This window comes from Carcharodon carcharias, chromosome 6 (genome assembly GCF_017639515.1).
Source record: "Carcharodon carcharias isolate sCarCar2 chromosome 6, sCarCar2.pri, whole genome shotgun sequence".
Taxonomy (NCBI): domain Eukaryota; kingdom Metazoa; phylum Chordata; class Chondrichthyes; order Lamniformes; family Lamnidae; genus Carcharodon; species Carcharodon carcharias.
In genome coordinates, this window is record NC_054472.1 from 116951677 (window position 1) to 117095855 (window position 144179).

Genomic DNA, 144179 nt, shown 5'->3' on the forward strand with positions numbered 1-144179 from the left:
TTCAGGAAACCTCATCCAATAGCAGGATGAGGTTTCTGAGATTAATTTAAAAAAATATAAAAACGCTTGGACACAAATTTCAGCATGCATACGTTTAGATGACTCATTTTGATGCATGGGCATTTATTTCCAGATTTTAAAATGTGTTTTTATTGAATTTAAATTCTTCAGCGCCCTGAGGCAGCTCTCTGCTTTCAGGGAGCTTTCATTCTGCGCTCCCCAGTGCCTGTACTGACTTCAGCACTCGCCCTCCTCCCGCCCGCACCCCGGCAGTGCTGAGCCTTTCACGGCAAACCAGTGTGAAATCATGGTTGGCGTTCGATTGTGGGCGGTGATCTGTTCCCCAGCCCGCCGATTGTGGCTGTCCGCCGACCCGAAAATCCTGCCCAAGGGCCCATTTTTAAAGTGTTTTGCAAAAGAAACAAATGTGAGGTGAGAAAAAACTTTTTCACACTGCCTGGAAGTGTGGTGGACTCAGGTTCAATTGAGGCATTCAAGAGGGCATTAGATGATTATTTAAATAGAAACAATGTGCATGATTACGGGGAAAAGGCAGGAGATTGGCATTAAGTTAAAGTGCTCAGGGAACCAGTGCTGACACAATGGGCCAAATGGCCGCCTTCTACACCGAAACAACTAGTTCAACAGGAACGACAGCGCAACCAGCCCCGAACTAGGCGCCTGCGCAAATTCGGAGTCTGATAGTGACGTGCGACCGTGGCCCCGCCCTCCCGGCTGAACATTCTATCGTGCGTGGTGATTATGAGGTTACTCCGTTTTATTCCTCGATTGCCCTCCATAGTCTCCGTACGTCGATTGTGACGTGTCACTTTGCGTGACGCACCTTTCGCGTTGTGCGGGGAGGCGGTGGGGGGGGGGGGGGGAGAGCGGGAGCGGTGGTGGGCAGCGGGCGGTCTGGATTATGGAGAGGAAGCGGAGAGCGGCGGCGGCGGCGGAAGGCCAACAGCGAGATAACGGCGACAGCTGACTCACTGGCAGCTACAGGTGTGCACGGTACACAGCCGCCTGGCTGGCCACGCCATTGCTTCACCGAGCAGCTGACTTTGCCTCAGCGGCCGGCAGCGCTGCGGTTGCTGATGTCGTCGCAGTGGGTGTCGATGGGGAGTCATCTCCGGGGGGTCTTGGACGTGGCCCTGCGGGTCCCCTGTATCTTCGTCATCGACGCCATCTTGAATTCTTATTTTGACGGCGTCGAGACCCTGTCCACGATGGCTCGACAGGTATCGCAGCGGTTATTGGGTGAGTGATGCGGGGTCAGGCACGGCGGCCCGGGTCGCTGCAGGGGAGGAGCGGTGTCTGGGATTGGAGAATTGCTGCGGACTCTTTCAGCACAGATGGATCCTCTTACATCAGCCTGGGGGCGGTCTTGTCGGACTAGTTAAACACCTAATCGGGTGAAGCGTGCACAAACCACTCTGGATTAGTTACTGGGAAGGGTTGACGAATTCCTGTTTAGTCGGTTTGCAGCTCTCATCTACGCAGGAGAGAGGATGAAGGCTAGTCCTTATTTCATGATATTAGAACTCTTTAGCTACAGAAAAGTAACCCAAGTTCCAATGGTTGAAGCTGCTGGGAAGGGCTATGCAGGAGAATTCAGGGTTTAATGGAGGAGAGATGTTCCTTCAGATTTGATAGTACTTTGAGAAGAGGTTCGTGTTGGATTATTTGGAACTCATCTTTTTAGGTGATCTAGATTGTAGGTTTGGAAGCTGTTGTCAAGGAAGCTGTGGTGAGTTTCTGCAGTGTATCTTGTAGGATGTCGCCGTTGAGCATTGGTGAAGGGAATGAATGTTTACATTGGTTGAGTAGGTGCTGATCAAGCAGGCTGCTTAGACCTGGATAGTGTCAGACTTCTGGAGTGTTTTGAGTGTTAGAGCCGCACTCATCCAAGCAAGTAGAAAGTATTCCACCACCATATAACTAAGGGGCACCCTTTAAAAATAAGGGAACTCCTATTTAAGATAGTGATGAGAGGAATTTTTTTCTGAGGGCTGTGAATCTTTGAAACTCTTCCCCACAGAGTGGTGGAGGCAGGGTCAATGCATGTTTTTAAGGCAGAGATAGATCATTTTTGACTCCCTTATGCTCAATATTTCAGGGGTAGGTGGAATGTGAAGTTGAGGCCACGATCAGATCAGCCATGATTTTATTGAATGGCGGAGCAGTCTTGAGGGGCCTAATGGCCTACTTCTGCTCCTAATTTGTATGTTTATATGTACTCCTGTGGTGTCTTGTAGATGTTAGACATGTTTTCGGAACTCAGGAAGTGAGTCATTCACTCGTGGATACCCAACTTCTTTCCTGCTCTTGTAGCCACAGTATTAATATGGCTGGTCTGGTACAGCTTCTGGTGTATGGGACCCACCCATATTATAGGGATTTGACAGCAATGTTGTTGAGTGTCAAATACTGGTGGTTAGACTGTCTCTTGGAGATGGCCATTATCCAGCAATTGTAGACGTCAATGTTACTTGCCACTTAGCCCAGGCCTAAATGTTGTCCCAGTCTTGCTGCATGTAGTATGGACTATATCATTGTTTGAGCAGTTGCAAATGAATGCTCTACAACTGTCAGCATCCCCACTTTGGAAAGAGGGAACGTCATTAAAGCAGCTGAAGATGGTTGGATCTAGAATACTGCTCCTGCAGTGATATCCTAACAACCACAATTATCTTCCTATAGTGCAGAAAATTGATGGGTGACATGAGATTACAAAGGTAAAGGGGTGTAAAGAAGTGACACTGTGTATATAAAGAATTGAAACATTTTAGAAAGATGTAAAAAGTAAACTAGTAAAAGGAAGGCTGACTAGAATGACAAAAGCAACCTTCTGAGGTTGAAGGAGTAGTGAGGCTTCTAAATGACTAGCTTGTTTCAGTTTTTCCAAAAGTGATAGAGCACACTTGTGGTAGTGATCATAATCAAGATAGATTTAGCATAGTTATGGAAAAGGACAGCAGTGAAATCGGAGTTAAAGGTTTTAAATGAGGAATGGCAAACTTTACTAAGGTAATAAGCAATATAGAAAAAGTGGACTGGAAACAACTACTTGAAGGTAAATTGGTGCCAGAGCAATGGGAGATATTCAAGAAAGAGTTTCAAGGGGATCCAGGTATGCATATTTCAACAAAGAAAGAGTGGGATGGCCAAATCTAGAGCCCCCAGATGACAAAGTGCATAGGTAGTAAGATAAGCCTAAAAGGGGAAGCTGTCAGAGACCGAGCTTTAATATTGCAGAAAACCTAGAAGAGTACGGAAATGTAGAGGTGAAGTTAAAAGGGAAATTAGGAAAAACAAAGAGAGGACGTAGAAAAGTATTGGCAAGTAAAACCGAGGAAAATCCAAAGATGTTTTATAAGTACATAAAGAGTAAGAGGATAACTAAGGAAAGAGTAGGATCTATTAGAAACCAAAAGGAAGATATGGGTAAGGCCCTGAATGAATACTTTGCGGCTGTCTTCACAAAAGAGGGGGCCGATGATAATGTCGTAGTTAAGAGTGTGAAATATTGATGGGATAAACATTGAGGGGAAGGTTTGATGTCTTTGACTGTAGATAAGTGGCCAGACCCAAATGAAATATATCCTGGATTATTAAAAGAAAAAAGGGAGGAAATTGCAGAGGCCCTGATTATATTTCAATCCTTTCCGGTTACAGGAGTGGTGCCAGAGGATTGGAGGACTGCCAACGTTTTACCATTTAATAAAAAGGAAGGAAGGGATAATTAGGCCTGATAGCTTAACTTCAGTTGCCGGAAGGAAGGGATAATTCAGATAATTAGGCCTGTTGGCTTAACTTCAGTTATCGGCAAATTATTGAAATCAATTCTGAGGGACAGTTTAAATCTTCATTTAGAAAGATTAGATTAATCAAAGGAAGTTAGCATAGTTTGTTAAGAGAAGGTTGTGTCTGACGAACCTGATTTTTTTGAGGAGGTGGCAGGTAGGATGAAAGGCAGTGTGATGGATGTAATCTACATGGATTTTAGCAAGGCTTTTGAAAAGGTCCCACATGGCAAGCTGGTCAAAAAAGTAAATACTTTGGAATCCAAAGGAGACTGACAAATTACATCCACAATTAGCTTAGCGGCAGAAAGTAAACGGCTGATGTGGGTATTTGCAACTGGCACATAGGTGATGAACCACCTCGTGTGTGAATTTTCTTGATTTCATTGAAGATATAGTGAAAGCGATGGTTGAAGCATACAAGAAAAGGAGTTGGAGCAAAATGATATAACTATGTATACAGTAGTAGCACTGGAAAAGATGGTGGGATACAGAGTGGAAAAGACGCCTTTGTGCATCTGGGAATGCTGAGGGAAGTCAGAAAGGAAATAGAAGAGGTTCTGACCACAATCTTTTTCACATGTTCTTGGGTTTGGAAGCTGTGCCAGAGAACTGAATAATCTTTATTCATTGTGAGAAGGGGGGAAATTAAGTAGACCAATTAAAGTAACATAAAGGTAGATAAACCTGATAATATTTAAGGTATATAGTTGAATTAAATTCCAATATGCACGTTTATAATGAAAAATGCCTATATAAAAATGCCATGCTGTACTTACACCCTGTGGCACATGATAGCGCTGCAGTAACTATGTAGGAACAGGTGTGAACCTTTGAGCCTGCACTGGCATTTAACAAGATCATGGCTGATCTGCAACCTGTGCTGATCTAGTGTCAATTGCCATTTGTGGAAGAGCCCCAACTCCTTTCTGTGGAGACATATTTTCTAATTTCACCCATGAAAGGTCAGGCTCAAATAATTAGTCGTAGACTTGCCATCCAGTGGAGGTAGTGTCTCTCTATCTACCCCACCTATACCGCTTAATATCTTGGAAACATTGCACAAATCGCCCCTTAAGCTCCTAAGTTCCAGTGAGTGCAATCGTAGTTTATGTAATCTCTCTTTGCAATTTAACTCTTGAATTTCCAGTATCATTCTGGTAAATCTGTATTGCACTCCTTCCAAGACCAGTGATGAGTACTTAATTGGACTACCCATTGTTCCAGGTGGGATCTAACCAGGGCCTACTGTTGCTACATGTCTTCTACCCCCTTGCATTCTTGTCCTCAGGATATAATAGCCAGCATTCTGTTAGCTTTTTTGATTATTTTTGCATCTGTTCATCACATTTTAATGATCTTATGTGTCTGGAGCCTCGAGTCTCTTTGAACCTCTACTCGTTGACCAACTCTTGAGGAACAAATTAAGGGACATTTTGGCATCTGGGGGAGAGGCAGTGCTGGTGCACTTGTGAAAGCGGGATGGGTTGTGAAGCTGTGAGCGGGCTGCCAGGAGGAGAGTGCAGTGCACACGCACGGGTGGGTATTACACAGGCGAAGTTTGAAGGTTGCAAATATGGGATAGATGGCGTCCTGGGTGCATGCAACCTGGCACAAGTATGGCAAATGTGAGACAGTCCCAGAAAATCCAGGAAAGTAGGCCACCCTGCCTTCACTGTTTCTAGCCTTTCACCATTTTTAAAGTACCCCGTTTTATCCCTTTTAGGTCCAAAGTGGATGGCATCACATTTGATGACATGGGATCCATTTGCCACAATTGTGCTCATTTCAATTAATCTATCAATATCTCTAATGTTACGCTCTCATTTACATTTCTAACAGTGCTGTCTATTTTTGTGTCAAAGTTGGATATGTGACTTTCTATCCCATCATCTTAAGTCACTGTCAATAGGGTGAGTAGTTGAGGCTCCAATGCAGAACCTTGTGGAATACCATAAGTCACTGTCTGCCATTTAGAATACCTGCCCTACTCTGTCTCCTGCTACTCATCCAATTTCCTAACCAGGTCAGTAATTTGCCTTCCATTTCATGAGCTTCAAATTTTGCTAACCATCCCTTTTTAAGGACTGGTCAGTTGCCTTCTGGAAGTTCATATAGATAACATCCATAGACATTCCCTTATCCACTATTTTAGTCACCTCTTCAAAAATTTCAATCAGATTTGTCAGGCATAACTTACCCTTTATGGACTCCTTCAGCTGAGAATTTTCAAGATGTTCAGTTACCTTCTCTATAATTATACACTTAATAGTTTTCCTCTGTCAGCTTTCTTAAATAGCACAGTGATGTGCAGCTTTCCAACCTAAAAGAATGGTTCCTGAATTGAGAGGATCTTAGATTATAGTTAGGATATCTATTTCCTTTAAAAGCTTGGGTGGAGCCTGTGTGGTCCAAGGTATTTGTCACACTTTAATGTCATTATTTTCTTCTTCCCTGTTATTTTGCTTATGTATTGCTGAAAAGAGACATGTTTCCAAAGATTTCATCAGGACAAACACAGAAGTGCCAAATTTCAAACAATCTCAACAATTTATCCTACAGGAGAAAAAGGTTGCTGATTGGTTGGCAAGACTCTGGTCAAGGTGTTGCCATGGAGAAAGCAATGGGGAGCTTTCGGGTAATTCTGAAAAGGCTTTGAAACATAATTCTTTCGTTTGCAGAGACCGGGTCTCTGCATATGAATGATGTGGCTTCAAGCAAGCGTAAATGAGTCATATTGCGAGTTTGACTGATTACCTTATGTTGGTCGTTCACGTAGCTATTAGCACACTAAGAATTGTTCAGCAAGTGCTGTCCAACATCCTAGAGCAGATGCTTTGTTTTGGATTTTGCAAGTGTGGACTGGTTGAGTACAGTCTGTACCCTGCTTATTACAAACAACTTGATGTAGTTTCCTTGGACTTCAGCAAGGCTTTTGATAAGGTCCTGCATGGGAGACTGATAACTAAGGTAAAAGTCCATGGGATCCAAGGCAATTTGGCAAATTGGATCCAGAATTGGCTGAGTGGCAGGAAGCAGAGGGCGATTGTCAAGGGGTGTTTTTGTGACTGGATGCCATTGTCCAGTGGGGTTCTACAGGGATCAGTGTTGGGTCCCTTGATGCTTGTGGTATATAGAAATAATTTAGACTTGAATGTAGGAGGGCTGATCAGTAAGTTTGCGGATGACATGAAAATTGGTGGGGTGATAAATAGTGAGGAGGATAGCCTTAGATTACAGGAGGATATAGACAGGCTGGTCAGATGGGAAGATCAGTGGCAAATGGAATTTAATCCAGATAAGTGTGAGGTGATGCACTTGGACAGGACAAACAAGGCATGGGAATACACGATGAATGGTAGGACCCTGGAAAATACCGAGGATCAGAGCGACCTTGGTGTGCATGTCCACCGGTGTTGTCGATGAAGATAGGCTTGGAGTAGATAGCAGTGGCAAAACCGTTAGTGGGTTTCTCAACCAGAATGTTGAGGAAAGAGTGTATGTTAGACTGCTCCAGCTTAAAAGTGCATTTGAGTGTAGGACATTAAGGTGTGTAAGGAAATCCTTGCTGCTGCAGATTCAAAGAGCATGAATTTTTTTCAGTTCATTCATGGGATGTGGCGGTTGCTAGCTAGGGCAGCATTCATTGCCCATCCCTCTTTGCCCTTCAGAAGATGATGAGCTGTTGCCTTGAATCACTGCAGTTTATGTGGTGTAGGTACACCCACAGTGCTGTTAGGGAGGGTGATCCAGGATTTTGACCCAGTGACAGTGAAAGCATGCTGATATATTTAAGTCAGGATGGTGAGTGGCTTGTAGGGGAACTTTTAGTTGGTGTTGTTCCCATGTGTCTGCTGCCCTTGTCCCTCTAAATGATAGCTGTTGTGGTTTTGGAAGGTGCTGTCTAAGGAGCTGCAGTGCATCTTGTAGATGGTACACACTGTTGCTACTGTGCGCGGTGGTGAAGGGAGTGAATATTTGTTGATGGAATGCCAATCAAGCAGCTGCTTTGCCCTGGATGGTGTCAAGCTTCTTGAGTTTGTTGGAGCTGTACTCATCCAGGCAAGTGGAGAATATTCCATCACACTCCTGACTTATGTCTTGTAGATATTTGAGAGGGGGTTGGGGGCAGGTTTTGGGAGTTAGGTGAGTTACTTGTTGCAGGACTCCTAGCCTCTGATCTGCTCTTGTAGCCTCGGTGTTTATTTGGCTGGTCTAGTTCAGTTTCAGGTCAATGGTAACCCCCAGGATGTTGAAAGTGGGGGATTTGGTGATGATAAGGCCATTGAATGTAAAAGGGTGATGGTTAGGTTCTTTCTTGTTGCAGATGGTCATTGCTGGCACTTGTGCAGTTCAAATGTTACTTACCACTTGTCATCCCAAGCCTGGATATAGTCCAGGTCTTGTTGCTTTTGGACATGGGCTGCTTCAGTTTCTGAGGAGTCGCGAATGGCGCTGAACGTTTTGCAATTATCAGTGAACATCCCCACTTCTGACCTTATGATGGAAGGAAGGTCACTGATGAAGCAGCTGAAGGTGGTTGTGCTTAGGACACTACCCTGAGGATCTTTTGCAGTGATGTCCTGGAACTGAGATGATTGACCTCCAACAACCTCAACCATTTCCCTTTGTGCTAGGTATGACTCCAACCAATGGAGAGTTTTCCCCCTGATTCCCATTGACTCAAATTTTGTTAAGGCTCCTTGATATCAAGGGCAGTCAATCTCACTTAACCTCTGGAGTTCAGCTCTTTTGTCCACGCTTGAACCAAGGCTGTAATGAGGTTAGGAGCTGAATGTTCCTGGCAGAATCCAAACTGAGCATCAGTGAGCAGGTTATTGCTAAGCAAGTGCCACTTGATAGCACCGTCGATGATGCCTTACTTCATTTTACTGATCGAGAGTAGACTGATGGGCTGGTAATTGGCCATGTTGGATTTGTCCTGCTTTTTGTGTACAGGACCTACCGGGGCAATTTTCCACATAGCCGGGTAGATGCCAATGTTGTAGTTGTACTGGAACAGCTTGGCTAGGAAGAGGCAAGTTCTGGAGCACAAGTCTTCAGTACTATTGTTGGAATATTGTCAGTATCCAGTGCATTCAGCCATTTCTTGATATCATGTGGAGTGAATTGAATTGGCTGAAGCTTGGCATTTGTGATGCTGGGGACCTCAGGAAGGGGCCAAGATGGATCATTCACATGGCAAGCCAGGCTAAGAATTGTTGTAAATGCTTCAATCTTATCTTCTGCACTGAGCTCCCCCATCAAACATATATACATACATACAAATTAGGAGCAGGAGAGGCCTTTCGGACTCTCGAGCCTGATGGTCATTAAATAAGATCATGGTTGATCTGCTTCACTCCACATTCTGCTTACACCTGATAACTTTTGTCTCCCTTGTTAGTCAAGAATATATCTACCTCCACCTTAAAAATATTGATTGGCCCTGCCCCCACCGCTCTCTGGAGAAGCAAATTCCAAAGATTCGCATCCCTCTGAGAGAAATTTCTTCTCATCTTCGTCTTAAATACACCTCAAATGTACTCCTGATAATCAATTCAATCAATTTAGGCGGAAAACAGATGAGAATAATGAGTTTGTATTACCTGTGCCATTTTTATCCCTTTTTTTAAATCTGGGCAACACAATGGCCTGTTTGCAATCAACTGGTATTGCCCCTGGCCTTGTTTCCTTCCTCTTTCTCCTCTCCTCCCCACACCTCAATTCAGAAACTCCCACATAACAGTCATCATTTACTCTCAAGTTTCCCTCAGCGCTTTGGAATAAATACCATCTGTTCCTGGTAGCTTGTTTTTCTTAAGTTTTTTGAGCCCATCATTGAGGATGTGGAGCCTCCTCCAGCGAGTTATTTAACTGTCCAACACTGTTCATGACTGGATGTGACAGGACTGCAGAGCTTAGATTTGATCCATTGGTTCTGGAATCCTTAGCTCTGTCTATCATTTGCTGCTTATGCTGTTTGATATGCAAGTAGTCCTGTGTTGTAGCTTCACCAGGTTGACACCACATTTTTTGGAATGCCTGGTGCTGTTCCTGGCATGCCATCCTTCACTCTTCACTGAGCCAGGGTTGATTTCCTGGCAAGGTGGTAATGGTAAGAGTGGGGGGTATGCTGGGCCATGAGGTTGTGGTTGAGTACAATTCTGCTGCTGCTGATGGCCACAGTGCCTTATGGATGCCCAGTCTTGAGTTGCTAAACATGTTTGAAATCCAGCATCCGCAGTTTTTTTGTTTTTATATATATATTTATGTTTGAAATCCATCCCATTTAGCATGGTGGTAATGCCACACAACAAAATGGAGGGTATCCTCAGTGTGAAGATGGGACTTCATCTCCACAAGGGCAGTGCGGTGGTAACTTCTACTGATACTGTCATGGAGAGATGCATCTGCGGGAGGCAGGTTCGTGAGGATGAGGTCAAGTATGTTTTTTTCTTGTTGGTTCCCTCACCACCTGCTGCAGACTTGCCCAGCTCGATCTTTGGTGGTGCTACTAAGCCACTCTTGGTGGTGGACATTGAAATCCCCCACCAAGCATACAATCTGCATCCTCACCATCCTCAGTGCTTCCTCCAAGTGTTGCTGAACATGGAAGAGTGCTGATTCATCAGCTGAGGAGAGTGTAGTATGTGATAATCAGTAGAAGATTTCCTTGCCCATGTTTGACCTGATGCCATGAGACATGATAGGATCTGGAGTTGATGTTGAGGACTCCCTCCTGACTGTATACCACTGTGTTGCCACCTCTGCTGGGTCTGTCCTGCCAGTGGGACAGCACTTGGTGATGGTGATTTTTGGGGCATAATCTTGAAGGTATGATTCCATGAGTATGGCTGTGTCAGGCTGTTGCTTGACAGATGAATGTATCGTCTACATATCAGAAACATGCACAGGGTTGGAAGTTAGGGCAATTTGCATCAAAATTGTGTTCCTTGGCAAACCGAAAATGAATTTGTCGGTGCAATGCCAGGTACATAGGCCATACGTCCTGCTTGGCTTGATAGAATCAAGCAACATGTTCCTTTGGCTGTTTGTGATAGGCAGAGTATAAACCATACTCAACCAACCCGCGCTTGCAAAACCCAAAGCAAATCTGCTGTTAGTGATTCCCTGATTGGACAGCACTTGCAGAACAATCCTGAGTTGCCAGTAGCTATACTAACATCCAATTTAAGACAGTCAGTTGAGCTCTTAATGTGGCACATTTGTGCTTGCTAGATGCACCTTTTATGAATTACTTGGAAGCATGGGGAGCCTGAAGTTTTCCCATGGCTATGCCTTGGCCAATCTGAATTGACTTCCCAATCCTTTTACTCCTGTAGTATAAATTGTTCTGATTGAAATTTGGCTTTCTTGTATTTGTCCTAATGAGCACAAGAAGAAAAGCTTTGGTGACTTGTGTCCCTTCCCAGCAATATTCAAATTCTGTGCTACCAAGTGACTATTTGCTTATGTTAATTTGGGTGGACCTGACCCTTTGTCAATATTAGTTTTTGTGATATCGGGTATGCTGACCTCTTCCTCTACTGTAAATACTGACAAGTAATTATTCAGCAAGTCCACAATTTCCTTATTTTCATTGACAATATCACTGTCATCAGTTTTTAAGGAGCTCATGTGGCTCCTGATGGTCCTCTTTTTTCCTAATCTAATTGTAATTGTTTTTGTGTTGATTTTGATATCTTTGCAAGCTTCTTTTCATACTTGCTTTTTGTATCTCTTACCATCTGTGTCGTCACCCTCTGCTGTTTTTGTATCCTCATCTGCCAGGATCTGTGCTATTTTGTTCTCATTTTTTGTGCTTTTCTAAGTTTTATGTTGTTTCTTTTTTAGTTGTAAATTTCTTTGCAAGTTGATCTCTTGCCTCTTAGAGGGGTGTATATGGGGTCTGTCACAAATGCTCTTTTGAACACCTGATTTTCTGTAGTTTTATCCATTAATAGATTTGCACGGTTATCTGTTGATAGTTTCTCTTGTCCCATTGAAGTCAGCCTTACCTAAGTCTAGAACTTAAGTAAAAACTGAAACTGCTGGAAAAACTTAGGTTTAGCAGCATTTGTGGAGAAAGAAACAAGAGTTAACATTGAGTCCAATTTGACTCTTGTTCGGAACTTTAGCTGTTCTGTCTTTTTCCAAGTTGAATTTGCACCTGTAATTCATTCAACTTGTTCTCTATATTCTGTATTTTTGTACAAAGAAATGCCTAACATCCCAACCGGCATTCTGGTTTAACGTTTTACACTCTCATTTCTTATTTCCCTCTCCAGGTTTTCTCTTTGCCTGTAATGCTTAAAATAGTTTCTGACTGTTGCTCTACTTTGTGTTTGATGTTTGACCCAATACTTAACTGTTTTTTCCATCATTGTCTGCCACTGCCAACCAACCCCCCTTACCCAGTTACTGCTTTAAAGCTCTTGTGAGCATTCTGTCAATCTTTTCTGCTGGGATCCTAGTACCAGCCCTTCAGTTGATTGGAGACTGTCCTTCCAATATAGTTCCTTTATGTTCCATAAAACGAGTCCCGTCTTCCCCCCCCCCAATCTGTTTATCCCTATGCTAATTTTCATATGGCTTGGGTAATAGATTATGACTCCTCAGTTCAGCTCATAATTCCTGGTACTCTCCAAACAGGACTTTTTGCCCTCTCTATGCTGCTGGTCCCATCATGGATCAAAACAATTGGCTTCTCTCCCCTCCCTTTCCAGTTGGTTCATACGAGTTAGGAGCAGGAATAGGCCACTCGGCCTCTCAGGCCTGCTCCGCCTCTCAATAAAATCATGGCTGATATGATTTTAGCCACATATTCCTGCCTACCCCTGATAACCTTTCACCCCCTTGCTTATCAAGAATCTTGTGATGTCCCTCACCCAGGCATCAGGAAGGCAACATACCATGTAGGACCCTTGATTCTGCATAGAAAGGATGCTATCTATTCCTCTTACTATTGGATCCGATTCAGTAAAAAGAGAGTAAATAATAAAATTTAAGAAATTAACTGTGCATCTTCCATTATAAATGTGACCAGGGGAATTTATAATGGAAAAAGTTGACAGGAATGCAAGAAAACATGAGACTTTTAATGTTACATACTAATTGATCATTACAAACAGGCTATGAAGATGTAAATTTAGCTGTCAAGTTTTGGGAGTTTTTGACCATCTTCCACAACTGTCGAGAGATGCATTCCTTTGCCAGTGTTAAAGAATCAGATGAAACTTGTATATCAAACAATTACTTTAAGTACAGACAAAATGATTTAGCTGTTAATGAAAGATGCACTTTATGAACCAAGATTTAAAATTGTCTAGTATTTATAATTTTGAAGAGTTTTCTACTTGTGTGGATACTTAATGTCAAAACGGTTCACTGTATTCCTATAGAACCTTAAATTTGAGCATGTGGGAAAATCACAGTAACGAGGTCCACTAAAGCTCATGGGTCAAAGTTTTGTGAAAATTTACTCCATTCTTGCCAATTACTAAGTACAGTTTTGGGTTCCCTACTTCAAAAGGTCATTGCATTGTAGAGACATAAAGGTGATTCAAGGAACTGAAGCTATTTTAAGTTATGAAGAGAACCTCTCAGATCTGAATTTTTTTTGCCATTAAAATGCTGAGGAATAAATAATGTAGTTGAGTATCCAAGCTTTTTTTGCAATGTTTCTTCAATACTGCACAAATTTAGAGTTAAGTAGATTCTTGATTTTGAAACTAAGGATATAGTGAGGAGGGAAAGTATGTGGGATCATATCTTTGCAGTTTGAGGAACAAGAAATTCAAAAGAACGCTGACAATAGTACTGAAATGGACAAGAAGCTTTGTTATAGAGAGGTTGAACACTGCAGGCCAGTGAGATTGCATAAACAGTGACCAGCTGTGTTTCCTTCCTAGGAAGTGTTAGAATTTCAACCACAATGGTTTGCATTTATACATAACCTTTAATGTAGTAAACTGTTCTAAGGTGCTTTCATTAGACATGGGGCTGGATTTGGGTGTTGGATGGTCTTCATTTGATGAGGGAGAATTTATGACACAACCTGAGCTTCTTGAAAGCAGCTTTAGCAGTCTCTCAAAAAGTGAGAGAGGAGCAAAGCTACAGGGAAATCACAGAGATATGCAAGAACTGTAAAGTGGCGATACCGGTGATCTTATTGAACCACTAGTCTGCTCTCAATGTTCTTAGTCTTTGTAATTATTTTGATTCAACTGAGTGGCTTGAGTGGGAAGATGAGTCAACCACATTGGAATCTCAGAAGAGTCATAAGGACTCGAAACGTTAATTCTGTTTTTGTTCACTCCACAGATCCCGTTAGACCTGCTGAGTTTTTCCAGCATTTTCTGTTTCTGTTTCAGATTTCCAGCATCCACAGTATTTTGCTTTTGCATTGGAATCAGATTGGTAAAACACAGGTTTCTTTCCCTAAAGGATATTGATGAAACTGCTGAATTTTTACAATAAATCACCTTTCTTAACAACATCTTTGTATTTCACGTTTTTAAATTGTGAATTAATAGTCTTAAACTGCCAGGGTGAGATCTCTGGATTATTAGTCTGGACGGTTGATTGCTAGTCCAGTACTATTACTTCTGTACTCCTGTGTCCTGAATATGAGCTGTCAAATAGTTGTCCTATTTCACAAGAGATCCTATATTTTTATTTTTAGTTTGAGGGTTTTCATAGCCTGTTGGCATTGTGCCCACTTTAAATGAATTACCGCATGGCTTGGAGCAGCCATTCTGGAGGGACTGTGCATCTGGGCCAGTACTCCGCATCTGACTCATGTCTCTAAATAGTTTTCCCTGTCCTTCTCCAATTACATTTGAGGAAAATAGCATGGTGATACAAGCTATGAAAGTGGATATTATCTTACTGTGTTGAATGAGTGAGAGGTTAGAGACAATTGGGATTGATCACTGAGCTATACATTAAAAAGTGGCCCATTGCATTTACAGTTGCCCTATCAGGGAATCCGAAAGTCTGGCTTATATCCTGAACAGGTGACCAAGAGTTTGGCTGGCATGTTGTCAGGCTGTCTCTGTCTTTGAAACCTATATGTTAATAGCAAGCATCACGGTTACGTTTTTAATTGCGAAGGACACCTTATTGATTGTACTTTTGCTAAGAGGACTTCAAAGAGAGATGTGTAGCTAAAAGAAAGAAAGGATTACATTTATATGCCTGGCAGTAATAGTTCTTTAGCATGTATTCCTATTTTATCAGGCAGCTGATGGGGCAGGGTTATTGGAGGGCTCTTGCATCAAATGTTCATAGCCTGGTACAAACTAGTTGTATTGATCCCAATATCTCTTTGAATTTTGACACATTTATTGTTTGGAATGAGGAATGTAAGTTTAATAGCCTTTGGCCCAGTGAAAATTGTTTAATACTGTCATCATAAACAATTTGTGCTGGGCATGAAGCACTCTTCCATCTACAAGAAGTGATGCACACGCAGCTAACAATCCATTTAATTGGGGTGTTTTCATGTGGTGGAGTTTTGTCAATGGCTGTGAAGGCCTGTCATGCTTGCAAGAGTCCTTGAGCACTGCATTGGTCGTTGGGCTCCGGCTACCACCTCCTACACGAGGCCCTTGAGTATGTGACCGTCTGCCATCCTGTGGCTGTGCCTGATCCACCAAAGCCGCCTCTGATTAGTCCCAGCACGCTCAGGAACTCTGCCTTTGAGAGGACTGCCACGTTTTTGATTTTGTCCTGCCAGGATATACCCATAATGTGCCACAGGCAGCGAAGATAGAAATGATTGAACTTCTTTTCCTGGCAGCTGTAAAATCACCCATGTTTCACAGTCATATCCATCATTTCTCATAGATGGAAGGATGCCAAGGACGCTGGACATGAGGAAAAATGTCTGGTTTCAATTCAGGCATACTCGAATCATGAGTGGGCAGAGATAAATTTGTGATTTATTATCATTTGTTCATTATCACATTTGTATGGAAGAAAATCTTTTTTATTGAAAGCTATTTGGAATTTTGAGAAGATGATTGCAAAAGATTTATTCATTTTCTCATTGTAAAAATCTACTCTACAAGATGATGCATGTATGATACTTTTCAGAGGAAGTTTCTGTCTTGGTGAGACAAAGTGATTTGGTTACCTGTGCTTTTCTTCATCTCCAGAAGTCCAGAACAGCGTTATAATATAATTTTAGGGTGAAATAACCAGTTGCCCTCTGGATGCTTACACACTCCAGGAGTTGCCCATCGAAGGAAACCCCTTCACTCATTTTCTCCCTTTCTTTCGACCAAATTTACTTTGAGATGAGGAGAAATTACTTCACCCAGAGTTGTGAATGATTGGAATTCAGTAGGTGGTTGTGAATGCTTCATCATGGAATACATTTAAGGCTGGGATAGACAGATTTTTGGTGTCTTGGGGGATTGAGTGGTATGACAAGCAGACAGGAAAGTGGACTTGAAGCCCTAGATCAGCCATGATCGTATTGAATGGCAGAGCAGACTCAGCAGACCATATGACCTACTCCTATTTCTTGTGCTCTTCTCCAGTGAACCCAAATCCCAGGAGCCCTCTGTAGTTCTGCTATGCACTATCTCAAACTGCAAACTGCTACAACTTGCCTACCATTGTACCATGTATCCTACGTTTCAAGAAAGGTAAAATTTGAATACTTAGTTCAAGTGACAAAAAATAATCAAAACCATCAGTTTACAATTTTCAGGAAAAATTGACAATTGCAAACTCAGATCCTCAAATTCTAGAATACAAGAAATTTCAAAAGCAAAATGCTGTGAATGATGCAAATCTGAAATAAAAACAGAAAATTCTGGAAATCTTCAAGCCGAGCAGTATCCATGGAGAGAGAAACCGAGATTGCGTTTCAGGCTGATAAGTTTTTGTTAGAACTGGAGAAAGTTACAGGTTTTAAGTAAGTATGGGGACATGGAAAGAGGTGGGGAGAAAGAAAAGTAAGGCTTATGATTGGTTGGAAAGCAGGAGGGATTAAATGATAGTGTGATGGTGTGTGCAAGGCAAAAGGAGAGGATAATGGAATAAGTTTTTTAAAAAAACTATACAGGTCTAGAGAAGTGTCAATGGGAAAGACTGAATCATTACCATCAGTTGCTGGTTTTTCCATTTTTACCTTTCTTTAAGTGTAAAAAACATGTAACAATGGTTGGCAAAATGTAGCAGTTTGGATGTAGTACATGGCTGGCCAAAAATAATGGTGGGCTGAAGTTATGATCTCAAATTGTTAAACTCGGCATTATGTCCCAAAGCTGTTGAGGGTTTAAACAGAAGATGTAGCGCTGTCCCTTGAGCATTGGCATTGTAGTGGAGAATTGAAATGAATGGAGCTGTTGCACAAAGCGGTGACCTAACCTGCATTTGATCTCCCCAGTTTTGAGGAAACTACATCGTGAACTGCTTCTCTTCCCTCTTTGCTCCCAGCTCTCCACCTCTGCTGAATATTGTTTTCCCTCAAGCTACTCTTGCCCGGCTTAAATTCTGTTTGGTAATCTTCCCTCCCATCACCAGCTGCTACTGGCTGCATTTTTTCTTCTTTGATAGTTGGCTATTCCATTGTTCAATAGCTTTACCACTGTGATCTGAATGCCTCCTCCTCAACACCTTCCTTACCCTCCCTCCTCTGTCAGCCCTGTTTTCATATTGGTTACAGAATTAAAAGTGGTCCTGAATGCCCATGTGTAACATCACAGGAATTGACCATTTATAAAGTAAAAGTGCTGGTTATATCTGTAGTGGTGTTGTCATAGTGTTAACTGCCTGTCTTGATAACATTTGGAGCAAAGCTGTTGACAAGTATTGTGTTTTACTTTAAGTTGGCATGCAGCTCCACTGTAAAAACACTGGGTGGCAGTGCTCCAATGTGTAAGCAATTTCTACTGGATTGCAATATGTGGCTGAGCAACATTGTGACCCCCTCCTGGATTTTAGATCATCCTGTGAAAGTGAAGTAGTTTTAGAATATCTTTAATCTTGTAAAATAATTCAGGGTAATTCATTATTCCAAGTAAAATTTGAACTGTAGGCAGCAATTCTCAAAATTGCACATTCTCCCTGGAATCAATTCCTTGCTTATCACCATTGTCACTTGCTGATTTTTCATTGCTTTGTCCCTTTTAGCTAAAATCCTTATACAAAACTCCTTGCATATTCCATTGAACAAGCAAAAAGCACTTGTTCTGCAGAGTAACACCAGATATTCATGTCTAAGTGCACCAATAGTTTGTCAATGCATATTGATATTATGATATTAAACATGGGTGACATTGAAGTCCTTCCCTCCTCTCTACAAGTCCCCATGTATGGTGAGGTGGACTTCAGGGTCGACTGGGCTAGATCTGACTTTGTCATGTCTAATTCCCTAAGCATCTATGCTTTTCTATTCTTTGACCAAGCTGTCAGTCCTCTCTTCTAACTGGCCTGTCTTGTCTTGGTTTCTGTTCCTGTATTTCCTGGCGCATTCAAAATTGTAATTAAAAGACAAATAAAAGAAATGAATTGAACCTTCCCAGTAACGCAATACTATACAACATAGTATTATCTTCCTTACCTTGAGCTTCAGATGAAAGCTAGCTCAAATAATCAGAAACTAGTTACCGAGGAATTCAACGTGAAGCTACATAACATATTACATTACTTTTCACCGTTAATACACTCCCTAATTGTTCTAAAGAATGCAACAGCATAATCTCTTTTAGTGAAGGTTTTATATCATTAGATATACTAAAATGCTTGTTGACTAAGATTACTAATTGAATCATGTAACTCATATTGTTTGGAATCAAGTTTTTAACACTGTACAAACATCCATTTGTCTGCTTTGGTGGGTGTATCCATTCACATACCATCAACTCCTTCCAAACTTGAGAAACACACATTTTTCCAGTCTTTCATGTCATAGGACTGAGTTATGAGAAAAAAAACAATGAAATGCCTTTTCCCTTCTTGCAGAATAATTAATACAACTCTGAGCCCTCCAGCCTTCATTGAGTTTTTGTTTTAATATCATTGTTAAAGAATGCATGACTTGAGTAGAATAGACTTATTTAAGTTCTCCTCTTGTCCCCCTCCTTCATTCTCCCCACTCCCATTCTTCTAGTGTACTTACAATTTCCTCCATTTTGCTGTATGAATGCTTGCAGCTAAAGTCAGGCATCATCTGATACACAGAACAGGAAGAGTTATTGTCAAGTGTATTTCCAGGATGTAATGCACCTGAGAACTCTGTTGACATAACTGCAAGGTGTTCCCTCTTGTGCTTTGACATCTTTCCATGCCAACCTTTAAAACATGAGCCAGAAGAGAAAATATAAATACATTAAGTATCTGGTTTGTTTAGAGGTTACTGTATGAGATATTTTGAAACCTAGAGTCAGGTGTTAACTTGAAGTCCTTTTTTACAGCTGAAGACATTTATTTAGCACATTTAACATAAATTGTTCCAAGGTAGTTCGCAGTTAAACAAAATTTGACACTGAGCTACATAAGGAGGTATTAGGACAGTTGACCAAAGCCATGGTCAAAGTGGTAGGTTTTAAGAAGCATCTTAGAGAAGCAAAGGGGTTTAAGGAGAGAATTCCAGGGTTTTATTTTTGGTAGCCATGGTTTCAGCTGTCAATGGTGGGGTGATTTTAAAATCAGTGCTCAAAAGGCCAAGATTGGAGGAGCACAGATCTTGGAAGGCTGTAGAGCTGGAGGAGATTACAGACATAGTGAGGGGTGAGTCCATGGAGGGATATGAAAACAAGTGCGAATCTTAATATCAGACTGCCCAGAATTTAGTTGGAGGAAATTCCTGCTCATTTGGTACTGGATGTCAGACAAGGAGTGTAACAAATCTGAGTGTGGAGGTGTCAAAAGAGTTAGTGGTGAGGTACAATTTTTTACTCAGCATTGAGTTTGTCATCTTAATGAAACAGCACGGGAAATAGTGGCATAGTGGTTACGTCCACCAGAGGCCCAGGCTAATGGCCCGAGATACGAGTTAAAATCCCACCACAGCAAGTAATAAACCAGGAATATAAAAGCTAGCCTCAGTAATGGTGACCATGACAACTATCATTGATTGTTGTAAAAACCCATCTGGTTCACTAATCTCCTTTTGGAGAAAGAACTCTATCATCCTTACCTGTCTGGCCTACGTGTGATTCCAGACCCACAGCAGTATGGTTGACTGTTAACTGACCTCTGCAATGGCCTAGCAAGTCACTCAGTTCAAGGGCAATTAAGGATGGGCAATAAATGCTGGCTTTCCCAGCAATGCCCACATCCCATGAAAGAATTTTAAAGCACAACAAACACTGTAGGATGCCATGTAGTATCATGCAAGCTACTTGCAAGTGAAACTAGAGCATAGTGCAATGTCAGTCATTTTGCTTCATTAAGATATCTGGCTTGGTTGTGGCCACTTTCTTGTCAGTTACAAAATGGTTTCCTTGGCAGTGTTGGGACTGATTCCTCTCAATTCATCTACTTGATGAATCCACTTACTTGGTCCTCTTCCTTATTTCTATCTAATTCTTGATGCCTTTCCAGTCAGCAGCAGGAGTTTAGAATATGTGCAGTGGGCATCAATTTCTCGATTTTACTATGGATTAAAGAAAAACATAATTTGCCAGCAACAGTTTATCTCTTCCCAATCTATGATGGGATCACAATCTCAGTGGGATTTTGTCTGAGTGATATCTCCTTAAGCCAGAGCCAGTGGGTTGAGCCTTTGTGCAGGAAGTTCCTACACAACCTGGGTAGTTCACTTGGTAGATAATGGACACATTATCCCATTGTTTCAAGTCCCACATTGACTAATGAAGTTTACTTAAATATTTTATTCAAAATTTAGGCTATATTTAGCCTGTACATATACTACATGCAGGGGAGATGGTGTAGTGGTATTGTCACTGGACTGGTAATCCAGGGTAATGCTCTGGGGACCTAGGTTCAAATCCTACCACAGCAAATGATGGAATTTGAATTCAATAAAAGTCTGGAATTAAAAGTATAATGATGAACATGAAACCACTGTCAACTGTTGTAAAAACCCATCTGGTTCACCTGGTGGTTGACTCTTAACTGCCCTCTGAACAAGGCCAATTAGGGTTACCTAGCCAGCAACACCCACTTTTATTGATTTTTTTTGTTTTAACCAAATAATATCCTTAAACAGGATATTGCAACCAGTTCTCCAAATTAGAAATTGGGAAACTCGTTTACTGAAATGTCCTGATTATATAACTTCACCTTTTGCTGAATCATCATGTTTTATAAAGGGAACAGTTGATAAATGACAAGTTGTACACTTAGTACAAGAACTTGCAATTAGTTAAGGACTGCACAGGACTAAAAATGAGTAACTTGAACTTTATTGTTAGTCTGTGTCAAGCCAACTTGTTCATTCTAATGGATGCAACCAACACTGCATATGGACAGGAAGTGTTGTGGCACAAATAAACAGCCTATTCCCATTTGCAGTAGCATTCTTCTCCACAGAAGCAATAATTTGCCTGTTGGTCAGCAATCTAGAAGTCAGGACTTCAGAGCATAAGTGAGAATGGATTCATACCTCATATTTGTTGGCAGTTGTGATTTAAAAAAAACATTTACTCAGATTCACTGCTTCAAATTTGGTTGTCAGTTCCTTATGTGATCCTTGACTCTGTCAGTTGTTCCATCTGGTGGGATGAATTTAGTGCCAAAAGCAATTGCCAATAGATTCTGGTTTTACACATAAGCTTCAGCTGAGCTCCACGATTGTTTACTTACAAGGGTATGATTCAGTCAAAGTGCAGCCATTCCTCCAAGAAGCACCAGTCCATGCATTTCCTATTGCTCTAGGTAAAGTAACCCACAAAAACATCAAGTTTTTGAAATTTAGCAATGTTGTTCTTTCTCCCCGTCATACTAGTGTAACCCATGATGATAATATGTTGCTTGACCTCTTTTTCTCCTGAGCATTTTTCATTGAAAGCCAGCATCTTACTTGAGTGCTTCTATAAACAGTTTCATCATTAAAAAAGTATCTTCAAGCTTGCAATGAAATCAAATTTCAGCTGTCCATATTCATAGAAATATTGCTAACATAGACCTACAAATGAATTAGGAGGATTAGGCCATTTGGCTCCTCAAGCCTGCTCCAGTATTTGATAAGATCATAGCTGATCTGATTGTAACCTCAACTCTACTTTCCTGTGTACCCCCTTTATCGTTTGACTTCCTTGTCAATCAAAAATCTATCTAAGTCAGACTTAAAAATATTCATGACCCTGTCTCCACTGTCCTCTGGGAAAGAGAATTACACAACAATGACCCTCTCCTTACCTCCATCTTAAATGGGAGACCTCTTTTTAAATTTTGTCCCTTACTTCGTCTCTCCAATAAGGAGATCGATCCTCTCATTGAAGAAGCATGACACCATCCAGGACAAAGCAGCCCGCTTGATTGGCACCCCATCAACAAACATTCACACTGTCCACCACTGATGCACAGTAGCAGCAGTGTGTACCATCTACAAGATGCACTGCAGGAATTCACCAAGGCTCCTTAGACAACACCTTCCAAATCCATGACCACTACCATCTAGAAGAACAAGGGCAGCAGACACATGGGAACGCCACCACCTGGAAGTTCCCCTCCAAGCCACTCACCATCCTGACTTGGAAATATATTGCAGTTCCTTCACTGTCGCTGGGTCAGAATCCTGGAACTACCTCCCTGACAGCACTGTGGGTGTACTCACATCACGTGGACTGCAGTGGCAGCTCACCACCACCTTCTTGAGGGCAGTTAGGGATGGGCAATAAATGCTCGCCTAGCCAGCGATGCCCCCACATCCTATAAATGAATTTTTAAAAAGCATCCACTCAATCAAGCCTCCTATGGATCTTATATGTTGCAATAACTTGACCTCTCATTCTTCTAGACTGCAATGGATGCAGTTCTCTCCAACATTTCCTCATAAGCTAACCCCCTCATCCCAGGAATCAGTTGAGTGAACCTTCTGAATTGCTTCTAATGCAATTATATTGTTTCTCAAGTAAGACCAAAACTGTACACGGTACTTCAGATGTGGTCTCACCAATGCCCTATACAACTGTAATAAAAGATCCCTACTTTTATATTCCATTTCCCTTGCAATTAACAACACCACTCCATTTGTCTTTCTAATCACTTGCTGGACCTGCATACTAACTTTTTGTGGTTCATTTACCAGGCAGCTAGATCCCTCTGTACTGCCAAGCTTTGCGTTCTTCCTGCCAAAGTTGACCAGTTCACGTTTTTCTACATTATACTCGAACTGCCAATTTTTTGCCCGCTCACTTAATCTGTCTAAATCCCCTTCTCATTCACAAATTTAACAACCATACATTTGGTCCCGTCATCCAAGTCATTTATGTAGATTGTAAATATTTGAAGCCCCAACACTGATTCTAGTGGCACTGCACTAGTTACAGCTTGCCAACCTGAAAATGCTTATCCCTACTCTCTGTTTCCTGTTAGCTGACCGATCCCCTATCCATGCTACTGCATTACCCCCCTACACCATGTGCTCTAGTGTAGTAACTGTTGATGTGACATCTTTAGGGCCTGATTGCAAGGCCATTCGTCTGTTTCCAGGCAACATAGTTGACTGCAAATTCTTTGTTGATTTCATTCATCTTTTCTAGCAAACACAATTGTGAGACCCAGGAAGGTTAGGTGCTCTGACCTGTTGAATACAAATTAGTCATCAGGTTTTCTTGGTCAGGATCAATTTGGTTGAGAATTCAAATTATCCAATAATTGAATGTAATAAAAGGCCTAGAGTTACTGTGATTGCAGCTTAATCTGGGTGGAATTAAGTGAGTAACACAAAAGCTGGCATAATTTTAAGCACAAATGAGTTGTGCCTGCCACCAATTCACACCGGAGTATCAGTGAACTTTTATGCTGGCTCAAAAATCCCTTCATCTCAAAATTGGCTGGGCCCCCAACTGGGAATGGTGAATTTCCGCCAATTTTGCCTGTTCTGGGGAGTGATTGGGTCATCAAATTATGCACAGATTCTTGGATGTGCAGGCATCCATGTCCATGCGAATCCACAGTTTATCACTTTCCCAGCAGTCAATTGAAGCCAATTTAAAAAGCAAGATCAAGAACATCAAATCACTAATTGATCTGCCCTGCTCTCCTGCAAATTCATTAGTTTAAAAAGGTTGAGTTAACTTCCTGCCATTCCACTCCCTTTTGCTAGAGGATGCTCTGTTCTAGTCACATTTATTACATTGCTTGATTGTGCTGATTCATGGAAAATTAAAGCCTAAGCACTGAGGGTGGCAAGGGTGGAGCATGCACTCCGGGTGGGGGACTTCAATGTCCATCACCAAGAGTGGCTCAGTAGCACCACTACAGACCAAGCTGGCCAAGTCCTAAAGGATAAAGCTGCTAGACTTGGTTTGCGGCAGGTGGTGAGGGAAAAACATACTTGACCTCATCCTCACCAACCTGCCTGCCACAGATGCATTTGTCCGTGACAGTTTGAGGTGCTGTGGACCATCAGCAGCAGCAGAATTGTACTTGAACACAATCTGTAACCTCATGGCCTGGCAAATCCCCCACTCTACCATTACCATCAAGCCTGGTTCAATGAAGAGTGCAGGGGAGCATGTCAGGAGCAGCACCAGGCATACCTAAAAATGAAGTGTCAACACAGGATTACTTGCATGCCAAACAGCATAAGCTCTGCAGTGTGAATGGTGGTGGACAATTAAACAATTTACTGGAGGAGGACGCTCCACAAATATCTCCATCCTCAATGATGGGGGAGCCCAGCATATCAGTGTAAAAGATAAGGCTGAAGCATTTGCTACAATCTTCAGCCAAAAGTGCCGAGTGGATGATCCAACTCTGCCTCTTCCGGGGGTCCCCAATATCACAGATGCCAGTCTTTAGCCAATTCAATTCACTCCACGTGATAGCAAGAACCAGCTGAAAGCATTGGATAGTGCAAAGGCTATGGGCCCAGACAGTATTCCAAATATTCCGGCAATAGTACTGAAGGCTTGTGCTCCAGAACTTGTCGTGTCCCTAGCCAAACTGTTCCCGTACATCCACAACACTGGCATCTACCTGGCTATGTGGAAAATTGCCCAGGTATATCTGTACACAGAAAGCAGGATAAATCCAAACCGGCCAATTACCGCCCCATCAGCCTGCTCTCCATCAGGAAAGTAATGGAAGGGGTCATCAACAGTATGGGCAAGCGGCACTTGCTTAGCAATGACCTGCTCGCTAACGCCCAGTTTGGGTTCCACCAGGGCCACTCAGCTCCTGACCTCATTACAGCCTTGGTTCAAGCATAGACAAAAGAGCTGAACTCCAGAGGTGAAGTGAGAGTGCCTTGCCCTTGACACCAAGGCCGCATTTGTCCGAGTGTGGCATCAAGGAGCCCTAATAAAACTGGAGTCAATTGGAATCGGGGAAAATGCTCCACTGGTTAGAGTAATACCTATCACAAAGAAAGATGGTTGTGGTTGTTGGAGGTCAGTCATCTCAGCTCCAGGATATCACTGCAGGAGTTCCTCAGGTTAGTGTCCTCGGCCCAACCATCTTCAGCTGCTTCATCAATGACCTTCCTTCCATCATAAGGTCAGAAGTGGGTATGTTCGCTGATGATTGTGCAATGTTCAGCACCATTCACGACTCTTCAGATGCTGAAGCAGTCTATGTCCAGATGCAGCAAGATCTGGACAATATCCATGCTTGGGCTGACAAGTGGCAAGTAACATTTGTGTGACACAAGTGCCAAGCAATGACTATCTCCAACAAGAGAGAACCTAACCATCGCCCCTTGATGTTCAGTGGCATTACCACCACTGGATCTCTCTCTCTCTCTCCCTCCCTCTCTCTCTCCCCCCCCCCCCCCCCCCCCAGGATCAACATCCTGGGAGACCATTGCCCAGAAACTGAACTAGACTAGCCATATAAATACTGTGGCAACAAGAGCAGGTCAGAGACTAGAAATCCTGCTACGAGTAACTCACCTTCCAACTCCCCAAAGCCTGTCCACCATCTACAAGGCACAAGTCAGGAGTGTGATGGAATACTCCCCACTTGCCCACAATACTCAAGAAGCTTGACACCATCCAGGACACAGCAACCTGCTTGATTGGCACTACATCCACAAACATTCACTCCCTGCACCACTGACGCACAGGAGCAGCAGTGTGTACCATCTACAAGATGCACTTCAGGAATTCACCAAGGCTTCTACGACAGCATCTTCCAAACCTATGACCACTACTATCTAGAAGGACAAGGGCAGCAGACAGATGGGAATACCACCACCTGGAAGTTCCCCTCCAAGACACTCACCACTCTGACTTGGAAGTATATTGTCATTCCTTCACTGTTGCTGGGTCAAAATCCTGGAACTCCCTTCCTAACAGCACTGTGGGTGTACTACATGGACTGCAGTGGTTCAAGAAGGCAGCTCACCACCACCTTCTCAAGGGCAACTAGGGATGGGCAATAAATGCTGGCCCAGCCAATGAAGCCCACATCCCGTGAATGAATTAAGAAAATAATAGTTTTCTGAACTTGTTCCTTCTCCCTCTTAATATAGGAATTACGGCAGGCCCCAGCCCTCTGGCACTTTTTTCGAATTAATTTTTATGAAAATATAATAGTGCCCCTGCTATCTCTTTATTTTTTTAATAAGCATTCTCTCTATTTATCAATTTTCTCCCATTTTCTATCTCAAATGTCTTTATCTTTATTGATTTATTTTAATACCATGTCCACCAGGTTAGTCTTGCTGGTAAATATTGAAGTAAAGTAATTAATATTTCTGTGATTTTTGCTGTGGGTTTACCTTGTGTATCCCTTGGCCAAATCCCTATCCTGATTTTTATTTAACTGTGCCTATAGAATACTTTATTTCTTTTTATATTCCTTGATAACTTAATTTTGTAGTTTTGTTGTCTCCCTAGTTTATTTTTTACTTAATCTTTTCTCATTCCCTTTTGCCATCCTTCTCTTTGTCAATGTGTGTGCCGTTTTCATTAGTTTCAGTTTTGCCTTTGTCCATGCTGTGTCATTACTGGCTAGTTTGTTCTTGCTTTCTAGTGAGACATACTTCTTCAAGACTACTTACCACTGTTTTAGTAGGAAGCAGTACATCTGTTACATACCTTATTGGAAAAAGGACTTATCATAAACTTAAGACAGAAGGCGGTCAGTCATCCAGCTGTTGTGCCTGTGCTGGTTCTTTGAAAGAGCAGCTGTGCTCGGTCTCACACCTCCGCATTTTTTCCATAACCACCTAAGTTGTCTTTCATAATTTAGAAATATTTCCGCATGCAAGGCCAGAACTAGGGGTCATAAATATGAGTCACCAATAAATCCAATGAAGAATTCAGAAAAAACTTGTTTACCCAGTGTGTGATTAGAACGTGGAACTCGTTATTACAAGTAGTAGTTAAAATGAATTGTATGGATGCATTAAAGGGCAACTTAAATAAGTATATGAGGGAGTGTGGAATAGAAGGAACAGTTGATAGGGGTAGAAGCGTGAACACCAGCATAAACCTGTTGGGTTGAATGGCCAGCTTCTGTACTGTTAATTCTTGTAAGAATAATTTCAAGTGTAAAGGTTTGTAGAAATGTAAGTAATATATTTTGAAATTAAATTTAATATTTTTTCCAATCTTTTTCAGGTCTGTTATTGTCATGTGTCATCCTTGTCTTATCCCAAAGGGCACTCTTCAGACTGTACGTGTTTGGCTGTGTTATTCTACTTGCTGCAACTTCTGTCCTAGTAAACTACTACACCACACTCCACATAGATTTCTACAATGCCTACTACTCTGCTGTGTTTGGGATGCAGCTTTTACCACGCAATGGCCCAACATTGTGGTTGGCCCTTATTGCAGTTCAGCTCACAATTGGCATTGGATATGCAACATTACTGAGCATTCCATCAGTTTTTTCTGCATTGACCATGGTAAACTTCTTACTGCCTATACTAGGCCTGGCCTTGGAGTTACCAGAAGATATTCAGAATCTGTTAGTTGCCTTTTCAGGCGTGTATATAACAGCACAGACTGTATTTTATGTAACTCTGAATTTAAAATGGTTTTATTATACAATAAGATATGTTTATTTGCTGGTACGGCATATGTATCGTATATATGGATTACAAGTTATTGTGGAGGACACGTGGAAGAGGATTCGTTTTCCTGATGTATTAAGGGTTTTTTGGTTGACTCGGCTAATGGCACAAGCCATTATTTTAGTTTATGTTGTTAAAGTAACACAAAGTGATTCAGAGAACAAAAGCTACTTTATTTCTTGGAGTGACAGCTGGGAAGTCCTCTGCAGTCTCATTATAAGTGGGTGTGACTCAACACTGACTGTCCTGGGCATGAGTGCAGTCATCTCATCATTAGCACACTACTTGGGACTTGGAATCTTAGCCTTCATTGGGTCTACTGAGGAGGAAGATAAACGCTTGGGGTTTGTGGCCCCAGTTTTATTTTTCATTTTGGCGCTGCAGACAGGTTTGAGTGGACTGGAACCTGAAGAAAGACTAGTTCGCCTCAGTCGCAACATGTGCCTTCTGTTGACTGCAATCCTGCATTTCATTCATGGAATGACGGACCCTGTGCTGATGTCACTTAGTGCCTCCCATGTTTCGTCCCTCAGAAGACACTTGCCTGTTCTCATGGTTTCCATTAGCCTTTTCATTCTTCCAATTATACTCAGCTGCACCTTGTGGCAGGTCCACACGCTGAACACTTGGCTGTTTGCTGTGACAGCATTCTGTGTTGAATTGTGCTTAAAAGTAATTGTTTCCCTTACTGTGTACACTCTGTTTATAATTGATGGATACTACAATGTGTTATGGGAAAAACTAGATGATTACATTTACTATGTTCGTTCAACAGGCAATGTTATTGAGTTCATTTTTGGAGTGATAATGTTCGGAAATGGAGCTTATACAATGATGTTTGAATCGGGTAGTAAAATTCGTGCCTGTATGATGTGCTTACATGCTTACTTTAACATTTATTTGCAAGCTAAAAATGGATGGAAAACATTTATAAACCGGAGGACTGCAGTTAAGAAAATTAACTCCCTGCCAGAAGTAAGAGGCAACAGGTTGCATGATATTGGTGATGTATGTGCAATTTGTTACCAGGAGTTCACCACTTCAGCACGCATTACACCTTGCAATCATTATTTCCATGCCCTTTGCCTGCGCAAGTGGCTGTACATTCAGGATACATGTCCTATGTGCCATCAGGGAGTGTACATTGAGGATAACCAGAATGAAAGTTCAGTATTTGTCAATAACAATGGAAATGTTCCACAGCATCAACCAGTAGTGGAAAATTTGGTGGTGGCAGCAGCTGCTGTTGATGCTGACAGTGATCTCAATGAAGACAATGACAGCATTGAGTATGATGAAGAAGAGTGGACAACTCAAAACGGCAATGCAGGAGTGGAGGATGAGTACCTCGATGATGATACAGATGCAAGTGATGAGTGAGGCTCAACAAGTGACTGTAGAGATAAGTTGCAACTTTTAAAACAAAGACTGCCAATCAAACATCAGGGAAGGAATTGATTTTTTTCTTTGCTTAGGTGATTGTTCAGAAGTTATGTCAGACCAGTGATGAGAAGGGGTTAGGAAATAAACTACATTCCACTTATCACTGGAGTGCAGAATAGACAAAGCACAACAGCTGTGAAAAGACACTGGTTATGGACAAGCAATGGTTTTCAGCCAACTTATTTATTATGACCTGCTGTTGTACTGTTTACCTCTTAAAAAATGCTGGCCTCTTGTTCAACCCTAAAATTTGTGTATACTGTACATGAAATAAAAGTTTGACTTATATAAAATTCTTTAATAAAGTTGCTGGGTGTGTTTAACATAATTGAAGTTACATGTGATGTAATTAAAACCAGCCTCTTCAGGAACCTACTTAAAGAAAGGATCTTGCCTTGAGTACTGGTTTTATTTTTTCCTACTTTTTCCAAAGTGAGTGATCCATCATGAGTTACAGCTCCACAAATAGCTGGTACCTCATGCAGATGGACTTCCTTCTGCGTGGACTTAGAGGGCAAGTATTAGTGAGCTATTGAAGAAACTTTATACCAAAAGACATTGGATAAAGCTCAAGAGTAGGAACCCTTGGATTCTGTTTTTAACCTAGTGACGCTGAGATCAATTATAGCACCCATTACTATCCCAATTGGAATCAACCGAACAGTATAGACTAGGATTAAATTTATGATTTTATTGCTCCAAAAGATTTAGTATGAGACTGTCTGTACAGACCTGCAAAACCATTGGAAATTTCCTCCCCCTTTACTATCTATCTAAGCCTTTCAGCATACCTTTTATTTCATTTTCTGGCATGTACTCATTGAATTTTCCTTTGAAAGCATCAAAGCTGTTTGCCTCAACTATTTCCTGTGGCGAGTTCCACAATTTAATCTCTCTCTTCATTATTTGCCTCAAAAACTACAACTCTGCAGCCTCAATTCTTCTCTACATTGCTTCAGTGATCGTCCAGCATTCACTTACGTATATCAAAATTGGTGTTATGTAGCATTTCAGGATTCTCAGCTTTGTTTTAATGGCTAATTTTGAGTTAATCATCTTTTTCAGCTTTTGAAATGCACCTTTTGGCCATTCCAATCCTTCGCCTAATTTTTTAGACTCACTTTCTGTCTGATGTTAACAATACTTCCTAGGTAACAAAATTTGTCTACTTGTGTGACTTATTCATTCTTCACTGTGATCTTATATTCTGATATGACTTTACTTTTGGACAATGCCAGACATTTTGTTTTCTTAGTTTAGGCTCAGCCCTTCTCACTTTCACTCACTATCCAAAATCTTTAGTCTCTCTTCAGAGTCTTATTTCCTTATAGGATTTATTAATGGTCCCTAGTTTTGGATTCTCCCACAAATGGAAATATCCTGTATCTATCTTGTCCAACCCCTTCATAACTTTAAAGACCTTTATCGGGTTTCAGTAACAGTCCCAACCAGTTCAATCTTTCTGAAGTTGTAATCTCTCAGTTCCAGTTCCATCCTTGTGAATCTTTTCCTGTATCTCTATTTATGGTGATGGGATTTCCACTATCGTCCATTATCAGCCCACTGACTCCCATCCAAATTCCTGTAGACTTCACTACTGTGTCGCCATTGAAGCTGCTCTTATGTCTCTACTTACCACACCAGGGTTTCAGAAATGTCCTCCTTTTATCCTCAGCTGAGTCCCTGTCACAGTGGTCACCAGGATCCTTGACCAGCTCCACGCTATTTCCCATGTTCCAGCTCTTTCTCCTCTCCACTGTGACATGATTCCCTGTTGTCCACATCTTCCACTTCAGACAACATCAGAATAATTGTGGAAAATGTAAAAACTCTCACTAGTGTTGAATCACATTGTCAGAACACAGATTTTTACTCTGCACATTATCCTTCGTTTGGCCTGGCTGACTTTAGCCTACATTATTTATTCATGTCTTTGGTGAGTTTTTAATATTATATCCATGTTGTCCTGACTTAAGCTTTTGGACATATCTCACCCAGTATCCATCTATAAGCCTTAATAGTGAATGTCAGCAAGCTATTGAATTGCAGAGGCATCAGAGCTGAACCAATTTTGTCCTGACCCAACATCCACTTGTGAAATTTCTAGCAATTTGCTGCATGGCAAAAAGGAACAAGAACCTTCTTTTTTTCTCTTCCCAATCCAATAAATAATATTGGAATCTATTGTTGCATCTCTAACACCATCATGGTTTTGATCAGTGAACCAGTCAGAGACTGAGTTCTAAAGAAGAGTCATATGGACTCAAAGTTAACCCTTTTCTCTCTCCACAGATGCTGCCAGACCTGCTCAGTTTTTCCAGCACTTTGTTTTTAATCGGAGATTGGGTCACCTTTGGCTTATATTGCTCTGCTAATCACTGGATTAACTTGGAAAAACCATCATGGGAAATTATCCTAATATTTTTATTCCAGGACCACATTTTTGAAGCTGTTTATTGAAAAGTTGAAGTTGCCCCATAGTTATTTAATTACCTAGACTGCCATTTAAAGAAATACATAATATTAATTATGGTACCTGAAAAATGTAGTACAATATTTGCGCAGAAAACACAACCTGCAAATTTGTGAGTATCTGGTTCAATTGGCATCACGCTTGCTTGAGTTGAAAGGCTGTTTTAAAGTCCCATACCAGGACATGGGTTTGTACTTCAATTTGGCACTGAGATGGTGGTGCTGCATTGTCAGATGTAATTCTTCAAATAAGACAAATCAAGACATTCTGTTCCTGTGGTTCAAATGGATGTTGAGGAACCCATAATTCAATAAGAGCAGCAGGGAATTATTCTGGTGTCCTTATCACCAAAACTTGGTCATTCAGCTAATTAGGATTAGGAGTAAACTATTTGTTTAGCCCCTTGAACCTGTTCCACCGTTCCGTGAGACCATGGCTGATCTGTGACCTAACTCAATATTTCTGAGTTTTTTCCATATCCCTTAATACTTTTGGTTAGCAAAAATCTTAGCAATCTCAGATTTAGAAGAAACAATTGTTGACGTTTGCTGAAGAGTTCCAAACTACTTCTAGGTTTGTGTGAAAGATTTTTTAGGCTATGTCTCCTAGTCCTGAACTGCCCAACCAGCATAAATAATTTTTCTCTAACTGCCCCATCAGTTCTTCTTATCTTGTAAACTTGGTTCAAATCACCCTTAACTTCTGAATTCCAGAGAATACAACCCTGGTTTGTGTAATCTTTCCTTGTAATGTAACCCTTTGAGCTAATGGATAACTCTACTAAATCTAAGTTATGCTCCCTTCCAAGCCAATATATGCTTCTCAAGGCCTAGTGCCCAGAATGACTCCCACTAGTCCAGGTGTGATCTAATTAGTATTAATAGTTATCATAACTTCTATCCCGTGTGTCCTGGATATAAAGTCCAGCATTCTATTAAGCCAAAGATTAAAGCAAAATACTGTGGATGCTGGAAATCTGAAATAAAAACAGAAAATGCTGGAAAAACTCAGCAGGTCTGGCAGCATCTATGGAGAAAGAAACAGTTTTGAGTCTGTATGGCTTTTTTTCAGAGCTAAAGAAAAGCCATTAAGCCATCTTGATTATGTTTTGTACCTATCCATGACATTTTAATGATCTTTGTGCATGGACCCAGCAGTCTGTTTGGGCCTCCACTGTTTGTAGCATTTCACCATGAAGTAAGTAGCATGGAGGGCAGCTGGAGGGCGTAGAGTTTCAACAGCTGAACCTAAGTGAGGGAATTCTAACAGTTTTAAGGCTTGATCTCTTAACATCTAGTCAGTTTTTGCATTTAGCATTTAATATTAACTAGTTTCTTTCGACCTGAGTCAGTGATAAGCAAGCTGCCTGATGGTGGCAGCTGTACAATGAGATAATTAGGTGGCTAGTCAGAACTAGTTCCCTAGTCAGTATAGCCTGAATCAGGTCTTTGAAATTCTAGCTAGTCTAAAGGAGGTTTCTCCTAACACACAGAATACAGCTTTGATAGAGTACAGATTTGACTGAACTTGGGAATTTGGTGAGTGAGGGAAGAGATGTTCTGGTCTTCTACAGAACAAGGATTGGTCTGAAAGGGGGGGCAGGACACAGTGTGACCTGAGAGCTGAAGTCCAGAGGCATTAATTAGGTTAGCAGCTAAGTGATTGGTGAGATTTAAGGTTTATTTTTCCCTCGACTAGGGCAGTAGTTCAATACTGCAGAGATATAAATACTGTATTCGATTCATAGATTAACTAGTTAAACTACTTTACATACCTACAAATAATCATTGAATTATATTTCTAAAGTTTAAACCCTAATTTGTTTTAACAAAATACAATAAAAATGGCAGGGTGATGTTTTGCAGCTACAGCATGTGGGAGCTGGTGGACACCATTGTGATCTGCAGAAGTTCAAGGAACTTTGTCTGAGTTGATGAGCTGGAGTCTGAGCTTCGGAAACTGATGCATCAGGGAGGGAGAAAGTTACCTGGATACTTTGTTCCAGGAGGCAGTCGTGCCTCTTAGGTTAAGTACTTCAGATTTGGTCTGTGGCCAGGGACAAGAAGATGTGAATACGAGTGAGGCAGGTATGGAGATCCAGGAAGTAACACTGGAGGAGCTTCATCCCTTGCACTTGTCCATACAGACTGCAAGATTCTTGTACCTGTTGGACAAGAGCAGGGACTGCAGGAGCATGAGCAAACTAACTACAGAACTGTGGTACAGATGGCATTCAAGTTGGAGTAGAAAGGAATGTTGTAGTAGGGGACAGTATAGTTAGGGGATAGATATTGTTTTCTGCAGCTGAGTGCGAGCCCTGAAGGCTGCATTGCCCGCCCCATACCAAAGTTAAGGGCATCTCAGAGCTGGAGAAAAACATTGAGTGGGAAAGGAAGGATCCAGTTGTGGTCTACATGTGTACCAATGGCATAGGTAAGACTAAGGAAGAGGTTTTGCTAAGGGAGTATGAGCAGCTAAGGACTCAATTTAAAGCAGAACTATAAAGATAATCTCTGGATATTACCTGAGTCATGAGCAAATTGTCATAGGGTAAATAAGATCAGAGAGTTGAATGTGTCGCTCAAAGGTTAGTGTGGAAGAATTGGGTATGAATTCATGGGGCACTAGCAGCAGTACTGGGAAAAGAGGGAGCTGTACTGTTGGGACAGGCTTCATTTGAACCACGCTCAAATCAGTATCCTAGAAAATTGTCTAACTAGGGTTGTAGAGGAGCTTTAAATGAAATGGGGGGAGGGGAGGGTTCTCATGAGGGGAGATTTAGAAAGTTAATGAGAAAAGACAAAGTAACAGTGTGGAGTAATGATAACCAGTGTGACAGGAAGGGGCAGAATGTTCAAACATTAGAATTCACCAGAAAATAGAGTCAGAGTAGGAGAAAAATGGTGAAAAGGCAGAAAAAAAGGGTTCTTTATCTGAATGCATGCAACATTCATAACAAGATTGATGAATTGATGGATTTGATATGATAGCCACTACTGAGACATGGTTGCAAAGAGACCAAGGCTGGGGACTGAATATTTAAGGATATTTGACATTTCAGAAGGAAAGGAAAAGGAGGTGAGGTTGCTCTGTTAATAAAGGATGAGATCAGTACAGTATGTGAAATTATCTTGGCTCAACATGCAGAATCAGGTTGGATGGAGTATTAGCAAGGGAAAGAAATCACTGGTGGGAGTAGTTTATAAGCCCTATAATAGTATCCACATTGTAGGACAGAGTATAGATCAAAGAGTATGGGGGATTATGAGACATATACTTCAAAATACTCACTCTTATGTCCCTCCCTTATGATTTTAATCTTCATACAGATTGGACAGATCAAATATCAAAAGTAGCCTTGAGGATGAGTTCATAGTGGGTATGTGAGGCAGTTTCTTAGAAAAATACATTCTAAAACCAACCAGAAAGTTATTTTAGACCTGGCAATGCACAGTGGGACAGAATTAATGATCTCACAGTAAGGAATCCTCTTGGGAAGAAAGATTATAACATGATTGAATTTCACATACAGTTTGAGGGTGATAAACATGGTGCTAAAACAGGGAACAGAACAGGGATCTTAAACTTAAATAAAGGCAATTACAAAGGTATGAAGTCAAGAGTTAACCAAGGTGGACTGGGAAAATAAGTAAAAATATAAGATGGTAAATAAGCATTGCAGGCATGTAAGGAGATATTTCATAACTCAACAAAGATATATTCCATTGAGAAAGAAAGATGAGAAGGATGCATAAGGAATTTAAGGATGGAATTGAAGGAAAAGGCATACAATTCTACCAATGATGGCTAAAAATAATAGAGTGAGAAATTAGAATGAGAGTAAACTTGTGTTTGGAACTGCAGATAAGTAAGTTGTATTTGTATTGGTGGATGTTAGGAATGAGTTTTAGCTATAAGTTTAAGTTTAATATGTGTTTCTGTATTGGTATGGTAAGAAAGAAGGAACCTGATTTTCATTTTAAAAGCTGCCTGTAAGTCTGAGGGCTTTGTCGTATTCCTGCATTGTTAATGAGGTTTTATGACTCTTGAAGTAGAAAACTGGGTTGTTGCATAGCAATTGGGGCCCACAGAGACAGGGAGAAACAGAATAGAAGTTTTTTTTTAACTCAATTGAAACCAGGAACCAGGAGAAGCGCAGGAACTGCAGAGAGCTGATTTCCCAAAAGAGCTGAAAGGTCCCAAAGCCAAGGAGTAGGAGAGAAAGGAGGGCCTCAAGAAGACCTTCTGATGAAAGGAACAGAACAGGGATCTGGAAAAAGTCTTGCTAAGTAAAGTTAAGAGTGAGGAGCAGAGGAAGGCTCCAAGTTTAAAGGGAGAAAGCTATGGGATGCAGACTTAAAGCAAAATAGGCTTGCGAGGAGCCAGAAGATCCAAGGAGACAGCCAAAGGTTGGTGAGTCCTTACTATGAGCATGTGAAGCAGTGGTGTTCTATTGGCATGGCTGAGTATCTGAGAGAGAGCGCATGGAAGGCAAAGCTTGAATGCACATGGTGATCCAAGGGAGAGAAACATCAGGTGGAGAGTTTGAAACCCTGGAGGTGGGCCCTTGTGGAAGGCATCTGAGAGAAAGTGTCATTTGGGAGAAGATTCCAAAGCGGGTTCTTCGAGAATGGAGATTGGAAACCCTCATGTGAAAGACAGATTTCAGTGAGACTGGTAGGCTCGTGGTGTAACAAGTGCCTGGGAGCGGGGTGGGGGGAGGGGTGGGAGTTGATGAAGGATCCATAGCATCTGTTTGGGTGGTATCTGTCACTTGGTTTCAAAGTGTGATGTGCCTGACTGCAGGTTGTCTATTGGTTTAAATGGACTGTGTATCTACTGTGAACATGAGAATGTGAGATAGCTTTTGTAACTTGTGTCATCCTTGTGAATCTGTGTATATCTGTAAAGGGATAGTTGTTTGTGAAGAAGTATGTAATATAGTTCTCTTGTTAAATAAATGTTTTATTCTTTTGTTAAAAGTTCATCAGCTGACTCCTGTGACTCTGTTCTGTGGCCGCCAAATAAAAGCTAGGATCTATAAAGCCAGGTTCTACTCTGGGATCTGGCTTGTCCAGTGGTAGCATCAGCTGGCATCACAACAATAGCAAGAAATATTTTAAAAAGTAAGCGCTTCTACTAGTATATACAAGGAAGAGAGTAGCTAATGTAAACATTGGGCTCTCAGGGGATGAGATTGGGGAATTAATAATGAGAAATAAGGAAATGACAGAGGCTTTAAACAAGTGTTTTGTATCTGTCTTCATGATAGAAGACACAAAAAGCATCCCAAGAATAGAAAATCAAGGAGCAAAAGGGAGGGAGGAACTTAAATCACTATCACTAGAGAAAAAATACAAGGAAAACTAATGGAACTAAAGGCTGACAATCCTCCTCGACCTGATGGCCTGCACTCTAGGGTCTTAAAAGATGTGGCTGAATCTTCCAAAACCTGGTAGAAAGAACAAGGAAAGACAATGCAAAATAAATTCTAAAGGGAGATCAGAGCAGAGGCAAATGGGTGTATATGTGCATAAGTCATTGAAGGTGAATAGGTTGAAAGAGCAGTTAATAAAGCATACAATATCCTAGGCTTTATTAGTGGCATAGAGTACAAGAGCAAGGAGGTTATGTTGAACTTGTATAAGACACTTGTTCAGCCTCAGCTGGAGTATTACATCCAGCTCTGGGCACTGTAATGCATTGGAGAGAGACAGAAAAGATTCACAGGAATGGTTCCAAGGATGAGGAACTAATTATGAAGTAGATTGGAGAAGTTAGGACTGTTTTCCTTGGAGAAAAGAAGACAGAGGAGATTTGATAGAGGCATTCAAAATCGTGAGGGGTCTGGACAGAGTAGATAGGGAGAAATTATTTCCACTCATGAAAGGATTGAGAATGAGAGGGCATAGATTTAAAGTAATTAATTAAAGAAGCAAAAGTAACATGAGAAGAAACTTTTTCCCGCATTGAGTGGTCAAGGTCTAGAATGCACTGCCTGGGAGTATGGTGGAGGCAGTTTCAATTAAGCATTCCAATGAGAATTAGACTGTTATCTGAAAAGTAAGAATGTGCAGGGTTATGAGCAGAAGGCGGGGAAATGGCACAAAGTGAATTGCTCATTTAGAGAGCCAGTGCAGACATGATGGGCTGAATGGCCTTCTGCACTGCAACAATTCTGTGAAAATTCCCTAGGTTCTGGAAAGGTACCAGCAGATTGGAAAACCACAAATGAAATACCTTATTTAATAAAGGAGGGAGACAGAAAGCAGGAAATTATAGACCACTTAGCCTAACATCTGTCATTGGGAAAATGCTGGAATCCATTATTAAGTAGTAATAGGGCATTTAGTAAATCATTTCTTCAATCAAGCAGAGTCAACGTGGTTTTATGAAAGGAAAACCGTGTTTGAAGAAATTAGCTATTTGAAGGTGTAACAAGCAGAGTGGATAAAGGAGAAACAATAAGTGTGTATTTGGATTTCCAAAAGGCCACAAAAAAGTAACAGCATAAGAAGAGCTCATGGCTTTGGGGGATTAGCATAGATAGAGTATTGGCTAACCAACAGGAAAGAGTAGGGATATATGGGTCATTTTCGGGTTGGCAAAGTATAACTAGTGGAATGCCACAAGGATCAGTCCTTAACTATTTACCATCTATATTAATGACTTGAATGAAGGGACTAAGTGTATTAAAGTCAAATTTGCTGAGGACAAAGATAGGTAGGAAAGCATGTCCTGAGGAGGACAGAGTCTGCAAAGGGATATGCATAGATTAAGTGAGTGGGACAACATTTGGCACCCGGAGTATGGTGTGGGAAAATGTGAAGTTGTCCACCTTGGCAGGAAGAATAGAAAAGCAGAATCTGATTTAAATGGAGATACTACAGAATGCTGCAGTACAGAGGGATCTGAATCTCCTTGTACATGAATCACAATAAGTTAGCATGCAGGCTCTTTTAAATTCATTCACGGAATGTGGGCTTCGCTGGCTGGGCCAGCATTTATTGCCCATAACTAGTTGTCCTTGAGAAGGTAGTGGTGAGCTGCCTTCTTGAACCGCTGCAGTCAATGTGGTATAGGTACACCCACGGTGCTGTTAGGCAGCGAGTTCCAGGATTTTGACCCAGCGACAGGGAAGGAACGATGATATATTTCCAAGTCAGGATGGTGAGGGACATGGAGGGGATCTTCCAGGTGGTGGTGTTCTCATCTATCTACTGCCCTTCTAGGTGGTAGTGGTCATGGGTTTGGAAGGTGCTATCGAAGGAGCCTTGGTGAATTCCTGCAATGCATTTTGCAGATGGTACACACTGCTGCTACTGTGCATCAGTGGTGGAGGAAGTGAATGTTTGTGGATGTGGTGCCAATCAAACGGACTGCTTTGTCCTGGACAGTGTCCAGCTTCTTGAGTGTTGTGGGAGCTGCACTCATCCAGGCAAGTGGGGAGTATTCCATCAGACTCCTGACTTGTGCCTTGTAGATGGTGGGCAGGGTTTGGGGAGTCAGGAGGTGAGTCACACGACCCCTAGCCTCAGACCTGTTCTTGTAGCCAAAGAATTTTTCTATGGCTAGTCCAGTTCGGCTTCTGGTCAATGTTGATAGTGAGGGATTCAGTGATGGTAATGCCATTGAACATCAAGGGGCAATGGTTGGATTCTCTCTTGTCGGAGATGGTCATTGCCTGACACTTGTGTGGTGTGAATGTTACTTGCCATTTGTTAGCCCAAGCCTGGATATTGTTCAGCAAGTAATTAGGAAGGTAACTGGAAAGTTGGGCTTTATTGCAAAGTGGGGTGGAGTATAAAAGTATGGAAGTCTTGCATCAACTGTACAGTTTGGTGCAACCAAACCAAGAGGACTGCATACAGTTTTCAACTCCTTATTTAAGGAAGGAATTACTTGCATTGGAGAAAGTTCAGAGAAGTTTCACTAGTTTGATTCCAGGGATGAACAGGTTGTCTTATGATGAAAGATTAATCAGTTTGGGACTATACTTATTGGAATATAGAAGAATGAGAAGCAAGCTTATTGAAAATTAGATCTGAGGGGGGCTTGACAGGGTAGATGCTGAAGGGATCTTTCCCTACTGGAGGAATCTAGAACGAGGGGGCGCAGTTTCAAAATAAGAGGTCTCCCATTTAAGTCAAGTGATGAGGAGGAATTTCTTCTCTCAGGGGGTGGTTAATCTTTGGAATTTTCTACCCCAGAGATCAGTAGAGGCTGGATCATTGAATATATTCAAGGCTGCGTTAGATGGATTTTTGATCTACAAGGGAGTCAAAGGTTTTTGGGGTCAGGCAGGAAAGTGGAGTTGAAGCCATAGTCTGATTACACATTAGCTTATTGCATGACAAGCAAGCTTGAGGGGCCAAATCGCCTACTCCTGTTCCTATTTCTTGTGCTGTTATGTAGAAAGTCCTCTGATCTATCATTTTTTGGTCCAAGGTGAATGACCTCAAACTTGCCTTCAACATTTTGCTTTTCATGTAGTGAAATGTCCCAAGGAGCTTCACAGGAGTTATAAAAGAAAATTAGGAAGCTTAGTCAAAGAGGTTGGCTTTAAGGAACACAAGAAATCACAGCAGGAGTAGACCATACAACCCAACGGTCCTGCTCCACCATTCAATACGACCATGCCTGATCTTGGGCTTCAACTCCACTTTCCTGTCCACTCCACATATTGCTTGATTCCCTGAGACCAAAAATCTGTCTATCCCAGCCTTAAATGTATTCAACAAATTAGCATTCCCAACCTTCTGGAGCAGAGAATTCCAAAGATTCACAACCCTTTGAAGTAATTTCTCCTCATTTCAGTCCTAACTGATCAGCCCCTTATCTTGTGACTGTGCCATGTTTTAGATTCCATGGCCATCACAAACAATCTCTCGATGTCTACACACTCAAGCCCTTTCAGAATCTTGTATATTTCAATGAGATCACCTCTTATTCTTCTAAACTCCAGAGAATATAGACCCAATTTACTCAGCTTCTCATCATAGGACAATCCCCTCATCCCAGAAACCAATTTAGTGAATCTTTGCTGTACCACCTCCAATACATTATATCTTGCCCTAAATATGGAGACCGAAACTGCATACACATTTATATGCAATACAGTATTCCAGATGTGGTCTCACCAAAGTCCTGTACAACTCTAGCAAGACCTCTTTATTCCTGTACTCTAATCCCCTTGCAATAAAGGCCAACATGCCATTTGCTTTCTTAATTGCTTGCTGTACCTGCATGCCAACTTTCTGTATTCCTTGTATGAGTACACCCAAGTCTCTTTGAACATCAACATTTACAAGTTTCACACCGTTTAAAAAATGCTCTGCTTTTCTATTCTTACACCAAGATCAATAACATCACTTCCCCACATTATACTCCTTTTGCCTTCTTGTTGCCTGCTCACTTGTCTATATCTCTTTGCAGCCTCTCTGTGTCCTCCCCACAGCTTACCATTCCACCTAGCTTTGTACCATCAGCAATCTACATACATTACTCTTTGTCTTATCTAAGTCAATAATTGGATCGTAAATAGCTGAGGCCCCAGCACTGATCACTGTGGCCAGTTTAAAAATTACGTTTAAACCCACCCTCTACTTCCTGTCCATTAACCAATCCTCTATCCATGTCAATATATTACCCCAACTCCATGAGCCCTTATCTTGCCATTTAACGTTTTGTGTGGCACCTTACCGAATGCCTTTTGGAAATCCACGTATACTACATGTACCTGTTTTCCTTTATCTATCTTTCTAGTTACGTCCTCAAAAAACACAAATTTTGTCAAACCAGATTTCCCTTCTGTGAAACCATGGTGGCTTGTTCTATTCATTGTATACTTTTCTAACTGCATTGTTATGGTTTCCTTAATAGATTCCAGCATTTTCCCAATGACTGATAGTGCTAACTGGCCTGTAGTTCCCCGTTTCCTCTCCCTCTCCTTTCTGGAAAAGCGGTGTTACATTTGCCAACTTCCAATTTGATGGGACTGTTCCTGAATCTAAGAAATTTTGGAAAATCATAGTGCAGCCACTATCTCTGTAGCTTTCTCCTTTGGAACCCATGTGTACAGCATCAGCTCTGGGGATTTGTCGGATTTTGGTCCTTTAAGTTTCTCCAATACTTTTTCTCCGCTGATATTAATTACCTTATTTTTTGCACTTTTTAGTTTCTAGGTTACCCTCTATTTCTGGTATGTAACTTGTGCTTCTATTGTGAAAATAAACGTGAAATATTTGTTCATACAAGGAGCATCCTAAAGGAGAAAAAAAGAGGCAGAGAGCCTTAGGGAGAGAATTCCAAATCTTAGTGTCTTGACAGTAAAGGCACAACCAACAATGACGCAGCAATTAAAATTAAAAATGCTCAAGAGGATTGCAGACATTTTGGAAGGTAGTGGGGTAGAGATTAGAGAGATATGGAGGGGCAAGTTACAGGAGGGATTTGAAAATAAGGACGTATATTTTAAAATCAAAGCATGACCTAACTAGGATCCAGTTTAGGTCTGTGATCACAGAGGTGATGGGTGAATGGAACTTGGTTCAAGTCAGGAGGCAGGCAGCAGAGTTTTGGATAACCAAGTCTAGAGAGGGGAGAATGTAGGAGGCCAGCATTGGAATAGTCAAGTCTAGAGGTAACAAAGGCATGAATGAGGGTTTCAGCAGCAGATGAGCTGAGGCAGGGATGAAGTCATGCATTATTCCAGAGCTGGAATCACAGAATCACAGAATTGTTACAGTGTAGAAGGAGGCTATTCGGCCCAGTGTGTCTGCACCGGCTCTCCAAATGAGCATTGTGACTTAGTGCCATTTTCCTGCCTTTTCTGTGAACCCCTGCACATTGTTTCTATTCAAATAATCATCCAGTGCCCTCTTGAATGCCTCGATTGAACCTGCCTCCACCACACTTGCAGGCAGTGCATCCCAAACTCAAACCACCCGCTGAGTCAAAACATGTTCTCATAGGTGATCTGAGTGATGAGATGGATATGTGTTTGGAAGCTCATTTTGGAATCAAATATGACATCATGGTTGTAAATAAACTAGTTTAGCCTCAGACAGTTGCCAGGGAGGGGGTAGTATCAGTTGCTAAGCAGCGAAGTTTGTGGCAGGGACCAAAGTCAATGGCTTTGGTCTTCCTGATATTTAGTTGAAAGAAATTTTTGTTCCTCCAGTACGGGATGTTGGACAAGCAGTCTTGACAATTTAGAGACAGCAAGGGTCAAGAGAGGGAGTGGTGAGTTAGAGCTGGGTGTTGTCAACGTACATGAGGAAACTGACAGTATTCTTGGATGATGTCATCCAGAGTAACATGTAGATGAGAAATAGGAGGGGGCCAAGGATAGATCCTTGGGGGACACCAGAGGTAATGGCGCAGGACTGGGAAGAGCATTGCAGGTGATTCTTTGGCTATTTTTAGACAGAGAAAAATGCAACCTCCAATGCCTTTACTGAATCAAATAGCCACAGTTTTGCCCATTCACTTCATTTATTAATAACTAATTTTATGATTCTGTCTACACTGCTTATAATACCACCTTTCTTTGTGTCAACAGCAAATAGACTTATTGCTCTTTATTCCATCATCTAAGTCATAATAAATATGACAAATAGTTGAAGCCCCAACTCATCCTTGTGGGATACCACTAGACACATGCTGTCAATTGAAGTAACTGCCCATTATATTTACCTCTATCTCCTGTCACTCAGCCTTTCACTCAGCCAATCTCCTAATCTGCTCAATAATTTGTCTACAATTCCATGAGCTTCAAGTTTTGCTGACAAAATCTCATAATAAACTATCAAATCCCTTCTGAAAGTCCATATGAATAACATCCATTCATATACTCTATCCACTACTACAGTAACTTCATGTACACTTTACAAATCCATGCTGCCTTTCTTCGATCAGCTGAAAAATTTCAAAGTCACCCTGTCCCTAATTATAGACTTTAGTAATTTCTTGACTATGTGGGCTAACTGGTCTATAATTCCACAGTTTCGCTCTCACCTTTCTTAAATACCAGAGTGACATGCATAATTTTCCAATCTGATGCAACAGCTCCTGAGTCAGAGAACTTTCAAAGTTTATAGTTAGGGTATCTACAATGTTTTCATCTCTCTTGTTGGCGATGGCTCATTAACTGACAATTGTGTGGTGTGAATGTTACTTGCCACGTGTCAGCCCAACCCTGGATATTGTCCAGGTCTTGCTGCATTTGGACATGGACTGTTTTACCATCTGAGGAGTTGTAAATGGTGCTGAACATTGTCCAACCATCAGCAAAGATCCCCACCTCTGACCTTATGATGGAAGGTCATTGATGAAGCAGCTGAAGCTGGTTGAATCAAGGACACTACCCTGAGCAACTCCTGCGGTGTTGTCCTGGGACTGAGATGATTGACCTCCAACATCCGCAACAAGCTTCCTTTGTGCTAGGTATGACTCCAACCAGCGAAGAATTTCCCCCTGTTTCCCATAGACTCCAGTTTTGCTAGGGCTCCTTGATGCCACACTCTGTCAAATGCTGCCTTGAAGTCAAGGGCAGTCACTCTCACCTCAGCTCTGCAGTTCAGCTCTTTTGTCCATGCTTGAACCAAGGTTGTAATGAGGTCAGGAGCTGAGTGCCCTGGCGGAACCCAGACTGGGCGTCAGTGAACAGGTTATTGCTAAGCAAGTGCCGCTTAATAACACTGTTGATGACCCCTTCCATCACTTTACTGATGATGGAGAGTGGACTGATGGGGTGGTAATTGGCTGGGTTGGATTAGTCCTGCTTTTTGTGTACAGGACTTACCTGGGCAATTTTCCACATAGCCGGGTAGATGCATGTGTTGTGGCTGTACTGGAACAGCTTGGCTCGGGGCACAGCAAGTTCTGGAGCACAATTCTTCAGTACCATTGCCGGAATACTGACAAGGCCTACAGCCTTTGCAGTATCCAGTGCCTTCAGCTGTTTCTTGATATAACGTGGAGTGAATCGAATTGGCTGAAGACATCTGTGATGCTGGGGACCTCTGGAGGAAGCCGAGATGGGTCATTTACTCAGCACACCTGGCTGAACATTGTTGCAAATGCTTCAGCCTTATCTTTTACACTGATCTGCTGGGCTCACCTTTCATTGAGGATGGGGATATTTGTGAGTTGTTAAATTGTCCACTGCCATTCACGACTGGATGTGGCAGGACTGCAGAGTTTAGATCTGATTGTTGGTTGTGGAATCGCTTAGCTCTATCACTTGCTGCTTATACTGTTAGGCAGACAAGTATTTGTGTTGTATTTCAATAGGTTGACACCTCATTTTTAGGTATGCCTGATGCTGCTCCTGGCGTGCCCTGCATTCTTGGCGGTAATGGTAGAGTGGAGAATATGCTGGGCCATGTGGTTACAGATTGTGATTGAGTACACTTCTACTGATGGTCCACAGCGCCTCGTGGTTGCCCAGCCTAGAGTTGCTAGATCTGTTCGAAATCTACCCCGCTTAGCAGGTGATAGTACTACACAACACGATGGAGGGTATCCTCAATGTGAAGGTGGGACTTCGTCTCCACAACAACTGTGCGGTGGTCTCTCCTACCAATACTGTCATGGACAGATGTATCTCTTTTTTTATTTGTTTATTGGGATGTGGACATTATTGGCTAGGTCAACATTTATTGCCCTTGTTCAGAGGTCAGTTAAGAGTCAACCACATTACTGTGGATCTGGAGTCACATGTAGGCCAGGTAAGGACAGCAGATTTCCTTCCCTAAAGAACATTAGTGAACCAGATGGGTTTTTACAACAATCGACAATGGTTTCATGGTCATCATCAGACTTTTAATTCCAGATTTTTATTGAATTCAAATTTCACCATCTGCCGTGGTGGGATTTGAACCCAGGTCCCCAGAGCATTACTGTGGGTCTCTGGAATATCAGTCCAGTGACTATGCCACTGCCTTCCCCCATCTGTAGCAGGCACGTTGGTGAGGATGAGGTCAAATATGTTTTTCCCTCTTGTTAGTTTACTCATCACCTTCTGCAGGCTTGTCTAGCAGTTATATCCTTTAGGACCCAGCCAGCTTGGTCTATGGTGGTGCTACTGAGCCACTCTTCATGATGGACCCCAGCCAGTGTACATTCTGCACCTTTGCCATCCTCAGAGCTTCCTGCAAGTGTTGTTCAACATGGAGGAGCATTGATTCATCAGCTGAGTTGGATGGGGGGGGTGGTGGGGAGGAGAGGCAGTGAGTGGTAATCAGCGAGAGGTTTCCTTGCCCATGTTTGGATGGAGTCAATGTTGAGGACTCTCAGGGCAACTCCCTCCTGACTGTATACCATTGTACTGCCTCTACTAGGTCTGTCCTGCCTGTGGGAGAGGACATAAGGATGGTGATGTTGGTGTCTGGGACATTATCTGTAAGGTATGATTTTGTGAGTATGACCTATGTCAGGTTGTTGCTTGACTAGCCTGTGGGACAGCTCTCCCAATTTTGGCACAAGCCCCCAGATGTTAGTAAAGAGGACTTTGCAGAGTTTGGCATTGTCATTTCAGGTGCCTAGGTCAATGCTGGGTAGTCCATCCAGTTTCATTCTTTTGTAGCCATTTGATACAACTGAGTGGCTTGCTAGGGCATTTAAGAGTCAACCACATGTCGAGTCACATGTAGGCCAGACCAGGTGAGGATGGCATATTTCCTCCATTAGACTTTTAATTCCAGATTTTTTTTTTATTATTGAATTCAAATTCCACCATCAACTGTGGTCTCCAGGGCATTACCAGTCCAGTGATAATACCACTACACCACTGCCTATTTCTTTTAAAATCTTGGATTAAAAACCATGTGGACCTGATAATTTGTCACTGGTGCCATTATTTTCTAAATTACTGTTGTTTTGCTTATGGTAATTTTGGTTCCAGATTCACTATTAGTTTCCTTGGGTTGTTCGTCATGCTATCCTTTTCATCCACTATAAATATGACACAAAACATGTCCACTATTGCCTTACTTTCATTGACAATATCATGATTAGTTTTCAAGAGACCCACATAGATTCTTTCCCCTAATATAATTGTAAAAATTTGAGTTCATAGGATAAATTAGTTGCTGTTGTTTGTCTAATAAATGATTTCATTGGACATATTAACGGCTGGATTTTGTGGCAGCTAGCATTGCTCACCATGATTAAAGTTAAAAATCACTCAGCAATTGCTGGTGACTGCATGTAGGCACAGAAATCCAGAAGTTGCTGTCCAAATTGCCCTGTTCCTCCAGAAACAGGTATCACACCAGTGAAATACATGGAGTGATATGAAATTGCTGTATGTGTGTGATATATACCTACTAAACTCATTAAAAGTTAGGTCTTGTTTATTTGATTGTAAGTACCCTTTTAATAGTGTGATAAATCTTAAGTACTGTTAAACTTTCTAGCACTGAAAATTAACTTTAACAAATGTGGCATCTTATTCCTTCAGATTTTTATTTAATTTTTTTTAAATCTCCAAAAATTATTTTTCACTTTTGTCTATTTTATCTTTCACTCCTAAAACAATCTTTCCTTCCCTCTTGATTTTGCTTTCTGTACCTGATTGACATTGAATTAGATATTCCAATTGTCACTTCCTGGATTAGACTGCATTGCTCATTAATATTTTCAATCTGATTAGATAAGGAAATTCTTACTCTGTTCACATAGATCCCAGATCACCGATAGAGGGTGCTGCATCTTTTCACACACTGATTTTATAGTAAGTTCCAGTGCAAAATCTTTTGGCAATTGTAATAAATGGCTGACACTGTTTGTTCACTGCTGAAAATAAAATCCAGTTCACTGTATATTTAGCCCATTGGGACATTTGTGAGAAATGTAACAGAACTTTAAACTACATAGTGTTTTTTTATAATGTCAAAAAATAATTTTTTCAAAATATGACTAGTTTTCATTGAACATGTGGTACATGCAGTTTGAGATTTTGAACTCAAAATACTTTTGTTAGGCACGTAAGTGTATATTTTATTTTCAAACAAATATTCTGAACACAAATGAATGCATCAGTGTGAAGCACAAGAGTTTTATTTTCAAATATATGATTATCATATCAATCTAGTAGTAATTTCCCGTACATCAAGATTCCAGAAGTAATTTTGTCCCAATTTTGGGTCATTAACATGGATTTTGTACATGATAACTACATTGCTCCACATCTTGTTCAACCATTTATATTTTTGTCTCAGTGGGCACTAGAACAAAACTGTAAAATAGTATCTTCATCTATATATTCACAATCTTAAATCACAATGGTCTACTTATCATGAGGTTTCACAATACATCTTAAGATCATAATACATATATGTATGTGCTAAAAGTGATCAGATAAAATTGCATAATGCTGTGCAATTTCTCGTTTGTTCTGGTCTCTGCCACCCATCCTACTCCGAACCAAACAAGCCGACCATAATTTGTCTTTGACCGTTTTATTAATTGCATAAAAAGAGCTAAATATCTAATTAATACTGATCTCTGCAGCAGAGATGTATTATAACAAAGTTGTAAGCAATCAGCAAACATAACAATAATATGCCGATTTGTATCCCAAGGTACTATATAGTTTTAAAAATCCCACTTTAAGGTATTTTAGTGAATATTATGTCAGTTTAATTATACTTTTGGACATGTTCAGGGAAGCTGCCATCCATGCATCAAAAGGGACAGTCAATTTTTCCCTCATCTAAATTTCTACTTTGGAAAAGGATCCCCCCATGTTACCAAAGTGAGAAAATTTCACTCACTTTGAAGAGAAAATGTATGGCAATGGTGGGGGTAAATTCATATTGACTCTATAGTAGCTCATGCATTGAGTTCAACATCCAGTATGAACAACAGAATAAACTAAGTAGTACCACCACTGGAAATGGGTGTCACTGCCAGCTGCCTGTTAAGTTGTTTAGATTTAAAACAAATTATCAGAATGATATCCTTGTTGATCAACTATTAGGAAAGAACATCTTCACAGTATTATTGTACATGGTGTTGCTCAGTTCACGTGTGTCCTCTTCTCGCACTGCTGCCATTATCTCCAATACTTGACTATTAAAGAAAAATTAATTAGTAGGGGCTAATGTGATTGGTAATCAGAGACTGTTAACATTGGAAAATTAGATATTTCTAACCCTACTCAGATTTTATGTTCTTATATTAGTTTTCCTAACATAATAAAGGCATTCTATATGAATCATTGCCAAGTTCTTGCAGCAGTAAGTTTCAGAAAAGCCAATTGTGGTGACAGCTGATAGCTATTATAAATCTGAATATTCATGTAAATTGAAATTAAGAAATTCAATTCCTGGCTTTAACTAACACAAGCTTCCTCTGCATTATTTTTGTCTCTGTTACTGCAGGCATCTGTTTCTAGTTTTGTTCCCCCATAGGGGGAGCCAGCATGGATTTCCTATGGGAATATCATGTTTAACTAACTTGCTGGAGTTTTTAGAAGAGGTAGCAGAGAGGGTTGTTGAGGGTAAGGCTTTTGATGTGATGCACATGGAGTTCCAAAAGGTATTCAATACAGTGCCACACAAAAGACTTGTGAGAAAACTTATAGCTCATGGAATAAAAGGGGACAGCAGCAATGTGGATACAACATTGGCTGAGTAATAGGAAACAGCGAGTAATGGTTAATAGGTATTTTTCGGGCTGGAGATAGTTTGCAGTGGCATTCTCTAGGGATCGGTATTGGGACTCTTGCTTTTCCTGCTGTATTTTAATGGTCTTGTTGCGCAGGGGATCATTTCAAAGTTTGCAGATGATACAAAACCTGGAAACATTGTAAACTGTGAAGAGGACACTACAGAACTTCAAAAGAACATAGACAAGTTGGTGGGGTATGCAAACAGGTGGCAGATGAAGTTCAATGTGGAGAAACATGAGGTCATTCACTTTGGTGGGAAGAACATGGAGACATAATATAAAATAAGCAGGACAACTCTGAAGGATGTGCAGGTGCGGAGGGACCTGGGTATATATGTGCATAAGTCATTAAAGGTGGCAGGACAGATGGAGAGAGCAGTTTATAAAGTATACAGTGCCCTAGGCATTCTTACAGATAATGTCCCAGACACCACCACCACCATTCCTGGGTATGTTCTGTCCCACCAGCAGGACAGACCCAACAGAGGTGGCGGCACAGTGGTATACAGTCGGGAGGGAGTTGCACTGGGAGTCATCAACATCGACTCCAGACCCCATGAAGTCTCATAGCATCAAGTCAAACATGAGCAAGGAAACCTCCTGCTGATTACCACGTACTGCTCTCCCTCAGCTGATAAATCAGTATTCCTCCATGTTGAGCACCACTTGGAGGAAGCACTAAGGGTGGCAAGGGTGCAGAATGTACTCTGGGTGGAGGACTTCAATGTCCACCACCAAGAGTGGCTCGGTAGCACCACTGCTGACTGAGCTGGCCGAGTCCTAAAGGACATAGCTGCTAGACTGGGTCTGTGGCAAGTGGTGAGGGAACCAACAATAGGGAAAAACATACTTGACCTCATCCTCACCAACCTGCCGCAGATGCATCTGTTCATGACAGGATCAGTAGGAATGACCACCGCGCAGTCATTATGGAGGCGAAGTCCCGGCTTCACATTGAGGATACCCTCCATCGTGTTGTGTGGCACTGCCACCATGCTAAATGGGATAGATTTTGAACAGATCTAGCAACTCAAGACTGGGCATCCATGAGGTGCTGTGGGCCACCAGCAGAAAGAGAACTGCACTCAAACATAATCTGTAACCCCATGGTCCGGCATATCCCCCATTCTACCATTACCATCAAGCCAGGGGATCAACCCTGGTTCAATGAAGATTGCAGAAGGGCATGTCAGAAGCAGCACCAGGAATACCTAAAAATGAGGTGTCAACCTGCTGAAGCTATAACACAGGACTACTTGCATGACAAACAGCTTAAGCAGCAAGTGATAGACAGGGCCATGAGATCCCACAACCAACGGATCAGATCTAAGCTCTGCAGTCCTGCCACATCCTGTCATGAATGGTGGTGGACAATTAAACAACTCACTGGAGGGGGAGGCTCCGCAAATATCCCCATCCTTAATGATGGAGGAGCCCAGCACATCATTGCAAAAGAAAAGGCTGAAGCATTTGTAATAATCTTCAGCCAGAAATGCCGATTGGATGATCCAACTTGGCCTCCTTCTGAGGACCCCAGATTCACAGATGCCAGTCTTCAGCCAATTCGATTCACTCCATGTGATATCAAGAAACAGCCGAAGGCACTTGGTTTTGCAAAGGCTATGGGCCCTGACAATATTCCGTCAATAGTACTGAAGACTTGTGCTCCAGAACTTGCCGCACCCCTCGCAAAGCTGTTCCAGTACAGCTATAACACTGGCATCTATCCGGCTATGTGGAAAATTGCCCAGGTATGTCCTGTACACAAAAAGCAGGACAAATCTAACCCGGCCAATTACCGCTCCATCAGCCTATGCTCGATCATCAGTAAAGTAATGGAAGGGGTCATCAACAGTGCTATTAAGCGGCTTAGCAATAACCTACTCACTGACGCCCAGTCTGGGTTCCGCAAGGGCAACTCAGCTCCTGATCTCATTACAGCCTTGGTTCAAACATGGACAAAAGAGCTGAACTCCCGAGGTGAGGTGAGAGTGACTGCCCTTGACATCAAGGCACCATTTGACCGAGTGTGGCATCAAGGAGCCCTCACAAAACTGGAGTCAATGGGAATCAGGGGAAAAACTCTCCGCTGGTTGGAGTCATACCTAGCACAAAGGAAGATGGTTGTGCTTGTTGGAGGTCAGTCATCTCAGCTCCAGGACATCACTGCAGGAATTCCTCAGGGTAGTGTCCTAGACCCAACCCTCTTCAGCTGTTTCATCAATTACCTTCCTTCCATCATAAGGTCAGAAGTGGGGATGTTCGCTGATGATTGCACAATGTTCAGCACCATTTGCGACTCCTCAGATACTGAGCAGTCTATTTCCAAACGCAGCAAGACCTGGACAATATCCAGGCTTAGGCTGACAAGTGGCAAGTAACATTCGCACCACACCTGTCAGGCAATGACCATCTCCAACAAGAGCGAATCCAACCATCGTCCTTTGATGTTCAATTGCATTGCCATCACTGAGTCCCCCGCAATCAACATCCTAGGGGTTGCCATTGACTAGAAACTAAACTGGACTAGCCATATAAATACTGTGGCTACAAGAACAGGTCAGGAATAGTGCGACGAGTAACCCACCTCCTGACTCCCCAAAGCCCGTCCACCATCTACAAGGCACATGTCAGGAGTGTGATGGAATACTCCCCACTTGCCTGGATGAGTGCAGCTCCCACAACACTCAAGAAGCTTGACATCATCCAGGACAAAGCAGCCCACTTGATTGGCACCACAGTCAAAAACATTCACTTCCTCCACCACCGATGCACAGTAGCAGCAGTGTGTACCATCTACAAGATGCACTTCAGGAATTTACCAAGGCTCCTATGACAGCACCTTCCAAACCCATGACCACTACCATCTAGAAGGACAAGGGCAGCACTGACCATCCTGACTTGGAAATATATTGCCGCCCCTTCATTGTTGCTGGGACAACATCCTGGAACTCCTTTCCTAACTGCACATGAACTGAGCGGTTCAGGAAGGCAGCTCATCACCACCTTCTCAAGGGCAGCTAGGGATGCACAATAGATGCTGGCCCAGCCAGTGAAGCCTATGTCTCATGAATGAGTTAAAAAAAGAGCACAAGAGCAAGGAGGTTATGCTGAACTTGTATAAGACACTAGTTAGACCTCAGCTGGAGTATTGTGTACAGTTCTGGGCACCACACTTTCGGAAGGATGTGAATGCATTGCAGAGAGTGCAGAACAAATCCAAAAATGGTTCCAGGGATGAGAAACTTCAGTTGCGAAAACAGATTGGAGATGTTGCGACTGTTCTCCTTGGAGAGGAGAAGGGTAAGAGGAGATTTGATAGAGGTGTTCAAAATCATGAGGGGACTGGACAGAGTAGATAGGGAGAAGCTGTTCCTGCTCATAAAAGAATCAAGAATGAGAGGGCACTGAATTAAAGCGATTTGCAAAAGAAACAAATGTGACGTGAGAAAGATCTTTTTCACACAGTGAGTGGTTCTGCTCTGGAATGCACTGCCTGGAAGTGCGGTGGAGGCAGATTAAATCAAGGCATTCAAGAGGGCATTAGATGATTATTTAAATAGATACAATGTCCGGGGTTACGGGGAAAAGGCAGGAAAATGGCAATGAGTCATAATGCTTATTCGGAAAGCCGGTGCAGACACGATGGGTCAAATGGCCTCCTTCTGTACTGTAACAATTATGTGATTCTGAGAGTATCTACTCTAGCCTTCAAACTGCACTTGGTTAGATGTCCAAAGACAGAAGAATAATGTTGCGTCTAAGCTGTGCATGGCTGCGCAGCAACCCAGAACACACCATTAATGGAACAGGCATACAATCAATGTCTCCTTTAAGATGTGCACAAGTACTGCCGTGTGGCAAGCTTAAAGGGATCATGCAATGAACAAGCTATGCACAGCAAATTCAAATTAGAGGAAACACTACATAAGATGCAAGTCCTGAAAACACTGGTACTCAAAGTTATATTCATAATAATCAAACTGCTTGAGGTTTCAAAATGATTGAACTTATCTAAATGAATATTGCTCAATATTCCTTTTTCGACCTTAGCATAGAGTTAATTGAGCCTGTATAAAATGTTTTTCTGCATTTTGTAATGTTGTTGTTCAGTTCATTATTGTGGCTGTCATTTTTAAAGATATGTTTAACAAGAGTAAGCAGTAGGACTAAGCCCACAGTGTTAGTATCACAAGGTGTTCAGTGTTGATTGAAGTTTTAAATATAGAAGAGCATCATGGTTATGATCGTGTTGTCAAAATACCTTAAGAGTATAATGATATAATCAATAACAGAAAGACACTCCACTGACATCCATCTAAACTGTTTCAATATGGTGTCTTAATCTCCAAAAAAGCACAACTTTATTTTTTTAATTAATTTTTGGATTGTGGGCATTTCTGGCTGGGCTGGCATTCATTACCCATCTCTAAATACCCTTGAGAAGATGGTGGTGAGTCACCTTCTTGAACAGCTGCAGTTCCGCTGGTAAAGGTGCTCCCACAAAGCTGTTAGGTAGGGAGTTTAAGGATTTTGACCTAACAACAATGAAAGGACAATAATATATGTTCAAGTCAGGATGGTACAGATGATGCGAAAATGTTTCCATGCATCTGTTGCCCTTGTCCTTCTAGATGGTGGAGGTCATGGGTTGCTGTAGTACATTGATAGAGGGATTGGATATTTAAGCTGGTGGGCTGTCTTGGTGCGGGAGACCTTGAATGGCAGAGCATAGAACATTGGATAAGATAGAAAACTGGGTTCAGAGTATTGTGAGGTGGAATCCCTGAGATTGGGAACAGCAAAAAGCTGTTTGAGGGCTGTAGCCGAGAAGCACATTGACAGGGATTTGGGGGCTGATTAGTAACAATAAGTATGGGGAAAGGCTCAGGAGGAGTGGCAAGATATATCAGGATGAAGAGGGGAGAGCTAGTTATAGTCCTCATTTTTTATAGCAGGTGTGCTCACACAAATACAATTTGCTTATTATTTGTGATGGCCAGGGTATTGGCTTAGATCTTTATAATCAACAGTCAAATTTGAATTTCAGAAGTTAATTACCATCAGCTCTGAGATTTGAGTTTAGATCTTCACTTTCTTACTGAGGTGACTCTCTGAAGTAACAGTCAGGAAATGACCACTTGCAGCCAGTCTCTCCACTTCTCTCCTGTTCCCAGTTAGAATTTGCAATTGGTGATCAGAAGAGGATTTGTGAGCTTCTTTACTGTTAACATTTATTAGAATTATGGAACTTATTCCTGGCTATATACAGGCTATGTGAGGTGAAAGCTTGTAGCTTTATTCAACTATGGAGAGTGGTCAGTTTGGCCACTTCAGCAGGTACTATAAATACAGCTTGAGTTTAAGCAGACTATCACTTGTTTAATGCTTGGGGCTGCCTGAAAGGACTTAACGACAGATAATCTCATTCAAACAGCTGCTTAAACTGCCTGAAATAGCTGAACCAGTAAACACAGTTAAAGTGATGCTTTTGTATTTGACATCTGGTCTAAGGGCAAATGGTTAAGCCCCATTTGCCAGATAGAGACACCGATCCAGGATAAATGGGGACAGTGTAGGTGGTGGGTACATGGTAAGAAGCGAGATGAATAAGGAGAGAAAAATAAGGCCCTTGGGACAGGAGAGTGGGAGCAGCAAGAGATGATAGCCAGGGAAACGTGAAAGGTGCCCAGGATAGATGAATAGGGCACTATACAACCAGGAGGAGAAAGACAAGGACCTATCTGGTTAAGTGCTGGGACCACTTGGTGGGGGCTGGAGCTGAGCTAGGTGAGGCAAGAGGCCAAGTACATATCAGGCAATGTCACCTTCACTGGAAGGAGAAGACTCAAAAGGTAGGTTTGGATTGGTGTAGTTTAGATGAAAGGGGCAATTATGGTAAAAAGGACATAAAAGGAAGTAATAAGGGTGTCTAAAGATCTGTGCATGTTCTTAATAGATGGACAGATTCCCTACACAAATCATGAAAAGCGGCATGCACACTGCACAGCCAAAAAAATATTTATTTTGATCATTTGTCCAATGTGAAGCTGTGCACCTGATTCCCTGGATCAGAGAATGATACCTTAAGTATTAGAAACCATCATTTTAAGCTACAGAGGCTATAAAGTAAACTCCAGAAACAGCCTTGTTGTTTGTAGATTTAGTAACTTATGCCAGTGCATTGCATTCTACCTTGGATGAAGCAGAGGGAAGGAAGCTAGATATATCCCCTATCTAAGTAACAAAGTAATGCTACTGAATGCCAAAATACGGTCTGGCTAATGGAGCATGGTGAATAACTTTCTTGTTCGAGTGTATGTGGTGCCTTGGAAATATATCCCTATTGGTACCTCATTTACAATAATCATTTTCAGAGATAGTCTGGTCAAAATACATAGGCACAAAACACACTGAATATTTGAATCAGCTATGTGGGAACTTTTCTTGGTACTCACATAATATGGCACGGCTCATTCCTATCCTTGAGGCAGTATCCTTCTTCCCACTTCTTCTTTGTTGGAAAGGTTGTTGTCACAAATTTAGCACCTGCATGTGTGTTCTTTACTCCACACCATGGTGCATCTTTTCAAATATAAATAAATAATTGCATGAAAGGTTTTGAAGAGCTACAACAAAACAGACATCTGCTCTGAAGAAGATCCTCTCAGTAAATTTCTAAACCAGACACTTAATTAAAAGAAAAGTTTTAGTGGAAAAATCTTTATTTATTGGGTCTGGGTTAAAACCTACTGTAAGCTTTCTCTGCTAGCAATAAAGATGATATATGAAGTGAGTTTGCCTTTAATTCAGCCAGAAGGATGCAGCAGCAGGTGCCTTTTCACGGGTGGAGTTCAGGCATATTGTTGGGGCTGTTCTGAAAGAGCTCTGCACTCCATCCAATCCTTAATATACATGACCTAAGAATGCTCATAAGAAATAAGAGTAAGCCATACAGCCCATTGACCATGCTCTGCAACTCAAAAAGATCATGGCTAATCTTCTACCTCCACCTTCCCACCTCATCCCCATAACTCTTAATTCCCCTTGTGTCCAAAAATTTATTGATCCCGGTCTTGAATATATTCAAGAGCTGAACATCCATAGCTATTTGGGGTAAAGAATTCCAACCCTCTGAGTGAAGAAATTTCCCCTCTCAGTCCTAAATGGCTTCTCCTTTATCCTGAGATTGTAGCTGCACAACATGGACAGCAGCGGTTCAAGAAGACCGCTCACCACCACCCTCAAAAACAGTTAGGGACCGGCAATAAATGCTAGCCTAACCAGTGACGCCCACATCCGGTGAACAGAATAAAAACTATGATCCCCAAATTCTAAACTCCCAGCCAGGGAAGCAATCTCTCAGAACCTACCCTGACAAGCCCTTTTAAGATTTTTACAGATTTCATTGAGATCACCTCTCATTCCTTTAGACTCCAGAGAGTATAGGCTCATTCTACTCAAGCTCTCCTCATAGGCAATTCTCTCATCCCAGGAATCATCCTACTGAACTTTTGTTAAATCCCCTCTTAGGCAAATATATCCTTCCTTAAGTAAGCAGACCAAAACTGTAAAAAATACGCCAGGTGTAGCCTCACTAAAGCCCTATATAATAGCATCAAGACTTGCTTTTAAGTTCCAACCACCTTGCAATAAAGGTCAACATACTGATATCCCGTCTTAATAAGCCCAAAACATTCACCAAACATTTAAAACCCAATCTTTGCCAATAGTTCAGACAATGAGGGAACATAAGCTGTACAATTTAGAAAGCACCCCAAATCTCTCGCTAATCTGCTTAGTTATCCAATTTCACTCAGGAAACAACAACTGGGCACAAGTGGACTCTGTAATTCTCAATGAGAGAAGAAAAATATAGTCATGGTCTTCAACAGTGATCATTTCTAATGATCCTTGTTATAAAGTGCAAGGTAGATAAGAGCAGAGTGTGGTTCAGATGTTGTGACCACCTTATCCCTGTGCCTTCTTTGGAAGGCTCCAGGTTTGGTCCCCAGTCTTTACTGAGTTATTTCAGCGGTGATAATTCTAGGAAGGTGCAAATAGCCTCAATAAGCCGGACAACAAAGAAGTGTGCTGGAGGGGTGGGGATTGTGAGTGGAAGACTGTAGAATTCACTGGGCTTCTATTCACACATGTTATCCAACAGTCCCTGTTGGAAGTACAGGTATCTTGGAAGAGGACAGGATTGTAATGCTCCTGTGATTGAACTGTATGCTGATGCTAATTTTCTCAGCTCACACTTGGGTGAAGTGAAGTTCTAAAGGCTTTATGGCATAGAGCTTCATCCCATTCAAGAATCATAACATGAAAAGACCAAGAGAAAACAGGCAAGAAAAATGCAAGTGTTATGAAATTGTCCAAGTGACCAAACTGTATGAACACAGGAAACATACTTTGCAACTATCACCACAGTAAGGATACAGTAACTTTAGTTTAAAACAAAGTAAGCAGCACGTGTCAGTCTTCTGCAAATCCAGCAATTAAATGCCATAAAGTAAATGAATATTAGCCACTGTGTTGTGTGACAACTTTGCTGTAGCTATTACTGTAAATAAAAACCATTTATGAACATGATCAGCTTGCCATCAAAATTTTACCTATTTCATTATGAAGTATCAAATACTTTTTACTCAGTTTTATAGACAGACAGCTCGCAGTCAAAGCCTGAAGTAAATTACAGGATTATAATAAATAAAATCTAATTTAAAAAGAATGCATGGTCCAGAAGGACCTAGCCTGTTCGCCACTGCAGTCATATAAAATAGCAGACTAGACACTGTCTCACAGAAAAGTGTGTCACCGCAGTGTATCTACATAATCCGTTTCATAGTGCTGCTCTGAGCATCTGGAGCCATTTTTATTCATTCAGTCTAGTGGAAGCAGTCAACTTGGATCACGGCAGGTAAATAAATATGTCAGCTAATTTTTGCACTCAGCTCTCTAAATAGAAATTCAGCATTCTGCTGCTGGTCTATCCTTTATCCAAACTTTACATCTTGGGTAACTCTAGAAATATAACTTACCAGTCTCTATCATCAGCCTTTCACTCGGGATAGATTTCATGGCTTCAAGATTGGATTCCGTTTTTAAGGAGCTGAAAGAATCAAATTTGCACTTAACACATGTAGTATTAAGAATTGCAAGTCCATTATTCATTTAAGAATATGATAGATTTTAATTTTAACTGGGATAATGTTTCAAATTATTTAATGAATGCTATATATCAATACAATTAACAGTGATGGTCCTTAAACTCCTCCCCTAGCCTTCCTCTATTTCTAGAAATGGTGCATGCTCTCTATTAAATCAACTCAGTCAATATTCTGCTTGAATTTTCCCAGTCACTCATTCACAGTCAATTATTCACAATAAATATACCTACCAACTTGAGCTACAAAAGGAATTGTCATTTAAGGAACAGAAGCAGTCGTGACAATGTATATCTTAGTATTTCAATTGTTTCTCCCATTAAATAAGTATTTTTAATTAAAAAGTAAAACTGGAAGAAAATTTGAGCTCCACACAAAGTAAAAGGTTTGTCTTTGTTAATCTGTGATTGACTCAACTTATTCATTAAGTGAAAGATACTGATTATCTTTGTATTTAAAATTTCTGATCTTTTCACAAGAGAATAAGTTCTGATTATAACAGTCTATTCAGCTGTAAATTACTGTTCCCATCTACATTTATTATACTCGCTGCTGCTAGCAAAATTTAGAATCACCAACTCAGATTTTATTTATTAAATTATATATCTTTTAATGCTTTGCATTTACTGTAATGAAAACTGTATCCAAGTATTAAAGCTGCAAATATTGAACATCTTAAATCTTAAAGGTGTTAACTTGGGACTTTCAGAAATACTGACATCATCATTCTGTCTTAAATCTACCAGTCTGGAGGATGATGAGTTGAAAAATTAACTTTAATTTTGAAACATCAGCTAAGATGGATTAGGTAGGGGGTGAGGAAGTTTTTCCTTTAATCTTCAGAACTAGAGGAGAAATGGATATAGGTCTGGGATGGCTGCGATGAGAAAAATTGTTGAAAAGTGATTCCATTAAACCCTTCAGAACTTGTGATGAACCATTTGCAACAATATAATGAGGCTACTGGCATAATAACAGTTTTTGCAAGACAAAGAGATAATTTCTCTCAGCACAATTCTCATCCTGCCACAAGTAAACAACTTGTGTGGAAAAAATAGCCAATCAAATGCCTATTACCATTGAAATTTTGTTTGATTTTTCTGCAGAAATGCTGCTACTCCAATCTTCAAACTTTAATCATGCAACAATATTTCCTGTTAAGGATCTACTTGCTTGAAATATTAGTAATTATAAACTGACAAGAGTATTTAGTCATCCTGTAGTTTCTCAGTATTGGTCTCATGACAATGGCAGTTAGTCCAGTTTCTAATTACTGACCTGTTCCAATATTAATTACCCTCATTCAGAACAATCGGTTAAAAAAAAAACCAAGGGACAAAAGACAGAGCAAACACACAATAAGGGGTACTTCTAGTAGTTTAATAAAAAATTTAAAAATTAGCAGATCACCTTGATATTACTCATGTAACTCAGTGGATATATTGCTTCAGTTCAATTAAACTGAAAAAAACTAAAGCCATTGTCTTTGGTCCTTGCCATAAACTCCATTCCCTACCAACCAACACCATCCCTCTCCCTTGTTACAGTCTGAGGCAGAACCAGATCATTCGCAACATTGTATCCTATTGATCCTAGGGTAAGCTTCCAATCACACATTTGTTCCAACACCATGACCGCCTATTTCTGCCCCCATAACATCGCCTGATTCCAACCCTGCTCATCCGCTGCTAAAATGTTCATCCATGCCTTTGTTAACTCCAGACTTGACTATTTCCAATGCTCCCACCTTGCAGCCTGTCTAAAATTAAGTTAATCCAAAGCTCGGATGCCTGTAGCCTAACTCGCACCAAAGTCTGTTCACCCATCAGCCCTGCACTCGCTGACATATACTGGCTTCTGATCTCATCTTCAATTCCTCCATCATCCCCTAATCATCTCTGTAACTTCCTCCAGCCCTACAAGCTCTGTGCTCCTCCAATTCTGACCTCTTGTACATCTCAGATTTTAATCAGTCCACCATTGGCAGTCACGTCTTCATCTGCCTAGGTCCAAAGCTTTGGAATTCCCTCCCTAAATCTCTCAGCCTCTTTTTCCTCCTTTAAGATGCTCCTTAAAACTTATCTCTTTAACCAAGCTTTTGGTCACCTGTCCTAATATCCCCTTACATGGTTTGGTGTCGAATTTTGTTAGGCAACACTCCTGTGAAAAGCCTTGAGACAGGTAACAATGTTAAAGGTGCTATATAAATGTAAGTTGCTGTTATTGATAGCACTCATTATTATAAAGCAGCCTATGAGGAAAATGTGATAAAGTGCTATAGGATGTAAATGCAACATAGGAAACGTGTAAAACATTAAAAATCTTGCATGTAATGCAATCAGATCTCCTGTGATGTTGCTTATGGCATGTCAAAGGATGCAATGTTATAGGACATGGTGGAGCAATAATTTTGTCTAGTGGACATAGCCTGCAACTACAGTGCCACCAGAATCTATTTATAAGGAAATTTTATTTACCCTATGCCAATTTGCTTGTGTGTCAGGTAATAATTCAGAGATTATCACCTTTGAGGTTCTGCTTTTTAGTTTAGTTCCTAGTTACTCATGCTCCCTATGCAGAACCTCTTTCTTAATCCTACCTATGTCATTGGTAATCATCTGGTCCACAACCGGATCCTCCCCCTCCCACTGCAAATTCCTCTCCAGCCCCAAGCAAATATTCTGAACCCTGGCACTGGGCAGTTATCAGAGCCTTCTGGCCTCTCGCGCTTGGCTGCAGAGAACTGTCTATCGCCCTGACTATACTGTCGCCTACTACCACAACATTCAGTAGTAGGGAAAATACAGGAGTCCATTATAAAGGATGGATAACTGGAAAATAAATTATAGGATTGGGCAGAGTCAACATGGATTCATGAAAAGGAAATCTGTTTGACAAATCTGTTAGAGGTTTCTGAGGAGGCAGCTAGAAGAATAGATAAAGAGAGAATCAGTGGAATCAGGATTCCAATAAGGCTCCACACAAGACATTAGTAAGCAAAATGAGATTGGAGGTAATATACTGAAATGGATTGAAGATTGGTTATCAGACACAAAACAGAGTAGGAGTAAACAGGTCATTCTCAGGATGGCAGGCTGTTACTAGTTGTGTACAACAAGGATCAGTGCTTGGATCCCAGATATTCACAATCTATATCTATGATTAGGATATGGGGACCAAATGTAATATTTCCAAGTTTGTTGGTGACACAAACCTTAGTGGGAGTGTGGGTTGTGAGGAGGATGCAAAGAGGCTTTAAGGGGATTTAGACAGGCTAAGTGAGAGGGCAAATGGAAATACAATGCAGAAAAATGTGAACTTATCCACTTTGGTAGGAAAAACAGAAATGCAGAGTATTTCTTAAATGGTGAGAGATTGGGAAGAGTTGTTGTCCAAAGGGACCTGGATGTCCTTGTTCACAAGTCATTGAAAGCGAACATGCAGGTGCAGCAAGCAATTAGAAAGGCAAATGGTATGTTGGCCTTTACTGTAAGAGGATTTGAGTACAGGAGTAAAGAAGTGTTGCTGCAGTTGTACAGAGCCTTGGTGAGACCGCATCTAGAGAAGTGTAATTTTGGTCTCTTTACCCAAGGAAGGATATACTTGCCTGATAGGGAGTGCACTGACGGTTCACCAGACTGATTTCTGGGATGGCTGGATTGTCCAGGATTATGTGTGAACAAAAGCGAGGTCAGTAAGGTGGATGAGCAGGCTGGCCATGGCACCATGGTACAGGAAGCTGTTCAAGCAGGCGGAGCAAACAAGAATGTACTGGTAGTAGGGGACAGTATAGTGAGGGGGATTGACACTGTTCTCTGCAGCAAAGAGCAAGAGTCCAGAAGGCTGTGTTGCCTGCCCGGTGCCAGGGTTCAGGACATCTGCCCAGGGCTGGATAGGAGCTTGCAGTGGGAGAGGGAGGATCCAGTCATCACAGTTCAGGTAGGAACCAATGACACAGGCAGGATAAGGAAGAAGGTTCTGCATAGTCAGTAGGAGTCAGTGGAGCTTGGTCCAAATTAAGGAGCAGAACCTCAAAGGTAATAATCTCTGGATTATTACCTGAGCCACATGCAAGTTGGCATAAGGCAAATAAGATTAGAGAGATGAATGCGTTGCCCAAAGGCTGGTGTGGGACAAGTGGGTTCCAGTTCATGGGGCACTGGCATCAGTGCTGGGGAAAGTGGGGACTGTACTGTTGGGACAGTCTACACCTGAACTATGTTGGGATGAGTGTTCTTATGAATTGCATAACTAGGGAAGTAGAAAGGGCTTCAAACTAAACAAGGGGTTGGGGGGGGTGAGGGATTAAGCTTGGGTAGATGTGGCAAATCAAAGGGTAGATTTGAGGCAGGAGACCACAACAGTAATATGGGAAATGAGAGTCAGAATAATAGGAAGGGACAGAGAGATAAAACCTAATAATACACCAATAGTCAAGACTACATGTTACAAAGATAACAAAAAGACAAAACTAAAGGCTCTGTATCTGAACGTGTGTAGCATTCATAACAAAGTAAATGAATTGATAGCGCACATTGAATTAAATAAATATGATCTGATAGCTATTATGGAGACATGACTGCAGGATGACAAGGATTGCGTCCTGAATATTGAGGGGTATATTCAAGAAGAATATGAAGCTAGGTAAAGGTGGAGGGGTAGCACTGTTGACCAAGGATGACACTGGTGCAATAGTTACAGATGACCTTGGTTCAGGGGATAGAATCGATCTGGGTGGAGGTGAGGAATAGTAGGGAAAATATGTCACTAGTGGGGGTGGTCTACAGGCCCCCTAACAGTAACCACAATATAGAATAAAGTATACAAGAAGAAATATTGGGTGCTTGTGATAAAGGGATGGCAATAATCATGGGTAATTTTAATCTACATACAAACTGGAAAAATCAGATTGGCAGTAAAAGCCTGGATGAGGAGTTCATGGAATGTTTGAGAGTGTTTTTTTAGAGCAGCATGTTCTGGAACCAACCAGAGCAGGTTATATTAGACTTGGTTCTGTGAATTATGACAGGATTAATTAATGACCTCAGAGTAAAGGCACCCCTCGGTAGTAGCGGCCACAATATGATTGAATTTTACATCCAGTTTAAAAGGGAGTAGAGTATGTCTAGGACTAGTATTTTAAACTTAAATAAAGGCAACTACATGGGCCTGAAAGCTGAGCTAGTTGAAGTGAACTGGGATACCAGGTTAGGTGATAGATGAATAGAGAAGCAGTGAAAGAGATTTAAGTAGATATTTCAGAATACTCAGAATAAATATATTCCTACTATAAAGAAAAATTCTAAGGGGAGGACCCACCATCCGTGGCTAACCAAAGAAGTTAAGGAAAGCATCAAACTTAAGGAAAAAGCATATAACTGCACAAAGATGAGTGGTGGGTCAGATGATTGATCAGAATATAAAGAACGCAGAGAATGATAAAAAGGTTAATCAGGAGAAAAAAATTAACGTATGAGAGGAAGCTTGCTAGAAAGGGAAAACAAATAGCAAGACTTTCCACAGGTACTTAAAAAGGATAAGAGTAAGTAAAGCAAGTGTTGGTCCTCTAGAGTGACAATGGGGAGTAAATAGTAGATAATAAGGAAATGGTGGATGAAATGAACAAATATTTTGCTTGTCTTCACTATTGAGGATACAAAAAACATTCCAGTAATAGCTATAAATCAGGAGGTGGAAGGGAGAGGGGAACTTGGTGAAATTACAATCGCTAGGAAAGTGGTACTGAGCAAACTGATGGAGCTGGGGGCGGAAAAGTCTCCGGTTCCTGACAAACTTCATCCTAGGGTCTTAAAAGAGGTGGCTAATGAGGTAGTAGATGCATTAGTGTTCATTTTCCAAAATTCATTAGATTCTGAAAAGTTCCATCAGACTGGAAAGTAGCAAATACAATCCCTCTATTTAAGAAGGGAGGGAGACAGAAAACAGGAAACTGTAGGCCAGTTAGCTTAATATCTGTCGTGGGCAATGTGTTAGAATAGATCATTAAGCAGATTATAGCTGGGCACTTAGTGAAACTCAACATAATTAGGAAGAATCAGCATGGTTTCGTGAAGGGAAATTATGTTTAACCAATTTATTGGAACTCTTTGAAGGAGTAATATGTGCTGTGGATAAAGGGGAGCCTGTAGACGTGCTGTACTTGGATATCCAGAAGGCATTTGATAAGGTGCCACATCAAAGGCTATTGTGGAAAATAAAATAAAATGTAAGGGGTAATGTATTAGCATGGATAGAAGATTGGCTGGCTGACAGAAAACAGAGTATGCATAAATGGTTCTTTTTCTGATTGGCAGGATGTGATGAGTGGAGTCCTGCAGAAATCTGTTCTGGGACATCAACTTTTTACAATTTATATCAATGATTTAGATGAGGGGTGTGAAGGCCTTGTAGCTAAATCTGCAGATGACACAAAGATAGGTAGGAAAGTATGTTCTGAAGAGGACATGAGGTCACAAACAGATGTAGATGGTTCAGCGGGTGGACAAAAATCTGGCAGAGTATAATGCGGGAAAACGTTAAGTTGTGATGTGACAGGAATGGAGTAAGATATAGCCGAAGACAGCTCCAATGGTTTCTGTAATTTATCCCTCTAAAAATTACTGACATTGAGTTAAATGGTTCAGCTTTTCTGGGGCTTTTCTGATGCTCAACATACATTCGAAATGTCTCAGAAGTAAACACAATCAACGAAATCGGGCCTGGTGCTTTATCAACTGTGGTGTCTGTCACTACAGTTGGTAACAACATGGCAGTTTCCTGTGTTGAATTTAATTCTGCCAGCACACTTGCTGACTTAGAGCACTACTTTTGCTGAATTTTCTGGAGTCTGTTCAGAACGGAGTTCCTCTGTTGCTACTCTAAAAGCCTCCGTCACCTCCTTCAATCAAAGGCTGCAGGATGTTGAACAATCAGCTACTGACTTGAATGACAGAACTGCGGCTCTGGAGGCCTGCTGCACCCAGCTGGAAGCCCAAAATACTAAATTGCAGACAAAGGTGGATGACTTGGAGAATTGTAGCCAAATACAAAATTTAAGGATTCTCTTGGTGCCCCAGGGTGCAGAACAGGGAAACCATGCAACTTTCATTGAGGCGATCCTTTTGGAGGCTATCAGCAAGGAAAGTTTCAATTCACTGCCAGTAGTGGATCGAGCCAATTGCTCTCCAGCGTCGCGGCCGCTGAATGGCGAACCCCCAAGGCTGATAATACTAAGACTGCATCACTATGGAATGAAGGAGCAAATTATGCGTCTGCCTAGAGAAAAGGATCAACTATACTTTTGTGGAAGCAAGATATTCACCTACCCTGACCTCAACGTGGATCTAGCCTGGCATCGTGGAGAATACAAATCTGTTAAAGTCCAACTTTGTGAAGCTGGACTTAAATATGGCGTTCTCCACCCTGCTCACCTGTGTGGGACTTTCAACTGAATGAATAAGATTTTCAACATGCTGCAAGAAGATTCAGCTTTTTTCAAGGACACAATTGTACCTTCTCTTTAGTCATATCGTGACTTCATCCAAGACAAAACAGTTCTCAATGCTTAATTAGGTAACTATGCATGATGGTTCTGTTACATGATAAGTTTTGTTGGTTATACCAATCTCTTTGTATCTAATGTCCAAACTGCATTAATCCCGGGAAATTTTACATAAACCCTATGGGTGTTTATTTTTTACCTTTTACCACATGTGCAACTGAATTCTTTGAGAGTTGAACCTCTCTTTATATTCTCCCTTTTGTTGAGTACTGTATTACAAAACTGTTACTTCTGGACAGATTCTGTACCTCGTTTAGCATATGCTGAGGTTACAATACTTTTGTTAGGGATATTTGATTGTATATTGCTTTAGTGTGGGCTGTCTTTTCAAGACACACTGGTAAGATAGGTATGAATAGTGCGCTAGCTGTGAGGGGTAGCAATCACCTCATTTGGAAGATGATGCAAGCTTTTCTTCATTTGTTCTCCCCTCTCTTTTTTCTCTTTTTCTTGTTCTTTTCCAAATATACATACATGCTTTCCTTGTGATCAGTTCTTCAGGTGGATGAGCTCTGGTTCAAAAATATTTAATCCTTTATTTGTAATGGTTACCGTAAGGGGACCATATACTTTGTTACGCTTTTATTGTCATAATATCCACTAATATTAAGGCCTCACAGGATGGTTGTCCGATCCATTTTATCACCTGGATTGAAAGGTCCAAATCGTCCAAAAGAAAGTAAAGTTCTCTCATTTGAAGGTGGGCATTGCCTTCCTGCAGGAGGCTCAATCACATACATCTGACCATTTCGAATGTGGAAGGGTTGAGTTGGGCAGATGTTTCATCCTAATTTTCATAGTAAAGTGATAGGTGCAGCAATTCTAATCCATAAAGGCATTCCTTTTGTTCAATCTCTGGCTATAGCTGACCCTAATGGCTGCTATGTTATAGTACAAGGCAGGCTTTTTAATTGTCCTCTGATCCTTGCTAATGTGTATGCACCCAACTACATAATCATTTAATTTTAAACTTATTTTCCATACCTAATTTAGACTAATACCACTTATATCACTTATTTCTTCGAGGAGACAAACTGTGTTCTTAACCCAAATTTAGAATGCTTGCCCACAAAATATGTTCCAACATAAAAATCAGCCTAAGCCATCAGGTCTTTTCTGGATACACACGGATTGGTAGATTCATGGCGTTTTCTATACCCATCAGCAAAACAATACTCCTTTTTCTCTCCTCTTCACCACACCTACTCTCGTATTGACTATTTTCCTTGACAAGAGCCTGCTCCTGTTTATTCAATCTTGCGCACACAATCGTTTTGTGATCTCTGATCATGTTCCCTTAGTTTTATCAATACAATTCCATGGCCAACCTGTTCCTTTTCTTGATTCTCTTCTAATGGACCCTGATTTTACTATATTCATTTCCTTGCAAATAGATACCTTTAAAGAACTTAATACTACTCCAGATATTTCCTTTGCTACTGTCTGGGAGAGAATGAAGGCTTACCTACATAGACAAACAATTTCATATACTGTTCAACTTAAACACAGTACCTCAAAATTGTCCCAATTGATTGACCAAATTCTCTTAGTGGACCAGCAGTATGCTATTGAACCTATTCCAGTATTGTAGAAACAGCGTCTGGCTCTACGGACTGAATTTGATTTTCTTTCTACGAAATACTGTCTTGAACCTGTCCTTCCATCTGTTATCTCTCCTGACCAGATAGGTTTTATATAGGCTAGGCAATCCTTCTCTAATTTAAGGTATCTTCTCAATATTATTTATATGCATTCAACTACTCTCCCCGAGATTCTTATAACTATGGATGCAGAAAAGGCTTTTGATAGAGTGGAATGGGACTACCTTTGCTTCACTCTTCAAAAATTTGGATTTGGACCCATTTTTATAAAATGGATAAAACAATTGTATTTCTCACTGGTTACTTCAGTCCATGCAAATAATATCCACTCTAAACTCTTTGACCTCCATCGAGGTACCAGGCAGGGCTGTCCCCTTTCCCCCCTACCTTTTGCTATTCCCATTGAGCCCCTGGCAATTTCACTGCAGACCCATGGAGATGTACAGCATGTTACATGGGGTGGAGTTGAGCAGAAACTCTCCCTACATGCTGATGACCTGCTTCTTTACGTCTCTGATCCGGCCTCATCTCTCCCACATATTTTCTCTACTCTTGAGTGATTTAGTAATACTTCAGGTTTTAAAATTAATTTACAAAAGAGTGAAATTTTTCCTATTAACTCTATTGCAAAGAGTTACCTTCTTTCTTCGCCACCCCCCCCCCCCCCCCCCCCCCCCCCCCTCCGACCCTTCAAGGTCTCAGTAAACAATTTTAAATATTTAGGAATTTTAGTTTCTTGATCTTTTTAAGCTCAACTTTGACCCTTTGTTGGAAAGTTTGAGGACTTAGCACGTTGGTCTAGCTTACCCCCTTCTTTAATTGTTTGTATAAATTCAGTAAAAATTAATATTTTGCCAAAATTTCTATACTTATTTCAGTGCATTCTATTGTTTATCCCCAAGCATTTTTTGTTGCAATAGACCAATTAATTTCTTCCTTTATTTGGAATAAGAAAACTCCTAGCATTCATAAAGCTTTTCTGCAAAGACCCAAGCATTTAGGTGTTTCGACTCTGCCGAATTGTCAGTTTTATTATTGGTCTGCTAATATCCGTAATATCTCTTCTTGGCTTCATTCAGACTCAGCTAGTTTAGTGTGGGTACAATTGGAGGCAGCCTCCTGTCATTCCACATCTCTGCCTGCTGTGTTGTGCTCCTCCATTCCTTTCTCAACCAGTCACTTTTCTTCAAACCCTATCGTTAGACAGTCACTTAAGATTTGGACCCAGTTCAGAACACACTTCAGGCTACAATCTCTCTCTTTATGCAGGTCTTTTGATGCAAATCATTTATTTCAGCCTTCATGAGGAGATTCTGCCTTTCAAGTCTGGCAAATGAGAGGTGTCAAAACCCTTGCTAACTCATACATTGATATTTTCGCCTCTTTTGACTGTCTCTCTCAGAAATATGATCTGCCCGGCCCACACTTTCACTACTTAGAAATCGGAGGTTTTCGTGCAAAAAGAAATTGCTGAGTTTCCTTTATTGCCTTCAAATCACCGATGAATATTATGTTAGAACCAAATCCTTTTGTTAGGGGATTCATTTCCAAATTGTATTCTCTAATTTTTTTCACTACACTGCCCTTCGCTTTCTATCTTAAAAACTCTTTGGGAGTGAGGTTTTGACTCAGATTTATCAGAAGATAACTGGAACTCTATTCTCTCTTGTGTATATTCCTCATCTGTATGTGCAAGACATGGGTTGCTACAATTTAAAATATTCCATCTATCCAAAGTGGAATTATCTAAGATTTATTCAAATTTTGATCCAACATGATAAATGTCATACTGCCCCAGCCCCTCTAATTCATATGTACTGGCCATGTCTTAAATTAGCTTTATTATGGACAATTTTTTTTTTACATCACTCATTTTTAGTAGCAACATTGAACCTTCTCCTATTACAGCCAAATGGCATCCCTCTTACAAAAATTCAGATTGATGCACTTGCCTTTTCATTATTATTGGCTAGAGGTTTATTCTATTAAATTGGAAACAGTCTGCCCCGCCTTCTTTTATTAATTGGATACATGATCTTATGCAGAATCTTAAACTTGAGAAAATAAAGTACACTATAAGAGGCTCCACTAATGGATTTTATGTAGCTTGGTGACCTTTCTTAGATCATTTTGAGGAACTAAGCTCTCTAACTTTCATATAACTGACCCTAATTAGACTGTATGTATTATATCATGTGAAGCTATATCTGGCCTATGATTGTAGCTGACTTTCTTATTATTTATTTTTTTGGAGTCTGGGGAAGGTCTTTTTTTTCCTTTCTCCTGCTTCTCTTTCTCCTTCCCTTTTCTTTCTCTTCCAAATGTGTGTTAAATTATTGCTATACTGTTAGCTTTTTTTTTGTACTATTACTCATTATGATTGTTAAAACTTAACCAGAAATTTTAAAAAATATGAAGTTATTCACTTTGGCAGAAAGGATTAAAAAAAGCAAATTATTACTTGAACAGAGAATGGCTGCAGAATTCCAAGGTGCAGAGGGATCTAGGTGCTCTAGTGCATGAGTCACAAAAAGTTAGTATGCAAGTACAGTAAGTAATTAAGGCGGCAAATGGAATGCTATCCTTTATTACGAGAAGAACTGAACATTAGAGTAAGGATGTTATGCATCTCAGATAGTGTGTGCAGCTTTGGTCTCCTTATTTAAGGAAGGTTGTAAATGCATTGGAGGCGTTTCAGAGGAGGATTATATAGATTGATACCTGGAATGAGCAGGATTTCTTATGAGGAAAGTTTAGACAAACTGGGCTTGTTTCCACTGGAGTTTAGAAGAGAGGGATGACTTCAGTGAAGTATATAAATAAGATCCTGAATGGTATTGACAAGGTGGACGTGGAAAGGATGTTTCCTCTTGTGGGTGTGTCCAGAACAAGGGCTGGGGGGGGGGCATTGTTTTAAAATTAGGGCTTGCCCTTTTAGGACAGAGATGAGGAGAAATCTTTTTCTCTCAGAGGGTTGTGTGACTTTGGAACACTCTGCCTCAGAAGTCAGTGGAGGTGGGGGTCATTGAATATTTTTAAGGTGGAAGTAGATTGATTCCCTTGCCTAACAAGTATCTAAGATTATCGGGAATAGATGGGAATTTCAAAATTTGAAACACAAACAGATGAACCATGATCTTATTGAATGGTGGAGCAGGCTCGAGGGGCAGAACGGTCTACTTCTGCTCCTATTTCATATGCTCACATATCCCATGAGGAGTGATTGAGGAGACTGTGTCTATATTCTCTAGAGTTTAGAAGAATGAGAGACGTACAAAACTCTTACAGGGCTCAACAGGGTAGATGTAGGAAGGATGTTTCCCCTTGCTGGTGGGTCTAGAACCAGGGTACAGTGTCTCAGAATAAGAGGTAGGCCTTTTAGGATCAAGAAGGAATTTCTTCATTCAGACCGTGGTGAATCTTTGGAATTCTCTACCCCAGAGGGATGTAGAGAATTGGTTATTGGGTATGTTCAAGACAGAGATGGATAGATTCCTGGTTATTAAAGATATCAAGGGATATGGGGATAGTGTGGGGAAATGGCATTGAGGTAGAAGATCAGACATAATCTAATTGAATGGCAGAACAGACTTAAGAGGCTAAATGGCCTACTCCTATTTCTTATGTTCCACTGATTACATCGGCAGTATTAATGTTAAATGTGGACATAAACAGTATCAAAAATTATAAGAGGATGTGAAGTTTGTAAACAACAAATGCATGCATAAATTAAATTTTAATGCCAAAGATGTATATGTATTAAAAATATACATTAGCAGATGAATTACATTTAAAATTAAAATAACCAGGATTTATTTCCTATTTCTTGCTATGAGTTTAAATATATATACTTTAATGTGTTACATTATAATTAGATCCTGGATTTGAAAGATACACAGGCAGCCCTCACAGTGAGGAGCTTGGCACAGCAGCAGATTGCAGAAGAGGCTGAGCAAGAACTTGGGAAAGCAAATGAGGAGGCAGCAGCTATTGGAGACACGAGGAGCAAGTATAGGCTGACTAGGAAGTGGGGATAGAGGAGAAGAGATGGCAGTTAGTCAGAGAATGGGGAGAAAATGAATTTTGAACCTGGGTTGGGGGAGCTCTTCTGTTGCATGCCTCGAAATTCTGAACCACAACAAGCAATTGTGTTATATGCCGCAGGATTAATCTGCATTATAATTTTGCTATTGCTGAAATAACGAGTAAAGTGCTTTTCACTCCTCAGTGCAGTCGCAATAGACCAGGCTTGTCTAACCTTTTCACGTGAGGGGGCAATATTTCAAAATTTTTCTCACTCAAGGGGCTGATGAGCAAATTTTGAAAATATAAACTTTGGCAGAGCTATAAACATTAGTTTCAAAATAAAAGTGAGCTGTGAAAAGAAACAACTTGCTGAGCGAAAAAAAGAGAATATTAGGCAGAGAACGTGTGTCCGGCTTACTCTCAGTCTCAGAGATGCTCACTCACTCATCCTCACCCACTGAGAGAGTGGATGACGGTGTGTGGGGGTGAGGGTGGATGAGAACCCTGATACTGGGAGTGAATCAGGCTTATGGACATCCTCGCGCTTTCTCTCTGACCTCCCCTCACATTCTCTCTCCCTCTCACCCTCCCCTCACATTCTGTCTCCCTCTCACCCTCCCCCACCCTTCACATATTCCCTCTCACTCTCACCCTCCCCGACTTGTGCCTTCCCCTCCCCTCCAACCCGCCATTCCCCTCCCCTCCCACATGCACTCGCGCCCTCCCCCTCCCCTCCTGCACGCAAGCGAGCCCTTCCCCCCACGCAAGCGAGCCCTTCCCCCTCCCCTCCCGCATGCACACGCGCCCTCCCCCTCCCCTCCCGCATGCACCCACGCCTTCCCCGAACCCCCTCGCTCTCACCCTCCCCTTCTCTCGGCCCCCTCGCTCTCACCCTCCCCTTCTCTCGGCCCCCTCGCTCTCACCCTCCCCTTCGCTCGGCCCCCTCGCTCTCACCCTCCCCTTCTCTCGGCCCCCTCGCTCTCACCCTCCCCTTCTCTCGGCCCCCTCGCTCTCACCCTCCCCTTCTCTCGGCCCCCTCGCTCTCACCCTCCCCTTCTCTCGGCCCCCTCGCTCTCACCCTCCCCTTCTCTCGGCCCCCTCGCTCTCACCCTCCCCTTCTCTCGGCCCCCTCGCTCTCACCCTCCCCTTCTCTCGGCCCCCTCGCTCTCACCCTCCCCTTCTCTCGGCCCCCTCGCTCTCACCCTCCCCTTCTCTCGGCCCCCTCGCTCTCACCCTCCCCTTCTCTCGGCCCCCTCGCTCTCACCCTCCCCTTCTCTCGGCCCCCTCGCTCTCACCCTCCCCTTCTCTCGGCCCCCTCGCTCTCACCCTCCCCTTCTCTCGGCCCCCTCGCTCTCACCCTCCCCTTCTCTCGGGCCCCCTCGCTCTCACCCTCCCCTTCTCTCGGGCCCCCTCGCTCTCACCCTCCCCTTCTCTCGGGCCCCCTCGCTCTCACCCTCCCCTTCTCTCGGGCCCCCTCGCTCTCACCCTCCCCTTCTCTCGGGCCCCCTCGCTCTCACCCTCCCCTTCTCTCGGGCCCCCTCGCTCTCACCCTCCCCTTCTCTCGGGCCCCCTCGCTCTCACCCTCCCCTTCTCTCGGGCCCCCTCGCTCTCACCCTCCCCTTCTCTCGGGCCCCCTCGCTCTCACCCTCCCCTTCTCTCGGGCCCCCTCGCTCTCACCCTCCCCTTCTCTCGGGCCCCCTCGCTCTCACCCTCCCCTTCTCTCGGGCCCCCTCGCTCTCACCCTCCCCTTCTCTCGGGCCCCCTCGCTCTCACCCTCCCCTTCTCTCGGGCCCCCTCGCTCTCACCCTCCCCTTCTCTCGGGCCCCCTCGCTCTCACCCTCTCCTTCTCTCGGCCCGCTCGCTCTCACCCTCCCCTTCTCAGCCTCTCCCTTCGCAAGCCTCTCACCGCCCCCCACTTGCACACCCGCTCTCTCTCCGTGCCCCCCTCGCACACCCGCTCTCTCTCCGTGCCCCCCTCGCACACCCGCTCTCTCTCCGTGCCCCCCTCGCACACCCGCTCTCTCTCCGTGCCCCCCTCGCACACCCGCTCTCTCTCCGTGCCCCCCTCGCACACCCGCTCTCTCTCCGTGCCCCCCTCGCACACCCGCTCTCTCTCCGTGCCCCCCTCGCACACCCGCTCTCTCTCCGTGCATCCCTCGCACACCCGCTCTCTCTCCGTGCCCCCCTCGCACACCCGCTCTCTCTCCGTGCCCCCCTCGCACACCCGCTCTCTCTCAGTGCCCCCCTCGCACACCCGCTCTCTCTCAGTGCCCCCCTCGCACACCCGCTCTCTCTCCGTGCCCCCCTCGCACACCCGCTCTCTCTCCGTGCCCCCTCGCACACCCGCTCTCTCTCGTGCCCCCCTCGCACACCCGCTCTCTCTCCGTGCCCCCCTCACACGCCCACTCTCTCTCCGTGCCCCCTCACACGCCCACTCTCTCTCCGTGCCCCCCTCACACGCCCACTCTCTCTCCATCCCCCCCACACACTCACTCTCTCACCCTTCCCCCTCCCCTCACTCACTCTCTCTCCGTCCCCCCTCACACGCCCACTCTCTCTCTGTCCCCCCCACACACTCACTCTCTCACCCTCCCCCTTCCCCTCACTCATCCCTCTCACCCTCCCCAAGGCTCCTTAGACAGCACCTTCCAAACTCTCAGCCACTACCATCTAGAAGGACAAGGGCAGCCGATAAATGGGAACACTACCACCTGGAAGTTCCCCTCCAAGTCACTGACCATCCTGACATGGAAATATATCGTCATTCCTTCACTGTCGCTGGGTCAAAATCCTGGAATTCCCTCTCTAACAGCACTTTAGGTTTACCTACACCATTTGGACTGCAGCAGTTCGAGAAGGCAGCTCACCACTACCTTCTGAACAGCAACTAGGAAAGGGCAATAAATGCTTGCCCAGCCAGCGAAGCCCACATCCTGTGAATAAATAAAAAAAAACACACCTACTCTCTTAACAATCCCCCTCCATTCTCTCCCTCTCTCTTCGCCCTCTCTCCCAGCCTCCATACTCTCTTATTCCCCTCTTCTCACTCTCTTTTACCACCCCCCACACTCACACTCTCACACCGTCTGCAGTCACTCAATTTCTCCGATGCCATCGGGCCCCACTCTCGCTGCCTCATGTTGTGTTTTGGCCCACCTGAGCCCCGGTCCAGATGCACGAGCCCCACAGGCCATGCCTTGGACAAGCCTGCAATAGACTGTCTTGGGTGAAATTAGCATATACCAATATGAGTTAACAACTAGGATTCTTGGCTATCAAATCAAAAAAAAAAGAAACCAAGCCCTTTCTACACCTAAATAAAGTCAAAAGTAATCTTGAAAGCACCCATTCCACTATCTCACTGGTTAGCCCACTGTTCAAAATGGTGAGTAGAGCACATTATATCCCTTAAACACAACCATTTGGGAAAAGGATTGCTTAAATACTTTCAGAAATGTATCGCAGTATCTTTACAGTGCAGGAGGTGGCCATTCAGCTTATCGAGTCTGCACTAGCTCTCTGAAAGAACATTCTACCTAGTCCCACTCCCCTGCCTTATTCCTGTAACCTTGCACATACTCTCTTTTCAGGTAGCAATCCAATTCCCTTTTGAATACCTCAATCAAACCTGCCTCCATCACCCTTTCAGGAACTTTGTTCCAGACTCCAATCACCCTTTGGGTGAAAAAAATTTCCCCACATCACACTTACTCCATATGCTAATTATTTTGAATCTGTGCCCTCTAGCTCTTGACGTTCTCTTGAGTGGGAACAGTTTTTCACTATTTACCCTGTCCATACCCCTCAGGATCTTGAATACCTCCATCAAGTCTTCTCTCAGCCTTCTTTTCTCCAAGGAAAATAGTCACAACCGCTCCAATCTATCCTCATATCTACAGTTCTTCATCCTGGGAATCATTCTTGTGAATCTTCTCTGTACTCTTTCCAATGCCTTCACATCCTTCTTCAAGTATGACACGCAGAACTGGATGCAGTACTCCAGATTAGGCCTAACTAGTGTCTTACATAAGTTCAACATGACCTCCTTACTCTTGTACTTAATGCCCTACTATAAAGCCTAAGATACTATATGCTTTATAAACTGCTCTCTCAACATCTTCAACGACCTATGTATGTATACACCAAGGTCCCTCTGTCCCTGCACCTCCTTTAGAGGCTGTCCCTTTATTTTATACTGTCTCGCCAAAGCTTTCCTGCCAACATGAATCACCTCAATTTTTCTGCGTTGAATTTCATCTGCCACTTGTCTCTACATGTCTATGTCCTTTTGAAGTTCAAGACTATCCCCTTCACAGTTGACAACCTTTCCAATCTTCGTTTCATCTGCAAATTTTGAAATCATGCCCTGCACACCACAGTTTAGGTCATTAATATGTATCAGTATCATGGAGAGATATTAATGCCGATATTAAAATTTAAATTGGACTTGTAGTAGAGTGAGTGTGTGTGTGTGGGTGGGTGGGTGGCGGGGGGGGGGGGGGGGGGGGGGGGGGGGTGGGGGGGTGGATTAAAGCCAGCTAGTCTGGGTGCTTTGATGTATAGTAGTTTGAGATGTTAATTAGATAAATGTAAGTTAAAAGATAAAGTGTAATTTGCATTTTTAAATAAATCATTCAGAAGAATAGGTAAACTCTTGCACAGAGCTGGGAGATGCCAAGCCATGTGTTTATATTACTAATAAAATTGGTGGAATGAAAGGATTCTTGTTAGGAGAGGTAACATTTAAAAAACCTTGTAATACAATGGAAAATTTACATTCAAAGGGGAAGCTAGGTATATATAGAAAGGAGTTTGCATGTGTCATTCAGGGGCATGTAAGATCTAGTCAGCCTGTAAGCCAACAACAGTGGCTGCAAATTGAAAGGAGCCTAAGTTTGAATTTGTAAGATCAAATGTGCTTTGCCTGGTGCCTGTTTAAAGTCTATGGGCAGAATTTTACTGCCCCATTTCGGCGGGGGGGCCATAAAATACGGCGAGCCATTATAAACCCCAATGACTTCAGTGGGAACGTAAAATCCCGCTACCATAAAATTCTGCCCTATGGGTTATTGTTGCCTTGGTGAAGATTTACCTGGGAGTGATTAATTTGGGAATTTGTTTAAAAGTTATTATAGCAGTAATTTATAGACGTGTGTATGTGTTTAAATTTGTTGTTAAATTAATAAATGTTTAATTTAGTTTTATATAAAAAACCTCTTGCGGCTTGCTGGTTTTTATGCCTGAATTCAAAGGTGCATCTCAAACATACCAATTGAAAATATAGGCTATGACAGTTGTTCAAGTTTCCCTGGGATTTAAACAACTCAGTCTTTACCAACTGCTGTGTCATAACATCAGGAAGAGCAAGGGTTCCAACAATGACCCCTGAGGAACTCGATTACAAACCTTCCTCCAATCTGAAAAACAACCTTTTATCATTACTGTTTCCTGTCACTCAGCCAATTTCTTATCCAAGTGCTTACTTTCCCTTTATTCCATGACCTAGAATTTTGCTCACAAGTCTGTTGTGAGGCGCTGTATCAAATACCTTTTGCGAATCCATATACACCACATCAACAGAGTTTCCTTTATCAACCTTCTCTGTTACCTCCTCAAAAAACTCCAGCAATTTAGTTAAACATGATTTTCCCTTGATAAGTCCATGCTGGCTTTCCTTAATTATCCTGCACTTGTCTAAGTGACTATTGATTTTATCCCATACTATAGTTTCCAGAAGTTTCCCCACCACCGATGTCAAACTGACTGGCCTGTATCTGCCAGCTTTATCCCTGCACCCCTTTTTGAACAAGGGTGTAACATCAGTCCTATGGCACCTCCCTGTGTCTAAGGAAGACTGGAAGATTATTAATAGTGCCTCTGCAATTTCCACATTCATTCTCCTCAGTGCCCTTGGATGAATCTCATCAAGTCCTGGTACCTTATCTATCTTAAGTAAAGATAGCCTTTCCAACACCTCTCTCCTCTCAATTTTAAGTTCTTCTAGTAGTCCAGTTATCTCCTCTCTCACTTCGACCTGGGTAGCAGGTTCTTCCTTTGTAAAGGCAGATGTAAAATACTCATTCAACACTTCTGCTATTTCTTCAGCCTCCACATGCAAGTCCCCTTTTTGTCTCTAATCAGCCCTACTCTTTCTTTTACCACCCTTTCATTATCTACATGCTTATAGAAGACCTTGGGATTCCCTTTTACATTAGCTGCTAGTCTCTTTTCATGCTCTCTCCTTGCTTGTCTTATGAGTTTCTTCACTTCCTCTCTGGTCCTTCTACATTCAGCCTGATTCACCATTGTATTTTCTATCTGACATCTGTCATACGCGCACTTCCTCCTTTTCATCTTTACCTCTACCTCTCTCGTCATCCAGGCGCACTGGATTTATTTATCCTACCTTTCCCCTTCAATGGAATATACCTTGACATTGCCTGCAATACTTTTTCTTTGAGGGTGACCCATTGTTCAGCCACTGTCTTTTCTGCCAACATTTGATTCCAACTCACACGACTCAGATGCATTCTCATCCAATCGAAGTTGGCTTTCCCCCAATTAATTATCCCTGCTCTGGGTTTATCTCTGTCCTTTTCCATGATTAATCTAAACTTTATGATATAATTGTCAATGTCCTCAAGAGGTTCTCTCACTGATATTTGACCCTCTTGGGCCAAATCATTCCCCAAGACCAGGTCCAAAAGTGCATGTCCTCTCATTGGACCGAAAACATACTGCTGCAGAAAATTATCTTGAACACATTCCAGGAACTCTCGCCCCTCTTGTCCTTTTGTACTATTGCTATCCCAGTCTATATTTGGATAATTGAAGTCTCCCATTATGATTACTCTACAACTCTTGTACCTCTCCAGAATTTATTTGCTAATGTGTTTCTGCACATCCCTTCCACTGGTTGGTGGTCTATATACGACACCAATGTTATTGCACCTTTCCCATTTCTTACCTCAGATTCTGACCTTGACCTCTCTGGAACATCCTCTCTTAGTACTGTAATGCCATCTTTTGCCAATATTATCTCTCCTCCCCCCACCCTTTTCTTCCTTTCCTGTCTCTCCAGAGCACCTTGTACCCAGGAGTATTTTAACACCCAGTCCTGCCCATCTTTGAGCCAGGTCACTGTTATCGCAGGAATATCATAATTCCATTTGTCCACTTGTGCCTGTAGTTCACCAATCTTATTAATCACACTCTGTGCATTCACATTGCACATTAGCCCTGATTTAGGCTTTATGTTCCCGCTTATTCTGACCCCCATCTAATGGCTTACTGTTGCCTACTTTAATTCTATCAAACTCTCCAAGTATTCTATCTACCTTGATGCAACTCTCTCTGATATATCCTCGTTATCAGCTGATAGCTCACTACTTCCCACTGCCAGTTTTCTCCTCTGCACTTGGAATTTCCCCCAGGTTCCCACCCCTTCTGCCAATCTAACTTAAACCCTCCCCAACAGCACTAGCAAACCTCCTCGTGAGGACACGTCCCTGTCCTGTTAAGATGTAACCTGTCCTCCTTGTACAGATCCCACCTGCCCCAAAACTGATCCCAATGCCTCAGAAATCTAAAGCCCTCCCTCCTTCTCGATTTCTCCAGCCATGTATTGAACTGCTCAATCTTCCTACTCTTAGGTTCACTAGCATGTGGCACTGGGAGTAATCCCGAGATTACTGCTCTTGAGATCCTGCTTTTTAATTCCCTTCCTAACTCCTTAAAATCTGTTTTCAGGACCTCATCCCTTTTCCTACCTATGTCATTGGTCCCAACATGGACCACGACCTCTGTTCACCCTTCCTCCAAAAGAATGTCCTACAGCCACGGCCGCATGGAAGAGATACTTAAAGATGTATTTTAGATCTAAAGTGGGCAGCCTTAGACTTTCTGCATTACATATTCTGTCCACTCACCTGGTCTGTCTATGTTCCTCCATAAACCCCTTCTTCGATCCTAGCTTAGGGTCACCTGCAAACCTGGATATACAACTCACTGGGCAGAATTTTGCCCTTAACGGGCGGGTGGGCCCCACCGGCTCGGTTGCAGGTGGGCAGCCGATTGCCACTGCTGAAATGGACACCACCACCATTTTAAGTGGGCGGGCCAATTAAGGCCCGCCCAGCAGGTTGCCTGACAGGAAGCACTATGCACTTCTCATGCTGGGGGGGGGGATTCCCCAACTTCCAGAGTGCGCTCTTTTGCGCGAAAGAGCGCACATCTCCCTGAGACTAAGTGTTGTCTCAGGGAGATCACTGACTGTTTTAAATATCACAAATAGAATAATAAAAAAATTAACATGTCCCCCTCATGTGACAATGTCACACAAGATGGGACATGTTAATAAATATGACTAAAACTTTATGAAACTTTTTAAAAAGTTGGACGGATGGGGCCTTTAATTGTCTTAATGATCCTGTCAATGGCCTCAATTGGCCATTGACAGGTCGGCGGGCGGACAGCTAATTGCGCTGTCTGCCCGCCTTCCTGAATATTTAACGAGGCAGGATGACATCGGAGGTTCCTCCTGACATCATCCCGCATCATGTTCACATCGGCGAGCAGGCCCCGCCCCCAACTCGCCGATGGAAAAATTCAGGCCACTATTTCTTTAAGTCACAAATATATATCATGAAAAGTTGGTGCCCCAGTACAGATCCCGGGGAAACAACACTTGACACATCCACCAATCAAAGAATAAATACTTTTTTCTTCCCCTTCTGCTACCTAACCAATTATCTCAGAAAGAATCCTATTCAGTTGTCTGAAAAGGGCAGTTCTGAAGCATGTCAGTGGTTCTTGGCAGTCTTCTCCAAGACCATTGGTAATATACCCCCTTCACTCCCCAACTCTCGTTTAGAACAGCATTTAAAAATTTGAAAGGAATAGCATTCACTTCCATCATCCTGCTGTTAACTAGGCAGCGCAGTACAGAGCCTACTTGCTCCTATCAAGTGGTTCATTAAATTCTTGTAACATATTCCACTGACTGTTCCAACCTTCATGTAGATAGTCTGTTGGGTCAAATTCCACTTCAATATAATGTTCCTTCCGGGCATCACAGATCTGTTGAAGAGTTCATCATTTGTGCTATCTGACCATGATTGGTGGATCACAGACGTAATTGCACAACCGCATGCATACAACAACCGATCTTGCCTCATCTTTCTAATAATTCTCATGATGTTTTTTCTTTTTTCATTCACGGGATGTGGGCATTGCTGGCTAGGCCAGCATTCATTGCCCATCCCTAATTGCCTTTGAGAGGGTGGTGGTGAGCTGCCTTCTTAAACTGCTGCAGTCCCTGTGGTGTAGGTAAACTCACAGTGCTGTTAGACAGGGAGTTCCAGGATTTTGACCCAGCGACAGTGAAGGAACAGCAATGGTTCCAAGTCAAGATGGTGAGTGGCTTGGAGGGGAACTTGCAGGTGTGGTGTTTCCATGTGATTGCTGCCCTTGTCTTTCTAGGTGGTAGTGGTTGTGGGTTTGGCAGGTGCTGCCTAAGGAGCCTTGGTGAGTTCCTGCAGTGCATCTTATAGATGGTATACACTGTTGCCACTGTGCATCGGTGCTGGTGGGAGTGAATGTTTGTGGATGGGGTGCCAATCTAGCAGCTGCTTTGTCCTGAATGGTGTCAAGCTTCTTGAGTGTTGTTGGAGCTGCACTCATCCAGGCAAGTGGAGATTATTCCATCACACTCCTGACTTGTGGCTTGTAGATCGTGGACAGGCTTTGGAGAGTCAGGAGGTGAGTTACTTGCTGCAGGATTCCTAGCCTCTAACCTGCTGTTGTTACCACAGTATTTATATGGATGATCCAGCTCAGTTTCTGGTCAATGGTAACCCCCTGGATGTGAAAGTGTCAAGGAGCAATGGTTAGATTCTCTCTTGTTGGAAATGGTCATTACCTGGCACTTGTGGGGCGCAAATGTTACGTGCCACTTGTCAGCCCAAGCCTGGTCTTGCTGCATTTGGACATGAACTGCTTCAGTATCTGAAGCAGTGAACATTGTGCAATCATCAGCAAACATTTCCACTTGTGACCTTATGATGGAAGGGAGGTAATTGATGAAGCAGCTGAAGGTGGTTGGGCTGAGGAAACTACCCTGAGGAATTCCTGCAGTGATGTCCTGGAACTGAGATAATTGACCTCCAACAACCACAACCATCTTCCTTTGTGCTAGGTATGACTCTAACTAGCGGAGGGTTTCCCCCCACCCTCACCCCCAATCCCCGTTGACACAGGATGTGTTGCACCTTCTGGAACTATATCGCCGTTTCTTCACTGTCGCTTGATCAAAATCCTGGAGCTCCCTTCTCTGCAGCATTGTGGGTGTACCTGCACCAGATGGATTGTAGTGGTCCAAGAAAGGGGCTCACCACCACCTGCTCAAAGACAATTAGGGATGGGCAGCAAATGCTGGCCTTGCCAGTGACGTCCACATCCCATGAAAAGGAAAAAAATATATAAATCACCCTTTCAACAGCTTTTGGTTGCTCCAAAGAAATGTCAAATACCTCTATGAAGACCTGTTGCTGCCTAATAGTTTCCCTTCCCCTTGTATCTAACAGGACCCTGCTTAGTGGATAAGTGACTAGCAAGCCCTAGCTTCATTCAGTTTCTGACATCAGCTTCAAGGTAATCATTGCTTTATGTACTTTAAAGGCTGCATATTCACAGTAACCATAACTGAAACAAACTGTACATTGAAACTTACCAGCCATTGATACCAATATAGAGGCCCAATTCTACAAGTGCAGCAGCTTCCTCTTTTGTACCATCGAAAGAGTGCACCTAAAGAAAATTGATTAGGAAACTTACAAATCATTCTTTAATAATTCTTGTTTTTAAAATACACTAACTATTAAGTGCTGGCTTTTATGAGGCAATAAATTATAAGTAGGATAGAAATATGATGAAGTAATTTTGTGTTCTTGTTACTCTAAACCTTCCATTTCAGCATCAGCTAACACAGCAAGATAACATCTACTGACCACATTAGCAGAGGCTCAAATCAAGTTTCAGTTTTAACAACTTAAGCGTTCTGCAAGGTCACATAGATTGGTCACATGATCTACATGTCATTTGGAAAGGTTTAAAAAATAAGAAAACAATATTCAATCTGTAGAGGTAGACTGAGGATCGAAAAAGAAAGAAAGTTGGCAACACAAGTTGAAGAAAAAAGAAAGATGATGTGAGATACATAAAAGGTGCCAGTTAGATCAGCTGGCAATAGTGTGATACAGAATAGCACCAACAGTGCGGGTTCAATCCCATTCTTGGGGCTTGCCTCCTCCCCAGAGTGCTACCATGGCATAAGCTACACGAAGAATGACAGAAAATACACAAATGCTTGACGGACAAGTTAAGTCACAAGGATCAGAATTTTGAATAGAAGATATTAAGTAACAAGATTAGATAACAGGTCAAATAAAGCTTTGTTGCTGTGTGCTCCCTAATCCACAATTTTATATCCATTAAAAACAAATGAGGAGCTAAAACTGTGGGCTGCCAGAAGTGGAAAATACCAGACACAACCTGTAACAAATTTAGGAGAAGAAAAGTACTTCACACCCATTGAAATAAGGAAAAATCAGTGTTAGAAGATTCTACGTTTTACACCACTGTGGATTGAAATACAACATTTAGGTAAACACAATAGTGCAGTAACGAGGGATTGCTTATGGATAGAGGTGCCAAATTTCCAATGAGATGTTAAACAGAGACCCTGTGTGCCAACACTCCTCTCTCAAGCAACACTAACAAAAACAGATTATCTAGGCATTCATTTGTAGGACCCTGCAGTCCTACAAGCTATTTGCTTACATAGCAACATTGCAATAATTATTTTACTGCAAAAGTAATCCATCAGTCGTAAAGCACTTTGAAACAACCCGAGGAGACAATAGACACTATATAAATGCAAGTTTTTTCTTTCTTACGTGATCCAATACTTAACATGCCTTAGCTGAGTTCCAAAGTCTAGTGGATAAGTTTTCACTTTCACCACGTAGGTGGTAATTTACCAGAATGTATCACTTGTCGGACCACCAGATTCTCATTCCATTGATTTCTACAATAGACCATTGGCCCACTCAGTCAGGTTACCTCCCAAACAATGAAGACCAAAATTTACCCCATTGTGATACTTGTGTATCCATATATTTATCAGTCACATAGGCCTTACAATTTCACCACTTAATTAAAATCGATAAACAGAATCACAGAATTTTAATGGCACAGGAGGCCATTCAGCCCATCGTGTCTGCACCAGCTTTCCAAATGAGCATTATGACCTAATGCCATTGCCCTGCCTTTTCCCCAGGTGAAAATGAAAAATATCCTGGGGCCCGTATTGATCCCTAGACCAGTGAGAAAGAAGAAAACTGGGATTGTAAACTGCAAAAATTGGATAGATAATTTGATGTTATTAGGATTAAAACCTACCCAGCAATTAGAAATATTAAAATCATTAATGTTACCAAGATTCTATTACCACTTAATACTTAATGAGATGTTTCAAAATACTCTTAGGTCATATAATATGATGAAAAAAGCTGTTAAATGCATGCCACATCTTCCTGCTGAAATTACAGATGGCCTTCCACGCACAAGGGATAGAAATGGTGGTTTAGGACTTCCAAATCTCAAAACCCAGATACCACCTGCAATTATTAAAAAGTTGAAGGCCATGAAGGAATGGTGAGACCCTATCGTTAAAGCATCCATTTACTTTTAGTGGTATGAATCTGGATGAGAAGATTGAACAGTTTAAGAACTTGAAAGTACTACAAGGGATCCTGAGAATTACAAAGGAGTCATACAATTGTCCAGATGAGGAGAATGTTCTAAATCTGGTCGAAGATTCAACAAAACACCAATAAGATCTACTGGAGTGAAAAAATGTAAGAATTCATATGCTAAATGAAGAATGTCGAATTTCATGTCTGCATTGAACTTTCAAGGAGTGGATGTATCCTTTTTGATGAGCCACCATCCAATAAATGGTTACAGGTTAACATTAGGAACAATTCTCATTTATAAAAGCACAACAACTAATAGGTTCTCAATTAATTATTCATTGCCTATTGGGAGAAATGGACAGAAATAAAAACTGCAGGAGATGTGGTTTTGAAAATGAAACACTTCCCCCTCATCTTGGGAAGCTGTTTGTTCATCAAGGAATCAAGGATCTGGTTTGGAGATTTTCTACACAATTCCTGAATTTAGTGTAACATCATATTACAAAGAAGAGCATACGGTGATAATCAATTTCCTGATTCTCTATAATGAACGAGGTCAATTTGACGTAAGCATTACAGTTGGACTTACCACTCCTCCAACACATCTGTCCATATGTCTCTTCATTATATCTACAAATCAAGCAGTTGAAAAGGTTACAAATTTTGTTACAGATCATGTCCAATGTCTTTTGCTCAACCCTAGACATGCAGCAGAAACAATTAATTGTTTATACAATTCTTTAAAAAATAAACATACTTTCTTTAAAAAAGTGTAGTAGAGGAAATTAAAACCAAGGTGAAGAAATTAAGTGGGTTTCATTCCCAAACTCTCTGAACTTAGCCAAGTTTTCACAGGGAAATGTAACACTTCTCCAACCCAAGTAAATTAATATGAAGAGCAAACTTGTAGATTCTACTTTCCCCGTATTGGTGCCAATGCACCATGAATCAAAACCCATTTGTCCCACACCAATCTTTGAGCCATACATTCAACTCTTTAGTCTTATTTCCCCACGCCAATTCACTTGCGGCTCAGGTAGTAGTCCATGGATTATTACCTTTGTGGTTCTGCTTTTTAATTTAGCCTCCAGCTGCTCATAATCCCCAACCAGAACCTCTTTCCTAGTCTTATCCATGTTGTTGGTACCCACCGGAACCATGACAACTGGATCTTGCTCCCCCCAGTGCCTAGTTCTTCTCCTGGGGCAGAATTTTCTGCCTACCGGGCGGGCGGGCCCAACCCAATCTCCAGCAGGCGGGGAGCCGATCCCCGTTGGAGAAGCAGGCCCCACCACCATTTTACATGGGCAGGCCAATTAAGGTCCGCCCGGCATGACATCCGGCGGGAAGCGCTATGTGCTTCCTGTGCAGGCAGGGGGATTCCTCAAAAGCGAGAGTGCGCTCTTTCACGCATGTGCATGAAAGAGCGCACATCTCCCTGAGGCTAAGTGCTGCCTCAGGGAGATCGCTTCCACTTTGAAAAATAGAAAAAAAAAATTCCCTAACATGTCCCCCTCACATGGCAATGTCACATGAGATGGGACATGTTCATAATTTACATCATAACTTTATTAAACTTTTTAAAACCCTACATGAAACCTCATCTTGCTGGCGGATGAGGTTTCATGTTTTATCTATTTGCTGCCAGGGCTCCTGGCCTGCCCGCCAACTTTAAGGTTGGACGGGCAGGTCCTTTAATTGGTTAATTGATCCTGTCAATGGCCTCACCTGGCCAGTGACAGGTCAGCAGGCCCACAGCTGATTTTGCTGCAGGCCCGCCTGCCTGAAAATTTAAATGGGCTGGGATGACGTCAGGGGTTCCCCCTGCTTGCAGACGGCAAAATTCTGCCCCAGCCCTGAGCAGATGTCCTGAACTCTGGCACCAGGCAGGCAACACAGCCTTCAGGACTCATGTTCCAGCTGGAGTACTGTTTTTGGCTGCAGTAGAGAGCTTCAGTTGGAGTCTGGTGACTGAGGGAGTTTAGGGATTAATTTCTATCCAAAGTCTAGTCTTTCTTTAATTTAGCAATTAACTAAAAATTGCTGTTAGGGCTGGAAGGTGGTGAGTTTTAGTCCAGCCTTAAAACAGGGCTCATACAGGCTTTGCTTGCAGCTGCAACTAGTTAATTAGACAACGGGCTTAATCAGGTTTTCAGAGGCTAGGTTCAGAGAGTATAAAAGTAGGCTATCTAATAAGTACCGACTTTGTCTGCACTGAGTGATGTTTTTGGCAGCAGTAGAGTGCTTCAGCTGGAGTCCAATAACTGAGGGAGGAGGTGCTCCTTTCTTTTTCTATCTTTGCTCAGAAAGAAGAGCAGTGGCCTTGGTAAGTAGGAATTGGTGAGTAAATGAGAAAAGTCTAATATGTTTTAGAGTTCCTATACTTGGATATAACTGCGAAGCACCAGGAAAAAGGGAAATTTAGGGCCAATATAATAAATATAAATAATCCAAAATAGAATAAAGTTAATTTAACGTGAGTAGAGTTAAGACATGGCAGGGCAACTTAGTCAAGTGGAATGTGTGTCCTGTAATATGTGCAAAGTCATGGATGCTACCAGTGTCCTAGATGACCACATATGCAGGAAGTGCTGTCAGCTGCAGAAACTTGAGCTCTGGGTTTCAGAGTTCAAGCGGCAGCCGGAGTCACTGTGGCACATCTGCGAAGCTGAGAGCTATGTGGATAGATGTTCAGAGAGGTAGTCACACTGCAGCTTTAGTAACTGGAGACAGGGAACGGGTGACCACCAGGCAGTCCAAGAGAACTAGGCAGGTAGTGTAGGGGTCTGCTGAGGTCCCGCTCACAAATTGGTTTTCCATTTTGGAAGCTGGTGAGGGTGCTGGTTCCTCAGAGGATAGCAACCAGAGCCAAGTTTGTGGCACCATGAGTGGCTTGGCTGTATAGGAGGGGACGAAGAAAAGAGAGCAATAGTGATGGGATTCATCGGTAAGGGGAACAGACAGGTGTTTCTGTAGATGTGACTCCAGGATGGTCTGTTGCCTCCCTGGTGCCAGGGTCAAGGATGTCAGAGTGACTGCAAGACATTCTTCTAGGGGAGGGTGATCAGCCAGAGGTTGAAGCCCACATTGGTACCAATAACTTAGGTAGGAAGGGGGGCATGGTCCTGCAATCAGAATTAAGGGAGCTAGGTAGAAAATTAGCAAGCAGGACCTCTAATGTAGTAACCTTGGAACTGCTTTTGGTGCCACATGCCAATGAGCACAGGAATAGGAGGATAAGGCAGATGAATGTGTGGCTGGAAAGATGGTGCAGGAGGAAGGATTTTAGATTCCTAGGACACTGGGGGAGATGGCAACTGTACAAGCCAGATAGGTTGCACCTGAACAGAGCTGGGACTGAGTTCCTTGTGGGGCATTTTACTAGTGCTGTTGTGAGGGCTTTAAGCTAACTTGGCAGAGTTGTGGGAGCTAAGAAAATATTAGAGGAATACCAAGGGGCACCAAATACTGGGAGGGACAGAAAGCACTAGTACAGAGAATAGTAAGTTAATAGGTAAATTTGGGGTAAGGGAGAAAGTAACGATCTAAACCAGGGTTACTGTGCATGTATGTGAATGTATGGAGTGTAGTAAATAAGGTGGAGAGTTAAAGGTGCAGATTGCCATGTGGAAATATGATGTGGTGGCGATAACGGACCTGGCTCAAGGAAGGGCAGAACTGGCTGAAATATTCCTGAGTACAAGGTGTACATTAGGGATGGGAAAGGAAGGAAAGGAGAAGGGCTGGCAGTACTGGTTAAGGAGTGCATTGCAGTGCTGGAGGAAATGTCCCAAAGGGCTCAAGGACAAAATCGATTTGGCTAGAGCTAAGGAACAAAAAGGGTGCAATTACGTTGGTCTGTGTAGACTATAGACCGCCAAATAGTGAGAAGGACATAGAAGAACAAATCTGCAGGGAAATTAGAGATGCAGACATGATAAAATAGTTATAATGGGGGACTTTAATTACTTGATTGTAGACTGGGACAGTGGTAGTGTCAAGGGCGGAGAGGGGCAAAAATTCTTAGATTGTGTTCAGGAGAATTTTCTACAGCAGCATGTGTCCAATGCAACAAGAAAAATGCAATGTTGGACCTGGTACTTGGAAATGAGGCGGGCCAAGTTGATCAAGTGTCAGTGGGGGAACATTTTAAGAGACAGTGATCATTGTATTGTGTGTTTTTGGATGATAGAAAAGGACAACAGGCAATCCAGAGTAAAAATAATTAATTGGACAAGAATTGACTTTGATGGGGCAAGAACAGAGCTGGGCCAAATAGAATGGAATGAAAGATTGTTCAGCTACAGATTGGAATGAAAGATTGTTCAGCTACAGTTTTTCCTGCCAATGGGCTACCTTCAAAAAGTATTGGTTCAGGCACAGTCAAGTTATATTCCCTCGAAAGGGAAAGGTAGGACAAACAAATCCAGAGCTCCCTGGATGAAAAAGGAGATTGAAAGTAAGATAAAGAAGAAAAAGTACACTTATGACAGGTATCGGGTAGAAAATACAATTGAGAACCCCAAGAGGAATACAGAAGGTTCAGAGGGGAGGTTAAAAAGCATATTCGAGAAGCGAAGAGGGATTATGAGAAAAAACTGACAGCCAACATAAAGGGGAATCCCAAAGTCTTCTACGGGCATATAAATAGTAAAATGGTGATAAGAGGAGGATTAGGAACCTAAAAGGGAATTTGCACATGGATAAAGGGGTCATGGCTGAGGTATTAAATGAATACTTTGCATCTGTCTTTACTAAGGAGGTAGATGCTACCAAGGCCATGGTGACAGGAGAGGAAGGGTTCAAAATTGATAAGGAGGAAGTGTTGAATAGACTGTCGGTACTTAAAGTTGACAAGGCACCAGAACTGGATGAGATGCATTCAAGGATATTGAAGGAAGAGAAGAAATTACAGGGGCACTGGCCATAATCTTTCAGTCTTCCCTATACTCAGGGGTGGTGCCAGAGGACTGAAGAATTGCAAACATTACACCCCCTTGTTCAAAAAAGTTTGTAAGGGTAAGCCCAGCAATTACAGAGCAATCAGTTTAACTTCAGTAGTGGGCAAGACTATAGAAACAATTACTCTGGATAGTATTAGTAGTCACAAGGAAAAATATGGGTTGATAAGGAAGATCCAGCATTAAATTCTAAAAGGGACATCGTGTTTAACTAACTTGGAGTTTTTTTGAAGAGGTAACAGAAAAGGTTGATGAGGGTTGATGTGGTGTACGTGGACTTTGTAAAGGCTTTTGACACAGTGCCACACAACCGATTTGTGAGAAGTTATTGCTCATGGAATAAAAGGGACAGTAGCAATGTAGATACAAATTGGCTGAAAAGTAGGAATCAGAGTAATGATCAATAGATATTTTTCAGGCTGGAGGAAGGTTTGTAGTGGAGTCCCCCAGGGGTCAGTGTTGGGACCCTTGCTTTTCCTGATTATATATTAATGATCTGGATCTTGGTGTGCAGGGGACAATTTCAAAGTTTGTGGATGATACAAAGCTTCTGAGCGTTGTGAACTGAGGAGGATGGTGTGGAACTTCAAGAGGACATAGACAAGTTGGTGGGGTGGGAAGATAGGTGGCAAATGAAGTGTGAGGTGGTGCATTTTGGTAGGAAGAACATAGACAGACAATATACAATAAGGGGTGAAATTTTGAAGGGGGTGCAGGAGCAGAAAGACTTGGGTGTGTGTGCATATAGATCATTGAAGGTGGCAAGACAGGTGGAGAGAACAGTTAATAAAGCATATGGTACCCTGGGATTTATTAATAGGGGCATAGAGAACAAGAGCAGGAAGGTTAAGCTGAAATTATATAAGACACTCATTAGACTTCAGCTAGAATATTGTGTATAGTTCTGGGCACCATATTACAGGAAGGATGTGAACACATTGGAGAGAATACAGAAGGGGTTTACAAGAATGATTCAAGGGGTGAGAAACTTCAGCTACAGGGATAAATTGGAGAGGTTGGGGCTGTTCTCCTTGCAGAGAAGGCCGAGAGGAGATTTGATAGAGGTGCTCAAAACCATGAGGGGGCTGGACAGAGTAGATAGGGAGCTATTCCCACTTGTAAAAGGATCAAGAACGAGAGGGCACAGATTTAGTAATTTGCAAAAGAAGCAAGTGTAACGTGAACTTTTTCACACAAGTGGCTATGTTCTGGAATGCAATGTCTGGAAGTGTGGCGGAAGCAGATTCAATCGAGGCATTCAAGAGGGCATTAGATGATTTTGAATAGAAACAATGTGCAAGAGTACAGGGAGAGGCAGGGCAATGGTATGAGATCATAATGCTCATTTGGAGAGCTGGTGCAGACATGATGGACCGAATGGTCTCCTTCTGTGCTGTTAAGATTCTATACCATGACATTTTTATTTACACCCCCCACTCTGCCTGAATGGGTCCCTGCACCATGATGCCATGGTCAGTTCACCAATTCACCTTACAGTCCTGCTTTCATTTATACAAGCAACTCGAACCTGATAGACAATTGCAAGGGCTGAGGCTCCTCCACTTCTAGCTTCTCGATTTCCCCATACCTGCCCTACTCGCTGTCACACCCTCCTGTCCCTGGCCAAAGACTGAATCAGAAGACCTAGCCGAAGATGTGTGACTACCTTCTGGAATAAAACGTCCAGGTTTCTTCCCCACCCTGATGTATCAGTGTCTGAAGCTTGGCCTCCAACTCATCAATTCTGAACCGGAGATCCTCAAACCACGGACACTTAATTGCGGGTGTACTGGTTGTGGATCACACCAGCATTCATCAGCTCCCACAAACTACAGCTGCAACACATCATCCATCCTTTTTCTATTTTCATTAAGATTTTTTTCTTCATTAAATTTTAATTAATGCCTCCAGTACTGCTTGTGCTTATATTATTTCAATTATTATACATACTCTGACTAAAATTCTCTACAGTAGATAAGAGAAAATGCTCACCAACCAATCACTTACTCTTTCCTGTTCTGATGTTCTTTGGAATGCTTTGATCCCACAGACTCTCACCACCCCCCTCTGTCCCCCCAAACTCTTCAAACACTTGCTGTCTCTAGGTCACCCTCTATTTCTGGTATGCAACTTGTGTCTTCTACAGCTACTGGAGGATAAAAAAAGGTAGAAAAAGGAGTGCCTCTTTTCATCTCTCCCCCCAGCCCCCACACTGAATTCCCATGTGAATCAAATTCCCAACTTCACACTCAGTCTACATGTCACTCCAGCATAATCTTCTCTCCATTTGTTCCCTTACTCTGTGCTGTTTGAAAACTTGTCGGCTTTTATAGAGCCACTGATGACTCACTAGCAAGCTCAGCTTCCTGTTAACACCTGTTCAAGGCAACCACTTACAGCTGATCGACGGATAGCTATTAGGCTATTAACTAACTTGAAATCTAAAAGTTCTAAATCAAAGCTTGGCTCTTAATCTAAATTTAAACTTGAGAAGAACTTACCAGAACTTACCATATGAACCAAATGCCAAACTTCACACTTGGTCTACATCTCACTCTGGTGTAGAACCCTTACAAACTTCAGGTGGTGAACTTCTTGCAGCAAAATTACTAGCCTTTGACCTGTTCTTGCAGCCACATGATTTACTGACTGATCCAGTTAAATTTCTAGTCAATGGGAACCTCCAGGTGCTGATGGTGGGGGATTCAGTGATGGTAATGCCTATGTCCACTTTGAAGTCTCACTATCCTTCTTGCATTCATAAAACTTCCAAGTTTTGTACCATTTGCCAATTTTGAAAGTGTGCCCTGCATGCCCAAGTATAGGTCATTAATATAGATAAAGAAAAGCAGTGGTCCTAGTACTGACCCCTGGGGAACACCATTGTATACTTCCTCTAGTCCAAAAAACAACCTGTTTCCTGGCATCTGGCCAACTTTGTATCCATGCTGCTACTTGTCCGACAGGCAACAATTTTTCTGACAAGCACTTTAACCAATTGCCTTTTTGATATCCATTTATACCACAGCAAATGCATTACTCTCTTCAATAATCTGTCAATTCATTGGAAAATTCAATCGAATTAGTTAAACATGATTTGTCTTCAACAGATTGTCATGAACGTTGAAGTTTACCAGACAATTGTTTTGAAATGTACCTTTAACTCAAAGTAAAAACAGAGAATTCCAGGTAAAGACTTCAGCTTTGAGACATGCCCATGCGATCTATCTGCCACGGGCAAAGAAACTCAAACAGAAACCCATTGGTGAGGGAGCAGTTTTAACCTCTTTTCACAGTATCACAGAAAAAGGACAGCTACTATTTGAGACGTGGAGACAAAAGAGCTACTGCTGTGGGAAAACAGGAGAAACTGTTATTGTGTAAACAACCAAGCAGGGTACTGGTGAGAGTTTGCTTTCACCAAGAAAGAGAATAGAACAGATAGGCTCTTGGAAGATTTGAGGAATAGTCACCAAGATGTGACTTGCTGGTGGTAATCGTATCCAAGGAAATTCAGGCTGAATGGAATGATTGTTAAAGGACAAGAAGTTTCAACCTGGCATGGTGGGGAGAAGTGAACCTCCACTGATGAGCTGGGAGTGACTGCAACTGTTCCTATAGTGCTACATTATTGCAATGCTGTGCTTCTGGCCATTGTGTTTCATATGATATTTTGATTGTAGCTAATAAGTGAATGTGAAACTTACATTTTTCTTTAGTTTGGTGTTAGTTTCCTGTTAATTAATGTTTGATTTATGTTGATTTTATTTTGTTACAGTAAAAATCTTAAGTGAAATCGGGTCCACCAGTTTATTTCCATTTGCTTGGGAAATTTATCTTTTTTTAAAAAGTTCTGTCTGTTACCCTAGTTGGGATCATCACTGATCAAATTAGAACCTTTGTAGTACTTTAGGACCAGTTTTAGACTATATGAATCATTTAACAATTGAAGAACCTGATTTGGTATTTTGAAAGAAACTCTACCATCTTATTTCAATCATACCTAAAAATTCTGGATGTGAATTTCTGCAGTGTAGAAACATGGGCAATTTAGTTTCTTCTGCCAAGTCAAACTGCTTTTCAAAGTATCTGAAAGAAAAAGTATATTCTCATTATTTCTAAATTTTACCAATTAAGGAAAGAAAAAACACAAACAGCTACCAATTAATATCTTAATGTCAACTTACCTATGCTAGTCAATAATGACTGTCAAGTTCAATGTGTTACAATGTATTCTAGAGTTTTTAGGAAGCTATTTTGAGACAAAAAAGATGCTGCCTAATGAATAAGATGGAGAGAGAATGGAAACTGAAAGCCAAGCCCAATATCTTTGATCACATAGGCTTAATATGAAACAAATGTTTTGCACCATGGACAGTTAACAGTTACTCATTTATTTATTCATATTGATTGCTTCTACTGCTCAGCAGCAAACACTGTATAAAATAAATTCTGCCTAAAATGAAGGGAATATATTATCACATCTTCACTGCAATTTTGCCTTATTATCCTCTTAACCAACCTGCTTAGCATATCATGGAGCTATGATTTATCTAAAATTTGGCATGGTAACTTAATTTGTTTAACTTGGTAAAGAAGATGTAATTAGTTCACCAAGTGATGATGGTTTCTTCTGAATTTTATTCAGTAATCATTTATGTCTACACTTTAATCCCCAGCTTTTATTCCTGATTTTACAGATATGGTAAAAGAAATGTCTTGACTTTTATCCCTTGAAATTAATCCCACAAACCCAGCGCCAACCTACTTTTGTTTTTGTGTTTCATCAAAAATCATCATGTGCTGCTTCACCTGGACAAGATCTACACAAGGTTAAACCAAACTTTATTTTACACCTAAGGCCCTTATTTTATCAAAGCTTCAATGCAAGTTCTTGACAAATGAAGCTGAGGTTGTTGCATCATCCAGCAGAAGACACTGTCAAAGTGACATTTCAAATGCAAAGAAAAGGTAAAATAAAAGAACTGAGACCACTTACATCATGATAACCTCTCTGAAAGAAATATGTACACAGTTGGGTGTGCAGGACACAATTTCAAAACTTGCAGGTGACACAAAGCTTGGAAGTATTGTGAACTGAGGAGGATAGCTTCAAGAGAACATAAGCTGATGGAATGGACAAACATGCAGCAAACAAAATTTAATGCTGAGAAATGTGAAGAGATTAATTTTGGTAGGAAGAAAGAGGAGTGGCAATATAAAATAAAGGATACAATTTTAGAGGTGGTGCAGAAGTAGAGGGACCAGACGCTTTACATGCACAAATCACTCAAATTAGCAGTAATAAAAACAGGAAAATGCTCTGAAGAGTCGGCATACGGACTCAAACAGTAATGTGGTTTCTCTCTCCTAAGATGCTGCCAGGCCTGCTGAGATTTTCCAGCATTTTCTGTTTTTATTTCAGATTTCCAGCATCTGCAGAATTTTGCTTTTATCTTAGTACTGAAAAGGGCAGGACAGGATGAGGAAAATGGTTAAAAAGGCATACAGAATCCTGGAATTTATAAACAGATGCCTAAAGCACAAAAGCAAGGAAATTATAGTGAACCTTTATAAACTCTGGTTTGGCCTCAACTGCAGTATTGTGTCCAATTCTGGACACAGTATTTTAGGAGTGATGTGAAGGCATTGGAGAGGAAGCAGAGAAGGTTTACAAGAATGGTTCCATGAATGAGCGACTTTAATTACATGGCCAGGCAAAGCTGGGACTGTTCACCTTAAAGGCTAAGAGGAGATTTGATAGAGATGCTCAACATCGTTAGGGCACTAGATAGGGAGAAACTGTTCTCATTGGCTAAAGGCTGGAGAACCAGAGGACACCGATTTTAGGTGAAAGCAAAAGAACCACGGGTTTTATGAGGAAAACGTTTTTTACCCAGCTAGTAGTTAAAATCTAGAATGCACTGTCTGAGATTCATTGTGAATTTCAAAAGAGTTGGATAATTATCTGAAGAGAAGAAATTTGCAGGGCTACAGGGTAAAGGCATAGGAGTGAGGCTACCTGAGTTGCTCTTGCAGATTTCCAGCATAAATGTGACAGGCTGAATGGCTGCCTCTTATGCTGTAACCATTTTGATTCTATGGTTACTTTCATTACACTAGAGGTCAATAGGCTAATTGCACATCAGCAGAAATAATCTGCATGCAAGAAGGATTTAAAGGTTGACATAACAAAAATCATTTAAAGATTTACACAAGATTGTTATCTCAGTGCAGAGACTTCTAATTACTGTCTTGTTACCGTTTGGGCATTACTATCTGTATAGAAACATCTGAGAGAGTAGTTAACCATTGTGCAGAAAGAAATTGAGAAGGGTGAAAACCAGATGTCTATGGCTTAAGTAAACTACTAGGAAAAAATGACTTACTTCAGTTGAATCTCTTTAGGACAGAATTCCAATCTGTCAAAATCTGAAAGTAAAAATAACAAGGGCCAGTAACTAACGTTAATATTATCAATCATTAGCCCTGTATAGAGTCTGGTTACAGAAAGTAATCAGTCTGTTTCCATTAGGAAACAATACAAAAACAATCCTGTAACATAACAGGCATTTTTTTTAAACTTACCCAAGCCACATTCCCCGATGGCCACTACTTTCCCTTTGTTCTCCATTGCCAGTGTTTTAAGATCAGACAGGTACTGCTCTGGATTATTCTGCTCAAATTCACTACAGCGTGTGGGGTGACAACCAATTGTACTGTAGAAAGTATCTGTGAAACAATGGCATTAAACAAATCAGCAACAAATTTTGCATAGAACCATTCATCATGACCATGAGAGAACCCTAGGCTTTATTCCCTGGCAATGAGGAGGTTAAGAGGTGATCTCATTAAGGGGTTTAAAATAATAAGAATTAACAAGGCAAATAGAACCTTTAATGCAGTAAAATGTCCCAAGGTGCATGACAGAAGTGTTATCACAAAATTTGACAGCATATGGAACTATCAGGACAAATGACTAAAAACTTTGTCAAGGAGGTAGGTTTAAGCAGCATTTAAAGGAGGAGAAAGAGATAGAAAGGCAAAGCATCTTAGGGTGGGAACTCCAGAGCCTAGGGTCCAGACAACTGGAGGCACAACCACCAATGGTGGTTAATATCAGGGATGTAGAGAAATCCAGAATTGGATAATCAGAGATCTGGGGGTTATAGGAGGTTACAGAGATAGCAAGGGGTGAAGACATGGAGAGATTTGAAAACAAGATGAAAATTTCAAAATCGAAGCATTGCCAGACTGGGAGCCAATGTAGGGGTGATAGAGGAATTGGAATTAGCCAAAGCAAGGATACAAATGGTAAGAGTTTTGGATGAGCTTAAGTTTTCGGGATGCAAGGTGGGGGCCAGCTAGAGAGCATTGGAATAGTTGAGTCTAGAGGTAACAAAGGCATGGATGAGGCTTTCAACAGCAGATAAGCTGAGGTTGGGGGAAGAGGGGGCAACATTATAGAGGTGAAAGTAGGTGATCTTGGTAAGGGAATAGATGTCTAGTCGATAGTCCGCCCACCTACCAACCTGACTTGGAAATATATCACCATTCCTTCACTGTTGCTGGGTCAAAATCCTGGAACACCCTTCCTAACAGCACATGGACTGCAGCAGTTGAAGGTGGCAGTTCACCACCACCTTCTCAAGGGCAACTAGGGATGGGCAATAAATGCTGGCCCAGCCAGCAAAGCCCACATTCCGTGAATAAACAAAAAAAGAAATAGAACAGCAAGGTTATGAGTATTCTGGTTCAGCTTTAGAATGACCAGGAAGAGGGATGTAGCTGGTAGTTAGGGAACAAGTTTGTGGCATGGAATGCACATAACAGCTTTGAGCTTCACCATCCTCACTAACTTGGATGAAATTTCTTCTCATCCAGGACTAGATGTCAGTCAGGCAGTGCAACAAATTGGAGACATTGGAGGGGTTGAGAGAGGTGCCATCACATCACACCTACCGAGTTTTTGCATAATGTTACAAAGGGGCACGTGAAACTAAGAAATAGGAGGTGGTCGTCAAGGATGGATCAACAGTGATTGTAGACGTAATGGTGCAGGTGTAGGGGAGGCGATGGCATAGTGGTATTGTTGCTGGACTAGTGATCCAGAGACCCAGGGTAATGCTCTGGCGACCCAGGTTCAAATCCTGCCATGGGTGGAATTTGGATGGATGGTAGAATTTGAATTCAATAAAAATCTGGAATTAAAAGTTTAATGTTAACCATGAAACCATTGTCAATTGTTGTAAAAATGCTTAGGGAAAGAAATCGGTTGTCCTTACCTGGTCTAGCCTACATGTGACTCCAGACCCACAGCAATATAGTTGACTCTTAAATGCCCTCTGAAATTGCCTAGCAAACCACTACAAAGTCACAAAAAAAGGAATGAAACCGGATGACCACCTAGCATTGACCTTGGCACCGGAAACGACAAATATAAACTCAGTCCTGTTGACACTGCAAAATCCTCCTTACTAACATCTGGGGGCTAGTGCCAAAATTGGGAGCTCTCAGACTTGTCAAGCAACAGCCTGACATAGTCATCCTCATGGAATCATACCTTACAGAATGTCCCCAGACACCATTACCATCATCCCTGGGTACGTCCCATCCCACAGGCAGCACAGACCCAGCAGAGATGGTATACAGTTATGAGGGAGTTGCCCTGGGAGTCCTCAACATCAACTTCAGACCCGATGAAGACTCATAGCATCAGGTCCAAAATGGGCAAGGAAACCTCCTGCTGATTACCATGTTCTGCCCTCCCTCAGTTGATGAACCAGTGCTCCTCCATATTGAACACTACTTGGAGGAAGCACTGAGGGTGGCAGAATGTACTATGGTGGGGGACTTCAATGTCCACCACCAAGGGTGGCTCAGTGGCACCACTACTGACCAAGCGGGCTAAGTCCTAAAGGACAGAGCTGTTGGACTGGGTCTGTAGCAGGTGGTGAGGGAAAAACATACTTGACCTCATCCTCATCAACCTGCCTGCCGCAGATGCATCTATCCATGACAGTATCAGTAGAAGTGACCACCGCACAGTCGTTGTGGAGACGAAATCCCGCCTTTACATTAAGGATAGCCTCCATCGTGTTGTGTTGCACTACTATGGTGCTAAATGGGATAGGTTTCGATCAGATCTAGCAACTCAAGACTGGGCATCCATGAGGCACTGTGGGCCATGAGCATGAATGAATAAAATAAGTGAAGGAAGGGAAGCCATTGATGGCACTTCTTTGGCTATGACTAAATAGACAAGTAGGAAACTAGGCAAGTGCCGTCTTACCCAGCTGGACAACAGAAAAGGATTCACAAAGATGGTTTGCCTTTGTCATACAGGATGCCAATTGTGATTCTGATAATACCATTTGATAGCACCAATTGGTACTGTGGAAGATGCAGAAGATCAATTGGAGTAGTTCAAACATGGAGTTGTGGGGAAGATGGGCACGGATTTGGGAGGCAAACAATGTATTCAAGGGCTTGAGAGGAAAGGGAGGGTGGAGTCAGAAGGATCAAAGATGGGTTTTTGAAGTCTGGGATGTTGGAACCAAATTTAATAGGGGGACTTAAGGAGTGCAAACGGTCAACAAGATCATCTAACATGGGATCAAGATGAAAGTTGGTAGTCAGCAATTTGGTGAGAACAGGTCTGAGGGATCAAGAGTTGGGTCTCATCTACAAGATGAGCTCAGAGAGGGCCTGAAGGGAGATGGAAATGGGAGAAAGATGTGAGTTTAAGGTTAGGGTGTATCTACACCACATGGACTGCAGCAGTTCAAGAAGACTCACCACCACCTTCTCAAGGGGCAATAAATGCTGGCACTTCCAGTGATGCTCAAATTCCACGAACAAATAAAAAAAATTGTATTCTCAGCTTCCCGGAACTTTGTATATTTGTATCTTTAATGAGAGTTGTGTTATTATAACAAGCGTTTAAAATTCAAGGTAATTTTGATTTTTCATCCCATTTGTATCTTTCCCTTTTAAACAAAGTCATAGTATTTTTAGCCAGTTCTCAGTCTGGAGTTATACTCCAGTTAACAACCTGAAACCAGTACTTACTAACTATGCTGCATGTAGCTCTATTATAACAGTGATTACCACTTCAAAAATAACTTTAGTGGCTGTGAAGCTTTTTGGGGCGTGCTGGTGTCTTGAAAGGTGCACACAAATGTAAAACTTTCTGATGAATCTAAGATGCTTATTTATTGCATGTAAAAATTTCACTATTAATGAATGCCCATTTTCTTAAACTAAAAGCATTCACTTCAATTTTTTCAAGTACATGTACTTTTGAAATTTAACTTCACAGCAGTTGGATGATATACCACAACCGATGAAATCTAAAGGAGGTGATGTGAACCATTTTAGAGTGCATCTTGCACAAATTTTAGTGCACTCAGATTTCAGGTTAGGATTTGGCATAAAAGTCATTACAAAAGGCAAAACATAGAAATGCTGGAAATCTGAAAGGGAAGTGAAAATACTGGGGATGCTCAGTAGGTCAGGTGTATTTATGGAGAGAGAAACACATTTCAAATTGGTGACCTTTCATCAGAACTGGAAAATGTTAAAGATGTAACAGTGAAGCATAGAGCGAGGAAAAATGGGCTTTCATCTTCTCACCCCCTGCCATCCAGGGCCCCAAAATCCCATTCAGGTGAAACAGTAATTTAACTGCACGGTTTTCAGTTTAGTATAAAGTATCTGTTGCGTATGCTATATCTGTTGCGTTACAGTGGGGAAACCAAATGCAGATCAGGCGATTGATTTGCTGCATTCGTTCATTCTGTCTACAACTGTGATCCTGAGGTTCTGGTGGCTTTCTGTTTTAACTCTCCGTCCCAGTCCCACTCTGATCTCCTTGTTCCCAGCCTCCTACACTGTTCCAAATGAAGCTCAACAGAAGCGTAAGAAACAGCACCATATCTTTTGATTAGGGACTTTACAGCCTATTGGACTCAACATTGAGTTCAACAATTTCAGATCGCAACCACTGCCTCCATTTTTTAAGACAACAGATGCTAGTAACGATTCTGCTGTTGTCCTTACAGCTCCTCTAGAACCAACTTTTGTTTCTTTACTTGTCCTGTTACAAATCTCTTTTGTCATGTACCACCTTTTGTCAGATAATCATTCCTGCCTTCCACCCTATCTCAGACCTTCTCTATTGTTCTATCCCCAACCTCTCCCCTACCTCTGTAGTTGCTTAAGACATGCTACATCTCTAACATATTCCAGTTCTGAGGAAAGCTGTTGAGTATTTCCAGCATCTTCTGTTCTTAGCACACAAGTCATATTGCTACCTTTCATATCCATGCACGATTGAAACTATTTCATATTTATGGCAAAACAACAGTAAAATTGAATCCTTAATCGAAGTGCATATTTAAATACATTCATTTTTCAAATTCAATACCGAAATTTGCCATTTTAACTATTACTTAATGGTGACCACAGCCACAGCATTGTATTGTAATGGTACTTTGCCACTGGACACATCATTTTGCAAATAAAGAATATCACTAACATAATGGTGAGCTTATCAATGAACAGCAGTGGCAGCACTTCTGCATATTTCCAGTAATATGTTGGCACTTTACATACATCTTTACTATTAGCAAGAAAAATATTTGCATTTAAAAAGCATCTCATCTCTCTGCAGTGCGTTGAGCTAACAATTATGAAATACTTTGAATTGTTGCGACTATTAGATAGGTAAACATTTCACAGAATAACTGCAGCACAGGAGGCGGCCCATTAGGCCCATTGTGTCTGCGCTGGCTCTCCGAAGGAGCAAGATCCTTTGGGACAAGTTCCCATTAATAGCAATGAGATGAATGAGCAGTTCATCTGGTTTTTGCTGGCGTTGGTGGAATGAGGAGTATTGGTCAGGAGAACAGGAGAACTCCTCCTTCAACTAATCGCAGGGGTTTAATCTGAATTACCAGAACAGGCAGTTTCAAGTTTCACCCAAGATCAACATCTCTGATAATGCAACACTCCTTTAATACTGCACTGCAGTGTCAGCCTGGATTACACGCTCAAGCCATGGAGCGAGCTCAAATCCAAAGTCTCCTGATGCAATTAGAGAGGAAAGGCTACCAACTGGGCCAAGCTGGTACACATCACTTATCTGCACAAATCAGCTAGGAACATGAGCTGTACACTAGAATTGTGCATCCCAAATGGGCTATTGGTACGGAGAAAAATATGATAGCAATGTTGGGTTCTAAGAGAAAACTCAAATGTAATAGTATATTAAAGCTGCCAAAGGACCCAACCCATTTCAGTAGAATGGATTTCACATAAAAAATCATTGGGAACAAATAAATAACCAATTAGGATTCGACTCTTTTACCACAAATTATTTTCATGTTTTGCTGAGCTACTATCAAGCTCAGTGGCAGACAAAATTTAATAATATCAGTAATTACATTTAAGTTTGAAACATTCATGTTATGCAGAAATTCTGGTGTATTATATTTTTCCATTTTGTAAATGTAAAGTGAATTGAAGGAGTGAATAGATATACGGAACACATCTTAATTCGCAGTACAAAACCCATAAATAAATTAATGGTTACACTTTTTCTTTTGCAGTAACGCTATTGTTCCTTGGAATAGTTTAAATCTAAAAGATACATTAAATCAGCAACAAAATTTACATTGAATTCTGCAACAAGATTAATGCATCCCTGGAGCATTCTCAAAGAAAACATTGGAGCAGAACAAGTTTCTTAACTTACCATTTGTCTTTGCCAGTTCCAACGCATCTTTACTATCTTGCAAACTGCCTCCTGTAATCATGAACTGAACAAAAGAGAAAATAATCTTTAGGCAAGGCAAAGATTAAAATGTTAAATGCACACCTTTATAAAATAATTTTCCCCATTTATACTTGTCTGGAGGAAAATGTATATTTTTAAACATGCAAATGACTTACAGAATATAAAAAGAACATCACAAAGATGGGGAACAACTATTGAGAGATAGAAGAATAATTTTCAATACAATTATTATGAATTCTGTGCTGTGTTCCGTGGCAGACAATTACTCAAATCTAATCTCCTGCTGAATCTCATACATAATAATGCATGCAGCATACTAAAAATGCCAAATATTCTAAATTACAATTCAGGCTCAACACACTACTACACCACCAAGCACAACCAGTGAAAAGGTCATTTACACAAGATACAGGTAAAAAAACAGGTTTTTAGCCAATGTTAATACTTAGCCCACATTTTCGTGGTAAACATAATATTCCGGGACAAGATTTTTGATACTCAAAATACAATTTGTGCCCAAACTGTTGCAATTCACTTCTGACAGGTCACTCTGTACTTTTTAGAAATTGAGACTTTTGCCATATTTTGACCAGGTATCCAAAATTCAGTGTGTTCCTACAGGATTGGTTTAATTTCACTGAGTGATCTGGTAACTCAACCTCAATCCATTTCAACATTCAAACAGTATGCAAATAGAATTTAAAACCAATATTTTGAAAACTTTTTTCTCCTTGCCATAAAACATAATTTTGTTTACCTTCTGTACTCCAGTTTTGACAGCTCTCTGTACTACATCCAAAAAATCATCTGTAAGAGTGCACAAACAGATTCTATGTACTATAACTGTTCATTCAAGAAAAGTGGTCAGGTGCTTTGACTGTCCAAAGTTCTAGTAATTAAATATTGTTTTTAATACAGAAGGTAATTAAGTTAGCAATGTGATAATAAGTAAAGACCTTATTATTTCTCGAAAAACTGGAGGCCCATGTTGCTGGCTAGTTGGATTCGTGGCCACGCATTGAGCAGCATTTGCAAAATTAAGTATGCAGCTTTATTTTTTGAAAGGAGATGTGTTGTATTTCTAGAATTTGGTTCAGTTTGCTTTTTTCTCTTTAGATACTCGGTTGAATTAATTTTGCTTTATACACTTTTCCTTTTTTATCGCCTCCTGTCAAGTTCTGGAAGAATTTTAAAGTCTACCTTCTTTATACTTCTCATTTTTCAGGTAATGAGATGACAACTATGGAAGAACTTATCTTGTCTCAAGAATGTTTCAAGGTGCTTCACATGCAATAAATTAATATGAAATATAGTTACTATTAAGTAGACAAATAGGCAAAGATAAAGTATGAAAATAAAATGAAACTTCATTTAAAAGGATTATTAACTAGATAGAAGAAATGTAGACAGAGCTAAGCATAGAAAACAAGAGGTGAAAGAGGAGAGAAAACAAGAATTTTAAGCAAGAATAAAACCAATACTTGCTGGAAATTTACAGCAGGTCCACCAGCATCTGAAAAACGAAAGCATGTTTTACGGCAGACCCATTGTCTATTCTGATAATGAAAACGCCATTTCCAAAACACTAGCCTTACTCTTCAGAAATGCAAACAAAGTGCTGGAAAAACTCAGCAGATCTGGCAGCATCAGCGGAGAGAGAATCAGAGTTAATGCTAAGTCCAATATGACTCTTCAGAAGAGTCTTCTGTCATATAGGACCCAAGACATTAACACTCGTTTCCCTCTCCACAGCTACTGCCAGACCTGCTGGATATTTCCAGCACCTTTTTATTTTATTTCAGATGTCCAGCATCCACAGTATTTTGCTGCAATCTCTTCAGATGCTGATTAATGTGCTGTACATTTCTAGTACTTTCTGGTTTTAGTTCAGATGTCCAGCGAACCTGCTTTTTTTCCCTCTGTTTACCTATCCAAACTTTAGCCAAAACAGAGGTGACTTTTTTTAATGCACTCACAGGATGCGAGTGTCACTGGCAAGTCCCACATTTTTTGCCCATCCCTAATTACCCTTGAGAAGACGGTGGTGAACCACCTTCTTGGTAACTGAGAGGCTTGCTAGGCCATTTCAGAGGGCAGTTAAAAGTTAAGAAGTGCTGGAATCACAGATAGACCAGACTGGTAAGGATGACAGATTTGCTTCTCCAAAGGACATTCATGAACAGATGGGGTTATCAGATAATCCGGTAGTTAAATAGTTAACATTACTGATAACGAAACTTTTACTCCAGGTTTAATTAATTGAATTAAATTTTCCAGCTGCCGCAGTGGGATTTGAACTTGTATGTCCAGATCATTAGTGCAGCCTCTGGATTGCTAGTCCAGCAATATACTCACTGTGCTACCTTTTCCACGATCAGTCAGGGGATAATTGAAATGCAAAGAAATCTCCCTCCAGAACACTTTACCCACATAGTGAACAAAATTCAACGACTCATTTAAGGATGAATCTTTGACTCTGGTGAATGAACACTCTAACAGCATAAGGTGCATTTGTTCAACAGGTACACTTGGTTAAATTAGTGTTAGAGAGTTGGGCAATTCCATCCCCAAACATGGGTTTACTTGGATATCCAGATTATCTGGAAGAATTTGTAGAAACAATCTAACTGATCGTGCAGCTAAACAGGTAGCATTTAAAAGAGGCTACTTTGTATTTGTCTTTATACGAACATATGAAATGGAGGAGTAGGCCACTCGGCCCCTCGAGCCTATTTTGCCATTCAATAAGATCATGACTGATCTGAATGTACCCGCAACCCCACCTTCCTGCCTACCCCTGATAACCTTTCACCCCCTTGTTAATCAAGAATCTATCTAGCTCTGCCTTAAAAATATTCAAAGTCTCCACCGCCTTTTGAGGAAGAGAATTCCAAAGACTCTCAAACCTCAAAAAAAATTCTCCATCTCTGTTTTTATGCTGAATGAAACTCATTTTCAGCATTTTTCCCTGGTTTGTTTCAACAGTCTGTTTTAATGCAGAATATTTGAATGAGGTTATTATCTCCTTGTGAAAAAAAAACAAGCTATTGCTAAGAATCATCATGTTACTTTGAGTCAGGATTTTGCAAGAATGAATTACTAAAGATAAACCTACAGTAGGAGTTAGGATAATCTTACTACCACTAGGGGTCACTCCACAAGCATTAGTGCAAGCAAACAGCAAAACTTCTTCAACTTTTCCTTTATTCTCACTGAAACAAAAGCTCACATCCCAAAAGGAAGATGTGAGAAGTCCACAAAATGGCTGAAAATTCTTATCTCTGCTCATTTGAAGTGGTAATTCCTGGAGCTAGGCCAATGATACTAATACACCATCTTACACCTTTCAGCAAGCCAATAAACATATGAAAGTGGAGCTCATTATCTAACACCGCTATTAATGCCCATTAAGGGGACGGAAAGGTTAGCTAACTGTTTATATATAAAATTTCATGGTTCAATCAAAATACCATTTTAAATACTTCTAGACACAAACATAAAAACAATTTCACAAAAGGTTTATAGATAGTCTTCTTTAAATGTAACATGAATATGCTAGTTACATGACAAGACTTACCTTGATGTTTCTGAGCACCACGATAAATCCCACGAAACATAGGATCTGTCAAATTTATGCCAATATCTGTTTAAAAAGTATGAAAGAAATTGAATAGATTAATGGAAAATAAAGACAATTAAACAAAATATAGGTGAAAGGATACACACTGAAAGGCAAAGGAAAAATCTGAGAAAATCAAAGTAAATTATTTTAAATTCAAAATAAGATCTATGATGATTTTTTAAAAGTGCTCAGAGGTATTTATGTTTGTACTGTGAATGGCGTTATGAGATTCCCTCACGTATTTAGAACTACAGGGTATAGCATATCAACAAATTTTCATGAATTGGCTACATATCATATGCACTAAAAATGCACATTCCTTGCATTTGTCAAGACCAAGATTTTCTGAAGTCTGCAATGGGTGCTGTTCATTTGTTAGAAGTTCCTTGACAATTTATAAGCTGTGCCTCACATACTTTTTCATATTGTAATCTTTCGTCAAATACCTCGACACATACTCTTAAACCGATAATATGTCAATCTGCTACAATACTTCCGTCAATGTCCCTTTTTGGCCAGCCAATAGGAAGCACAAGGTCTCAATCTGAGGTGTTAGCTGTGGCACAGTTGTTAGCATTCACACTGCTTAGTCAAATGGTTGTAAATTCAAGTCCGACTCCAGAGGCTTGAGCGCAAAAATCTAGATGCACACTCCTGCGCAGTACTAGCAAAGATGTCATCTTTTGCATTTGATATTAAACCAAGGGCCCTCTACCTTCTCAGGGAGGTGTTAAGATCTCATGGCACTATTCAAAGACAAATTCTCCCAGGTATCCTGGCCAATGTTTATTCCTCAATCAATGTCAGTAAAACAGATTATCTAGTCATTGTCACATTATTATTTGTGGGACCTTGCTGTGCATAAATTAACTGTCATGTTAACTACATTTCAAAGGTACTTCTTGGGCGATAAAGCGTTTTAGAATATGAGGTCATCAAATGTGCTAAATAAATGAAGGGTTTCTTTTTTCTATTTCCCCTTCCCCAATCAGAAGTGCCTCCATTTTATAGGTTAAATTTTCACAACATGATGTAGAGATCATATTGTGCACTTGATTCACATTGCACATGATTCTCCATTCATTTAAACCAATTGATAGAAAACCGGGCCAGCTGCAAATCAGACAAGCACAAAATCTTCACTATGTACTAATTTTCAATGCTCTTCCTTACAATCACATCATTTTAGAGAGATTACAATAGTACATTTATGTACTGAAATTATGCAAGACAGAATTTACATCTTAATCTTCACCCTGCACCCTCAAAGTTGCTGCAAAAGACAGATAAAAATATTGAATGCAAAAACTCAAAGCAGGAGTAATGATCTAAAAGTGATAAATATTTCAGCAATTTAATACTTTAAAAAAAAAGTTCCCTCTTCCTTAAAGACACTGACTAATGGAGTGAGCAAAACACCAGAGGTGCTTTGTTAACTCAGCCTTTGTTTACTTGTGGACATAAACTGTTCAGCTGGGGCCAGATTCCAAAGTTTGATACTGTTATCATCTTCTTACAGCAGTCACTGGCTAACAATTAAGAACAGCAATGGGGGCTCATCTTTCTGCTTCCCCATCCAACCATCAACCATAGTACCTGTAGTACAATCCCAAGTAAGTCAGCTAATTCAGCTGAGACCAGGGTAGAAATTTCCCAACCTCGTCCCTGGTCAAACGGTGGGACCAATATTGGGTAGCGAACCTGAATGGTGAAGGAGTGGGCTTAGCTGAGGCTCTTTAACTGAGCCATAGTATTAGCATCACAACTCTGGGTGCCAGTCAGAGAGAGCAGACATGATGATAGACTGAAGCTGTCAAGGAAGAATTTCTAATTAAAGAGACCATGACAAGGGTGCAATGCTCACCAGTACATGGGATCTTTGAGGCTGCAATAACCACAAGAATGGAGAGGAGACCTAGGAAAGTTGCTCCCCAGGTCTCTCACTCATACCTGATGTGCCAGTGAGGTGAGTTCCCCCAAGGACAGGAAGAAGACGACAACCTCTCCAACCATGCAGGCATGGATGGAAGTGGTCGAGGAGATGTGGCCCTTCCAGCTGGGGACAATGCACCAAGAGAATCCAGGACCTCAGGAGAACATATAAGGTTACTTCTCAGGACAACATACTTTACAGCTCCACTCTCTCTTCTCTCTCCAGCACCTCACATCTACTGGAGGGGGATGGTTTGGCCCTCCTGTGATAGGCACCCTATTGATCACTGGCAATGCTGTGCCAGTGTTGGTGAGAAGCCTGAGGTAGGGCAGGCGGGAGAGGTAAGGCAGGGCCAGGGCCGGGGCCGGGGCCAATGAGTGGGTGGGTGGGTAGAGGTGAGGCAGGGGCAGTGGGTGGGTGAGGGGGAGGCAGGGGCAGTGGGTGGGTGAGGGGGAGGCAAGGCTGGTGAGTGAATGGGGGGTTGGGGGGTAGAGGTGGGGTGGGGTAGGGGGGTAGAGGTGGGGTGGGGTAGGGGGATAGAGGTGGGGCAGGGCAAGGCCAGAGGGTGGGTGAGGAGGAGGAGGAGAGGAGGGAGGCAGGCGGGGAGGAGGGAGGCAGGCAGGCGGGCGGGCAGGAGGGGTGGGGGAGAAAGGGCCAGTGGGTGAGGGGGAAGAGACAAGCCCAGTGGGTGGAGAGGAGGGGAGACAGGGCCAGTGGATGGGGTGTGAGGTGGGGTGTGGGAGACAGGGCCAATGGGCAGGGGGAGGGGCAAGACCGATAGGTAGTGGGGGGGGAGGTGTGAGAGACAGGGCCAGTGGGTGTGACGTCGGGCGGGGGTGTGAGGTGAGGGAGGAGACAGGGCCAGTGAGTGGAGGTGGGCAGCGGCCTGCGGAGCTGGAAGCCGGTTGAGCCCCGGCCTTCGCGGCGGATTTTATTCGCACTGAGGAGCCCGATAAGTCTCCGTTTCTTTCTCTCCGGTAAAGACTCACCGATGAAGGTGAAGGTCCCCATCCTCCGCACGGAGGGGAAACGGGCCGCCATCCGCTCCCGGAACTGCTTCACCCCAGCTCTAACCTCTGACCCCCAGAGGCGGGCAGTTTGAACCTGGAGTCAGAGGTCAGCGGGGTCGCCTGGGCTGGGTCATCGCTCGTTTAATAAAACATTGGGTGCCTCCCGCTAAATTGTAAACTATCTGCTAAAAATATCGATTTATCTCACAGTTATACATGTTTGTAATCTGATTACAGATTCACTGATAGGTTCTCAGTATATTCCTTAGGGGTGCGCTGCATTCACCTAAATTTAGCTCTGGAGGAAATGCTCACACTGACCTCAAGCTACATATTATTAAGGCTCAAACTGATTCGGAAGCGGAGTCACTTGGAGACTTGGAAGTACTATCTTCTCGAGAGAATCTCATTTTCCCTCTGGTGTTGGTTGTGACCCTAAGATTTATGGGTCCCTCTCAGGTCCAAAACGTTCCATGACTGCAGTTGGCAAGAAAAACTCCCATGTTCCTCCCTTCGACAAAGAACTACTTCCCTAACCCCCTGTCCTCCACTCTTCCTACCTTCATCTCCACAACAAAATAAGAGAGACTGTTGGATTATTTCATATCAAAGATCCTCTTCAGCTGCCTCCCCTCCCTCCCTTTGGCCCATGACATTGTTTCAACTTCATACCACTGTAACTTGTCCTGTACGTCTCATCTGGTCCTTACCCAGTTACCACCTCCACCAACAACACTCACCACACCCCCCACCCGTCCCCGGCCAAATGACATCTCCTGTACTCAAACTTACCCCTCGATACCTATCACGACCTACTGTGGCCCTGATATCGTTAATGACTTCCTCCATATAACTATCCCTGTTCTTCAAAACTTGTCATAGACCCATTTCAAAAATATTCCTATTGATCTATCTTCTTCAAGTACCCCCTTATTTCTAATCTGCCTTCCTCTCTAAAACGTCCTTGAATATGTATCACCAACTCATATTACTCCCTCTTCAAATCCCTTCACTCTGGTTTCTGCAGAATGCCCTAGTCAAATTCACCAATAATGTTCTTTTACTCATGGGGTGGATTATGACCACAGCCAGTGCTGTGCAAACCAAATCCCAGAGGGGGAGGCTCTGAAGAAGGGTCATACGGATTTGAAACATTAACTCTGTTTCTCTTTCCACAGATGCTGCTAGACCTGCTGAGTTTTTCCTGCATTTTCTGTTTTTGTTTCAGATTTCCAGAGTATGCAGTATTTTGTTTTTATCCCAGAGGGAAACTTGGTTTATGGGCCACAACCTTTTTTTTGTATTCTAATAACAAGAAGACGATGTACCAATCTCAGCAGTAAGAGGACCAGTAACACTTCTGGGTTTTATAAAATTAAAAGTTTTATGAAGAAAAAGAAAATTAAAGCACACAATTAAGGTTAGTCTTACAAAAGATTCCCCCAAAACACTACTTGGTCAAACCCACAAGTAAACACTTTCCAGGCAACACTCCCTTATAGATATTTAAATATCGACTGGAGTAATTTCACATTAGACAGACTGTTGTAGCTTCAATAAAGGTGTGCCACATGGTCTGTACCCTCTTCCACTTTGCTCTAGCTATCTCCAGCTTAATACCTCAGTAACTGTAATATAACTTTGTCCTCTTTCATCTCAGTCTCATTGTTTTCACACCCCTTTGAAACTCAGACCCTACCAAATATAAGAACTTTAATGTTTCCATCTTTTCTCTACTTCTGGGTGAATAATAATATAATACCCCACTACTATTTACCAATGACTCCTGCAAGATGCAAACAATTTCCTTTACAGCTCTGACTCTCCTTTGAAATTCAACAACCTCTCAACTTATCTAAAAATGCAAATGTTAGATCTAACCTCTTGTACCTCTAACTTAACAACTGTAAGCTTTTCATGTTTCTAAACACCTGGACAGCCTGACTCCTGTCAACCTCTTGCCCAGCTTAATTAAATCACACGCATACACATCCTTCTTTACAAAATAACACAATATTCTGCAAAATATTTTTAAAAATATTATCCATTCTCCCAGGTGCTATCTCCGTTCTTATCCTTGATCACCCCTCCACAATAAACAAACTTCTTGCATCATCTCTCTTTTATAATCAAATTTTGTGCCATTTTTCTGATTTGGTTTCATTCTTAGCTGTCTCAACAAAGGTCTTTTAAAGAGGGTTGGTGAATGGAAATACCAAGCCTTCATTACATGTCAAAAATCACCCTACACCACAGATAAAGAAGAAGATTACTTGCTGCTCCACACTTACTACTCAAACCTGAAGGTCAGGGAATAGTACATATCATCAAGAATAAGTGAGCGGAAAAAATGTCCAATGAAATCCAAGACTTTGCTTACCTCCATTACACAAGCACTTCTTCCAAGCCACCAAGTCCATCTGCGGATCAAAAATAAACGGTTGCTCCCCACTCTGAGCTGAAGATGGCAATACTCTTCTCAAAGATGATATAGCTATCTGAGACTGTTGGAAAGGGCACTACAAGAACCTTAATTCTCAATTGCAAGGCAATAGAATCAGACAAAACAATCCCTGAACAGCTTGAGAGATCAAATTTGGTTATGGTGCCAACGCTTGCTGAGATTTAAAGGCTAACCAACAACTGAAGAATAACAAGGCATGAGGCCTAGACAGAGATCTATAAAGCTGGTGGTCATGAATTCTTGCTCAAACTCTCACACCTTTATTTACAAAAATCAGGGAAGAGATACTAACGCCCGATTTCCACAACATCGTCATAAATGCATTTCCCATTTGTCTACTGTGGGGAAGATTCTCACACGAATCCTTCTGAAGAGCCTTCTAGTGTCAGTGAAGACATACTTCAGGAGATCAAATGTCCAGGCATAGGCCTGGATTTTAATGCCGCAAATTGTGCAAGCCTCTGCGTGAATGTAAAATACAGCGTGATGAGGCGTCGGCAATACGACGTCATCACACCAGCCTCAGAAATTACGGAAGGTGCTGACGAGCAGGCACTGAAATTGGAAGCCCGCCCACCATTTTGCAATAACCAATTAACAAGCTATCGATAAGAGTCAAACACTTCGAATGCTGGAAATCTGAAATAAAAACAAAAATTGCTGGAAAATCTCAGCAGGTCTGACAGCATCTAAGGAGAGAAAAACAGAGTTAACGTTTCAAGTCCGCATGACACTTCTTCAAGCTAAAGAGTCAAACGGACTCAAAACGTGAACTCTATTTCTCTCTCCGCAGATGCTGCCAGACCTGCTGAGTTTTTCTGCACTTTTTGTCTTAACAAGCAATTGAGCTTGTTAAAGAGCCACTTGTATGCAATCTTTCATTGCCCGTTGCATTTATCAGGCATCGGATGGGAGAAGGTTTGGGAGCGCTTTATGGCAGGTATAATGAGGTGGCACAAGGTAGAAGAAAAGGCCATGGGGACCATGGCAGCTGACCTATGTGGCAGCATCTTATGATTTTTTAGTTAATTTTTTGACTTTTTTGAGTCTTCAATAAAGAAATAAAGACAGATTCAGAGAGAAAGGAGCCTTTAAATTTGCAAGCATGACCTACTTCTGGTTAATGGCATAACCCCTCTGCCACATGACATCCCAGCCTAGACTCCCAGTTGGGTGTGGAGCACCCTTCACACCTCAAATTGGCCACCTTCCTAAAAGGCAACTGCTAACTGGCGGGAGCGATTGGACCAGTCACTTTCTGTTTCACGTCCCTCACCATGCCAAAAAATGTAAAATCCAGTCATTATCTTTGTAACTCGACTAATCCAAGAAAAGTGGAATAATGCAAAAAACTCCACATGGCTTTATTGATCTGTCAAAGGCCTTTGACTCCATCAACCTGAAGCCCTTTGGAAAGTCCTCCAGAGACTTGATGTCCAGCAAAATTTGTTACTATTCTGCGACTCTTGCATGATGATATGACAGTGACTGTCCTTTTACAACGGATTGGAGACGGAGCCCTTTCATATACAGTCAGGTGTCAAGCAAGGCTGTGTGATTGTGCCAACTCTCTTCACTATTGATCTCAGCCTGGTCATGGAATTCAGTTGTGACCAACTTCCACAAATGGTCACAACTGAGTTTCGACTCAACGGGAAGCTTTTCAACCTCAACATGCTGACGGCCACACAAGACTAAGGTCACCCTCCAGCATATCCACGACTTACAATTTGCCAATGGCTGCGCAGTTCTGGCCCATACTGCAAGTGACATTCAGAGCACCCTCAACCCCTTCAACTCCACATGCAAAAGGGCTGGTCTGTCAACATCAGCAAGACCAAAATCCTCTACCAGTCCTCCTTCTACATCTCCAGCTATTGTTATTGATGGGAAAACTTGAGAAATCATTAAACATTTCCCATATCCCAGCATCTACCTTTCTTAAAAGGTCATCACTGAAGTGGAGATCCAGCACAGAACCAGTTGTGCCAGCGCAGCCTTTCAAAAATTGTGCAACTGGGTCTTTGACGACAGAGGTCTCCATAAAAGGATAAAAGCTTTGGGCTTGAATGCTGTTGTTGTCATCATCTGTCTATATGGCAGTGAGACTTGGGTCACCTACCAAGGACACTTCCAGGTGCTGGAGAACTACCACTAGTAGTGCCTCTGCCAGATACTCAAAGTCAAGTGGGAATACAGGCGAACAATCCCCAGCATCCCCACCAAAGTCAACTCCTCACAGCCATGATTATGTAAAATCAGCTCCACTAGACTGGTTACTGGTCTGCATGCCATAAAATCAGCTTCTGAAGCAGATCCTCTTTTCACAACTCAAGGAAGGTCGGGGGTACTTTTTAAGGGCACTCTGAAGTCCTCATTGAAATGGAGACCAATTGACATTGATGCATGAGAGGAACTTGTCACTAATTGTGCCATGTGGCAACACCTCATTCAAGAAGCCACAACACAGTCAGAAACTGATTGCATGAACTCTGCTGCGGAGAAGTGACAAAAGCAAATGGAGAGAAAACAGAACCCTGGCTCAAGACCTCCTTTCCTCAGGGAAACTCTTGTCCTCTCTGCCCAAGGACCCATAACTCCAGATTTGGCCTGCTGAGTCACCTGAGAACACAAATCAGGAAGCCTGGCAGACGTCTTCCTCGTTTCAAGGCACTGACGATATGACAATGATGATCAAAGGGCAATAGGCACCAGGATGAAGCATTAAAGAAGAGAAACAAGTTGCAGAGAGGATTGGAGGGGCAAATAGCACTATAGTAAAAAATAGTTCAGAAATAGGATAGATCAGACCGGAGGCAATTGGGAAGCAATCTGTGATGGATTTGAAGTGCATGTGCAAGAACGCACCAAGCTTGGTAAACATGGTTGGTGAGCTGCAGGCATAAGATGCAACTTGGAATTATCATATGGTGGCAATAAAGGAGGCCTGGCTGAAAGAATGGGAGCATTGGGAACATAACATCCTAGGTACAAGGTTGTCAGGAAAGATATGGAAGGAAAAAATGAGCAGCGGGAGTGTAGGTGGGGTGGCAGTATTGATCAATATGATCAAAGAAATATTATAGCACTGGAGATGGATATTGTATTGAAGGGCTAAAGACAGCATCTGAAACAAAAATAGCTGGAAAAACTCAGCAGGCCCGACAGCATCAGCGGAGAGGAATACAGTTAATGTTTCGAGTCTGTATGACTCTTTATCAGAACTGAGGAAAAATAGAAATGAGGTGAAATATAAGCTGGTTGAGGGGGGTGGAACAGATAGAGCTGGACAGAGGGCCAGTGATAGGTGGAGGCAAAGAGAGATTGCCAAATATGTCATAGACAAAAGGGGTGTTGATGGTGGTGATATTAGCTAAGAAATGTGTTAATGGTGACATTAAGGATAGAAAGCAGGACGAGCAAGTGACAGATAGCCCTTGTGGGGGTGGGATGGGGGAAGGGATCGAAATAGGCTAAAAGGTAGAGATGAAACAATGGATGGGAATACATTTAAAAAGAATGGAAATGGGTGGGAAAAGAAAAATATATTTTAAAAAGATAAATAATTAGAAAAAGGGGGATCGGAAAGGGAATAGGGATGGAGGAGAGAGTTTGTGATCTGAAGTTGTTGAACTTAATATTAAGTCCAGAAGGCTGTAAAGTGCCTAGTCAGAAGATGAGGTGCTGTTCCTCCAGTTTGCATTGAGCTTCACTGGAATATTGCAGCAGGCTAAGGACAGACATGTGGGCATGAGAGCAGGGTGGTGTGTTGAAATGGCAAGCAACAGGGGGGTCTGGGTCATGCTTGCGGACAGACCGGAGGTGTTTCGCAAAGCGGTCACCCAGTCTGCGTTTGGTCTCTCCAACGTAGAGGAGACCGCATTGGGAGCAGCGAATGCAGTGGACCAAATTGAGGGAAGTGCAAGTGAAGTGCTGCTTCACTTGAAAGGAGTGTTTGGGTCCTTGGATGGTGAGGAGGGGGGAAGTAAAGGGGCAGGTGTTGCACCTTTTGCGGTTGCATGGGAAGGCGCCATGGGAGGGGGTTGAGGTGTAGGGGGTGATGGAGGAGTGGACCAGGGTGTCCTGGAGGGAACGATCCCTGCAGAATGCTGCCAGGCGGGGTGAAGGGAAGATGTGTTTTGTGATGGCATCATGCTGGAGTTGGCGGAAATGGCGGAGGATGATCCTTTGAATGCAGAGACTGGTAGGGTGATAAATGAAGACAAGGGGGACCCTATCATGGTTCTGGGAGGGAGAGGAAGGTGTGAGGGCAGATGCGCAGGAGATGGGCCAGACACGGTTGCGGGTCCTGTCAACCACCATAGGTGGAAAACCTCAGTTAATGAAGAAGGAGGACATGCCAGAGGAACTGTTTTGGAAAGTGGCATCACCAGAACAGATGCAACGTAGGCGAAGGAACTGAGAGAATGGGATGGAGTCCTTACAGGAAGCGGGGTGTGAGGAACTATAGTCGAGTTAGCTGTGGGAGTCAGTAGGCTTGTAATGATTATTGGTGGACAGTCTATCACCAGAAATTGAGACAGAGAGGTCAAGGAAGGGAAGGGAAGTGTCAGAGATGGACTATGTGAAAATGATGGAGGGGTGGAAATTGGAAGCAAAATTAATAAATTTTTCCAGGTCCAGATGAGAGCATGAAGCAGCACTGAAGCAGTCATGTACCGGAGAAAGATTTGTGGGACGGGGCCGGAGTAGGACTGGAACAAGGAGTGTTCCAAATACCCAATAAAGAGACAGGCATAACTGGGGCCCATGCGGGTACCCATAGCCACACCTTTTATTTGGAGGAAGTGAGACAAGTTTAAGGAGAAACTGTTGAGTGAGAGAACAAGTTCAGCCAGGTGGAGGAGCGTAGTGGTGGATGGGGATTGTTTGGGCCTCTGTTCGAGGAAGAAGCGGAGGACCCTCAGACCATCCCGGTGGGGGCTGGAGGTGTAGAGGGATTGGACGTCCATGGTGAAGAGGAGGCAGTTAGGGCCAGGGAACTGGAAATTGTTGATATGATGTAGGGCATCAGAGGAATCGTGGATGTAGGTGGGAAGAGACTGGACAAGAGGAGAGAGAATGGAGCCAAGATAGCAAGAAATTAGTTCTGTAGGGTAGCATCGGTTTGGTTAGAATTAAGGAGCACTAGAGGAGTTATTCACTGGTGGACTATAGCCTGCATCCAGTAAAGATTTAGGAAGAAGATAAAAGAAAACTTTCAGGCATATTGCAGAAAGATGTTAACCACTGAGTCATGATAATGGGGGATTTCATTTCTCCTAATATAGACTGGGATAGTATGGTGCAAAGAGCAAAGTGGGGAAGGAATTCCAGAAATGTGTACAAGAGAACTTTCTTGATTTGTGTGTTCTAGTCCAACGAGGAAGGAAGCATGCTGGATCTACTTCTATGGAATGAAGTGGGGCAAGTGGAGTATGTCTGAGTGCAAATGAGAGGGTACCATCAATTGTAAAAATATTTAACTGAAGGAGGAGTGCTGACTTCAGTTCGTTGCAAATGGGTGTGGTTCATGTGGAATGGAATCAAAAATTGGGAGCCAAAGCAGTAATTAAACAATAGTAAGTGTTCAAAGAAAGGATGGTTCAGATACAGAGGAGAAAGATTCCCATGAGGGAGAAAGGGTATCCAAAGCTAGAGATATAAGTGTTATATTGAGGCAGAAAAAGGATGCTTATGACAATTGTAAGGTTCATAACACAGTAGAGAACCAAGTTGAATGTAGAAGCTACAGATAAGATATAAGGTGGAATTTTCGGAGCCCGGAATTGGCGGCGGGCATGATAGGTGACGTGCAGAAAATACGACAAGACCCACTTCACGATGGTGTGAAGGCAGGTCGCGATCTTCTGCTCAGCCTGCCGACGGGCCATGTTCCCACCGTCGGTCGGCAGGGAGTTAACTGTAATAAATTATCATATAATTAAAAGGCCGTCCCAATAGGCTTTTGGAACCCCGACGTATCATCCATCCACGTTGGCGGGAAAGCACGTCGACGTGTTTCACAACAGCACACAGGCCACTTGCACTTGACGGCCTTCACTTTGGGGAAACTGAGTTGAGTGAGCAGTAGCATTCTTCATGGCTTGCCTGTTGTTTACAGGCCTCAGCAGCGCTGGGGAGTGGGGGGAGACTGATACCTGGCCCCACAGGCAACTGCTGAGGGGTGGAGAATGTCTGGGGGCAAATGCTGGCCAGCTTTGGAGGCGACTGCTGAGGGTGGGGGGGGGTGTCTGGGGGCATGTGTGCCAGCCTCGGAGGCGATTGCTGAGTGGGGGAGGGGGGCCAAGTGCTGCCCTGGTGCTGCATCCCACACACAGGTGGGGGGCAGGGTAATCGAGGGAAGTGGCCACGCATTAGGGACACCTGTATAAACTGATCATGCCTCTGCAACTAAGACAGATCAGGTGCAGTCATAGGATGGGGTCAGGCTCCTAGCCTGCCCGCCCATGCAAGCATCATGGAGGCATCAAAGCAACAAGCGCTCCACACCTAACCGCCCCTCCCAGCCCCCACCAACCCCGCCCCACCCCCCACCGGCACAGACTTCGAGTCCGCCACCACTTTATTGGACCGTGGGGCAGTTGGACTGCACACATTGTACAATCTGCTCGCCAACACTGGCCATGTAGCAGTCACTGCTGGAGGTGCTCACAGCCCCTTGCAATCTCAGCATCCTTGTTTGGACCAGTGCCCCCCATGCCGCAGGTTGATAGGGCAGCCATGCAGTGCACTCATCTCTGGCCATCTGAGGAGTGACCAGCACTCTCCGGGAAGCATTAAGGGGCTGTCACACAGGGCCAGGAAAGGTGCTAAGTGCAGCCATGATAACCACGTTTCTTTTTCATGCTGCGGGAGGAACATGTCAGGATTATGGATCCTGGTGACCTAGCTGTTTGCCTGATGGCCTCAAGAGACCATAGAAGATGGGGGAAAGAGCGACTGAGGCACCTGGCTGTGCAAAGGGAGGAGCAGCAACCTCATGAAGAAGGGGCAGTAGGGACTCCTGCACACACTGCCCAGGAACAACAGCGAGCCATGTCTAATCAGCGCCTAGTGACACCCCGGGGTCTATAGATGCCACCTGCCATTCCTGCAGATCATTGGTAACCAGTGTCGCCGATGACTGCGCTTGACTAGGAACCTGGTGGCTCATATGTGTCACTTACTGCAGGACTTGGCGCCAAGGGGACATGGAGGGCATCCACTGCCAGTGGCTGTTTAATGATTGCGACACTCAATTTCTACGCCAGTGGCTCCTTTCAGGGCTCCACAGGTGACCTCTGTGGGATTTCACAATCCGCCACCCACAAATGCATCCATGATGCCATCTTCTCCATTGCACACAACTTTGTACATTTCGGCTGGACCAGGACAGCCAGGATACATGGGCCATTGGATTCGTCCTGATCTCGGGATTCCCACAGGTGCAGGGTACAATTGACTGCACATGTGGTGCTCATGTCTCCATCGCTACACTCAGTGGACTTCATCAACCCCAAGGGGTTGCACTGAACATGCAACTGGTGTGCGACCACCAGGAATGCATCCTGTAGGTGTGTGCATGGTTTCCAGGGTGTGTACATGATGCCTACACCCTGAGCCACTTGCAGATCCCTGCAGTCTTCCATGGTCCACAGATGCTGCAGGGATGGCTCCTTGGGGACAAGGGCTACGTGCAGGCCCTGGCAGATGACACCCACGTGGCGACCTTAGACTGCAGCAGAGCGTTGTTATAATGAGGCTCATGCAGCAACTCGCAACTTGGTGGACCAGACCATCAGGATGCTGAAGATGTGGTTCCGGTGCCTGGACCGGTCTGGTGGAGCCCTGCAATACCATCCGCAGAGGGTGTCACCCATTGTTGTCGTCTGCTGTGCCCTTTACAACCTGGCGCTGCAACGGGGTGAGGAGCTGGCTGAGGAGGAGATGGAGGAGCTGCATGTCTCCTCTGATGAGGAGGACATTGATGGGGATGAGGGTGAGGGGGTCCTCAGTGGTGATGACAATGGGGATGAGGCTCTCACATTGGCTAGACGAGGCAGGCACACTCGTGAGACCCTCATAGTTGCCAGATTTGTGGAGAATGATGAAAACATGCAGTGAGGAACCTCCATAGGTCTACACGTGGCCTCTGAGAATGTCTGACTCCTGTCTGGCCGAGGGCAGTTTGCTTGTGCTCCATGATCAGGGCCATTTCAGAGATGCAGCCATGAAACTTCTGACGCATCTGATGCTGTGTCTACCTTCAGCACCTCAGCCCTTCAGGAGCTGGTGCACAGCATCGCTGGTCACAGATTCTGGTGTGATGGGGGCTAGCCCTGCCTCAAAGGTGCTGACAGCACACAGAGAGTATGAGAGAACTTGAGACGCCTGCTCACTACATTCTGGCAGCAATGACCAGCATTGCAAAGGTGCAAGCATCAGTAATGTTTCCAGGGAGTGTGAGGCTGGACCATCACTGTGGTCTGAAGGCTGCACAGAGCACAGGGAAGAGGCCCTAGACTGAGACACCTGCCTTTTATCTTGTGCAGAAATGTTTCACATCTGAGTGACAAGAACATTGCTCATCAGAACAAGGAGCCATAGGCAGGGAGACATTCTTGGCAGTTTATTGACAATAGTGAACATTATGTACAAGTGATTAACACCCGCGCCCAGGCTGTGCAACTAATTCTCCTCAACCTTCCTAACCCTGCCGCTACATCTTGGTGTTCCCTGGACATCCACAGCGGAGGTGTAGGCAGCCTGCTGACTGTGACGCCCTGTCTGTGGTGACTTTGATGGGTGTCAGGGCCGAAACTTGGAGGGACCCCAGCCTGATTTTGGGGTCCTGCTGTGTCGCAGTGCACCCTCCATGGCTTGTGGAGCTGGACCTCCGGAGGTCACAGGAAGAGGGGAGTCAATTGGGCGGTCAGTCCCAGAGTCACCTGGGTGGATGGCCCCGGAGCATGCGCCTGCTGATCCCCCTCCCTATGGATGCCCGAGGGCCCCTGGCTGACTCTGTGAGTGGTAGGGGTAGCTGGAATGAGATCGAGTTGCCCGGCATCCCTCTCGCGTACACACTGTTGGAGGCCAACTATGACATCAGCGATGGAGTTAAACCTGCACAACAGTGCAGGAGTGATGTCCTGGACCAGGGTCTCCAAGGCAGCCGCCATCCTGCCAGTGTTGATCCCGGTGAGTTGCAATGCCGGCACTATCACCTCAGCCTGAAGATGGACGGACTCCTCCATCGTGCCTTGCAATCTGAGGAGTACAGCGGACATCACTTCCTGTTTTTCCATAGCTTGCCTATGCAGCTCCAACAACTGCGCCATGACCAACTACAGGGGCTCGTCATCTGACTCGGACCCAGCAACGTTCTGGCCTCCAGCAGTCCACTGAGTGCCGGGTATCTGGGAAGTCCATGCCTCCACCTGCTGTGGATCAGACAGTGCAATATGCTTACCAGATTGTGATCCCAAAGCTACTCTAAAGCTATGTCCCACTGAAGTGTGTGTCTCTGCGCTGGTGGAGGGTGTGAGTGAGTGCTGTGATAGGACTTCAAGGAGGCTGCTTTCAGATTCCTCTTCAGAGGTCTCTTTGGAGCTTGCTTGGAGGCCCTGTGACGTGGAATTGTCGGCTGTTTCCCAGATGTGCCTGTGAAAGCAAGGGGAGATAATTAGTGCATGGTAGTGGCCTGTGAAAGAGGACACATCACTCACAGCATGGTTGTCTGATGGATGTTGCACTGCTGGATCCTCACTTTGTATAGCAGCGCCAACTTCACCATCAGCGCAGGATGGGTCGCAGTCATCGCTGGTCAGCTGGATGGCCATGTTTTCAAATTCTGTCAGAACTTTGAATTCTGGCATCCCTCAACCTGTCTGCGACCTTTCCCTCCTGTTGTGAGCCAGTTTGTCCTGCATGGATAGAGATGGGAGAGTGCATCAGGATGCCTGCTGGGCCAGATGGTAAGTGTGACTGGCCTGTGTGGGTGATGAGTGGTCCCATGGACAGGATGAGGACACTGACGGTGTGTGTGAAAGAGTGAATGGCGATGCCCCTTGTACTGGCAGCGAATGAGGGCCCAGTGGGTGTGTGATTGGTTTGTGAGAGTGAGAGTTGGAAGTGATGAGAAGAGTGACTTACCCTGGCAGAACGGAGGAGATCATTCATTCTTTTGTGGCACTGGGTGCCTGTTCTCCCATGCAGGGGGTTTGCGCTGACCACCGCTGCCACCACCTCCCAAGCTGGGTTGGTGATATTGCTGCCCATCCTGCGGCCAGAGCAGGGATGGAGCACATCCCGATGGGCCTCCACGGCATCTAGCAGTCGCTTGTGGGATCCATCATTGAAGCGGGGGCTGCAGTCTTTTTTCCTTTGCTGGCCATGTCTCCCGGGCAGTGGTGGTGAGCTGGTGGCGATGTGCGCTTTGCTGGCGGCTGCCTTTTAAAGATGGAGGCTGTGATGCAATAGCAGGGTGATGGCGAGTGGGCAAATGAGAACCTGCCCACCATGGAAACGGTGTGTTTCGTGGGAGTAAATATATAATGAGGCGCGCTTTGGAAGATATAGCGTGAAAACCCGCCATTTTCATTGGCAGGTAGGACTCCATTCTATCCGCCTGCTACCACACCTAGTGCTGGGAAAATTCAAAAATTCAGCCCATAAAAAAGGGAATAAGAAGGGCAAAGACTGTGTGAACATAGATTCAGCAGGTCTGGTAGCATCTGCAGAGAGTGAAACAAAGTTGACATTTCAATATTAGATGGCCTGTTTATTGTGATTTATTTTAATGATTTGGACATAAATGTAGAGAGAATGATCAAGAAGTTTGCAGACGACACAAAAATTGGCCACATGATAGATAGCAAGGAAGGAAGCTGTAGACTGCAACAAGATATCAATGGACTAGTCAGGTGGGCAGCAATTGGCAAATGGAATTCAACCCAGAGAACTGTGAGGTAATGCATTTGGGGAGGTCAAAAAAGGCAAGGAATACACAACATGGGAGGATACTGAGAGGCATTGCCGGACCTTGGAATGATGTCCACAGATCCCTGAAGATAGCACGAAAGGTTGATAAGGTGTTTCAGAAGGCATATGGAATCCTTTCATTTATTAGCCGAAGCATAAAATATAAGAGCAGGGAGGTTATGGAGGAGCTATATAAAACATTAATTGGGCCTCAACTTGAGTATTGTGCACAGTTCTGGTCATCTCATTACAGAAAGGATGTAATTGCATTAGAAAGGGTACAGGGGAGATTTATGAGGATGTTTCCAGGATTGGAAAATTGCAGCTATGAGGCAAGACTGGATGGGCTGGTGTTCTCCTTGGAGCAGAGGGGGCTGATGTACAAAATTGTGAGAGTCCTGGATAAAGTGGATGGGAAGGGGCTATTTACTTTATCAGAGAGATCTGTGACAGGGGGGCATAGATTTAAAATGATTGGTGGAAAGATTAGAGGGGAGGGGAGGAAAAGACTTTTCACTCAGGTGGCTGTGGGGGTCTGAAACTCACTGCCTGAAAGGCTAGTAGAGGTAGAAACCCTCAATTCATTAAAAAAAATGTCTGGATATGCACCTCAAGTGCTTTAACCTGCAGGGCTTCCTACAGACCAAGTGCTGGGAAATGGGATTAAGCTGAGTGGCTTGTTTTTCAGCCGGCGCAGACATTTTGGACCAAGTGGCCTCTCTGTGCTGTAAACTTTATGATTCCATGATTCAAGGTCAATGACCTCTGAGTTCTGATGAAAAGCCATTGATGTGGAACATTAACTCTGTTTCTCTCTCCACAGATGCTGCCAGACCTATCTATTTCCAGCAATTTCTGTTATTATTTCAAATTTCCAGCATCCTCAATACTTTGCTGTTGTATGAGAAGAGATAAATGGCTAATCTAAAAATGAACACAAACAGTAAAAAGGTAGTCATAAAAGGGCCTGGACAATCAGTGACAAAAAAAAGAGGTTATCTTGTGGAGGCCACGGGCTTGGCTAAAGTACAATTGAGTACTTTACATCTGTCTTCTCTGGAGAAGAGGATGCTGTCAAAATAGTAAAGGAGGCGGCAGTATCAATATTTTATAGAATTACCTGGAAAAACTCAGCAGGTCTGGCAGCATCAGCGGAGAAGAAAAGAGTTGACGTTTCGAGTCCTCATGACCCTTCGACAGAACTTGAGTTCGAGTCCAAGAAAGAGTTGAAATATAAGCTGGTTTAAGGTGTGTGTGGGGGGGGGCGGAGAGATAGAGAAACAGAGAGGTGGAGGGGGGCGGGGTGTGGTTGTAGGGACAAACAAGCAGTGATAGAAGCAGATCATCAAAAGATGTCAACGACAATAGTACAATAGAACACATAGGTGTTAAAGTTAAAGTTGGTGATATTATCTAAACGAATGTGCTAATTAAGAATGGATGGTAGGGCACTCAAGGTATAGCTCTAGTGGGGTTTTTTTTATATAATGGAAATAGGTGGGAAAAGGAAAATCTTTATAATTTATTGGAAAAAAAAGGAAGGGGGAAACAGAAAGGGGGTGGGGATGGGGGAGGGAGCTCACGATCTAAAGTCGTTGAATTCAATATTCAGTCCAGAAGGCTGTAAATTCCCTAGTCGGAAGATGAGGTGTTGTTTCTCCAGTTTGCGTTGGGCTTCACTGGAACAATGCAGCAAGCCAAGGACAGACATGTGGTCAAGAGAGCAGGGTGGAGTGTTAAAATGGCAAGCGACAGGGAGGTTTGGGTCATTCTTGCGGACAGACCGCAGGTGTTCTGCAAAGCGGTCACCCAGTTTACGTTTGGTCTCTCCAATGTAGAGGAGACCACATTGGGAGCAACGAATGCAGTAGACTAAGTTGGGGGAAATGCAAGTGAAATGCTGCTTCACTTGAAAGGAGTGTTTGGGTCCTTGGACGGTGAGGAGAGAGGAAGTGAACGGGCAGGTGTTGCATCTTTTGCGTGGGCATGGGGTGGTGCCATAGGAGGGGGTTGAGGAGTAGGGGGTGATGGAGGAGTGGACCAGGGTGTCCCGAAGGGAACGATCCATACGGAATGCCGATAAGGGGGGTGAAGGGAAGATGTGTTTGGTGGTGGCATCATGCTGGAGTTGGCGGAAATGGCGGAGGATGATCCTTTGAATGCGGAGGCTGGTGGGGTGATAAGTGAGGACAAGGAGGACCCTATCATGTTTCTGGGAGGGAGGAGAAGGCGTGAGGGCGGATGCGCGGGAGATGGGCCGGACACGGTTGAGGGCCCTGTCAATGACCGTGGGTGGAAAACCTCGGTTAAGGAAGAAGGAGGACATGTCAGAGGAACTGTTTTTGAATGTAGCATCATCGGAACAGATGCGACGGAGGCGAAGGAACTGAGAGAATGGGATGGAGTCCTTACAGGAAGCTGGGTGTGAGGAGCTGTAGTCGAGATAGCTGTGGGAGTCAGCCCCTTCACTTCCTCTCTCTTCACCGTCCAAGGACCCAAACACTCCTTTCAAGTGAAGCAGCATTCACTTGCATTTCCCCCAACTTAGTCTACTGCATTCGTTGCTCCCAATGTGGTCTCCTCTACATTGGAGAGACCAAACGTAAACTGGGCGACCGCTTTGCAGAACACCTGCAGTCTGTCTGCAAGAATGACCCAAACCTCCCTGTTGCTTGCCATTTTAACACTCCACCCTGCTCTCTTGCCCACATGTCTGTCCTTGGCTTGCTGCATTGTTCCAGTGAAGCCCAACGCAAACTGGAGGAACAACACCTCATCTTCCGACTAGGGACTTTACAGCCTTCCGGACTGAATATTGAATTCAACAACTTTAGGTCGTGAGCTCCCTCCCCCATCCCCACCCCCTTTCTGTTTCCCCCTTCCTTTTTTTTCCAATAAATTATAAAGATTTTCCTTTTCCCACCTATTTCCATTATATAAAAAAAAAACCCCCACTAGAGCTATACCTTGAGTGCCCTACCATCCATTCTTAATTAGCACATTCGTTTAGATAATATCACCAACTTTAACTTTAACACCTATGTGTTCTATTGTACTATTGTCATTGACATCTTTTGATGATCTGCTTCTATCACTGCTTGTTTGTCCCTACAACCACACCGCCCCCCTCCACCTCTCTGTCTCTCTATCTCTCCGCCCCCCACACACACACCTTAAACCAGCTTATATTTCAACTCTTTCTTGGACTCGACTCAAGTTCTGTCGAAGGGTCATGAGGACTCGAAACGTCAACTCTTTTCTTCTCCACTGATGCTGCCAGACCTGCTGAGTTTTTCCAGGTAATTCTGTTTTTGTTTTGGATTTCCAGCATCCGCAGTTTTTTTGTTTTTATCAATATTTTATAGGTTAAAAACAAAAAGGATGTACTTAAAAGATTAGGAGTCCTCAAAAAGTAGAAATATCACCCAGTCCAGATGGAATTTATCCTAAACAAAAAGAGAATTACCTGGAAAAACTCAGCAGGTCTGGCAGCATCGGCGGAGAAGAAAAGAGTTGACTTTTCGAGTCCTCATGACCCTTCAACAGAACTGAGTGAATATTAGGAGAGGGGTGAAATATAAGCTGGTTTAAGGTGGGGGGTGGGGGGGGGGAGAAGTGGAGGGGGTGGTGGTGTGGTTGTAGGGACAAGCAAGCAGTGATAGGAGCAGATAATCAAAAGATGTCACAGACAAAAGAACAAAAGAACACATAGGTGTTAAAGTTGGTGATATTATCTAAACGAATGTGCTAATTAAGAATGGATGGCACGGCACTCAAGGTATAGCTCTAGTGGGGGTGAGGTGGAAAGACTAGCAGGGCATAAAAGATTTAAAAATAATGGAAATAGGTGGGAAAAAAAATCTATATAAATTATTGGAAAAAAAACAAAAGGAAGGGGGAAGAAATGGAAAGGGGGTGGGGATGGAGGAGGGAGTTCAAGATCTAAAGTTGTTGAATACAATATTCAGTCCGGAAGGCTGTAAAGTGCCTAGTCAGAAGATGAGGTGTTGTTCCTCCAGTTTGCATTGGGCTTCACTGGAACAATGCAGCAAGCCAAGGACAGACATGTGGGCAAGAGAGCAGGGTGGAGTGTTAAAATGGCAAGTGACAGGGAGGTTTGGGTCTTTCTTGCGGACAGACTGCAGGTGTTCTGCAAAGCGGTCACCCAGTTTACGTTTGGTGTCTCCAATGTAGAGGAGACTGCATTGCGAGCAACGAATGCAGTAGACTAAGTTGGGGGAAATGCAAGTGAAATGCTGCTTCACTTGAAAGGAGTGTTTGGGCCCTTGGACGGTGAGGAGAGAGGAAGTGAACGAGCAGGTATTGCATCTTTTGCGTGGGCATGGGGAGGTGCCACAGGTAGGGATTGAGGAGTAGGGGGTGATGGAGGAGTGGACCAGGGTGTCCCGGAGGGAATGATCCCTACAGAATGCCACCAAGGGGGGCTGAAAGGAAGATGTGTTTGGTGGTGGCATCATTCTGGAGTTGGCGGAAATGGCGGAGGATGATCCTTTGAATGTGGAGACTGGTGGGGTGATAAGTGAGGACAAGGAGGACCCTATCATGTTTCTGGGAGGGAGGAGAAGGCGTGAGGATGGATGCGCGGGAGTTGCGCCGGACACGGTTGAGGGCCCTGTCAACGACCATGGGTGGAAAACCTCAGTTAAGGAAGAAGGAGGACATGTCAGAGGAACTGTTTTTGAATGTAGCATCATCAGAACAGATGCAATGGAGGCAAAGGAACTGAGACAATGGGATGGAGTCCTTACAGGAAGCGGGGTGTGATGAGTTGTAGTCGAGGTAGCTGTGGGAGTCGGTAGGCTTGTAATGGATATTGGTGGACAGTCTATCACCAGAAATTGAGGCAGAGAGGTCAAGGAAGAGAAGGGAAGTGTCAGAGATGGACCATGTGAAAATGATGGAGGAGTGGAGATTGGAAGCAAAATTAATAAATTTTTCCAAGTCCCGACAAGAGCATGAAGCAGCACCGAAGTAATCATCGATGTACCGGAGAAAGAGTTGTGGGAGGGGGCCGGAGTAGGACTGGAACAAGGAATGTTCCACATACCCCATAAAGAGACAGGCATAGCTGGGGCCCATGGAGGTACCCATAGCCACACCTTTTATTTGGAGGAAGTGAGAGGAGTTAAAGGAGAAATTGTTCAGTGTGAGAACAAGTTCAGCCAGACGGAGGAGAGTAGTGGTGGATGGGAATTAATCCTAGATTATTAACCAAAATAAGAGTGGAGATTGTGGAGACTCTGGCTATAATCTAAGTGCAGGCCAATCAGCCTAACATCAATGGTGGGGAAATAATTAGAGACAATAAGTCAGGACAAATGAATTGGCATTCAGAAAATTATGAGCTATTAAATGAAAAACAGAAAATAATGGAAAGAGTTGATGGGGATAAGGTGATTGATATTGTGTACATGGACAAAGTGCCACATAAAAGACTTGGTAGCAAAGTTAAGGCCATGGGTTCAAACGAGTAATGATAGCATGAATACAAAGTTAGCTATGGAACAGAAATCGTGGAGTAATGGTGAGCCGTAATTTTTCAGACTGGAGCGAAATATACAACCACTGCTCATTTTGATATATCTTAATGACTTGGACTTGGTTATACAGGGCATAATTTCAAAGTTTGCAGATAATAAAAAATTCTGAAATGTAGAGAACAATGAGGATGCTAATAATAGACTTCAGGAGGACATTGACTCATAAAATGGGCAGACACACGGCAGATGAAATTTAACACAGAGATGTGTGAAGTGATACATTTTGGCAAAAAGAAAGGTGAGACAGCATGAACTAAATGGGACAATTTTGAAGGAGGTGGAGGAACAGGGGTGGGGGGATGGTTGGCGTACATATGCTTTGAAGATGGCAGGACAAATTCAGAAGGCTCTAAAAAGGTAAATGGGATCCTTAGGTATATTAAATAGGAAAAATGTATCAAAAATCATAAGATCATAACACGCAGGAGCAGAAGTAGGCCATTCAGCCCATTGCGTCCGTTCTGCCATTCAATGAGATCATGGCTGATCTGTTAATCCTCAATTCCACTTTTCTGCCTTTTCCCCATAACCCCTGATTCCCTTACTGATTAAAAATCTGTCTATCTTGGCCTTGAATGTACTTAACGACCCAGCCTCTCCAGCCCTCTGTGGTAAAGAGAGAAGAAATTCCTCCTCAACTCTGTCTTTAATGTGTGACCCCTTACTCTGAGATTATGTCCTCTGGTCCTGGACTCTCCCACAAGGGGAAACAACTTCTCAGCATCTACCCTGTCAAGCCCCTCAAGAATCTTATTTGTTTCAATAAGATCACCTCTCATTCTTCTAAACTCCATTGAGTACAGGCCCAACCTACTCAACCTCTCCTCATAAGAAAGCCCCTCCATACCAGGGATTAGCCTAGTGAACCTTTTCTGGTCTGCATCCAACGCCAGCATATCTTTCCTTAGATAAGGGGACCAAAACTGTTCACAGAATTCTAAATGTTGTCTAACTAATGCCTTGTATAGTTTTAACAAGACTTCCCTATTTTTATGCTCCATTCCCTTTGAAATAAAGGACAACATTCCATTTGCCTTCCCTATTACCTGCTGAACTTGTTGCTAGCTTTTTTGGGATTCATGCATGACCCTTTGAAATAAAGGATAACATTTCATTTGCCTTCCCTACTATCTGCTGAACTTGTATGCTAGCTTTTTTGGGATTCATGCATGAGGACCCCCAAATCCCTCTGTGCTGTAGCTTTCTGCAGTCTTTTTCCATGTAAATAATATTCAGCTCCTCTATTCTTCCAGTCAAAATGCATAACCTCACATTTTCCCATATTATATTCCGTCTGCCAAGTTTTTGCTCAGTCACTTAACCTGTCTATATTCGTCTATAGACTCCTTATGTCATCCTCACCACTTGCCTTCCCACCTATTTTTGTGTCATCTCAAACTTGGCAATAGTACATTCATTTCCCTCATCCAAGTTATTAATATATATATTGTAAATAATTGTGGCCCCAGCACAAAATCACGGATCCCTATGACGATCCACTTGTTACAGGTTGCCATCCTGAAAATGCCCCCCCATCCCAACTCTCTGTCTTCTTTTAGTTAGCCAATTCTCTATACATGCTAATATACTACCCCAACACCATGGCTCTTATTTTATTAGGCAGCCTTATGTGCGATGCATTATCGAACGCCTTTTGGAAATCCAAATATATTACATCTACTGGTTCCTCTTTATCTATCCTGCTTGTTACCTCCTCAAAGAATTCTAATAAATTCTAATAAATTTGTCAGGTATGATTTCCCCTTCATGAAGCCATGCTGACTCTGCTTGATTATATTATGTATTTCTAAATGCTCTGCTATTACATCTTTTATAATAGACTCTAACATTTTCCCAATGACAGATGTTAAGCTAACTGGCATATAGTTAAGTGCTACATTGGCAGTTTTCCAATCCTCTGGGACTTTTCCAGAATCTAAGATGCTGAAAACAAGGAAGCTTTGCTGCATCAAAACACTGATTATGTCTCAGCTGGAGCAATGTGTTAGATTCTTGGCACCATACTTTAAGAACATTTAGACCTTGGAGAGGGTGAAGAGAAATTTATTAAATTTGTACCAGGGTTGTACTATAAGGGTCTGGCACATATAGGTTTAATGTGGGACTGAGTACAGTACTGGACACACAGTGATGTAAGAGAGCCGATCATCTGCACCCAGCATCAGTCTAGTGTTGTATAGTCTGTACCAGCAAGCTTGGAGACAGGCCCTATCTCGTATCTTTTACTGTATATTTGTAAATAGTTCAAAGAGTAAGTAAAGTCTTACAGTTAACCTACGTATGACTACAAAGACATCTACAGACCTACACCATGGTGGCAGCTTGTGGAAAAGCCCAAGACCTCACAGAAAATGCAGAGAAAAACTAAAATGCTGGAAGACTGAGAAAAAATTCATCAAAGCAGTCTGACCTGAAAATAACCTCCAGAGCAAAGGTGCAGAATAAAAATGGCCAGGAAAGAGCTCCAAAGAAAGACTTGGAAGTCGGAGACATAAATTTAAAGTTCTTTATTGTAGCAGAAGATTCCATTGAACCTCCTTTGGAAATTCAGCTTCTAATCCCAGAGTTCACAGCAGAGGGTGATCAAAATCTTTTAAAACTCCAGACTAAAGCAAGTCCTTGAAATCTTTACATAATTCAACCTCAGAAGAGCAGTTTGAAAAAACCCGTAGCTAAAACCTGATCCCCTAGGTACTCACTCTGACTTCATGCACGCAAAGGAAGACCTAACCCTGGAAAAGGCAATTTGGGTAGTTAGGCAGTCAGGACTCAGTAAGCAGCATAGATCATGTGGGGTCCGAGCTCAGTCCGGAATGGAAAAAATAATTCAATAATCCTAGAGAATCGAGACTTCTAAATTTAGCTGAGAGAAAGCAAAAGCCAGGATTTGACAAATTCACAGCTTAAAGTAAAACACTGAGCAAGAGAGCTCTGTAGGTAGTCTATCCAGGCAGCCATTGTTGAAAATTTCTTTTCTCAAGCTGATTGGTATCGCCATTGTAGCGCCTAAACCGGCAAGCACAGGAAATCCCTTTGTCTACATGTGAACAGCGATGCCATCCGAAACTCAGAAAGCTCTTAAAGCAGAATCTAAAACTTAAAAAAATTAAACCATTGATTAGAATTCCACACTTCCAAATCAATTTGGACTAATCCAAGGCCCAGATTAATCACGTAATGGGAGACTTTGGAGGAAAAGATGCCTAAGATACAGGCATGGTATTTCCAAAACTGGAAGCAAACAGCAGCTTTTGGAAACTCCCTACTGAGGAAGAGTCTAGACTGCTGACAACATTTATTACTGCTTTTGGCAGATCCTGCTTTAACCGGCTGCCATTTGGAATCATGTCGGCAGCAGAAATATTTCAATGTATGATGTCAGCCATTTTGCAGGGCCTACAGGGGGTTATTTGCCACATGGATGATGCATTGGTTCATGGTACAACAGTGGAGGAACATGACAAGAGACTCACAGCAGTCTTAGAGTGCCTGCAGGAAGGAGGGCTGATGCTGAATGACAAATACGAATTTTCCAAAACGTCAATTCAATTCCTGGGCCACATCGTCAGCAATAAAGGCATCAAAGCAGACCCACAAAAAAGCAATGCTATCAATGAGTTCCCAACCCCTTCCTCAATTCCAGGCCTCCAGTGAGTCTTGGGAGTGGTGAACCAGCTGGCTAAATTTCTACCGAATTTGGCACACATCACAGAACCCTTGAGGCACCTACTTAAGAAAGTCGAAGCACGGTGCTGGGACCCACAACAAGAGTGATGCTGTCTCCACAGGTGTTCTGCCCACTTCGACCCAGCCCTGCCTAACACCATAGTAGCGAATGTTTTGTTTACAGGCTTGGGAGCGGCCCTGTTTCAGAAACAACTAGATGGAAGTCACTGACATGTCCAGAGGGTTGTTGGACACGGAGACAAGGTATGCGGTCATAGGAAAGGAAGTCCTCACAGTCACATGGGCATGTGAGAGGTTTTCAGACTATATCATCAGCCTCAAGGTTGCAATCAAAATGGAACAGAAGCCATTAGTCTCCTTATTGGATGAGAAGGAGCTAGTAAAGATGCCTCGCAGAATCCAGAAGTTTTGCTGCATCTTATGAGGTTCCCCCGTGAGATTGTATATGGCCAAGGTAAAAACCAGACAGCAGCAGACACATTCTCAAGGGCCTACTGTGGGCCTCCCAACAAATCAGGATGTCAATCTCATCAAACAACTGAAAGCGTACTCTCAATTGACAAAGAGACACCTGCCAGCAACCACAATTAAACTCCAACAGATCCTTCAGGAACAAGTGCGCAATGAGCAGTGTGCCTGCATCAGCAGACACTGCCAATAAGGATGGCCTCAAATGGAGGGACCATGAAAACCTGGTTCGAAAAATAAAAAGCTCTTTACGACTATAGATGACCTCTTGGTCTACATTGAGTGGCTGGTCATCCCAGTCTCCCTGTGGCCAGAGATCCTTCAAAAACTACACCCGGACACCTGGGCATTACCAAGCACAGAGCAGGAGCCTAATCTGCTGTTTAGCGGCCAGGCATTTCCAAGGCGATTGAGGATACCATTGCAAATCACCAGGTGTTTGCGTTGCACAAGCAGGACAAAAGAGATCCCTCATCCCCACACAATTCCCTACCAGGCCATGGGATCGGCTGGGCATTGGCCTGTTCATCTTCAATAGCAAATCATTCTTTATAGTGGTGGACTACTTCTCCACATGGATTGAGTTGAAGCAACTATAGACCACCACTGGAATAGTAATTAAGGCACTACAAGAGATATTCGCAATTAATGGCATCCTGGATGGAATCGTGTCCAATAAGAGCCCACGATTTTCAAATGGGTACTTTGTGCACTTCACCACCACATCTAGTTTCTAACACCATACCAGCTCCCCGAGATACCCATAGTCAAATGGGGAGGCTGAAAGGGGGGTCTGCACTAAAAGCCCTCCTAAAAAATGAATGAGGACTTCCCAATAGCACTGTTCACATACAGGTCCACCCCTTTACAATGTGGCCTGTCCCCATCCGAACTCCTGATGGGCAGGAAACTCTGCACACAATTTCCAACCCCGCTGACAAAACTCGTCCCAGGATTGGTAACCAAGGATCAGGGGACTGCCACTATCAGCATCTTCTTTAGCCCTTACCACGGCCATTAAGACTTTCTTCATCTTTTTGTCCATGACATCTTTGTCAATCTCTCCTTAGCTCTGGCCTTCTATCCAGCTTCACCTGCTCCACCCCCTTAAATGGTATAAATTTCATCACATCTCTACTTCTATTTAGCTCTGAAGAAGGGTCATTCAGACTCGAAATATTAATTCTATTTCTCTCTCCACAGATACTATCAGATCTGTTGAGTTTTTCCAGCATTTTCTATTTTTATTTCAGATTTCCAGCATCCACAGTATTTTGCTTTTATCATGAAGCAGAAGGCTGTGTCATAGTGGGGAACGCTTATCTATGTCGAGACAGACACACATTAATTCTTGGAGATGGACTTCGAGAAGGGAAGAGTCTACAGGAGGCCACTGTAGGATTGGGTTGCAGATTTTCCTAAATATCACTGAACTTTGTGGACTGGGACAGTCTGCAGGAGTCTGATAGAGACAGAGAGAGAGAGGGGGAGAGAGAGTGGGAGGGAGAGAGAGAGAGAGAGAGAGGGAGCAGAGATATACAGGCAACAAGTCTCTATTATTTTCTATGCTAATTGGCTATCCTCTAGAACCTTCCAACTCCATTAAATCTTGGAATTAAATGGACAGTTTAAAGGAGAATCATTTGCAAAACCTGACATTCCAAATACCCCCTGAGATTTGGACACTAACAATCTATCTACCATCAGCACAGTTGTTCGGATCATTGTTTATTAGGTGTAAATATCTTGCATCTCCTTTCTTGTAAAACAACCTGTGCCTCCCCTTTTACCTTTAACAACAATCCTGTTGTCGGTCAGAAATCAAAATATGGATGGGAGATCACACTCGGATTTAAGAAACCAACATCAAGAGAATTTAAACGAGAGCTGGAAGATTCACTTAGCTTTGGCTGGAGGGAGAGATCTCCAGGATAATCCACACTGTGAAAGTCAGTTCAAGGATTAGAAATTATCCAGCTGGAAAAGAAAAAAAAAGCTAAGAATCATTTTGGACTGGTTCCTGGAGAATGAAATGTCTGCTTAAGGGACAGAATAGAGTATGACCATACAATTTTTGGGTGTTTTAAATGTTAAATGGGGGATCTTTTCTTCAGTTTAGAATATGTTACCTACTAAAATAGTGTTTAGTTGCTGTTGCTTTTACTTTGTGTATTACAGTAAAGGTCTTAAAACTTGAAATCTTCTTGCGTGATTCTTTCAGCCATTCACGGGGAGTTTGAATTTCTTTTTAAAAGTTATCAGTCTTCATGAGGATTCAGCATTGAGTCCAGTGGTTGGAGTGCCATTTAAGCAGACTACTCTGTTCTGAATGGTATTCAGCGTTTCGAGTTTTGCTACAAATTTACCCAACCAGACAAGTAGTGAGTATTCAGTCACACTCCTGACTTGAACCTTTTACATCATGATCAGAAGCTGAACAATTCACCACAGCATACCTGGGGTGGGATTTTCATGGTCCCTGTTAGGGGAAAATTAAAAATGCTAAAAGAGAACACTAAGAATTTACTGAAAAACCCTAAAATCTCCAGGCAGACATGGCTGCTAAACATATTAAGAGTTGAAGATTACCAGATGAACTTAACACAGCCTTGAGAGTCAGCTTGGAAGACACAAATTAGATTAGGTGTACTCCTCTCTCAGATAGGGACGGGGCAAATGGTTTAGCTTAGATATGGGAGGACATACAATGGGCAGAGAGGTCTTTGATGAAACACAAGCAGTCTTGAGTTGTGAGAACCAAGGTCTTTGCGTACATGTTTTAATTTTGATTGGATAATATAATTATGTATACACCCTTTAGAATAATTGGTTAGCAAAATTGCATGTTTATGTACTCAATAGGATAGTTTTAACATGGTACCTGTGTGTCAGTAACCGATTGGATATATTCAAATGTACTCAAATGTTTTGTGATAAGAAAAGGTATAAAATTTAGGAGACTTTGTAATTACGGCAGAGTACCTCTGGACTGACTCAGAGGGCTCTCCCTGCATATGCCGGTAACAAGCTTGAGTAAACCGTCTTGTTTGAGAATCCAAACAATGGACATCTTGAGTTGTTTGTCCTGACCTGAGTCCCGGTTTGAGCCGTAGTTCAGAGGGCAGTTGCCCCGCGCAAAAGCCAGATCAACCCAGAGTCTCGGAGAAGGAGGTTGAATCCCGCCTACAGTCCCGATTGAGACCAAACAGAGCCTAGACCAGAAAAAAATGGCAGCCGAGCAGTGCATACAGAAGCCCCACCTCTGTTTCCATGAAATGGATAAAATGGTAGAATACATTATACAGTATTGAAAGTGTAGCCTAGTATGATAACAATGTCTAATTGTTCAAACTTTTCCCCATTGTTTTTATGTATTCAGACTAGACATCTATTGAGATAACAGTTCTGACATCAGTTTGTTTACTTGGGGAGAGTTATGGGCTATTCAACAGCTTCCAACTGTTATAATAGTGCTTGTGTGTTCTGTTCATAAAGTGGATCATGGGTGAGGGGGGTGAGGAAAGTGAGGGTGAAGGGATGATGGAAGGATTTAAAGTGGTCATAAGGATCAACTGTATATAGACAAGTTGCTGATTGCATAGGAATAACTGGGCTGAGGTTTTTTGGGAACAGAGGTGAGCCTTTTAATCTGCCCACTCTGGGTTTAGCCCACTTCAGCTCCACCACTGGAGGTGACAGGGCTCTTTCCAAGCCACTTATATCCTGGACCCCCTGAAAATTCCACCCCCTGGTAGTATCAAGACAGAGGCGGGAAAGGGATGCAGGATTAGTCCTGTCTCCTGATTCCCACCTCTGACATGAAAATCTGACCCCTAATGTCTGTCCTGTTTTTTGTAGTCACAATGATGGTATGGTAGGTTTTGTAAAACCTCTGGCTTTTGGTGACACTCAGGATGTTGGCGGGCAAGGACTAAGCAAGGGTGATTATTTAGTTTTTGAAAATTGAGGAATAGTGAATGGGTATTTTCATGTTTGAAATGGTCACTTTCAGGCACATATGTGGTATAGTTCATACCTGTCATGTGCCTGTGTAGGTTTGCATAGGTTGCTATATTATTAGAGGAACTGTGAGCAGTCCTGCTTTTAACCTTATGATGTAAGGAAGGTAATTGATAAAGCAGCTGAAGGTGGTTGGGCTGAAATATGGATCTGAGGAACTCCTACAGTGATGTCCTTTCTGGTAAGGCCTCTGGCAACCATATCCATCTTCCTTTGTGTCAGTTTTGATTCCCGCCCTGGAAGCTTTTCATTTTGATCCTCATTGACCTCAATTTTGCTACAGTTCCTTGTTGTCATATTCAGTTGAATGCTGCCTTGATATCAAGGGCAGCAACCTCCCCTCTGGCATTCAACTCTTAGTTGAAGAACTAGACCATGGTTGTGATGAGGTTTGCAGCCAAGTGGCTCTGTCAGAACCAGAATTATCCATTTCTCTGGAAGGAGGAGAAGTCAGTCACATCACCTACAAGGTTCTCCAGCTCTCATAACATTAATGCATGATTTCTATGTCTAGCACCAACTTTTCTTCTACGGTGTCTGACTGTGATTGCACAATTAGTACTAAATTATGATCTATTTTGTCTTTGGAACTTGGGTCCACTGAGACCTGTGTTCAGTCAGTTTCACATGAGAGCTTTAACAACCGAAAGAAGATGATATTTTAATCCTATGTGGACTGAATTTGAGTTACCACATTAGAAGAGACTCTAAAGCAAGCCTGTTGATGCTTAGCTCTGGACTAGAAGACAGGCGTTGCCACTTGCACATCTGTGCATATTAATGTACTGTAATTCCAGCATTTAATGTGAAAAGTAAACTAGGCAAGTCTGAGATCTTACACAATCCATCAAGAACAAGAACAACTAATAATGAAAATAAACTGAAATAGGATTTTACATCTGAAAGTAGGCAATAAATTAATTTCCGATTAACCTTTAAACATTCTGTAATTAATACTCACACCATTAATCTCACAGTTAGATTTAACAAAGCTCAACTAGGACATGATGTAATTATGTGGACAAAATTATATAAAGCATTTAACATGCAGCTCACTAATACCAGTCAAGAAAAGCAAGCCATTAATATTCATTGGTAATAAGGCAATGAACTATGAACAGTCTTGATGAGAGCCATTCTGCATGCACATGTAACAATGTATTTTTAAAGGTAAACATTAAAAACATCGAGGGTGTTCACCACCGAGACACAGGCATTGTGTCATTTGCATTACAGCAAAGAAATTTACTGCTTGGGCAACTTAAGCTGTCTAGTTGTAAATTAGATAAAATATGCTAGTTTACCAGTTTATGGACTATTATTGAGCCACAACATTTGGTAGCAAGTGTGACACAGGACACAGACTATAAAGTGTGAGTAATAGCAATTTAAGCCCAACACCACAGGAGTTTTAGCCATTACAGAGACATGGCTGCAAGATGACAAAGACTAGGACCTGGATATTCATTTAGGAAGGAGAGGAAGCTAGGACAATATGGAGGGCTGGCTTAATTAAGGATGACATTGGTACAATAGAGAGAGATGACCTTATTCCTGGACATCAAGATGTAGAATAATTTGGGGTAGAGATGAGAAATAGTAAAGGTCATAAGTCACATGTGGGGGTAGATTATAGGCCCCCTAACAGTAGCATACTTTAGGATGGGGTACATAGAAGAAATAATGAGAGCTTGTGAGAAAGGTATGGCTATAATCATGAGTGATTTTAATCTGCAAAGAGATTGGACAAATTAGATTGGCAAAGGTAGCTTGGAAGCTGAGTTCATAGATTGTTTTTGGGATGGTTTCTTAGAGAAGCACTTTCTAGAGCTAACCAGACAGCAGGCTATACTAGATTTGGTAATGAGCAATGATTAATTAATGACCCCTAGTGAAGGCATCCCTAGGTAGCAGTGATCGTAATATGATTGAATTTCACATCCAATTTGAGGGAGAGAAGGGTAGTAAGACTAGAGTTTTAAACTTAAATAAGGGCAATTATGAGGGCATAAAGACACAGCTGGTTGAAGTGAACTGGGAAATTAGGTTAATGGATATGTCAGTAGGGATACAGTAGCAGACATTTAAGATGATATTTCAGAATACTCAGAAAAGATGCGTTCCAGTGAGAAAGAAATGGAAGGATGCACCATCCATCGCTAATTAAGGAAGTTAAAGGTAATATCAAATTGAAAGAAAAAGCACATCATTCCACAAAGGTGAGTGGCAGGTCAGAAGACTGAACAGAATATAAAGAACAGCAAAGAATGACTAAAAGATTAACAAGGAAGGAGAAATTAGAACATAAAAACAGATAGTAAGAGTTTCTACAGATATTTAAAAAGGAAAAGAGTAAAATGAGCATTGATCCTCGAGAGAGAAAGTCTGGGGAATTAATAGTGGAAAATAAGGAAATGGCGATGAATAGAACAGATATTTTGCATCTGTCTTCACTGTAGAGGATACAAATAATATCCCAGAAAAAAGTGTGAATCAGGAGGTGAAAGATAGGGAATAACTTAAAACAATCACAATTATCAGAAAATGTGTACCGAGAAAATTATTACAACTAAAAGCTGACAAGTCCCCAGGTCCTGATGGATTTCATCCTAGGGTCTTAAAAGCAGTGGTTGTTCAAATAGTAGATGCATTGGGAGTTTTAATTTTCCAAAATTCCCTAGATTCTGGAAAGGTCCTATCAGATTGGAAAATAGCAAAAGTGAGTCCTCTATTCAAGGAGGGAGAGAGACAGAAAGCAGGAAACTTAAGGCCAGCTTAACATCTGTCATAGGGAAAATGCTGGAATCTGTTATTAAGGAGGTTATAGTGAGGTACTTAGAAAAGCTCAATGCAATCAGAGTCAACATGGTTTTGTGAAAGAGAAATTATGTTTGAATAATTTATTGGAGTTCTTTAAGGAAGTAACAAGCAACATGGATAAAGGGGAACCAGTGTATATGCCATACTTATATTTCCAGAAGGCATTTGACAAGCTGCCACATCAAAGGTTACTGCTCAAAATAAGAGCTCATGCTATAGGAGCTAACATATTAGCATGGATAGAGGATTGGTTAGCTAACAGGATACAGAGAGAAGCATTACTTGGTCATTTTCGGGTTGGCAAAATGTGATGAATGAATGCTACAGGGATCAGTGCTGGGGACTCAACTATTTACAATTTACATCAATGAGATCTGGATGAAGGGACCAAACATATTGTTGCTAGATTTGTTGATGACACAAAGATGGGTAGGAAAGTAAGTTGTGAAGAGGACACAAAGAGAGTGCAAAGAGATATAGATAGGTTATGTGAGTGGGCAAAAAAATTGGCAGATGGAGTATCATGTGGAAAAATGTGAACTTGTCCACTTTGGCAGGAAGAATAAAAAAAATATATCTGGTACATGAATCACAAAATGTTAGTACGCAGGTAGAGAGAGAATCTAACCATCACTCATTGACTTTCAATGGCATTAACATCACTGAATCCCCCACTATCAACATCCTGGGGGGTTACCATTGACCAGAAACTGAACTGGCCTAGCCATATAAATATTGTGCCTACAAGAGCAGGTCAAAGGCTAGGAATCCTGTGGCAAATAACTCACCTTCTGGCTCCCCAAAGCCTGTCCGCCATTTACAAGGCACAGGTCAGGAGTATGATGGAATACTTTCCACTGTCTGGATCAGTGCAGCTTCAACAATACTCAAGAAGCTTGATGCCATCCAGGACAAAGCAACCCACTTCATTAGCACCACATTCACAAACATTCACTCTCTCCACTACCGACACACAGTGGCAGCAGTGTGTACCATCTACAAGATGGCATTGCAGGAACTCACCAAGGCTCCTTAGTTAGCACCTTTCAAACCCACAACCACTACCATCCAGAAGGACAAGAACAGCAAACAAAAGAGAACACCACCACCTGGAAGTTCCCCTCCAAGCCACTCACCATCCTAACTTGGAAATATATTGCTGTTCCTTCACTGTTGCTGAGTCAAAATCCTGAACTCCCACCCTAGCATCACCCTATCTACACCACATGGACTGAAGTGGTTCAACAAAGCAGCTCACCACCACCTTCCCAAAGGCAATTAGGGATGGGCAATAAATCCCATAAAGGAATTTTTAAAAAAGCAAGTGATTAGAAAGGCAAATGGAATGTTGTAGTTTATTGCAAGGGGAATGGAATAGAGACGTAGGGATGTTTTGCTATAGTTATACAGGGTGTTGGTGAGACCACATTTGGAGTACTGTGTACAGTATTGGTCTCCTTATTTAAGGAAGGAAATAAATGTGTTAGGTGTGGTTCAGAGATGCTTCTCTTGACTGATACCTGGGATCTGGGAGTTATCTTACGAGCAAAGGTTGGACAGGCTAGGGTTGTATCCATTGGCATTTAGAAGGAGGAGGGGTGATCTTATTGAAATATATGAGATCCTGAAAAAAACTTGACAGGGTGGATGCTGACAGGATGTTTCCCCTTGAGGGAGATACTAAAACATGGGGACACAGTTTAAAAATAGGCGTCTCCCATTTAAGATGGAAATGAGGAGACATTTTTTTCATTCAGGGGGTTGTGAGTCTTTGGAACTTTCTTCCCTGGAGAGCGGTGGAGGCAGGGTCATTGAATAGTTTCAAGGTAGAGGTAGATAGATTCTCGAATAACAAGGGAGTCAAAAGTTACTGGGGTAGGGGGGAAGGGAGGGGGAGTAGGTTAGAATGTGGAGTTGAGACTGCAGTCAGATCAGCTATGATCATATTGAATGGTGGAGCAGGCTCATGGGGCCAAATTGCCTTCTCCTGCTCCTAATTTGTATGTTCGTAGTGAATAACATGTTTCATATATGCCTAAATCACTGACAAAAATAAAATAAAGCTACAATTTTTTAAGCTATTAAAATGTTTGGGCTAAGATTCCAAATCTAAAAATATAAACCATCCTCTACAGCTCAGGGAACCTGAGCAAAACTTGAGTCAATGGGTATCAAGGGTTCTCCTGCTGGTTGGAGTAATACCTAGCACAAAGGAAGATGGTTGTAGTTGTTGGAGGTCAATTATCTCAGTTCCTGGACATCACTGCAGGAGTTCCTCAGGATAGTGCCCTAGGTCCAACCATCTTCAGCTGCTTCATCAATGACCTTCCTATCAGTGGGGATGTGGGGATGTTCGCTGATGATTGCACAATGTTCAGCACCATTCATAACTCCTCAGACACTGAAGCAGTCCACGTCCAAATGCAGTAAGGCCTGGACTATATCCAGGCTTGGGCTGTCAAGTGGCAAGTAATATTTGTGCCATACAAATGCCAGGTAATAACCACCTCCAACAAGAGAGAATCTAACAATTGCCCCTTGACATTTCACAGCATTACCATCGCTGGATCCCCCACTATCAACATCCTGGGGGTTACCATTGACCAGAAACTGAACTGGACTAGCCATATAATACAGTGGCCACAAGTGCAGGTCAGAGGCTAGGAATCCTGCGGCGAGTAACTCACCTCTGGACTCCCCAAAGCCTGTCCACAAGTGTCAAGAAAACAAGAAATTGTAATATTTTTCTTCTGGTCATATTGCTGGCATATTTTCTTATGTACTGGGAGTCAGGGTGTATTTGGATTCAGAGCTAGAGTGAAGGATCTAAAGTCAACAGTAAGTAGTGGTTTTGATTTGTTAATGAACCAAGAGGAACTTCAATCAGAGTTTTACATAAAACAATAACAGGAATAGTTTGAACTGAAACAAAAACAGAATTACCTGGAAAAACTCAGCAAGTCTGGCAGCATCGGCGGAGAAGAGTTGACCTTTCGAGTCCTCATGACCCTTCAACAGAACTGTTGAAGGGTCATGAGGACTCGAAATGTCAACTCTTTTCTTCTCCGCCGATGCTGCCAGACCTGCTGAGTTTTTCCAGGTAATTCTGTTTTTGTTTTGGATTTCCAGCATCTGCAGTTTTTTGTTTTTATTTATGTTTTTATCTCTAGTTTGAACTGAGTTGTTTTATTTCAAAGGGGAATATCTGCAGTGTGTAAAAGAGTGTAAGGAAACAAAGGTAATGGTAGAGTAAGTTTGTTTTTTTCAAGTCTAAGAGCTAAAGTAAAGAATAGTCTAACCAAGTCTGGGAAGAAAGCATTTCTAAACAGACTGTTGAGACAATGGAGAGATCAAAGGAAAGGAATGCTTTTAAGGAAATGCTGATGCCTAGTTGGTGGGGTGGGGGTAGCTGGTCAGATCTCCCAGAAGACAGCAGGATAGCTGGTCAGATCACCCAGAAGACAGTATGAAAAAGACCAGACTGAAAGAAGCAGTGGCTGTCAGACTCAGAGGATATCCCAAGGAAAAAGCACTTTGTGGTAAAAATTATGGGAATTCTATAGATTTTAAAATCTATAAGGAAAGTTGCTGAACAGAACAGGGAAGGGTTAGCTCTGAGGGTAGTTAAGCTAAGATTTCTGGAACTGTTTTAAAGTACTGCTTACTGTGTGAAGCCATTTTTTTATTTCAATGCAACTGTGTTTTATTTTTTCCTTTATTCTTTTAATAAACACTTATGTTACTTTAAAATCATTACAAGTAGTTGAGAAAATCATTTCCTCATTTCAGAACTGCTCCTCATACTACACAAATTGCAAAAGCTGTTTTGGCAGCTGTTTCAAGTTTCCCTCTGGGAATTGGGCAGCTCAGCATTGATCATCAGCCATGTCATAACAAAACTGGGGGCTCGCCTGGGATATTAAAAGAAGAATTCCTTGATTGGCTTGGAGTTGGTGCATTTAAGGACAACGGGGGTGTGGAGTATACTGAATCAGGAGTAGTATTATGAGATTTTAAAGTGGGAGACTACAGTATGACTTAGGTAGTTGTTAAGACTTGTCTGGGAGTTGAAGTTATAACCCTGGTTGGTTTACAAAAGTAACTAAAGCTAAGTTAATGGAATTGGCAGACAAGATACAATTAGAATTACCTGCAGGGGTAAGGAAATCAGACATGAATCAACATTTGAAATTGGAAGGAACACCCAAGAGACTGAGTTCTCCAAGGCGTGGGTCATTGGAATGGACTCAAATTCAGTTGCAAGTGAAAAAGATTGAATTGGAGGAAAAGGAAAGGGAATGAGCATTTCAAAGGGAACAGGTAGAACAGCAGGAGAGAGAAAGAAAACAGGAACGGAATTGCAACTGCAGATAGTAGCAATGGAGGAAAGAGAAAAAGTGAGGGACAGAGAATTCCAGCTTAAAAAGCTGGTTGTTAAAAAAGAGACATTAGAAGGTGAGGAAGGACTTATTTCAAGATCAGAACCCAATGGGTAATGTTTAAATTTGTACAAGCTCTTCCAAAGTTTGAAGAAAGAGATATTGAAGAATTCTTTATTTCCTTTGAGAAGATAGCTATACAGATAAAATGGCCAAAATAAATTTTAGATATTGCTATTAGAGTCTAGGTTGGTGGATAGAGCTAATGAGGTATATGCGTTGCTGGCAGAAGAAATACCTGGGGTATAAGATGCAGTGAAGGAGGCTATTTTGAGTGCCGATGAGTTGGTTCCAGAGCCATACAGACAGAAATTTCAAAATGTGAGTAAACAGCCTTATATTGAGTAAAAAAGAGTCAAATAAAGTAATTTTAACAGGTGGATAAGGGCATTAAAAATAGAGGGAACCTCTGAAGTCTTTAGAGAAGTAATTCTTTTGGGAGAATTTAAAGATTCACTTCCTTCAGTAGTAAGAACGCATGTGGAAACAAAAACTGCTCGGCAGACAGCAGAGAGAGCGGATGATTATGAGCTGGTCCATAAATCAAAGCGTTTTTTCAACAGCCTTTTAAATCTGAGAAGGATAGAAAATGGAAAGGTGAGAGGAAGATAGTATTCAAGGAACAGAAGGAACAACTGGAGATTCTAAGGAGATTTCACCCCAGACTAGGAAGAAGGGTGCTGAGAGTGGAAGAGATGTAAG

The 144179-nt window shown here is 42.4% G+C and overlaps 2 protein-coding genes across 5 annotated transcripts; one reads left to right on the plus strand and one right to left on the minus strand.

Moving 5' to 3' along the window:
* The first annotated feature begins 889 nt into the window (after window positions 1–889).
* On the plus strand, window positions 890–29717 carry rnf139 (ring finger protein 139). Its single transcript, XM_041189228.1, has 2 exons — window positions 890–1260; window positions 27527–29717. Exons 1-2 carry the CDS (start codon window positions 1098–1100, stop codon window positions 29359–29361), a joined length of 1998 nt encoding a protein of 665 aa, XP_041045162.1. The 5' UTR covers window positions 890–1097; the 3' UTR covers window positions 29362–29717.
* Window positions 18819–109144, minus strand: tatdn1 (TatD DNase domain containing 1). 4 transcript variants are annotated; one of them, XM_041189229.1, is made up of 13 exons: window positions 108994–109144; window positions 106027–106092; window positions 103207–103256; window positions 102408–102471; window positions 96239–96382; window positions 96040–96082; window positions 93654–93739; window positions 85279–85319; window positions 82664–82740; window positions 58621–58691; window positions 56035–56161; window positions 31061–31214; window positions 19006–19118 (listed from the first exon to the last, which is right to left on the minus strand). In XM_041189229.1, exons 1-12 carry the CDS (start codon window positions 109043–109045, stop codon window positions 31073–31075), a joined length of 963 nt encoding a protein of 320 aa, XP_041045163.1. In that variant the 5' UTR covers window positions 109046–109144; the 3' UTR covers window positions 19006–19118; window positions 31061–31072. The 4 variants fall into 4 exon arrangements, with proteins under 4 accessions (XP_041045165.1, XP_041045163.1, XP_041045166.1 ...); XM_041189231.1 differs by lacking the exon at window positions 31061–31214 and having other exon boundaries at window positions 18819–19118; XM_041189230.1 differs by lacking the exons at window positions 19006–19118; window positions 31061–31214 and adding an exon at window positions 47947–48976 and having other exon boundaries at window positions 108994–109143.
* Between the last annotated feature and the right edge of the window lie 35035 nt (window positions 109145–144179).

What these genes read in the sequence shown, in the direction of transcription:
- rnf139 (XM_041189228.1), top strand. Translation starts at nt 1,098, where the DNA reads ATGTCGTCGCAGTGGGTGTCGATGGGGAGTCATCTCCGGGGGGTCTTG. An exon ending in GGTATCGCAGCGGTTATTGG is followed by an intron (nt 1,261 to 27,526) that starts GTGAGTGATGCG and finishes AATCTTTTTCAG; the next exon opens with GTCTGTTATTGTCATGTGTC.
- tatdn1 (XM_041189229.1), bottom strand. Translation starts at nt 109,045, where the DNA reads ATGGCGGCCCGTTTCCCCTCCGTGCGGAGGATGGGGACCTTCACCTTC. An exon ending in GGGGACCTTCACCTTCATCG is followed by an intron (nt 106,093 to 108,993) that starts GTGAGTCTTTAC and finishes CTTTTTAAACAG; the next exon opens with ATATTGGCATAAATTTGACA. An exon ending in TATATTGGTATCAATGGCTG is followed by an intron (nt 58,692 to 82,663) that starts GTAAGTTTCAAT and finishes TGATTCTTTCAG; the next exon opens with CTCCTTAAAAACGGAATCCA.